A 144,179-nucleotide genomic window follows, 5' to 3' on the forward strand; every position below is an offset into this window, starting at 1 on the left:
AAAGTTACTGGGAAACACCTAAGGGAATGGGTAAGCTTTCCTGTGGGAATTGGACACTCGAGGCTTCTGTACTGGCAGGTTTTGGAAAGATCCAACAGTAAAATTGGCGTTAGTTTTGACAAGCTTTATGTTAAAATCCCATATGATTCTTTGGAACATTTATCCTCCTTCTGCTAGCAGACAGATTACTAAATAGTGGCATAAAATAAGATTAAAGGTTTAATAATAGAGTCTTGTATGGAATTCTAAGTTTTGCTTAGGCAAAACTTTCTGTAGAAGCTTTCACTGATTTATTTTTAAGGTTGGAAAGACCATAATGACACGTTAACCATACCAACTGCATATAATGTAAGCTGCAGAAGTTCACACTGTGAATCTCATACTTTATCTGTATAAATTATTTGGTTCCACATCCGACCTTCCAGTTATTCTGTAGAGTAAATAGGTTTGTAATGACTTTTGGACTCTGGCTAAATGCTCTTATATAAAAGCTCTCTATCTTGGCTCCAGATCAGTTTCTAGATCCTATTAAGACTTTATAGTTCAACATAATAGACATTAGCATAAGGCAGCACTTACGATAGCTGAATTCCTATTCATAGAATGGAATCATAGAACCATAGAGTGGCTTGGGTTGGAAGGGACCACAAAGATCATCCAGTTCCAATCTCCGTGACATAGGCAGGGATGAATACAGTACTATCACAACATACAACTTCCATTTATTTGCCTTCACTTGCTTTAAAAATGTATGACTGTTAAGGATAGGCGTTATCCCCACAAGTCATTGAGGTACTGCTGAATTTCTTATAGGTGCTTAGAACTCCAGGTGATGGTAGTTCCATGTGAAATGGCCAGATACCGTCAATGGTTATGTTTCACTCTAATAAGAGTAATAAAGTCAGTAGAGTTGTAAAGCTAACAGAATTAAGGAATATTACAAGCCTGTGGGGACAGCTGAGGGTCACATAGCTAATGCTGGAAATAAACACACAGTTCTATTTTTGTGAGCAGGAATGTCAGTCTTATCAGAGTAATCTTGCCATAAAACACTTAAATTAAAACAAACACAAAAGAAAAGAAACCAGAACCTCAGAACAAAACAAACTACCCTCAGCTGCTTTCATAGGTATGCACTACTGGAACATGTTTATAAATGGGTTTCATGACAAATGTTCTCAATTTTTCTGATCTTTCCCTGATATTTTTGGACACATCTTACATTATAAATGCTGAAAAACAACAGTTTTTTGTCCTAATAGAGCTGATTAAATCATTTTTTTCCCTTCCTTTCTTTGGGTTGGTCAGAAAAAATTAGACTGTCTCCTTAAGATGTGGGTGTGATGTCCCATTTAGCCTTGTTGGGGAAGGGAGCATTAACGGGCAGATGCATGTTTTGCATACTCTTAACAAGAAGAGCTAGAACACTATTGTTGGGCTCATTGGGGCAAAACAATTCAAGAAAAATGTTATACAGCTTCATTGTTTTTAGTTACTTTTAAGAGGAACTTATATGAGGAACTTTCTAAAAGTTAGTGAACCTTGCAGTATAGTGGGGTTGGCCATGTCTATGGGAATAAAGGCACTACACCTGCACAGAGCTGTGGTGAAGGTCCACAGCAATGCTGTCCTTGTGAATGTAAGGACCTCCCTTCAGCACCACAAAAGCTTATGTAGCCAGGCAAGCACTGACAGAAACTCACAGAGGAATTTACTTTCCTAACCGCTAACAATGGTATCATCCAGAGTGGTGTGGTCAACAGGTCCAGGTGGAGATCAGTGACAAGTGGTGTCCCTCAGGGGTGGGTACTGGGAGCAGTACTGTTTAGTATCCTTACTAATGACATGGACAGTGGGATTGAGTGCACCCTCTGCAAGTCTGTGGATGACACCAAGCTGTGTGCTGCAGTTGGCACGACAGAAGGTAGGGATGCCATCCAGAAGATGATCGGGGGCTGGAGCACTTCTCCTATGAAGACAGGCTGAAGGAGCTGGGGTTGTTCAGCCTGGAGAAGATAAGGCTCTGGGAGACCTTACAGCGGCCTGCCAGTACCTAAATGGGGGCCTACAGGGAAGCTGGGGAGGGATGCTGTGTCAGGGATTGTGATGACAGGACAAGGGGTAGTGGCTTTCAACTAAAAGAGGGGAGATTTAGGTTAGATAGAAGGAGGAAATTCTTCACTCAGAGGGTGGTGAGGCCCTGGCACAGGCTGCCCAGAGAAGCTGTGGCTGCCCCATCCCTGGAGGTGTTGAAGGCCAGGCTGGATGGGGCTTTGGGCAGCCTGGTCTGGTGGGAGGTGTCCGTGCCCATGGCAGGGGGTTGGAACTGGGTGATCTTTAAGGTCCCTTCCAACCCAAACCACTCCATGCTTCTATGACTCTAAAGCGTTCAGAATTGGGGGGGTCAGTCAGCTTTACATCTTCCCTATGGTGAGAGGTTTGGGTTTTTTGTTTGCATGTTTTTGTTTGCTTTGTCTTTAATGCCCATGTCCCATAACAACCTAATGAAGGTCTCTTCTTTTCCACGTGTTCTGTTTCCTAAAAGGCATTGCTCAGCTGTCAGACCCTTCAGTTCAAACTCTTGAACATGCTGCAAGAAGTGGGAAATGCCCACACCAGCCCCAGCTCTGCCTCCCCTTGCGAACAGGGCTGGCCACACGGAGACCACTTTGAGGGGACCGCAGGGCAGAGCAAAGGGGATGTCCCAGCTGACAGCTCCTTCCCCAGCCCCACGGGTGGCTTGTGCGCGCCAAACCCTCCTCAGCCACCTCCGGGGCCCCTCTCCCAGCGGCGGCGTCCCCTCAGCGGAGCCCTGAGGCGGCGCGGGGCTGAGGCGCCTCCGAGGCTTCCCCGCCACAGCCTCCCTCCCCCGGGGCTGCCTCTGCCGGGCCGCGGGGCCGCCAGGGGGAGCCGGAGGGCGGCTCGCTGCCCGCCGGCCGCGGCGGCGGAGGTGGAGGTGGCGGTGGGGGTGAGCGGGGCCGAGCCTCCCTCGCCGGCCCCCCGCGGCACCGCGCAGCTGCGCTGGGCTGCGGGGCGCTGCGGCCGGGCTGGCTCAGCGGGGCGAGGATGCTGCGCCGCCGGCAGCCGCCGTGCCCGCTGCCCTTCGCCTTCCTCCTCCTCCTCCTCCTCCTCCTCGTGCTGTCAGCGCCGGCGGTGGCTTTCAACCTGGACGAGGAGAAGCTGACGGTGTACAGCGGGCCCCCCGGCAGCTACTTCGGCTACGCGGTGGATTTCTACATCCCCGAGCCCGGCAGGTGAGTGCGGGGGCTGGCGGCGGGGAGCTCCCCCCCTTGCCTGCCCCGCTGACCGGGCGGCGTGCTGCTCCGCAGGGTCGGCGTGCTGGTGGGAGCCCCCAAGGCCAACACGTCGCAGCCGGACATCGTGCAGGGAGGAGCGGTGTACCACTGCGCCTGGCCCGCCGCGGGCTGCCACCAGATCCCCTTCGACAACACCAGTAAGTGCCGCGGGTCCCCCCCCCTCCGCCTCCTCCCCGCGCTCCTCCCGGGAGCTGCGGGGCAAGGTGCGCCCGCCCTTGGGAACACCTCGTTTGGGCTGAGTGCCCCCGAGCCCTGCCCCACACGCTTCTCCCACTCCTGGAAGTCGCAGGTGAGGCTGGGTGGTTGTGCTCCATCGCGCTACCTCGCTGGTGTAGCTGCTCACACGGCACCAAACTCCTGCTCCCCTCCCTTCTCCCTCCTCTCAGGGCTGCAGGCTGGCTGCAAACGGATTTAGGCACAGGGGTGGGTAGATCGCATCCACTTCCAAAGTCCCAGGACAGACTTATTTAATTAGGGAGAACGCGCATTTAAGCAGTTCAGGCTGTTTGTGCTTTCTGTTGTCTCTGTATAGGTCTTGAGAACAATTTGAGCCTCGTGTTTCCAGGGACAGGAAGACCGATTGGTTTAAGTCAGGCAAACTTTGACAGTTTAGCCATTAAACAAAAGTTACGGTTCTTTCGGTTATATTCTTAGCTTTTATGGCGTACTTAAATACAAACACAATACACTTCACTCTTGTGCTAGGAGCACAAATTAACTTAGTAGAGCTTATTTCGTTGTAGCAAGTAAGGGCAGTTCTCCCCCCTGCCCAGCGCCAGCCACCCTCCCACTATGACTGTGTAAGTGTTTAAGCCTCTTCCATTCAGGACTGCCATCGTCCTAGGAACAGCCTAGGAGCTCCTGCCCCGGGAGCCTGCAAAGCAGCACTGTATGTATCTGTGGCTCCTTGGGCATGTGAAATGATGTAGAGCATGTAGTTATATATAAATGGGAATGTATGGGCATAGTACGCATACAATATTTTTATTGTCATGTGTCTTCGTGAGCTAGTGCACTAATAAACCTAGTTGAGCAAATATTCTTCTATTTCTATCTTACAGTTAGATAAATTCATGTACCAGAAGTAGAATATGTTATCTACACAAATTACTTTTAGTTTTGAAGAGAAAACTTTCAGACCAAATGAAAATTCTTTTGCATTTGAAAGGGGCGTTTTGAAAAATGAATGAAAACCTAGTGATGAAATCTAGAATGGCATCTGGCTTTCCTGTGGGAAACTTCGGAAAAGTTGACTACAGAGGCTTAGGACAACTCCATATGCTGTAGGCACAGATTTCCATTTGTGGGTGCTGTGTTTTGAGGGAAGGCACAACCACAGGCTGTTGAGTAAGTACATCAAAAAGGCTTTGGACTGTGCCACATGACTGTCCAGAGAGGACAGAGAGTGTGGCATCTCCAAAGTGTTGTTCTTTCAGTCTGAGGCATTTTGTATCCTCTGGATAGACACTTAATTTGCAGAAATTGAAGTTAAGCAAGAAGCAGTGTCTGCAGTACAGACGTGTTTGGAAGTGTTATCGCTGGCTGTCCAATTCAAGTACCAAGGGCAGTTCAGGTGTCATTTCACACAATTTGGTGCTGGCCAGCTGCCCTCATGGACGAGGACCCCAGGAAGGTTTGCATAGCTTGTACCAATGCCCATTCTTCACTGCCAGCAATATAAAGGCTATCTCTAATATGCCTTAGATAATTCATTTTACTGAAGAAGAGATGTGTATTTCATGTCAGTTTTGTCTCTCCAAAATACTTCACTTACTGGAGCAATGTTTCCATCTTTTCCACATTTCCCCCAGAGCAGTCCACGTGAACTCTATCCTAGATGATGCTATTTTAAATAGCCTGTTACATACAGTTCCTGTCGAAGCCTTTGACCACTGTATGCCAAGTGGAAGTTAACTGGTTCTTTTTTAATATTCGGGGTATTTTCAGATTATGACTCTTCCTTGGACTGGCACCTTGTACTCACTATGCATTCTCCCTGCAGCATCGCTGAGAATGGCCATTACTCCCATTTTCTATTTAAATATCCATTTTTGTATCCATTCTGAGAAACAGAAAAAAGTGAGTCTAGGTTGTCAAATATCATTCAGGAAGTTGGTGACGGTTCTGCAAAATGACTCTGGATTTTTTTGTCTTCTGCCAGTACCTTAACCAGAAAATTATCATTTCTTCCAAAGTAGAAACTCCCAGGAACTGTCAGAAGACTGGGAATACAGCTCTAAGAGCTCTAAATTTAAATTATTAAAAAACAAAAACAAGCAAACAAACAAACAAACAAAAAAAAACCTGCTCAATCAGTAAGAGTATTTTTAAATTAACATCAGAAGCTAAAAGTGAGGGTAACTAGAAAGAAAAGAAGAGAATGATGTAACAGTTAAAAGGCAGTGTGACCCAACAAATAGATAAAGAATTTATTAAATCAGTGTTGTTCAGCCCGAAGGGTTCAATGGAGAACTTCTAAAAAGTTTGTTAAAGAAAAGCAGATTGATAAATACTACAGCCCACGTTAGAGACATGAAATCTCTGCAGGTCACAGAAACTGTGGCATTTCTACTATAACCAAAAAATTCAAGACATCAACAAGTTCAAGTGGTTGGTTGAAAAACACTGACTTCAACTGCACATGAGCATGAAGGCTTTTGATATGTCTTCCATTTCTGAGGGCTGGGTACACACAAGAAGTTCAGGTATGTTGTGTTCAATGCAAGTTATGCTCTCCCGTTGAGGGAACACACTGTGCACTTGGATGTTATTTGGACTTTTACTGCCAATAATAGCCACCGTAGTTCAGAAACAGAGAAGGTTCACTGTGTGAATTAGGACAATTTTACCAAAAAAAGCACAGTAGTGTTTTTGATTCCATCAAGACTGGAATTATCTCACAAGCAGGGTGTCTCTGCTGCCCCGTGCAGGTGCTGTAGTGGGCAGTCATTGCAAATCATCCTGTAACATCGTAGTGCCTCAGTTTTGCTGGTGGAAATAAGTCTGTAAGTGGGTACCTAGTTGGTGAGACTTGTGTAATTGTACAGGTTGTTGTTCTGTTTCCAAAAAGAAAACAGACCTAATTTTAAGGTTTCCTTCATTTGCAAATGCTTTGATGTTGTTTGTCTTAATGCGATCAATATCTCGTTCCTACTAAATGAAAAAAAATTATGTCATTGAGTAGTTTTCTGTGGTGACTTCTGTCAAGATTCTGGACATTTTCTAATATCATGATGTTACAGGTGTGGGGTTGCTTTGTACTAATTTATAGTTTCCCTTTATTTCACTGATTCCAAGACAGTGTTCCAGGATAGACACCATAGTGAAAAGCTTATCCTTGGTTAGGTTAATATTAGGATGGAAAGTGCTGAGATAGGATAACTTTGGTCCTGTATAGACTGTTTCATTGATGATTTTTTTTTTTTTCCCTCTGTGAACATTACCTTCCTATTTTAAAAACAACTAAAGGTTTAGTTTAAAGAAAGCTGTTCTGTATCCTCCATGCCATAGAGTCCTGAAGGGAGAATGGAGATGTGAAGCCTAGCTGGACCTGCCACCCTGACACTGGTGTAAGACAACTGCAGGTGTTGCACAGAGGACCAGAGATACGACACTGCAAGGGTGGCACTGGCAAAGTGCAGCTCACCTCCCCTCCACCACACTAGAACTAAACTCTGTCCTTTGTCTCCTGTAAGCTTTAAATTATAGAAGACAAATCCCTGTGGCTTCTGAAGTTCTCTTGCTCCTTTTTGTTTTTCCTCAGGAACTAAGACTGCATGAGGAAATAGACATTGTGTTGATTACTAAGGTATACCTAAGGGGAACATACAATATTTGGTCAATTCCCTGTGAAAGATATGCAAACACTTTTAACAATGTGTCATTACTTCTGAGTGCCATGTCTTGGCTGTCAAACACAAACTAGGTTCCTTACTACTAGCGTTGATACTCAAGGCTGCTCCTGAACTCTCTATGGCTCAGCCTGTAGTTAGGATGCACAGGCTGGTCCGAGTCCTATGTGCTGCTGCTGAACTTGTGTTAATGTGGAAGTGTGTGTGGGCTAAGCTGCTCTGATGAGAAGATGGCTTACTTAGAGTTAGCAGAGGTGTAGGAGTATCTGGAGCTCATTCCTGCAAGTCATGGAAGAGAAGCTGTGGATGCCCCATCCCTGGAGGTGTTCAAGGCCAGGCTGGATGGGGCTTTGGGCAACCTGGTCTGGTGGGAGGTGTCCCTGCCCATGGCAGGGGGTTGGGACTGGATGGTCTTTAAGGTCCCTTCCAACCCAACCCATTCTGTGATGCCACCTCACTGACATTGTTCTACTGAGAGTTCTCCCAGATTGTCACTGATCTCTCAGGTCACCCGTCTTTGTTCCAGAGCAGTCAACCCAGACGTTTCCAATGCACTGAGGTTACTTACCTGCAGACTTAGGTGTATAATTAGTCCTCCCGATGAAATAAATCATTCCTGACAGGGAACAGAGGAGGGACAGAGGATGACATTTTGACATACGTTGGGAATTGAGTCCGCCCATCCATATGTAAGTCACGTAACAGGACATCCCCATATGGGTGGACCAGTGATATGGCCTGCAGCCAGGAAGGGGATTTAGCAGTAACTCTCCGTGTTTCCTGCTGTTGATGCAGTGCTGACTCTGCAGTCCCTTGTTTGCAGTTCTTCAAAGCTCCCTAAATCTAGGTACTGGAGCCAAGCCTGAGAGGAAGCTGAAAGCACTGTCCTTCAGAGCACAACTGGTGCTTTAAGCGCCCTTGTTGCAGCAGGGAAGTGAGATAAAGTATAATGGAAGGGCTTTTAGTATCCCCTTACTCCAGGAGATACGGACTGAAGGACAGAGACTCTTCTCCCTTGTTTTCTTGCTCTGCAAGGCTGTCCTATTGCATTGCACTGTCAGGATGTGATACTCTTTGAAATGTAACAGGAGAACAGGGGAACAAGCGTTGGCATTATCTTAGAGAGATGTGATCTGAATTTCCTCTTTCCTACACAAAGCCAACTTCTTTTCAGTTTCTCCATTATGGAATGAGGTTTACAGTGAGTTTTTCTGCTTTAGCACGGAGGTAAAATTACCAAGTCCTTGCGTTCAAACTGGATGCTCTTCCTTTCGGCTGCCAGAAGAGGTAGCAGGAGAGCAATGTGAAGAAATCTTTCTCCCCTCTTTATTAACTGGGGAACTTCTGAAGCTCTCAAGGCATCTTGCAGCCAGAACCAAACTTAAATGCTCCCTGAAGTACACTGTTGTGTTTGAGATCTGTTAATAAGCTAATACTTCATATTTCAGAAACTCATTATAATAGTTATTTTTAATTGTAGCGCTAAACAAGCTGTAACAAGTTCTGATACTAATTAATGTTAAATTAGCTCTGAAGGGCAGAATTTTAGATACTTGCCCTAGGTTTTCAGGACTCACTGGAGTTGCCTTTGCTATCAGTCCACTTCACCAGTTTTAGTAAAAATGGGTTATGTTTTTTAAACTAGCTGGAGAGAATTTGAATGGGCTCTGAAGAGGAACAGGTGAGGGGGAATGTAGGTCAGACCTGGCCAAGCATGGAGTTGATAAAAAACATGAGCTAATTTGGCCGGCAGTTGAGCTGATTGTAACAGAACCCAGGTATGCTGTATAAGGAAAGGATGTATTGTGGGACTCGAGAGATTCAGTTACATGAAAAAATCATTAGCTGCAAAGATGCTGAGATTCTGGGGAAAACTTAGAATCTTGTTATAAAGCAGAATTTGCATCTCAAGAGAAAATGCCGAGGGAGAACTTTGTTGTACTTTGAAATGCTGACACATTTCAGTCACTGTGCCAGTAAGACCTTATCTGGAGCCTTATGGTTCACTTGTGGCACTCTGATTTATAATAGATCCTTGTGGGTTTCTTTTATAAATCTCAGCATTATCTAAAGAAGGGAAAAAAATATCCTTAGCTGTGTTAGTTCAAGCCCTGAGGTCTTAATTTGTTTTTGATCAGATAGTACTTAGGCAAAAAATCCTGTTGGGTTCGATGATTCCTTTTTTTTTTTCTTAATTCATGGAATTTAAGTCCAAATAAAGCTCTCTAGATATGATCTATTAAATTAAAATAACTCATATGAATAGAATCTAAGGCACAATAAAATAAAAAACAACATAGAAATTAAATAGATGTTTGTAGAGTCAGATAAATATAAAAATAGAGGCAACTCTTCTCATCATGCATGGATTTTGCATGTCCTTACTGTCTCAAATACTGTGGAGTCTTTTTTCTACAGCATTAATGTTGAAGGCAACTGCTTGGCTTGGTTCCCTGAATCATCATTAGCCTTGCATTTGTGTTCTGACTCTCTGCTGAAGACCTAGTATCAGTGGCCCTGTGGAAGGTATTGGCTTACCTTCGGTTAGTGATGGGTGGTATCATTTGAATCTTTTATGGTGGGGATACCAATAAACATCACTCCGCCATGGTGGTAAGGCTGACAAGACCACCTCTTACCTAATTTCCAGAGTATGGGACCAGTACAGACCCTTCACTCTCTCTCTTACCTCCTGTAAGCCATGACCTTACCAGTGCAGCAGGGCTGAGCTCAAAGTTAAAGCAGTTTGCTTGGAGCTTTGCACCTGTAGCCAAGTTTTGAATCTACCCAAGGGTGGAGATGTCACAGCCTCTCTGGAGAAACTGTTGCAATACCTAATCACTCTCACTGTGAAGGGTATTTTATTTATATTTAATCAGAAGTTCCCTTGCTGCAACAAATGTCTGTTGCCTCTTTTCCTTTTGCAGTGTACCTCAGGTGGGAGTTTGGCTCTCCCTTCTCTCTACCTATTGAGCACTGGCTGAAGTGCAAACAGATCATAGAGATCCTCCTTTGCTTTCTCTTCTTGCAACTGCAAGACTTGTACTAGTGTTTCAAAACTGTACTGTAGCATTCTAGGTGTTGCCCCATGTGAGGGGGATATACACTTTTCTTGACCTATAAATATTTATATAAATATAAATGTTTGGTTTGTTTATATATTTGTATCCACATTATAGAAATATGCATAGGTTGAGATGATTATTCAGCTCTACTCCGTGTATATATAATTAGATATGAATATACATATATAATAACTATATTAAATTAATATTTTCTCTATACATTTGTTGATACATATGGATATGCATAAATACATACATATATCAAAACAGGTATTGAAAAGGGATTTGCCATCCTGGATGTAGTCTGAATAGGCACAGATTAGTGGGCATAGTGTAACTGAGCCTGCTACAGGTGCCTGATGAACGGCCGTGTATGTTTATCCATTACAGCACATACAGACAAATGCACACACAGAGCCAGTGAAGACAGTACGTTACAAAGTTCCTGGTAAGTGAGAACTGACCAGAAAGAGTTGTAGGTACATAATATAGCTGGATTTGCTGCTTTGATTAGAAGTGTTGTTTTCCTACATTAGTGTGTTTAAAATATTTTTGCTTTTATTCGAGTATTTTCAAATTCTAGTAGATAATATTTTACTTCTCGTTTTCAAGAACTGAATGAGCCACTATCAGTATCTGCAAGTATTTTTATGCTGTTCCTAATTAACAACAAAAAAATAAATATGTATAAGGGTGATGTTTGATTCATGCCTGTTGAAGAGTTTATAATGTACTCATTCAGTGCCTGAGAGGAGACCAAGCTCTGTAGTGCCAAATTTAGTTTAATATGTGCAAATGATGGGTTGGCATTTACACTTTTTCCAGGTTCAGGCTTTAATTTCCTAAAAAGAAATCTCTGTGCTGTTGTTCTTTTGCAATGCTGTTGCGTTTTCCTGCCTGGACTCATTTTTTTCTACTTGTCCAGGTGATTTCAGGAGCCTCTTTCCCTTTAGTAGCCCCTTGGTAGCTCAGGTCTATAGCAGTGGCTGAAGGAACACGGATCTTGAGAAGCATTTTTCACCATCTCCAGCACTGCTTCTGAAGCTGGCTTGTGGGGTAGTACCAATGCACAGGAGTTTGGGCTCCTGCAGCAGAAATGGAGATGATCTGGGGCTGCTAACATGCACCTATATTTAGATACAGACATCTCTGCCCTTTGCATGCTCTCGCTTGTCTGGGCCCTAGCCTGCGATACAGTCCCAGCCAGTACAATTACGAGTGACTCCAGGGCTGAGGTTCAAGCCAAATTTGCGAGTGATCCAGACTGTTGACCATCTGGAAGAGCTCCTGGGCTGGCCCTGAAGCAATCCAGCCGGGACTGAGGCGCTTGCCGGGCCTCTCAGCGGGCAGGCCCAGGCGTTGTGTGCCCGGCCCAGCTGCTGCCTTCCAGCCTTGCTCTCCTCACGCCAGCGTCACGTATCGTGATACAAGATAGCCTGGACTCCTTCCTAAAAGGGGCCAGGCATGTTCCTCCAGAAGAGAAGATGACATTTATATGCAACCTGAATTCGAGCCAAGTTTTTGCTGCTCACAGAAGTGTAGCTCAGCCTGAGGGCAAAGCAGATGAGACGTAGCCTGTGGGCCTCAGATCCACATAAATAACATGAGATATTTTGCTGTCTTATTAAGGGTGTTGTCAGGATACAGACATCCTTTGAAACACTTAGCACAGTTTTGAGGGATTTACCAAAGACAGAAATAACTTCATTGTTTTTTGAGAACCGGAGTGGGATTTATCTGACTAAACAAGTAGCTTTTATGTTAGCCTAGTCTAAGCTGGTCCTTCTTGGCTGTATATAGTCAATTTAAAAAAATTTAAAAAAAGGTACTTTTAGGCCATTGTTCTTCTGACCTTCTCAGGTACTTGCTTCAGGATAAGAACTGTGCAGTAGGTCATGCCCTCCGTTGTAAGTGGCTGACTAGCTCTGGAGGGGGCATTTACAGGATCTTCGTTTGGAGCCTTGCTGTCTAATTGAGTGCAGTCAGTGCACGGTAATGACGGTCCATATGTATTCACACAAGTTAATTGTGTTTATAGCTTCATTTTGATGAAGTTACAGGGGAAGCAGTTGCTGTTTTACAGCAATCTGAAATACTGGCTGGTTGTTACATACTGAAGGCTAAACTGTATTGCAAAGCACAACTTCAGAAAGTTGGCAGATTATGACAGCTCCAGCAAGGGTCCTGAATAAACATGATTTGAGAATTTCTGTCAAAAAACACTTAGCCATGGAAAAATAAAAAACTATTTACTAATTTGTGTGTGTGTGATGTTTTACTAATTAATTTATAATGAAAATCCCATGCCACATGATAAGGATTCATACTACACCATATGCCACTAAGGGGGACTACAGTTCTTGCAGATACTGCTAAATTCAGCTATGGTTTTCATAAATCCTGCAAACAGTTGTCCTAGTTTTAAAACCTAACATCATCTCAAATTTTAGTATACTTTGCCAGTAGACAAGTGAGCTGTTTCAATTAAAAATGTAAGCTCTTTTTAAGTTAGAAAACTGGTTGGGAGCTTCCTCAGAGCCAGGTTAGCATTGTCTTCTGTAAGCCAACCATGGTGGATTTTCAAGTTTCAAAAGCTTTGTTTCTATCGAGACCTCATCTGTGGACATTGATCATCTTCAGATCTGCTGAAGCATTAAAATAAATAAATAAGTTAAATAAAGGTTTCTTTACGTTTTAAATGCTCTGTCTTCACTGGAAAAATAATCAAAAGTGGTGTTGCCAACAAGTAGGTAGAAGCTGGCAGCGCCTATAATGCAGTGTCAAAGTCGCTGTCTCCCACACTCTTGAAGTTTATGCCTAATTTAAATAAATGTATTTAAAAGTGAAAGTTTCTAGAATTTTAAATTATTATTTCCAAATCTTAAGATCTTAATATTCCCAAAATTTATCACTCTCCTATGAGTGCTGTGAGCATAGATTTCTGTATTAGCTTCAGCAGAGCACAACAACGAATACTTGTCTGAGGGAAACTTTCTCAGAGACTTTTCAAACTTTCACAGGTTTGTTCTTTTTCAACTTTCTTCTATCCTTATTAGAAAAATACAAAGGTAGGGTCCCCTTTTTCTCCATATTTCAAGCATTTGTCTTTCTGTTTGTATCTGTAACATTTATGAGGTTACCACAGGCTGAGGCAATTGGTAATCCAACATCGTAGAAAAGGATTCAGATATCTCCTCTATGGCTATTGGGGAAATCCCGGGAAGCACTGGCTTTTTACAGGTGACAATTATACCAGCTGTGTTTTTCCTCAGTTTTTAAAAAAATGTATATAAGTACATACTGTATAATACAAAATTCCTTTTTTTTTTTTTTCTTTTTTTTTTTTTTTCCCTACATTCCCAGGTAGACAGTATAAGTTTTTATTTTCACTTAGAGTGAATAAAAAGAATTGATTCTCGTGCAATCCCTCTTGATAGGAACCAGAAACAAGCATAAGGGAATGCAGATACAAGGGGAAAGGAGTAATGCCCTGCTTATGTATAAATTGAGAAGTTCATTAGGAGTGACTGGTAAGGGAAGAGCATAGCTCACGAACATATGGGAAATCAGTTTACTTCAGAGAACTAAGGGTGAAAGGAAGGGATGTCTGTTTTTTATTAAAACCTGAAATGCATTATAATTGGCCTGAGTCTTTGCCCAGATGGCTTTTCTTATGCTGACATCTGCAACAGTGTATATAAAGCAACATTAAGAAGCTGTCTCTTGTGACAATGTGTACACATGTAATTCTGTTAAAAACGAAGTCCTTTGCTATCAGTAGTGCTGGGCTCTGAATATTCATGCTGAGAAATTTCACATTTGACAAAAACTATAGAACATGGTCTTTTTTATTTTTTTTTCCCAGTATGGAAGGTTTCTGCCACTTATGAGAAACGTTTTTTAGGGATTTTTGCTTATTTTTGTAGATTCCTATTTGTTCATCATAAACACCAGGTCAAGTGTTTGGATTTTTGTCTGTTTGTTTGTTTTTGTGTGTGTGTGTATAACACAGAGTTTCATCTTCCTTTTTTTTCTTTTTTTTTTCCTGAAATTTAAGTGTAATTATTTTGAATTCTCAACTGATAGGATGATGACAGTGGATATGATGTAATTAATATATCCATTGGTATGTTTACTTGTATCTGTAATTCACTGGGTAATACTTTTTTAAAATAAGCTGTCAACAATCTTCTTCTTTTTTTTGTCAGACAACAGGAAAATTAAGGTCAATGGCACCAGGGAACCAATTGAGTTTAAGACAAATCAGTGGTTTGGGGCAACAGTCAAAGCTCATAAAGAAAAAGTTGTGGTAAGTCTTACGCACTTGGTACTAATTTGGAGATAATGTTTATCTTTTCTCAAATGTGTATCTTTAATAGCTGTCTGTGTATAGATCGCATAAGCAAGTCTGTGATTACTCATAGAGTTTAAAACAGATGATGTATATAGCTTGTAAAAAATCAGTCTGTAGAATCAGGTTGAACTCATCACTTGAAGATGATCCTGCTGCCAGGTCAAAATAGTGGAATGCCATATTGGTTATGGAAGCAAAAGATTAATTTTTTAAAACAAATAATAGACTTTTTTTTTGTGAGATAGTAACTGTAATAGCTGTATGCTTAAAATATTTTGTATTATGAAGGTTTATGAGGGATGTTAAATGTAGAATGTAATTGAAGCCAAGAATCTGTGCTGAAGATCAAGTAATAAGAGGAAGCACTGACTTACTTTGTCACATTTACATTGTTTCAAACACCTATGTCACAGGGTAGACCAGCTGCAAAAAAGTCTCAATAAAAAAGCTCCAAGTCATGACTGCTGTTAAAGTGTTCCAGTTTTGCTGAGAATTTCCTCTGTATTGGTTGAGGACCAATGGTCCTCATGGTACAAGTAGTATTATCGTTTAGTGTTGCTTACATGCAGACACTTTATAATTTATGCACTTTAGTTTGCATTGGAAACACTACTGAAACAATTTTGATATGAATAAATAGTTTGTTGATACCTGATTATTTTTACAATTACAAAGCAATAACTTGTATCCTGGTATTTATTTCTTTTTTATTCAATTGTTACTTAAGAAATAGTCATAAGGGAAGCATCAAAAGGAAGTGCTTTCACTTAAATTGCATGCCTTGTTGTTAACCTAGAGAAGGATTTTGACACAGAACAGGTAATGAATAAAACATCACCTTACTGTTAGAGAGTTAGCATATACTGTGTCAGTGTTATCACAGCTCTCAAATTTCATATTCATTGCCTTCATGTACCACTCTTTTGTACGTGCATTTTCTATTTCAATGTTAATTACACAAAGAAAGTACTTGTCACTTTTCTGAATTGTAAATGTAAAAATCCTAAAAGTAGCTGAAGACTTTTCTGTTTGTTTACTCTACTAAAAATAGTTCACAAACTGCAATAGAATACTCCTTTATCACCACTTGCTGAATCTTAATCAAACAAACTGAAAACATCATCACAGAGTGATGTGTGGTGTCTGTACTAACCAAACGTTGCTTTCCTTCTTATAAATTTCCTCAGGCTTTCTGAAACACAGAAATGGTCAACACTTTTCAGGCAAAAACTTGGTCAGCAAAGCTATAAAATTTTCTTTTTTAAGGTTTGTAGACTGGAAGGAAAGAAAAGGGAAATGTCATCAAACTGTCAGAAATTTTTTTTTAACTACAAATCCAATTATAAACTGCATGAGGTCAACATTTATGATTATGTATAATTCTTGTTTCAATCCACTTTGCTCAATGCTTTAGAACATACCTCAATTCACCCTCATAGGGCATGTATTCCTCATTGCTGCAGTCTGGTTCTGCTCTCTGATATATCTCAGTCTGCAAGGTCTTCTAGGCAGGGGCGTGTGTTAGGGTCCCTGGTCCTAAACTGGTGTTCCAGGAGCTCTGACTTTACTGGTAAGCCCTGAATAACACAGGGGCTTGTCCAGCTGGACCTGATTGCAGAACTAAGGCCAATACAGTAATGTGAATAACAACGCCTTGCCAGAGGGAGACATGTTTCTGATTGCAAAAGTGAATCAAGGCAGGATGCAGATGGAGGATTTGGTTGTATCTTACAGCGGAAAGATTGTAAGGAGAAGGTGGCATCTCTGCCCCACCACCCCCATCAAATGAAAAGTTTTAGGGCACAGGAGACCCTGAAGAGCGACTTGCATACCTGACAGCTTATCTTTTTGGTTTTATAATTATTTATTATAAAAAAGATTCTCTCTGCCTACACAACTTAAAAATGTTTTATCCTTAGACTTTCATTTTTGTAACATCTCTACCAGAACACAGAAGATGGAATACCAGTCTACTAGCCAAAAGTTATTCAACAAAAAAAATTGTTAATTGAGGGTCTGTCAAATGCATTATAACTGTCTTGCCTCTCTAAAGGTTTGGACCAGGGGTTCATAAGACAGCAGACAATCTGATGGCTGTGATAGGCAGTGTGGCAGAACACCCTGACAAATCTTCCATCAGGAGAGGAAAATCATATCAGTTCTGCTGCAGTGGCCATTATCTTAAGATGTATCAGGACAGAAGCAGGGATGTCCTCAGCCTAATACACGTAATGTGCAGCTTAAACTACGGGATTGAGTCCTGTGCAGTGAGCAGTAATAGAGCAAGCATATTACTTGTGAAGCAGGCTTAGGGGTTATGTGTAACATACGCTTTAATGAGAGTTGTTGTCCCTGTCAGATTTCATCTGCTACATTCTAGATGAGACTTTTTTTCAGGTTATAATTTCATTATAAGAAGCAGTGGTTCTGCATTTCATTCTATCAATATATTGTGATCATTGCTATATGAATGATACAATACCAGAAAGGATCCTTGTAAACTGTTTATGAAAAACTACATTTGTCAGGTACAGGAGTTTATGAAAGGTATGTGTGACGTAGTTTCTGTTTTGATAGGCTTGTGCTCCCTTATATCACTGGAGGACACTTAAAGATAGCCCTGAGAAGGACCCAGTTGGCACCTGCTATGTAGCAATTCAGAACTTCAGTGCCTATGCTGAATATTCACCCTGTCGCAACAGTAAGTATTAATAGAAACTAATTTGTTTTGGAGGAATTAATGTTGCTCTCAATGTTTTCATCCTTTCAGTTTTTGCACAATCACGGTTGAATGAAAATTACTGTATGTTGTTATCACGCTGGATGAGGGTTTAAAGAAAAAATCAACATAGAATTGTATGCCTGCAATTGGATGCTTAATTGTATAATTAAAAGAGAAGAAATTAAGTAAATTAAGCTCATGCAGTTACAGTGATGTGATATAATTGGTTCAGTTGAAATGGCTTTAAAATGTAACAAACAGATCTAGATAAGAACCAGACAGCATTTTAAACCAATTACTCATGTTCATGCTGAGTATAAATCGCTCATCCCAGGATCACCATCAGAAGACCAGACCCCACACAGAAACACACAAGCCTGTATCACCATTCGTGCCAACATCACCCACGCTGACTCACTTAGGAAGGACTTCCAACATGGAAGAAAGCCACGCGCATTAGCACTGCTGTTCCTCACTCTGCTGTTCTGATGATGTGTGCCTTCACTCCACTGTGGTAGCAATCTCTGGACCTTCTTGGGGAATAGGAAAAAGCCATGCATGTGTATTTAGAACCAATCTCAGTTACCCAGAAGTCTGCAGAAAATGCCACACATCAGATTAAAAAAGATGTTCATCCTGCTCAGCATCCTATGTCTATGTTTATGTAATGATTGCTAATACTCTCATTACCTCAATGCTCCAAATTATTAAAATCAATATGAGGTATCTAGTGACTTTACTGAGCTTTGGACTGGGAAACTGCACAATGCAGTTTCTGCACTCACAGATCAGAGAATTATTCATTCAATTACTTTCCTAAAAGTAATGTCTGTACGATAGCAAATATGATAGGTTTGCCTATCCCTTCCTTTGGAAACTCCCAAAGCAGAATTATGATGTTGTTCAATTTAGTAAGGTGGTTTGCTCTTTCAGGTTGTGTGTGCCAGCCAATGCAAGAGAAGTCTGCACATAACCCCTTATCACAACACCCATTGAACAGATAACCTGCTATTGCAGCCAGCATTCTTGCCATGTGCACGTGGGCTAATTTTGAATCACACCTTCTGACTGTTCCTGTTCTGGGGATTGTGCTCCTACCATCAAGTTTCTTATGGATCATTTTGCCAAGAAAGTACCAGGCTTTTTACAGGAAAAGTAGACACACACTTTACATAATTAAAAGGTCATTTTCCTGTGATGATCTACAGTCAGCATTATATCATGTAGCTGGATTTTCCTGACATCTGACAGATGCTTGATAATACAGCCCAGCAATGCTTTCCACAGTCTACCAGAAAATCTGTACGCATAAAGTAGCAGATAAAGCGCTAAACTGAGTTGTGCTACCAAGTGTTTCTTCATTGACTAATCCTTATCCCTGGGTGGACAGATATGGAAAGAAGCTGAATTTGTAAAAGAAACGGTGCCCACAAGATCTGCTTCATGTAATTTTGATGTCTTACTGGGGTTTTGCCAAAAGCTGATGCCATTTCAAGAGAGAATTGAAGTAGTCAATGCTGTTTCCTGATCCTACAGACTTCCAGCATGCCAGTGCTCATAGGGAAGCCCTAAAATGCATGCCAGCACACTTTGTACAGTTATGTAAGAATTTGGAGACTAGAAATAAAAATGAACAGAAACAGGGAGGATGTTTTTGCGTGTACAGATGTGCATCCTAAATTATATTTCACAAGTCCCAATTGAACAAATGTGTGTCAATTAAAGGGGTGACCCTTGTGAAGAACAAGTGCCCCTTTCCCATGCTGTAGTGCTGACAATCAGGATGCTGTTTGAACATTGACCCATGCTGACTCATCGACTCTGTCAGCATTTCTGGAGAATGCCTTAATAAACACTTAATTCTGTGTTTATGGCAGAGCAGGCTATGGTGGCCATTCTAGGATTCCTTGTTGTGTTGTTTATTTTTGTATCTGCAGACAAATTCAAGCTGAATACTTGGTAGTTGTAACAAGGATCCTTCCTTGGCATGAGAGGATGAGGACCCTAGTAACTGGTGCTATTTTCCAAACCCTTCATGAGGGGGCTGCATGTTCATTGTCCTGTAGAAGGCCTTGATTTGCTCTGCCTTAAAACAAACAAACAAACAAACAACAACAACAAAAACAACACCTTCTTTACATATAATTTGATAATTTTGCATTTACAGCCTTACAGCTCCAGGGGGTGTGTACACTGTCTTCTACATGCACTATGAAATCAATAAAATGCTTCTTCTTTCATAATTGCAGGCAATGCAGATCCTGAAGGACAAGGCTTTTGTCAAGCAGGTTTCAGCTTAGATTTTTACAAGGTGAGATTATGCTTCTGAAATACTTTGACCAAATATATTTCTAATATAAACCCCATGTGCACGTGCTGTCACAGTGATCAAGAGTTTATGCCCATGCTACTGCATATGGAAGGTTTTGCCAAGTTCTTTCCTCCTTTGCAAGCTTTAAACTTTCTGGTTTCATTAATAGAAGAAATATCACTATCAGTACCTGTTCATCTTTTAGCAGTACTCCAATTTATCTCTCCTTGATCTATCTTAACAGATAATTAAGCAAAAATTTGTATGTGCTTCTCTCTCAGTGTTCCACATTCACATTGCTTTCTGGAGACCTGACTTTCAGGAAATAATGGGCAGGCACCAGCTGTCTTTTAGAAGTCAAAATAGATTTTGTATAAGGATGCTTTTGGAGCCAGACCAATGACTGAGACTGTTCTCCTGTGGAGGTGATAGAGGAAACACTGAAGGGAAATAGCTAGTTGTTCTTACATGCCAAGAGAGTCAGTAAAAATACTGTGGGCCAAAGAATATATTTTGCAGCTATTGTTACTATCTTTGCCAGTATTACAGCACTAGGAGCCCACACGTCTTTCACATCACTGGAATTGTTTTCAGTGTTGTGTAGCAACAATTGTTATTCACACTATTAATAGGCAAGTAGTAAAGACTTCATTGTAGAATATACACAGCTGTATTTCTCTGTAAAACATTACCGTTGCTTCATTGAATGTGAAGGACCTCTTTTATGCTGACTTCATTTTCTTACAAAGAACCAGCAATTTTTAGAATGCTGTTAGTACTGAAAAATAAAATTGTCTTTCATTCAAATAAAGATGCATAGGATGGTCTTAACTTTATTTATCCATAGATTTTCCTGAAAATCCATGTGCCTACATCCTTTCCTTGGACAGGACTGTTCTCCCTTATCATTGTTCTGATATTCTTTTGGTCATTAAAATTGTTTTTTTCCCATGCATGCTTCATTTTGTTGTGTTCTTTTGTTGTGTAATTTTATTCAATTCTGCTTTTTGTAGAATGGAGACCTGATAGTAGGCGGGCCTGGTAGTTTTTATTGGCAAGGTATGTTCATCTGGCTGGTTGACTTGATCTAAGAAGTGAAGCATAAAGTATTGTGGAAAACATTCTAGATTTCCAGTGTTTTCTCAGTTTAAGGTAACCAGTCTCTGGTCTATTTTCAACAAGTATAAACAACAGAGGAATTGTTTAGAAGCCACTGAGCATAAAAACAAGTCAAGAGAAAATTCAGACTGTAGGTTCTACAGAAAGAGAGACAAAGAGAAATAACTATTTTTATCTTGGCAGTTTAGCAGATTTGTTATTTAATAAGCTGTTTTCCTAAAAATACTTACATTCGTTAAGTAGCTAATATTTGTACAGTAAATGTAATATTTTCAAAATTTTGTCACTATTTGTTTCTGAACACCACTTTTTATTGCTATCTGCACGTATTTTCAGGATATATGTGGCATCACTGCAGTTTCTCAGATGTAGTTTCTCATGTAGATGAAATCTGAAGTAGTTTTGGTAAAGGAGAAAAAGGGTATTTTTGCTTTAACTGTTTTTGATGTCGTGATGTAGCTGATTCCTAGACTCTGCCTACCAACTTGCCTCTTGTCAGCCTCATTGATGTGTGTTTGATGTGTGTTTTTTCATAGCCATTAAAAAAGGAAGATCTGATTGATTATGATGGTAGGGGATGCATTGAATTTTCCATTAAGAAATTACTTCCATTTGTCTATTAAATTTAAACTCTACAGCTGCAAAAGGTAGCTGTTCTGAAGAGGCTGAGCCTGAAAATGTTTGATTTTAGTTTGATTCAGCTCTGTGAAATGTATCTGGAGTTGGTTTTTGTGATTGTTCAATGCAGAATCAATGCCTTGATGTATTTATTTACATGGACTTGTGAGACTTTCAGGGTAATGATGAAGAAAGATTGAGAGAAGATGCCTAATCTTTGCATTTGTGCTATATTATCCCTTGAAGCTCTGTTTTTATGTTCTGCTAGCTCTGTTTTGCGGCTGTCCTTTGTGTCCCTTTCATTTATGAAGCTGTTTGAATTCAGGTCAGGTAATCACTGCAAGCATTGCGGATATCATTGCAAATTATTCCTTCAAAGATATTCTGAGGAAACTAGCACGAGAGAAGCAGACAGGAGTGGCACCACCCACGTATGATGACAATTACATGGGTAAGCTAAGCTCTTTTTCAGTTAGCAATATGTCCTAAAAGCAAGGGGCTTATATAAATGAGAAAACAAGCCCTAAATTACTAATGTCCCAATTGTGAGATGATTCAAACACATTATGCCTTAAGCAGAACAACAGATCAGTAGTTTGCTTGTGACTTCAATGGAATGAAGAACATTCTTCAAGTTATGCGCAACAACAGGTTTTGAAAGTTGAGATCTTAAATGTCTGATTAGGATTCTTATTATTTGATCTTAAAAAAATAACCACAAATACCAACTTTTCCTATTTATATTTTCTTTCACTCCAAGATAATGGTTTGAGTTTAAAGTAATTAAAGACTATTTCAGTTTTTGATAGATAAATAAAATTCAGTTCTGCAGTACTTTCATGCAGTACTACATAAACACCCAATTTATTCTCACTGCAATTGCTTACTTGAATTGTGTCTTTTAAATAATATAACACTGTTTGCATATATTATGTAATAAAAAAGGCTCTTTGTATCTTTCATTTTCACTAAGAATTTGCATGATATTCACACATCTGTGCATGCAAGACAGTTTTTGCTTCACACGATTATAGAAAAAATGGAGTGGAATTAGAAGGCAAAAATACAACCTTTCATCTCTGCCCATAGATTTGAAATTGCAGTCACTGATACAATCCTGAAGTCTTTACTTTGTCAGCATCAATTATCTCATTGGTTTACAAAAGCCTCAGGAGGTATTCAACTGCATCTTTGGAAATCTTGGAAATCTATCTTCCATATAGAACTAAACCAGGATTCTCACACAATGCAGGACCGTTATGAAGACCAAAATTTTGTCAATAGCTGTTAGGGCAAACTACTGTACTACCTCCTGTTTTTTTTCAGAGAAAGTATTAAGTATTAATGCTTTGGCAGTTCATCTGGGGAGAGGAAGGCTAGATCTATTATTCTTTGAGATCTACAGTTAATTAAGTCATAATAATGTGATAATTTTCCCTTTTTTCCCCACACAGTTCTAGAATACTAATTTTAGAAAATTTATATTCTGATGATCAGATGAGCTGACAAACCTGATTGTCCTTTCACATTTTTTGAAAGAAATGGTTTAACTTTTTTTTTTTTTTCTTGTGATTTATTTTTAAACAGGATACTCAGTGGCTGCTGGGGAATTTACTGGAGATTCTGAACAAGGTAAGAAGCCATTTACTTGAATGGAAACCACATGGCTGTGCACCTATTAAATTCCTCTGTTTGGATCTGTACACAGGTCCACTTTTTATGCATCTGAAACACTGGTGAAACTTAAGCTATCCGTGCCCAATATTCTTAGAGGCAAATATTTCCTTAGAAGGTGTAGCATGCCAGAGCAGAATTTAAGTGACCTAAACGTCTGAATCTGCTATGGTGGTATCCTCCTGCTTGTGTGTCTGTTCTGCAGAGCTGTGACATCACAGGTGGAGCCAGCTAAGCTCACTGAATTTAGCCAATTTGGTGATGTAATGAGTGGAACCAACTGTGCAATCCTCTACAGTTCTGTGGCCTGTACTTAAGTTACTCAGCAGCATAGAGGCTGCTGGAGCTCAGCACCTGGCTGGAGAGATGCAACCTAGTTTGGCAATGTCTGTGTGTTGAAACATACATGTACATACAGTTAGCTGTGATCCCTGGTGTTTCGTACCTTAGGAGCTATATATCTTGTTTAAGGCTGACAGTCAGAAAGTATTATATAAACAGCAGATTTCTTGGGAGTATGAATAGCTCCATGGTCCAGACTCACAAGTCAATAGATACCCAGTACATTTCTACAAATGAAGCCAGCTCCCCAGAACTGCTGCTTAATCCCTGTAAAGTTTAGAATTTCCTGTCCTGAGCCACTCTGGAGTCAAGAAGAAAAAGAAAAAAAAATTAAAAAAGACACAATTTTGAGTGCAATGCTAAAAAAATAAAATAAGGAAAAAAAATAAAAAAAGATATGCTTATATGCTTCTGACAGTGGAAGACTGCAGCCACTATATGATTGGCACAAAGAATTGCATCGTTGGCTGACCTCACAGTCCTTCATTACTATTTTCATCTCCTCTTGACCAGACACATTCAACCAAAGGGAAGTATATAAACCCAAAGCAGAATAGGTGAATGCTAGGTCAGTCAAGGAAGATGTCTGAGGCGCTCTGGTGTTTGAAGCTCCTTCTGCTGTCTTCTGCTCTGGGTATTGTAATGAGGGAAGGTTTAGACAGTATGACTGCTGGCTGTGGCTTTGCTCTTTTCTTTGTCTTTTTTTCCCCCACTAGTTGTTTAAGATTTGGCCTCTGAGTGGAATCATGTACTAGAGAGCAGCTAGGTCCAGTGTTTCATGTTCTAGTTCAATTAATTCCCTCAATACGACTCACAAAAACTTGCTTGTAATGCTTTTAGATAGCTAGCGTGTGCACAACTTGTCAAACACTTTCATGGCATCAAGCCAAACAACAGATGGGAGGGAATGTTGTGCAGCCAGAAAGAAAAGGGGAATTTGTAATGACAATCATGTTTAGCTTCTGTATGATAGTGTGTGTTGCCACAGCTAATTCTTGTTTGATCAATCCACAGCTGTCAGGTAAGAAGCTGAATCGGAGTAAGAGCTTTATTGGACTGTTCCATGCTAAGTAGGTGGAAAGAGACTTCTGGCTAGGTGTGGAGTGTATTCAACACTTCAGATGTAGTATTTCAAGCAACTAGATGCACTGGATGAATGTTAAAATCTTATGAATGAATGCCTTGAAGTGATTTGCAGGTGTTTCTGATACAGATAAAAAACCAAAATCCTAAAGTTATAATGTATCAAGGAAGATTTAAGTGGCATGGGATGCATGTTGCATGAACTGCTCAGATAGCATAGCCAGTTCATTGCCAATTGTTTATCTTTCAGAGTTGGTTGCTGGAGTCCCAAGAGGAGCACAGAACTTTGGCTATGTACGTACTGGACTCACGTTTTATCCTTTATATAGTGAGAATGACATTTATAGTGAGAATGCCATTAGACCATTTGGAAGGTTAAAGGCTATATTATATTTTCAGTCTCTTTGAGCCTAAACTTTCTAATCAAATAAAACTGCCACTGGCTTTTACACTCAGGCTTACCTAATTGAGATGAAATGCTTACTGGCATCGGCTTTGAATATTAAGCTCTTACTCCATTCTGAAGTCTGTTTTCAACAGCCAGTTACCAGCATGCTTTGAGTACGAGTAGTATCCCAGTACCCACAGGTATCAGACCCTGGCCTAAGTTTACCCATCGGCTGGGGTATTTCATGTGCAACTTTCTGTCCACAGTAGAGAGAAGTCCACGTTCTGATTATTCATACACGGTGTTTGTTTTCAGTGTTCTTTTTAAGTACATAGACTGACTACCAAATGAAAGGAGGTACAGTACAGTTAGAAACTGAGAGAAGGGTGATGTGTGAATACACAGCTTTTCTATCTTAGGAAGAAAAAAAAACAAGTTTCAGGTGTTTCTGATTGGGAAACAGAAAGATCCCAGCCACAGACACATTATCTAGCTTTGTGGACCCCAAATTCCTTGTGTCTCTGGAACTTATTGATACCATTTTTCAGACGAAAGGTGTGTATTTATGTATGTATATGTATATAAATGTAAATGTATGTTTATATGTATCATATATATTATATGTTTATTATATATATTTATATATATATACACATATGTATATATATTTTTTTTTAATTTCTGTTTTCGTGCCTAATAATGTAGCTGCTGATTATCTGATGTGCTGTGATTTGCAGCTGTTCACATTGTCTGGTAAGGAAGGAAACAATTTTTTCCCCAGTTTCTTCATGGGGGAGTTGAACTCATAAAATTGTAGTGATTTATCCAAGATAACACAGGAAAACTGTGGTGCAACAGAAAAGAATTGATGTGTTTTCTTGACCACATTGGACCGTCCTTCTGCATTTCACGTTGGTTTGCAGTGGTGCTATGCTGTATCATCTTTGTCTGTGCTTGAAACTTTCCATATCTTTCTGTTATCAGGTCTCAATCATTAATTCTTCTGACTTGACCTTCATTCAGAACTTCACTGGTGAACAGGTAATGTCAAGCAACTATGTGATGAAGTATTATATATCAAGAGGATATAATTTCATCAATATAGTTTCAAAAATACATAAAATGTTTACCTCTTAGAACTAATAACCATAGAAACAAAGAGGTTTATCAGTAAAAACTTCTTAAAAATTGTTATGATATGAAAGCCTATCTGTTGTTTTTTATTTCCAGATGGCGTCTTATTTTGGGTACACTGTTGCAGTATCTGATGTTAACAATGATGGGTAGGTTACCAAATATATTCAGCTCCACTGAACATCCATAGAAGCAATGCCTGATATTTATTAATAACCACAGTTTTTCAGGTGCTTCATGCCTCAAAATGCTTCTTTTGGCTTCTCTGCTTTTCTGATTGTTCACTTAGGTTTTTTTTTTATGCAATTACAGTGGCATAAATATTTTCAGGCCTAGTTTAAGTTTATCTTCCTGAATATTTATTCAAAGCAGCATGGCAGAGTGTCTAAAGTCTTAGGAAACAAATCCAAGTAGAGGTAGAGTGAATAAAACTGCAAACTGTTGTTGGGGAGAGAGATGCAAGCCAAAAGTTCATTCTTCCATTCTTAGAAGCAGGTAAGTAGACCATTCAGAGCTTCACTTCTCAGTTTTAAGAGCTTTTCAGTATCATTGGTTCCTCTTTGCAGTGCCTGCTGGCTGGTCGTCCATTTTCATCATCTAGAGGTCCAAAAAGTGTCTATGATCCACAGTTGTTATGACAGCCATTGTGCTTGCCTGAGGGAGAATGCTGCTTAACTGCCAGGGTTATGCTTAATGACACTGGCCCCATTCAACAACACTTGCTGACTTTGATCTTACGTAAAATCCGATTAAATGCTTTAGAAAATCAGGACTTTAGTAAGCGATACTAGTAAGATACTAGCTTTTTAGAAAGGAGTTAAGGATTAGTGAGGCTCAGAACCTTGTAAGCCTGCATGAAGGTGAGCTAGGATTATATTCAGAGCTTTTCATACTCTTTCCTATTGCAACTTGTCTCAGCTTTGTCTATGCTTTGTTCTTGTCATTATTTCTTATTAGGGACATAAACATAGTGCATTAAATACTTTCGCTGGGCTAAATCATTACTTCCCATCAGGGACTAGTGAACCCTTAAAGTTAGGGATATAAGAAATGAGAAAAGGAACAAGGTGATCAAATGTTATTGTAGTTCCAAAACTAAAATGGGGTGGAAAAAGGCTTCAGCAGTTCCTGTCATATCTTTATACTAGTCAAGTTGCTCCAAGGCTCTGAGGTCAGATTTTGTCATCATACTTGAACTTTCTAAAACTATTTTTTCTGATACACTGAGTCAGGATTAGTTTAGTGTTACTGCAAGGCGTTACTAACATGAAAGGATGGAGAAATATTGATCTTAGTTACAAAAGGCACTCATTAGACTTTCAGGGAACTTATTAGTTAACTTCTCATTGAACCAAACTATTTCGTAGACAGGTTATTTCCTGTGAATCACAGGGTTACTTGGCAGGTCTCATATTTTCTGTGTACCTCTAAGACCACAGTTTATGTCAATAATATAATCAAAATGCTGTTGAGGCCTGTGTGGTCTTCCAGTCTATATCTTAAAAGAAATCTAATGACTTTCTCTGAGATCCAAACATCCCACAGAAAACAAAACACAAAAAGCTCTACATGATAAACATGTCTGATTATATATAGTCCATCATTGCTGGTTTGCACATATAGTCAATGGAAATATTTATCTGAAAGGAAAAGTAAAACTGGAGGGAAAGAAATAAAAGCAAAAGGGAAATGTCCACTTCAAATTCACATTTTTTTTCAGCTAAAGACAAAGGAGGTAGTGATGACCTTACCAGTAGCAGAAACCTGATTAAGTCATATAATGAAAATATTAATAAATATGATGAATTGCTCCAATAAGGCTGAAGATGTGGCTCTAAGGCTTATCCTAGGAAAATATTTCTGTAGGCAGAACAGGGAAATTGAAGGTATTATTTCAACTACCCTTTTGTTGCCCACTGCTAGTAATCAGAAATCTTCAGTGAAACTTAACAAATCAAGCTGTGCCATCAACTTACAGGCTGAATTCCTAGTGAAGAGAAAAAGAGAGAGCACTCAATATAGAGTAAAACAATTTAATAAAAATTGTGGAATAAATTGTTTACTGGTCTTTTATGGAGCCTCTATCAAAGCTTCCCACAGTTATACTTTGACCTCTTGACACTTCCCATACTCCTGTTTTTTATTACAGGGCAGCATACAAAGCAACCTCATCCAGTCTCAGCAGGTGGTCAGTTTATGCTTTTAGGGAAGCAATATTGGCTAGTAATGTTTCTGTGCTGGAACAAACATAAATACACTGATTCCTGTTAACTGCACCATCATAGGCAGTGACAAAATAAATCTAATGGTGCAGTTCAAAATACTGCACACTGAACTGCCCTTTTTGATTTAATATTGCTGTTAAGGGACATTTGCTTTGCTTTTGTTGCTTTTTAAAAGACAGGACGTCACCCTGAATTTGGCTCACAACTCCACTTCTGTAAATATAAACTCCTATAGCTAAAAGCCAATTGAAATTTCCTCCTTCACCACTAAAAATAAATAATTCCAATCACATGGTGCTTGCAACCAAACAAGTGACTCATCTAGAGTGCTTGATGTCTAAATACTTACATTTAGAAACTGTAAAAGGTCCTAAACAACTGACTGTAAAGCATGGTGAGCAATGATTGCTTTCTTATTACCCACTTGGTGAGACACTGGGAATAAGAGAATGAGGCTAACAGAGAACAAGGTAGCTGAAGAATCCTCTCTGTCTATTGTATGTTGCTATGACAGTGGGGGTTAAAAAAAAATAAAAAAAATCCTTCTTATAGAGGACTTGCTGAAGCAGCTTATCTTGACCTGAGCTTGGGCACTAAGAAAGAAGAGGGAACAGCAAGAGGGTGAGGGCTGGAAGGTTGGTATGGGTGGGACATGCCAGACCTGGAGGGAAGGCCAACTCAGTGCTCTGGGAGCTCCAGGTAGCTCTGCTACCCATAACAAATCTAGAGGTAGGTCAGTCTAATTTAGATGAGTGCCTTCCTCCCACCTTTCCCTCTTAGCCATCTTAGCTGCTGAGTTTTGGTCCTGCTCACTGGACTATTCATGCATTTTATATGATCATTGTCGTTTCTTTTAACAAAGTGGAAATTTTCCTAGAAAAATAACCCAGGACTTTCATCTGAGATGTAATAATCCCTCCATAACAGACTCTAGCTCCTGTCTGCTTTCCATCTTACCTGGTGACTCTTGTATTCTGCATTGGGCTTCTGCTTAGGGAATTTTTGGCCATGGTGGACAATGGATAGTCTGCCTCTCTCTCCATTTTAGGCACATTGAATATTATTCAACTTCTGTATGGCCCCCAGTTTCAAAGGTATCTAGGTATCTACTTATTTTACATTGATGTACTGGGAGCTTACTGGCTCTGAATCTTTTGCTTCCCTACCACTTCTAAAATATCTTCCCATAGCCTTACAATCTCTCATTTATAAAATTTTAATTGGAGCCAAGCTCATCTTTTGCCTCATGCTTTACACAGCACATAACACCATGGGGTCACATTATCAGTGTGAACATGTGGACTGCGATGTAGTAAAATTACAGATGATAATGCTACCATGCAATGCTTTTAGTACATGGCGTACATAAAATAACTTATGAAAAAAGAACATTAATGATCTGTTTCTGTTGTTGCTGTTGTTTCATGACAACAGCTTCAGCTGACGTTCTGTCCAAGCCACTAACACCTTCCATTAGCAGAGAACTTTTGATGTTTAGTGTGGAAGGAAAACCCCACCTTTGCTGTGAAGTCAGCTTCTGCTTCCTTCCTTTTGTAGTTATCCATGCAACGGAGTAATATCTGACATATAAAAAAGAACTGTACAGAAGTGACCTAACACTTTGAATTACAGTTTCCTTTGTGGAAACATCTATAAAACTTAATAGAAAAATAACATTTTGAGTAAGTGCTTTGTCACAATTTACAGAATGTGTAACTTCTACCATGTGATTAGAAGGCATTCAAATGAGATATTCTCTATTAAATTCTGTGGTACACATCCTAGAACAATAGTGTATATCCATGGTAGAGTAGCAGCTAAGCTACTCCTAGGACATGCGTCTGTGGTTTTGTTGTTGTTTTCTATCAGGATTAGGAAAAACACTGTAGTGCATTTTTCCTAATTGGTTTGCTAATGAATAAAGCCTCTGTGAAAACATCACTATTCAGAATATGGTGAAGTGAGCATATAAAGTTTTCTGTGATTTTTACAAAGTTGGAACAAAGTTTCATGTTAAAGATAGAGAATATGTTTTCTAAATTTAAAATGCTAGGATTAAGTAGTAGTAGACCTTTGCAATAACAGAATTCCTTAATATGGATGACCAGTGCCACTGAATATAATGGGAATTTTTCTGTTAGTTTACAGGGGTTTGAACAACCTTCAGAAATTTATCTGGTACCATTGTTTCATATTTCAAAATGATCTATTATGAACATTTCCTCTTGTTACATGTCTATCAATCTTGCTTGATTTTATTATTTTCTGTCCAGTAAAGCATCTTTTTTTTTCTTGCCAAATAAATGTTGATAAGATGCAACATATCTTTTGATTAGTCTGTCATCTTTTACTGATCCTTCTTGGACTAGCAAAACATAGAGATTAACTTTTCCCTTTAAGCTTCATATTACTATGACTTTTTGATATCTTTTCTCTTTAATACTTAATACACCAAAATAACAGCAAATAACATAAGCACTGCAGCTACTCTAATATTCAACAGAAGATTCTGTTTTCAGAAATGAAACTTTGGCTTTTTCTCCCAGCTTACATTTGAATTAGTGATGAGGAATTCTCTATGGTTTGATGTTCTGCCTGTGTTTCATGTGTATTACTTCAAAAATATCCTGGCAAGTGGCAATTTTTGGTCTGTTGTTCACTTACTGATGTGTAGCGTTAAAAAAAATCTACAGTTGATACAAAACTTTGTCTTTCACTAGCGCCATTAGCAGGATAGATCTACTGAATTTGTTCTGCTAACACAGATTACCTCTGAGTTAAATTCCGGACTTCTGTATCATAAACTGCAAAGTATAGCATTTCAGTGTCTATCGTGGGCATGAATTGAAGTACAATAATTTCTATTTAAATCTTAGCAGAAAGTTTTTTGCTGTGAGGTTGATTGAACACTGGAGCAGGTTGCCCAGAGACGTTATGGAGTCTCCATCCTTGGAGATATTAAAAACTGGAGTGGGTACAGCCCTGGGTAGGCTTCTCCAGTTGACCATGCTTTTACCAAGTGGTTGCTTTAGAACTCCAGAAATGCCTCCCTGCCTCTTTTAGTTTGCTTCGTGTTAAACAAATGCATGAACTTTGTTGGTTTCCTCAGTCTCTCAGTGACACTGATTTTTGTTTGACTTTTCCAGTTTAGATGATATCTTAGTTGGGGCCCCTCTCTTTATGGAACGAGAATTTGAGAGCAAGCCTAAAGAAGTTGGGCAAGTTTATCTGTACCTGCAAGAAAGTGCTTTCCTCTTCCAAGACGCGCAAATTCTGACCAGCACGGAAGTGTTTGGTAGATTTGGCAGTGCAATCACACACCTTGGAGATCTCAATCAGGATGGATATAATGGTAATTTTTATATAATGTGGTAACATATATATGTGTGTGTATAAAATGGATATTAAAAATGGCTAAGCAGTGAAGATGAAGTGTCTGTGCAGTGCCTGAAAAAGGCGTTTTACCATGTAATTGCTTTTGAAAGTCGTGAGGATTTACACTAACCCTAATGAAACTGGTACTGAGGGCCAAACCATAAAAAGCTTACTTTTAGGACAGTCTTATTCAATACAGTGCTATTTTTTACCAAATGCTAACATGTTCATTTGAATCAAAATATTATCTGTTGTTTTATAAATATAATTAGATTTAAATACTTAGTTAAGATGTTGAATTTGTTTAAAAGCAGCGTTCTCTTTCTCTCTTCAAATGCTTGGATAAATCGAATAAGGCTTAGTAACTGGAGCAGGAGTATCTTGCCCACAATGAAGGAAGAGGACAAATACAGGCATACTGTTTTGGAATCAGGCTTCCACCGATATTTAGGCACAGAAAGAAACAGTTTCATGGTGGGATCTTTTCCAGATACCACTAGCACAAAAATAAATAGCAAAACATTCACCAAGTAAACCGAGAGCCAGAGTTCTGGAAAACAGTCCAAGTAAACTAATTTGCTTAATTGTATGAGATAGCTTGGATGCTTTGAGCACCTAGAGTTAGGCTCCTACTCACGGTCAGTAACATTCTCATCTTACCTACATGCATTTTCTTACGTCCTGTTTCCAGATGCTAAGGACCTACAAGGAGACATCTCTGCATCTAAAGCCCCAAGGGGTTTTTACAGGTGGAGTTATTTTGAACAGTAGCCTTAAAGATACTTCGGCCAGTAAACTAAAAACAAAGGACTTAGCTCCTCCTTTTGCACAGTGCTCTAACCACTAGACTGTAGGGCTGTGTGGCAAATGTGTGTCTCCTGTGCAAGGGATAAGTCATCTCTGGATACATAGGATTTTACTGGGGTTCAGGGTGCAGAAAACTCCAATCCCATCTTGCAGAAGTCAATGGGCTGTGGTTGGTGAGAATACCCTCATTGGGTTTTCTGGGAATCCCATTTCCCTGGAAGACCCAGCTGGGCTGAACCCCATGGTGAAGACTTTCTCTTTCCTACCTGTGAGCAGTAGCAGATGCCTTCAGCTTCTCCAGGCAGGGAAGGTTGGTCTCCATGGCATTCTGGTAGGGAAGATGTATTCCTGCTTGTATTTCTTGCTGTATAAAGAATGCTAAGAAGGATCTAGAGCTGAGGTATTCTGCTTCATAATTGAAGACATGAGTCACAGAGCTTTGTTGCCCTCCTCCCTTCAGAGGGAAGGTAGGAATTCCAGGTGCAAAAGTCAAGTTTAATAAAGGAGTCTAGTGTCAGCTCCTTGATGAGATCCTAAAAATTAGAGCTGTAGATAGTGTTTCCTGTTGTCTAGCTCAGCTAGTTCAGCTGCTGAATCTCAGTCTTTGAGTCTTTGACTCTCTCCACTTCTATCATGATTCTCTCCACTTCCTATGTGTTAGAATTGTGAAGAGCTTTGTGAGTTCCACTTCTTGGATATGACACCTCATTTTTTAAGTATTGCAGTGCTCAGTTGCATAATACACAAGGCCTCCTATTTCCTCCTCCTCCATTTCTCAATAACATGTTGGCTTGGTATAGATAAAACCTTACATTTCATTGTTCTCTTTTGCATACTAACACACCGGATGTTTGAGAGAGGTGGGGTTTTTCCCTGTGTTGAACATTTTATCAGGAATAATAAAATTATTTTTCTATAACAGCTATTCCTTATTAACTAGGTGATAGAAGAAATCAGGGAAAAATTTTATCTGACTAAATAAAATGAAGTGGATTCAGGCATTCATTATGTCTCAATTTATTAAAGCTTATTAAATGTCCTGGAAATGCAGTAGAGGAATACAGTGTGGATTGGCAATTTAGTACAATGTTATAACACTCTCACAGGATGAGTTTGTAAGCTTTTGTCATAAAAGTTTGATACATAAGACATCATGAACATTCTTGAATATTTGTCCTGAAATTAGAATTCACAGAGAAGTACAGAATGCCATAGTTTTTGCATGTACATGGCAGAAACCTTTTATGTCTGTTTTCCTGCGGGGACTTAATTCTTGCTTTATGTTAACTGTGCCTATTCTTTTTATTCTTTTACTGTGCTGCAGACATTGCTATTGGTGCACCATTTGCAGGTGAAGACCGAAGAGGGAAAGTGTTCATTTACAATGGATACAGTAATGGGTTAAATACTAACCCTTCCCAGGTTCTCAATGGAGCCTGGGCCTCACAGTCCATGCCTTCGGGATTTGGCTTCACTCTGAGAGGAGACTCGGATGTAGACAAGAATGATTACCCAGGTAAGATTTTTCCATTAGAAAGGGAATTTCATACTTCCATCCCCTGGAAAATGCATCATGCCTAAACTGCTCCTTTTGGAAGGCAGAGGTCAAATTAACGAATAGACATATTTTTGGATAGTTCTAGCTTGCTTTCCTGAGAGTTAAAATCAGACAAAACAAATACTCCCTTTCCTGTCAAAAGACATGATCAGAAAGTCAAGAAAGGGCTTAAACAGTTACATTAACATAAAACATGTGAAGTTTACAATACAAGCTTAACCCTTTCCCCTCACTGAGTGCTCTCAGCTTATTGAACTTGTAAGGTTTCCTTCATTCTGGCATTCTTTCTTAATTAAAAACATGTTGTGTTGTAGAAAGAGATTGACTTGGTAGTGTTGCTAAGTTGTTTTTTGCTGTCCAAAGAGATGATGGGCTGTATTTGGGTTCTTAACAGCTTTGTTCTCATTACAAAAAACAGAGAATGCAAAGACATTGCTTAAAGACAGATATTTAATTTGGGCCTTTCCATGTTTTTTTTTTTGTTGTTGTTGTTTTCATTCTGCTGTGTCAACTTTTCCTTGATTCTTTCTTATTAGTTTACCTGATGTGCATTTGTCAAGTTGGTAACATCAGTTGAGTTTTGCTGGGGAGGAGGTGTTTGGTTTTTAAAAGAGGAATGTTCCTAGCATCCAAGTAGTCTGAATGTTGAAGATATTTTACATGTGTTTGTGTTTACTCTCTCTCTTCTGAAAACAAATCTGTTTTGTTTCTTTTCATTAGAATTCAGAAGCTTAGCAATAGCGTGCAATAAAACATCATATTTTTTATTGTGAAAGGTTCATCCACAGTAGGATGCTAAGTCTTTGTTTTCTAACTCACTGTGAAATCTCTCTTGTTAGCCTGGGTTGTTTCAGGCTAACGTTCTTAAAAGTTGTGTTCTTTAGAAAGGGAAAATTTTGATTTTCAAAGGGGCAAAAGTGTGATCTCTTTCGATTTTGTGATGGATTGTAAAAACCTTAGAAGAGTTTTGCTTTTGTTTTTCTCAGATGAGGAAGAAGGTTTCTGGAAAGGGGTGTTTATGATAGAAATTACAGTCTTACCCAACAGAAAAGCTGACTGCAGAGTAATAAAATGAGGCTATCACTTTAAGTGAGAGAAACTTTAACATTTAAGAGAAAGGACTTTAAACAGCGTTCTGACTTTTTGTTTGCATATTGTCTGTGATGCTATTAATAGTTTTTCATTGTCCATGACTAATGAGGTTGCTTTGGACAAGGGAGGTCTTTATTAAAGTTCCAGCATTTAAACATTTTCTAAAGCACACACAAGGCCCCCCAGCAAAACCAAAGAAAACAGGATATTGCATTCCTTACATTTCTAAGATTGGAAAGATAGAGGGAAAGGAAAGATTCTTTCAGATCTTCTTTGAGTCACATTGGGAAGCAAGAAGAGTAGAAGTCTACCTACTGTATAAACCACTTTTTGTGGAGCATCTTTTAAGCTAATTAATGAAAAGTTTGGATGATGGGACTCGATCTTTCTAAATGTGCACCGAGGAGGTTCTGTAGTCAGTTCACTTGTGAGATTTACTGGATTTATCCTGCCTGTCATTGTTGGCTCTGCTATACATCCTACTTGAAGAATTTCCCATTGTGATATCAGCATACCATGAGTTAGATGGTTTGGTTTTGTTACATGAATTATTTATTTTAGAAATAGAACACAAACCTACATTTATCATAATTAGCTTTTTCCTACATCCCTCGTTGAGTGTCTGGATGAGCAGTCCTGAGCACTGGTGAGAATCTGTCAGAAAATGACACAAGCAAAAAAAAAAAACACACCTTACTATTAGCTGACCACCTCTTCCTTAAGTCATACACTTGAAGCACCAAAACAGAGCTGTAAAAATAGCACAACCATGGCACGGTATTAGCACAAGAATAGAATACCTTCCTGTGGGTAAAAGAAAGAAAGGAAATAATATGGGGAAATGCAAGTCCAGGACAAACACACTAGGCAATGAAACAAGTAACCCTTCTTGTGTCAAAAAGCTTTTCTTTTCTACCTTCTGACGGAAATCCTGAAGGGCTGCCCTTGAATGAAGAGGAAAGAAGGGACAGAACTTTGAAAGAATATGAAGGAAGTTTTATTTTAGATGTCAACTGAGGGGCAGGGCATTTGCTGACTTTAGAAGGACTTGCAATTCAGTGCTTCCCAAACTATGGGTCATACTTGTGATTCAAAGAGGGTTGTATAAAATTAGGAAAGGATCTCAACATTTTTTTACTGACTATATTGTAAACTCAACCATTTTACAGAAAGAAAAGGTTAATAAAATCAGGTTATATTGACTCATCATTCTCAGAAGTTCAGTTCCCTGGAGATGTCTGGCTGAAGGTATAAACACATATTGCCACAGTCTAAGGTGAGAGTCTCCCAGCAATTATCTCTTCTATGGTCAAAGAGTGGTGTGAAGACAAATAAACTCAAAAAAGGATCATGCTTTCAAGAAGTTCAAAGCTTCAGACACTAGTTTGTGAGGGCTCCTTTAATTTAAGTGGTGCTGGTACAATTTTCTTGAGCCCTTGTGCCTAACTTTGTTCATGATGCAGGCATATCCCTGGCTAGGAAATGAGAGGCATTTCATTTTTCATGCACTGTGTAGCATTTTCAGAGCTTTTAGAGTTTCAGTGCTTTGTTAAATCAGACGACAGATTAATGTTCTTGGAGCAGCACAGTGGATTCACAGACTTGGAGGCCAGAAGAGACCACTTGCCTGTATGGCTTCCTCTCACAGATCACTGAGCTTCATCCTGGACTCTCCCATGAGCCAGCACACTTAAAGACTCAGTTACAAGTTGGGGAATACAGTTTCTGAAAAGTGAGGATGAATCACAGTCTGTTTTTTCTCCTATATTTTAGTAATTTTTTAGTAGGGTCAGCGTACAGACAGGGCTGCTTTTCCTTCTCATTAACGGTCCTCTCAGTGTAATGACCATCTGTCTTCAGCTGCCCTGGCATAGATATTAGTGCTGTAAAAGTAACAGACCTCTTCTCTGAGCATTGTGAAAATACAGGGATTTTTTTAACCTTTCAACAGGGAAGATTTAGTTTTTGTTATTAAGCACAACCCTAGGTTTACATCTCCACAGACTTCCAGAGCAGGACTTCTGTAAATCATGTCAGGTTCACAGACGCTGCAGATTTTGTGTGCCCAGAACTACTCCTTTATCTACATAGCTGGGGTGATAATACGCTAGCCTCTACTTTGCAGGCCCAAAAGCAGTGGGAAACTTTCAGCCCTGGGAAGCACCAGGGGTAAAACCCTGTGCTGCTGACAGGTGTGTCTCTCGAAGGACATGCAGCTGCCCCCTCTGCTCCTTTCTTTGTGGTCATATGAGAGTTAGGCAAACTTTATAGTTTAATACAGTCTAAATTTGACCAAACGTTATAGTCAGAAAGGCTATAAGGAAGCAGTAACAGGAAGGTAAATCAAGCATGTCAGTCAGATATGTCAGTCAGAAGAAAAAACAGAAGAACGTGCTGTACTTCCAGATGAAGAGGCCGGAATGTAAATTCAAGAGGTAGATTTTTGGTTGAAGATCACAGAATCATAGAATCCTTTAGGTTGGAAAAGACCTTCAGGATCATCAAGTCCAAATGTCACCTGACCTACCAAGTCCCATCACTAAACCATGCAACATCCGCACATCCCGTAAATATTTCCAGGGATGAGCACTCCACCACTTCCTTGGTCATAATGTTCCGATGGGATAGCCATGGCATTCTCTGTAGCAGCACCTCTTCAAGGTTTACCCAGGATCTTTTGCAGTCCCTGCCTCAGCACACCTTTCCTGACTGCCTATGCCTATGCCTATCTGAACAGTCTAATGGTAACTTTCAACACAGTTACCACTCCCTTCCCAGCTAAATCTGGAGCGTTTAGGGCCCCTTTGCTCTATCCTGAGCTTTATTTGTGTCACAAGGCCTGGAGCAAGGATTGAGGTCTCAGCTTAGGTTTGCATTTTGAATTGTAGCTTATTTTATGTATTATTTTATCTATCTTTTCTAATTGCATAGTTAGAAAATGCAACTAGTTAGGAAAAATAAACTCATTTCTTTTTGCTTCTGGGAATCAGTTCAAAGCTGTTCCCAACTGAGTGCTTAAAGTCTGTGATTATCTAGGTGATGGTGCTGCACTTCCAGCTGGTTCATCTATCTGTGCAGGGCTCACGCATTTGGAGGCTGTGAGGTTTCCACCCTCACATTTGAGCATATGCTCAGTCACTTGATGGCTGATTATAGCTGAGCAAATAGTTTATAATGAGAAACTTGCTCAACTCATTAAGCTTGCTTTCTTCTTGTGGCATATCCTCCGGCAGACTGTGGTTTGTTCAAATGTTTTTGTGAGCCAGGATTGTTTAACCAGTTTCTTTTAACGGTGTGGGTGGATTCTGAGCAGTGCTCTGGATGAATTCGCTATTCAAAGGCTGTTGATAGTTAATTAGTTAATTGCTCAAATACATTATGCAATATGGTTTCTGTTCCCTGCCTGCTTTGACACTTGTGTAGGTCTTCCCTATTAACTTAGAGATTCCCCTGGAATAAGTGTCACTGAAACTTGATGGTGATCAAGGTATCACAGTTTTAAACAAACCCAGTTCTGTTGGCCTGTTCTTTTTGTTATTCTTTTTAGTCAAGCCTTTTTCTGCCAGGGAAATGGATAAAGGCATCTTCAGGCCTCATTATTTTGGGCTCAGTTATTATCTTAAGAGTACACATATTTATATTTAATAATTCAATTAAATAATATAATACAAACAATTTACTCTAGAAACATTTTAAGAAAGAAACAAGTGTCATAATCAGACAAAATTTCCTAAGAACTTCAGCAATTCAGTGTAATCATATTAAAATAGGAGTATTTAGCAGCTCCATCTGCTAAGTACGTTAACTCAAACAGTGGGAAGAAAACACTCAAGTTTCTTTCTGAGAAGCAAGGGTTCTTCAGTGCTCATAAGTTTTTGAGAACAATAGGCAGCATGCCAACGATATCACAGAGTCATAATCTAGTGATGATTAAATTATGAAATTGGTCCAGGAGATTTGTGGAAGACAAACAAGTTTAATCAATGAAAAGTTGCATCTGCTCTGGTAAGAAAAGAGTGCTGAGCGTGGGAGCCAGAACAAGGGCGTGGGTTCTGCCAGCAAATGCAGAAGAGCTGGTGTTTCTACCAGCTAAATTTGTCTACACATGAATAATCAATCAAAAATATAGTGACAAGCCAAGAATCTTCTGAAAATATGTTAATTTTACGATTAACAATTGCACAAATGATCTATTTAATTTATAGACGTGCTTTTCTAAAATTCTTTGAGTTATTTAATGAAATTAACAATATTTTCCCCAACAGAGTATAAGAATAAAGCAGTTAATAACAGGAAGTAGGGATTGACTGAAGTGACAGGACATGACCTGCCTCCTTTTGAATTTGTTTGTAGTATAATGGAATGAATAATAACACTGCACTATGAAAGGGTCTCATTCAGACAAAACTGGAGCATTGAATTAGCCTTAGGTGTTATTCTTAACAGATCTGCTTCCAGAATGGTTTAAAAACATGAGGATCGAGACAGTCGAGAATGGTACAAGAAAGTGATTCTGATTTGGGTGGTGGTTGAGTGTCATATTCAGCTAAAATTCTTGAGTAAGGTTGGCTGAATTGGATAAATCCTGTGTCCTTCATTATGGTCAAGCCTTTAGTAATGGCCATTTAAAGGGAATGTTATTCTGGCCCTTTCTTACTGTTTAGTGATCTCTGAAATCCTAGAAAGCAGAAATAGAAATCTGATGGTGGGGAAATAAAAAAGAAGAAAGGCTCACACAAAAAAAAATTAACAGGGTTTTCAGTTATGCAGTTTCCTCACTCTCTTTTGTGAAATTTCCATTAGCACCTACACTGATAGGATTCTTAATTGTTTTCCAGTTACTATTTCTACTATGCAATTAAACTGACAGACTACACAATATGCTGTTTAAAGCTGCCAGCAGAACATACTGAGCCCATAAAGCAAACACTTTCATGCCTGTATCCTGATAGAGTTGTGGCGGGGCAGTGACTCATCTGTCTGTCGTTTTCATTTCTGTGTTTCTGGCAAATGAAGTGTGTGCCAATGGTGCAGTTCTTCGCTGGCTGCTGTTCTTGGCCCCCATCTCCCCATGAAGATGACATTCCGTGCCTTGGCCACATCTCTTGGGACTGCTGGACAGACTCCAAACGAAGGGTGGAGTGCTGAGCATGCCACACGTTCCTCCCCCGCTTAAGGCTCCCTGGGGCTGCATCTCTCATAAGGGATGGAGATGTCCTTTAAAAATATCAGGGGATCAAAGAATTTGCTCAAGTTAATAAATGAGTTGTTGAGACTGGAAGTAGAACTCTACTTCCTTCAGTTAGTTGAAGGTTCATTCAGCATCGTGGCTGGGTTCTGCCCTTTAGCACAGCCTTTAAGGTCTGGCATGGCCACGTGGAAGGTACAGGTAAAGAGATAAGCTTACAAAACCCATCGAGCATTTTGGTTATGAGCCCTACAGCTCATTCATGCCACAGCAGCAATGAGGCAGAAGCACACCAGCCCTTCCTTCAGCTCTGCTTCTCTGAAGGAGGAACAGATGGTAAAAGATCTTCTCATTGAGTTGGCATAGACAAAGTCGTCATTTACCTGAATCTAGAAGGATTCTCATCCTCCTGAAAACATGAAATAGAGAAGGAGTGAAGGCCATTTTGTGTCAGATACCTCTCTCTCTTTCTTTCGCTATTTATAAATGTTTTATTCGGACCTTAAAAAAAAACTACTCAGAAATGCAAAGGTGCAGTCAGAAGTTTTCATATGCTTTCCTTCAGGCTCTGCTTGGAAGGGTTACACTTCACTATGCTGTTGCTTTTTTTTCTGTGTAATTCCAAATTCTTCGTTAAACCCTTGTTTTCTAATTAGTGGACTTTATATCAGTGACATTGCATGTGTAGCATTAACAAGAAATGAATAAAAACAACTTCTCTCTATTTTTAGGAGCGGAAACTTGCCAAGCTGCAGATAATTTAGACATGCTTTTCTTTCATAGAAATGTTTAATAACTTTTCTTCTTCAAAACGCACAACAAATTCAAAACTTCTGCATATAAGTGATCTGATTTGATGTGTATTCAAATCTCTTGGATTTGTATCAGTGTCAAAAATGGTTTGTTTTGTTTTGTGTTTTTTTTCCATTGAGAAGTATAAGAGTTGACCCCAGAAAGCAATGAAAGAAAGAATAAAGCTACATGCTCTTTAAGAGAACAAGTAAAAGCAAAGCCTAACTCTAATGGATCTTCCACTAAATCCTCTTTAATATATAATGACTTGCTCCTTATGTTAGCTCACAGATGTCACTCCTGGACATAAGTATATTTTATTCTTTGCATATTTATTCTGAAGTCCACTTTTCCTTCTTAGTAGTTTCATGCTGTTGTGGTTTAACCCAGTGGGCAGCTGAGCTGCTTATTGCCCCCGCAGCTGGATGCGTGGGGAAGAGAACTGGAAGGGCAAAAGTTAGAAAACTCATGGGTTGAGATAAAGACAGTTTAATAAGAATGGAAAAAAAAAAAAATTGCACACCCAGCAAGTGATGTATAACACAGTTTCTCACCACCAGCCGATCGATGCCCAGCCAGTCCCCAAGCAGCTCCCCTAGCCAACTCCTCCCAGTTTTATGTTGAACATAACATCTTATGGTACGAGATATCACTTTGTTACATTTGGATCAACTATCCTGGCTCTGTGCCCTCTTTGTGCACCCCCAGCCTTCTTGCTGGCAGGGCAGCACAAGAAGCAGAGGAGTCCTTGACTTAGTATAAGCACTGCTCTGCAACAACTAAAACATCGGTGTGTTATCACGTCTATTTTCATTACAAATCATACAGTTAAAAAACAAACAAACAAACAAAACATAACATATGTACAAGCTACTATGAAGAAAATTAATCATATCTCAAGCAAACCAGCACACACTCATTCAGACTCTTTAGCTGAAGAATAATTATGGCCAAGAGTATAAAATAAAGGACATGTCAGGGAAAAAGTACGTTCTTGCAAATGAGAACAGGATGAGCATAGTCTCAGCTGTCCTAAGCATTTGTTCAAGTGGAGCTTTTATGATGGTGCCATTATTGAATGTCCTCATCTTTCTTGCTGTGTCTCCAAGCCTGGCTGAGGTTGCAATGCAGAAAGACTGCTCAGTCTTTTGGTGACTGGGGACTGTCATTGTTGCTCTAAAACCATTAGCTTCTGTTTTCAAATAAGCTGGGTTCTGTCCCAGAGAAACCAGGATTTAACTAGTAAGCAGCTGTGCAAAATTTTCGTCAATGTCAAAGTGGGGATGCTGAGGTAGTGGGGACACAAGTTCATACAGCTGTAGATACTGAAATTAAGATTTCACTCAGACTGCGGAGGGTAAGTATCTCTCACAGACTCATTCTTTCTAACTTCAGGTTCAAACAGGCTACGGGTTATTAAACTTGAACTCAAGTTGTGTGTTCAAGCTTTACCTTGTGTCTGTGAAGGATTGGAGTGCTTTATTTTTTAATGAAAAATCAGATTATGAAGTCATCGCAATTCTAGAATACAGATAAGTCATAGATACCTGCTAGTTTTGTCAGTGCCATAGCACAGCCCTGTAATGAAACCTTTTGACTTATCTAGTCTGGTATGAAACAGTACATATCCTAGGTTAAGTCAGTTGCAGAATTCATAAAGAGAATCCAGCTGGGAACAACAGTTTTAATGTAAAGTCCTTCCTTCTTGTCTCACTTTCTGTTCATAACACAATGTTGTTTTTTTGGAAAAAAAAAAAAAAATCTTTTTGGGTTACTGTGCATACTGTAGCTGTTACAGAAAGTTCTGCTGCTTGTGTTGTGGAGCCTTTATGATGATAGGTATGTCTCAATCAGTTGTTCATTTAAGAGGAAAATATCTTTAGGTCTTGGGAGTGTGAGCAAGCTCTCTAGAAAAGCTGCTAATGAAAAGGACTCATAAATATCCAAAAAAGGAGACAGAAGCAACACTTATTTTCTGCTATTTAAAGTATTTCTGACTCTGAAGCATGTTTCTGTAAGGCCAATGGAAGCAGAAAAATGTAAATGTTATGCAAAAAGTAGATCAGACCCATAAACTGTCCATGCCCTCTCTGATGAGGATGTTAATCAGTGGAATCTATTGTAGGACAGGCTGTTGCCCATGTGGAGTGCTTGTTTAAACTTGTTAAATCCTGACCATCTGAAGGGCAGACAGCACTGGAAAACACGCTGCCAGACCGGCCCAAACCCACCAAGCTAATTAGCACCAGAGCTGTGTCATTGCGTTATGCTCCGTGACTTCAGTGCCTCTAAGCACACCCACGCTCAAACGATGGAAACAGCAAGAAAGGGTTTGTTTGTCGACCCTGTATACTGGTTTCATGAACTCAGATCAGCTCAGAGTGCCAGGCTGTGCCCGGCCTACCGAATGGCACGTTTGTAAATCAAACCATAGGATAGCAGCAGTAGAGTGAAAGAGGTACCCAGCTGGGCATTGCATTAGGGCGTATGAAAACAAGACAAAGCTCTTTCCCATTCTTGATCTGTGCTCCAGCGAGAGGCAGCAGGAAAGCTGAGCCTTTGTTCCCTGCTGCTTGGCCCCAGCTTTTCTCCAACAAGAACTGGAGATCTACGTGATCTTTCCAGCAAGCCAGTCGGGATCTTTCCAGAGAGCACTGTGTGGGGACTCCAGGTAAAAGGAGGAAATATTTGGGCCTGTAGGATTCCAACCCAGGCCTGGTAACAAAGATGTGCCCAAGGCCCAGTGAAATGCTAGCACTGTTGACCCTATTTGTTCCAAATCGTGACTTGTGATGGCTTTCAACTGATAACTATTACAGGCCTTTACACACCCTATATGATGCTGAAAACATTAGTAACTATGAAATTAGCCATTCTCCAACCTATGCCTTGTTTTCATGGTCACAGAGATGTAATTTCCTAAATTAATGAACAAATGACTTAAAGCACAAAAAAGGATTGGAAGGAATGTCAGGAAAGAACACGGTAAACTTTCAATGTGAACTGCATGGGAGTGACCAAAAAGTTGGTTTTTATCTCTATGTGTAATGGGCAATTAGTGGTTTGGGATAAAACTGAGAACAGCCCTGAGGACAAGGACGTGGGGGGTGTTGGTGGATGAGAAACTCAACATGCGCTGGCAACATGGGCTTGCAGCCCAGAAAGCCAACCCCGGGCAACGTGGGCAGCAGGGCAAGGGAGGGGATTCTGCCCCTCTTGTGAGACCCAACCTGGAGTGCTTCTCTCAGCTCTAGGGCCCACAGCACGAGGAGGACATGGACCTGTTAGAACAAGTCCAGAGGGGGGCCATGAAGACAATCAAAGGTCTGGAGCACCTCTCCTATGAAGACAGGCTGAGGGAGTTGGGGTTGTTCAGCCTGGAGAAGAGAAGGCTCCAGGGAGACCTTATAGCGGCCTGCCAGTACCTAAAGGGGGCCTACAGGAAAGCTGGGGAGGGACTCTTTGTCAGGAGGTGTAGGGATAGGACAAGGGTAATGGTTTTAAATTAAAAGAGGAGAGATTTAGATTACATATTGGGAAGAAGTTCTTTACTCAGTGGGTGGTAAGGCACAGGCTGCCCAGAGAAGCTGTGGATGCCCCATCCCTGGAGGTGCTCAAGGCCAGGCTGGATGGGGCTTTGGGCAGCCTGGTCTGGTGGGAGGTGTCCCTGCCAATGGCACGGGGCTGGAACTGGGTGATCTTTAATGTCCCTTTCAACCCAAACCATTCTGTGGTTCTGTGATTCTATGAAAATGCATGGAAGTTGAAGGCATTCTTCTTACTCTTTAATACAAACTGCAGAGAAGCAAAATTGTACCATGCCTGACCCCGTGTTAAACAGATTCACACTGACTGGATACAGACAAGATATTTATGAGCCAGTCTTGTCCAGTCTTAAATGTTTTCTTTAAGATAGTAGTGTTGAAAAAATTGCTAAGAAAGTGGGAATTTCCACATTTGTTTCATGTTACTGCATTCTGTATATTAGTAATCTTATTTAGTATGAATAAGGCTTCTATATAGTTCTTCTGAAGCTGTTTTCTTTCTCCAGATTTAATTGTGGGTGCATTTGGAGCTGGAAAAGCAGTTGTTTACAGGTACGTGATAAATACAATGGATTTTTAATTTTACAGCTTCAGTGGGAGATCTGTGAATAAACAAATATCACATTTCTTTGTTTCCCTGGTGCAACGTGTAAAAGATGCTGATTACAGATGATAAATGAAACATTGTGTGAGCAACAAATGTTTTACAAATTTCTTTTTTCTCATGCTCAAAACTTCCAATTTTTCATGAAAATTTCCATGGTTAGTCTTAGTTCAAGAAACTCTTTCTGGAATGCTTGACTCCTCAGTTAATTTTAAATTAGATAAGAAGAGAAAATGGTGTCTTTCCTACCTTTAAAGCAACTTCACACAAAATTCTGTAGAGTCAAAAAGCTCATCCTACAGCTCATCAGAGAGAAATTTATGAAGCACAACACTGAAAATTCATTTATTTCTTGGAGGAATGGTACTAGTAAGAAATTCATTATTCAAATGACTCTTGACTCTTTGGAGGTCATGCACATTAAGACAATCTATTTATTAGAAATAAAGACTGCTGCTTTTAGCTTCAGTTTAGATAAAATGTATGAGATCTCACTTTGCAAATCTCCAGAGTTGTTGCTGACTACTGTTTTTTGCTAAATGCACTTTTTGATTAGAAGTATAAATTACAACTACCAAACGCATAAATGACTATCTGCTGCAGCCCTATTAATGCTGATGTGCAGACAGTTCTTTGCATTTAAATATTCACCATCCGTTACTGCAACGATGTAGTCATATTTCCTGATTCCTCTCTGTCTTCTTGTTGTCTGTATTCGGAACAGTACCTGTCTGAGAGAAGGCATGTTCTGTTTCCTGGATGAATATTTGTCAAAGCATAAGAATTCTGTAAAACAGGAGCATTAGCTCATTTTTGGTAACACTATTAAGCACAGTGAGAAGACCTGGTTTTCCTGCTGCCCTATTTTAGAGTCATGCAAATATTTTGCAATGCATCACTTTGCAGTGGCATTAAATGACTGCACAGGATGTGAAACATTGGAGAATGAGATCCACTGTGTACTTTAGATAGCAATAAAAAATGTGTTCTATTTCATTTAGGAAGGTGAATAGCAAGCAAGAATCCCTCAATCTTTCTGTTTCCTGTCCAGAGTGTATCAAATACCAAACTTGTCATGCTGGAGAAAGTTTTATTAGCTGAACTTTGCTACAAAAAAAAAGGTTTTCCCTGTTGCACAGAAATGAAGGAAGTAACTATTTTTTGAGTGTCTTGCTGAAACAATACAGAAAAGTGATCATAAAAGCTCAACTGTGGGTTAAAATATGAGGAAAGTAACTGTAGTAAGCTATTTTTGGCAGAATTACCTAAGTTAAAACAGTATTATCTAATTATATAAGTAAAACAGATTCATTGTCTTAACAGAATTTTGTTTTCTCTTTTAAACTGCTCTCAATTACAGATTAGCTCATTACTTACTAGCAGATTGCTTTTCAGAGGGATGTTTCCCATCACCACAACCATGTATTCACATGCTCAGCAGAATTTTCTGTGATGATTATTCTCATTTTCCAAAGTCAATTGTCTCAAGACATGATGTCAGACTGAGTTTACTTTATTGTTGGTTTAAGATAATTCTAGATCAACTTCTATTTTAACTAAATTATGTTCATTTTTTGAAGAACCTTAAACAGTGATAGCAAGCCTGAATATATCACTGTTCATGAAGAAACACAAATCTGACAGTTTATAAAATAACAGCCAAGGGACTTCTGTAATTTCCAAAAGGCAGGCTCTGTCCCTTTATGAAAACATCACAGTGTGATGAAATGTGTCTGATGTGCGTGAATCCCAGGACAGACCTATTGTTAAGTGTAGCATACTGTTTCAGCGATGCTGTGTGCTGTTAACCTGTGTTTTTTTTGTGAAGAACTTTCGAAATGTCATAGCAGAAGGTATCATAGTTTCTGATCCCCAAAAATATCAAGGGTCTTTTGGGTAGGAGCAGCATTTTAAAAGTATTTTCTACCAAGTAACCCTACATTTCAAACTTCTTTGTGTCTATCTCAGTTGTTTTCTCTGGTGTAAGTTAGGTACTAATGTGCTGTATGTAGTGAATGTTATTTCTGTCACTTAGAGCCAGACCTGTTGTGACCGTGAGTGCTCTGCTTATTCTGAACCCTATGATTGTGAATCCAGACAATAAGACTTGTCAGCTCCCTGGCTCTCAGCTTTTGGTAGCCTGGTAAGTTCATGATTAGACAAAAAACATCTTCAGCATCCTCTTCTTTCTCAAATAACCTCCCACTCCTAGCTTTTCTTGCCGCTTTTTGTTGAATGTACAGGTATTCAAATATGCTATAAGCTCAACAACAACAAAAATTATATAGAACAGAGTTCTTTTTGACACCTTCCAATACTTCACAGATTCTCTAAATGAAGTAGCTAAAAGTTCAGTGGTGTGATATCCTCCTTCATGGGAAGATGTTCAGTGTCTTACAGGATCAAGCTGCAAAATCACATTCAGTGTCTGAATGAGTGAAACGTGCAACAGCCAAGATTGACAAAGCATTCACCTGACAAAACACACATCTTTGCTGAGAAAATATCACAGTGAAAGTGATGCAAAGAGCTGGTAGTCCCACCAATTTCTGCAACAGAAAGAGAGATCTTAGTCCTTTGTGGAAGAGAGAAGGTGTCCTGCTCACTACGCTGAGAGCAGTTCATGGGATGTTGTTTCTGGCTGTCTTTGGTCAGAGGAAAGATATTTTTAGTGCATCAGGCAGGACAATGTTGGATAGAGCCTTAAAAGAGAAACCCTCTGCCATAGTAGCATTTAACTTTGAAAAGAAAAAGTACACTCAGAACCTTGAAGCAAATTGAAACAATTCAGGATCAGTTACAAATATAAATGTCGTAGGACAGTTGGAGGCTATCTAGTACTATTAACACCACATGCAGGTGCATTTACAGTACTATAAGAAAGTCACTTAGAAAAGACCCCAAATAACAGCTGATAAAACAGGCTATTAGAAATACATTAGATGCTTTTTAGAAGTTGAAATCATAACAAATGAGGAAACTAAAAACAAAACAGAGCATAAACACTTGCAAGTTGAATATAAAATTCCAGTAAGTCTTGCCAGAGAGACTGTACGGAACAGATTTCTAAAATATAAAAACTAGCTGTAGCATTTTAACTAAACACATTAGGGGCACAAAGCCTGCAGAACATGGGATGTATGAAAAGAATATCAAGGGGTAAAGGAGAAAGACAAGGTGACTGCACTAATTTTTCACCACTTTTAAACTAGAAGTGGTCAGAGGGAGTCCCCACACTGGAGACATTCTTTATGGGAAATGAGTTCTAAAAATAGTCACAAACATAATAGTTAGCAGAGGAGGTTTTACATCAAATTGATAAATATGAAAAATAAAAAATAATCATGACCAGAAACAGTTTACTTAAGAGACGTACAGGAACTCAACTCTGACACCATTAAACCACTAAATATATGGGCTGTAAATGCAGTGGGTGCAATTTGTGACTCAGAAGTGCTACATCTACTGATTGTCAAAATCTGGGACAGGGTTTTCAAGAGATTTTCACTTTTACTCTATTCTTTTACTCTATACGGAACTGCTTATATTTATCATTATGTTCCTCATTTCTACATTGTGTGTAGTAAAATCACCCACCTACAGAGGAAGGTAGAATGCACTCGGTAGAACTGTGTGGTCCCAGAACTTTAAAACGTTTAGTCCTTTCTGGAGTAGGTTCCAGATAAAGATCCATCTTTATATTTTGATTCAAGCAAATTTTGTTTAATAGTCAATGCAATAAAAAAATTACAATATCAACATTGGGCTGTAGCATATTCATTGTTCCATGTGCATTTGATTTTTTTTCCCCAAAACTTCAGTTTTTAAGACTTCTAAAGAATCCTTTGGATAAGTTTTATACTGGAAAAAAATACCAATATTATAGCATTTACTGACAGTTTACTGGAAGAAAAAAAAAGATACAATTTGTTGTTTTTTTTTTCACAACATGAGTGAATAAAAACATCTCTGCTAAAAATGTATTCCTGCTGCAAGGTACTGTTCAAAAAGGGCTTGTGTAACATGAAGTTTTTTCATTACTTTTTACTTCTGTATTACAAAAAGCCAGAAGATGTTTGGTTCATATCTACGAGACTTTTATTATGAGCATAATTTAATTTCTGTCCGCTTTATTCTAAAATATTCTTCCCTGAAGATTTAGTTTGTATTATGAACTGACTGAAGACCAGCTGCTATTTTCCATGCTGTAATTTTTCTCCTTAGTTGATATAAGCTTGTATTGTACATATGAAAATAATTAGTAGGGAAACTCCAACAGGCAAGGAATTCTTTAGTCCCTTGGGATAGATTTCTGTATCTCTTAGCCAGCTGTGCTGCTAGTATAAAATGTCTACTGACTGACATTGCAAAATTAGAGTGAAAGAAAACCTACTACCAGAACAGTTTCAGGAAGTGTAAAGTATGAATAACGTAGATTATTGTACACTTTCTAGTATTAGGAAAATATTATTTTTGCCATAATATAATTTGGAAGACTGAAGTGCAGAGGAAGCATGCATAAAAAGTTATTTTTATACACAATCTTAAGAGAATTGTCCTGAACTTCTAGAAACATATATAATTATTTCTCTGCTATGTTTAAAACATGGCTATTTCTGAGTTACCAAAACTAACAAATTTGGAACAAATTCTGCAACTTTGAATGTAAACAGACTTTTTTAAAAAAAAAAGTTTGAAAGATAGAGGTAGCAATTCCTTCTTCCGTTGACTTCATTGGAACCTGGATGTGATCAGTGCCCCACAGTCAGGGACTGAAGGGCCTCATTACTTTGCGCAGATGAAGGTCTATACCATCAAAACTTTGAGTGCCTTTCTGCTAAGGCATTATCCATCTTCCTCTCTGTGTGCAGTTCTGTATTCTGAAAAAATAGCCAACAATGGCAAGTAATTTCTGGTAGGATCTGATAATTTCAAGTTTATCACTTCCTGAAGTACGCTTCCTATTTTTTTCACCCTGTAGCATAGCCAGATTAAATTCAGTTATTTCTGGTAAAAATAGCAGCCCCAAAAAACATTTTTGGGCAGAAATCATCTTCTTTGTTTTTCTAATATTATTTTCACTTCTCAAGATACTATCCCTATCTATGCCACGTGTTGTTTTGAATGAAGAGAAATACTTTTAAGCTTTTTCTAATACCACTAAAAATGTTTCTGTCTAACTGAAGAACATAAAATTAGTTCAAACAAACTGCTTTGTTGGTCCAAGATTACCAGGGAAAGCTGGTGTGTTCAGTTTTAATGCTTTCCCTGTATTTCATAGCCACAACTGAATACTACTCAAACCATGAGCTGATAGTGATGGCAGACACTGTTGAATAAATGCAGTGCAGAGATCTCCTACAGAGAGATAAGACTGACAGCACAGAAAAGATCATATGCTTAAGGATGATGGGCCATTTCCCAGTCATTTCTTACCTGCTGAAGTTTCCTTCCTTTTATTGTTAATTGTCTTGTTTGCTTTATGGCTCCTGCAAGCTCAGAAGATCAATTATTATGTTTCTTCATGTGCCAAGGAGTCAGATCTTAAATCTCAAAAATATTTTAGACTCCTGGCCTCTTCTGTGGTCTACCTTCTCCTCCGTTTTCATTTTCTCACAGCTAAACATCCTGCAAAATCTCAACGGCAACTTCTTGTCAAAGTGATGAGGATATCTCTCTTTAGAACTGTTTCTGAACTGAATATCCTCGAAATCAGAAATGGGTGATGGAATTCTGCTAAACCCACAGTCTTGCCAGTCAGATGGGCAGAGCCAAGAGACTGATAAATTCCAAAAGTTTGATTTTTTTGCACTCTTCTTGACATGCTGTGCCTGGAAAGGAAGGATTAAATCTTGGCTCTTACCATATTACTTCAGAACATGACTTGGGTTATCAAATGTGTATTACGAATTATTGCATTCATTAAAATAAATTAAATATATGTTATAGTTGTGCTATTTAACAATCAATTCATTTCTGATTACAATCCATTTCAAGCTGGATTTTTAACTCAACTATTTTTTAAACAGGATAGTGCAAAAATTATTTGAGATTTCAGGAAGTGAGATCACCAAGTTCAACACACAGTGGCAGCTTGTGAGTTTACATTTGAGGAAATGCTCTCCTATGCTATGACATGTCAGACTAGTTTGTGAAGCCTGATGTCTAAACCGCATTTATGCAATTACACATGCTTTTCTCTTTCATGTTGTTTGTTCTTGCCCTTGTGTGTCAGCAAATGATCGGTTCTTCATCTGTTAACTCATAATTCTAAAGAAGCAGGAATGTGACTGAATTTGCAATATCTGCATGGAACGTGAATCGACACTCCTAATGTCATTTGAAGGCTGTGGTTAAGCATAGCTTAATGGCATAAGGCAATTTTTTTGGCCAAGAGGAAAATATTTAATAAGGTCATGAAAGTTATATGAATACCATATGTGGCACAGTTTCATTATGTTTGTCAGCGAAAGCAAACATTCAATTAGAATATGATTGCAGGTTATTTTAAAGATTGTGTTGCTGGTTTTTAATCCACTGCATGGAGAATAAGAGCAATGACTAATTCAAAAATATTTCTATTTAACCCAAGGTATTACTGTAAAATATGCTGGTTTCACATCTTCCAATGATGACTTACTACCCATGTTCAGCTGATACAAAGCAAAATATTTTCTGAACCCATTAAAGTATTCCATGAAAATGACTGTTAACCAGAGACACTTTGTATTGAATTGCACATCTTGAAATCATGGAAGTCTTTCTTTCTTCAGCATGATAAAGCAGAAAGGACTTCTGCAGGCAGCCTCATACAATGGTGGCTTGCTGAAGCTCAGTATTAGGAACCCAACTTTGCCAGTAGTATTAAAGGGTGATCTCTATAGGCTTTCTCCAGAATTAGTGGGAAAAGTTCTCTACATCTTTCCAGGGAAGATATTCTGAGGATACCCTGTCTTCTTTGAGTATTGGTGGAGCCTGGGAGACTTGCTGACTTAGGGGATATGTTGGGTGCCTAAACACAGATTCAATGAACATCATTTAAGAAAAAGAAACAAGAACATGGGTATGATTTGGGATTTACTATTCCCCAGGTCAGCTCTCTTTCTGCTAATAATTACTTCTTCTTTTTATACATAGTTTTACAGTAAGAGTCTGCGCAGCATTTGAAGGTCAAAGTATTTCAGATGCGATAGGTAAGAAATGTTTTATATTCCTGTAATTTAGTCTGTCCCACTTAAATTCAGATTTTTTTTTTTCTTATGCTTTGAAAGATAATAGGACTACAATGTTCCTAAGGTATGAAAATGCAGTTAAAGTGGTACTTATATAAACACAAAGCTTGTCCTATTCACTTGAAGGATTTTTTATTAATTTTTAGCCATTTTACAAACAAAAATAAGATTGTACCCAGCTGGAGAATGTTCTGTTTTGAAAAACAAATAAACAAGAAAACAAAAATAAAAAACAGATTTCCCGTGTAGTACACATATGATCTGTAAATGAACTTGCAAAGCTTGACTGAAGTTACATGTAGGACATACTTTGCATCAAAAACTAGTATGCTCCTAAACGGACAGATACCTTGGGCATGGATTAGTTTTACTTGGAAGACTTTGCTGGTTATTTGTTATGTTAATGCTAGTTATTAACTATAATATTTAATGAATTGTTTGCTATTTTTTCTTTCCATGTTAAGTAAATAAATACTCAATTTACTTATATTCTTTAGTGCTGAAAGGTGAATTGCAGTTAGATTCATTGAAACAGAAAGGAGCTGTTAAAAGGACTCTCTTCTTTGACTACCATCAGTCACATCATTACTTCTCCATTGTGATAGAAAGACAGAAACAGCTCCGTTGCCAGGACTTTCTTGTTTATCTCAGAGTAAGTTTAAAATATTTTGGACTGTCACCATAATTTGAGTAGTATCAGGAATTTTAAAAGATGAATAAAAAGGGGGAGCCCTTTGGAAAAGCAAGAACATTTTCCAGTGTTCTTAGATCCCAGAATTACGGAAATGAGAGATAAGAAAGGTCTGGTCTGAGTGTCCAGACCATTCTTCTACCTCAGCAAGAATTCCCATGTAAATCTTTGTCTCATTTTTTGTCAATGAAAATATAAAAGAAAGACTTCCTTTGAAGAAGAGTGTACGGTTCTTCTGTGTACAAATATGTTCATTTCATGCTCTTCTGGAAATTCTGATTAAACACTGCATCTCCTTATACAAAAGTGCAACATTGTTTGCTCTTATAGTATTTGCAGTACAATAATCAACTGAACTTGTTAAATGTCATTTCAACTCAGTTCCAACAAATATGTTAAAGGCGTGTCGCCAACAACATTGGCCTAAATTAATATATTATTTAGAATATTTTTAAAATCTTTTAAAATATTTTTTGAAAAATTAAAACAGTGGCACTTAAGTTATGAAGGAGCAAAGGTCGTTGGTTACTCACTTGCAGCTGGAATTACCTCCTGCCATTAAAGCAGATTTCAAGGCTGGTCCTAGAAATGTAGTGGGAGATGAAATGGGGGAATCTCAAGAAATATGTAAGACAGCATCGAAACAAGGAGTTGGTGGAGTTTTACCATCACTAGTCCATATATGTCATTGGTTATGGAACAAACCAACAATGTTACCTCCACAAATCCACGCATGCACTCCCTCCATTCCAAACAGAAGATGGGCAGCAGCTGATAGCATTTGGTTTTGCATGTCTCTTTTAAACAGCTTCTTTTAAGCTGATGCTTTGAAAAAATTCTGAGTCTACTCAGTTCAGCCAGCTTCTTCCAGATGTGGGGCTGTGGAGGCAATGTGTTCTGGGCATTCCAGTTCCATGTGAGTCATTTTGCTTTCATAATGATGTTACAAATAGGCAGATTTTGGCCAGCACCTGTCAAAGAACCAACTCTTTACCTTCAATAAGACTAATTCTGAATCTGTTGCAATACCCTACTCATCTGAAGGAATTACTTTAAACTCTTGTTTTTTATTATATGACTGTCTCTCACAGGATGAAACAGAATTTAGAGATAAATTGTCTCCCATCAATATAAACTTGAATTATAGCTTGGATGAATCCCATTTTGAAGACGGCTTGACTGTGAAGCCAATACTGAATTATTACCAGAAAAGCTCAGTAACAGAACAGGTATGAATTTTGCATGCAGCATCTTCTGTATATAAACTCAAAAACGTTTAGGAGTATAATGTGTGTCATTTTTCTTTAAACAGAGTATCAGGCCCAGAAATTGCACAACGAGGGTTTAATTAGTTCAAAATGTATATTGAAGATAAATATAGAACCAGGGAATCCTTTAAAGCATTTCCAAAATTTTGTTGTGTTCATAGTTTTGATTGCATTTTATGATATGTAAGCCAAGTTACTGTGGGAAAGGGCCTGAAAGATGTTATTATTCTGGTAAGGACATAGTTTACAATCTAAATAGTCTCCAACAGTACTCAAGTGGAAAGGAACTTGTAGAAAGGAGATAAATTCAGAAGGGCAGTGATAGTGACACTTAAGACATTTAAATTTGGGATATTTAATGAAGTGATTTGGACTTTCAAGCATATACTAACTGTATTATATATACCTATTTTGTGACTACACAGGCTTACATTCTGGTAGACTGTGGGGAGGACAACTTGTGCATTCCTGACTTGCAGCTTTCTGCTATGCCGTAAGTAAAATAAAAAAACTAATGCTGTATATAACAAAACCCAGACAATTCTAACTGCTTTAGCAAAATGAAGCACAGTTCTGTTGTTTGCTACTTATTCTTACCTGATTTCCAGATTTTTCATCTAGAAAACCAAGAAGTGGAGAAATATACACTTATAAAGTATGTATTTGTCAGACATGTTCATGGTGTTTAAATGTTATCATTGAAAATACAGTTTACAAGTGTTAGGAGCAGTACTAGTTCTCTGAATGCCAAGAGATAACACCAATTGTTGTTCAATGTTGTCCTGTTACCTGTCTCTGTGCCATCAAAATCAGTAGATATCTGTGAAAGGAAAGGGCACAGTGCTATTGCAGTTCTCAGGAGAGCTTCTGTCTGTTCCCTGTACAACAGGCATGAACGGATAACTGAAATCCCACCAATTCTGTTCCCTCCAGAGAGAAGTGCTAATGGGTCTCTGGTGGCAAGTACTTTCCTCCAGTAGATACTTGTCTCTAGGTAGAAAGTAGTCAGGCTCTGAAATTTTATGCAACTGACTTTCAGGTTCTCTGGTAGTCTACTCTGATCATCCATAGTATGTGTTTTCCTTTGAACTGTCTCCTTCCCAGGTGCTTGCATACTTTACCATGGGATTATTTTTTATGAAAAACTTTTACTCTGTATTCACAGAATATTTTTCCAGAGCAGATGCTATGAGAGCAAATTGGCCTTCTGCTTTAATCATATGTAAATCATACTTGTGGATGTTTTAATTCCTGACAAGTTGTATGTTCTATATAGAGATAAAGATCCGCTAATAATTGGAGAAGAAAACTGTGTAATGCTCATAATAAATCCAAGGAATGATGGAGAAGGAGCCTATGAAGCTGAGCTACATATAAAGATTCCACCTGAAGCAGATTACACTGGTGTTGAACGCAACAACAAGGTAAATGAAAATCAAAATGTTAGTGATAATCATAGAATCATTAAAGTTGGTAAGGACCTCCAAGATCATCTGGTCCAGCCATCCCCCTACCACCACTATCACTCACTAGACCACGTCCCTAAGCACCAGGTACAACCTCTCCTTAAACACCTCCAGAGACAGTGACACCACCACCTCCCAGAGCAACCCATTTCAATGCTTCACTACTCTTTCTCCTACATTTCCAACCTAAACCTCCCCTGGCACACCTTGAGGCCATTTTCTCTAGTCCTATCACTAGTTACCTGTGAGAAGAGGCCGACCCCTAGCTCCCCACACCTTCCTTTCAGGTAGTTGCAGAAAGCAATGAGGTCTTGCCTGAGTCTCCTCTACTAAACAACCCCAGCTCCCTCAGTGGCTCCTTGTGAGACTTTTGTTCCAGGCCCTTCACCACCTTCGTAGCCCTTCTCTGGACACATTCTGGGGCCTCAATGTCCTTCTTATAGTGAGGGGCCCAAAGCTTAACACAGCATTTGAGGTGCTGCCTTACCAGAGCTGAATACAGGGGGACGATCACGTCCCTGCTCCTGCTGGCTGTACTATTCCTGGTACAAGCCAGGATGTTGTTGGCCTTCTTGGCCACCTGGGCACACTGCTGGCTCATGTCCAGGCGAGCATCAACCAGCACACCCCAGATCCTTTTCCTCTGCACAGCTTTCCAGCCACTCTCCCCCAGGCCAGTAGCACTGCATACGGTTGTTGTGGCCAAAGTGCAGTACCTGGCACTGAGCCATGTTGAACCTCATCCCCTTGGCCTCTGCCCATCAACCCTGTCCAGGTCCCTCTGCAGGGCCTTCGTACCCTCCAGCAGATGGACACTTCCTCCCAGCTTGGTGTCATCTGCAAACTTAACTGAGGGTACACCCAATTCCCTCGTCCAAATCATTGATAAAGATATTGAAGAGGATGGGTCCCAACATCAACGGAACACCACTGGTGAGCAGTTGCCAGCTGGATTTCACTCTATTCAACACCACTCTGGGTCCAGCCATCCAGCCAGTTTTTAACCCAGCAAAGCGTGTACCTGTCCAAGCCATGGGCTGCCAACTTCTCCGGGAGAATACTGTGGGAGACTGACTGAGCCTGATCCTCTGGGTTGTCCCACATTTGCTGTGTGATTTCATTCAAGATGACTGGTTCTATAAAAGAGCTGCTGGCAGCAGTGGGATTCAAACCCACACCCCCGAAGAGACTGGAGCCTTAATCCAGCGCCTTAGACCGCTCGGCCACACTACCGGCCTGATCCTGGCTCTGTCCTCCTTGCACCCTCCCTTGAGGTACTTAGGACATGTCCAGTTAACCTACACAGGCAGTGCCAGCTGAACTCAGCAAGTGGACAGCTGCCTCCTAGGAGAGGAAATTCCATCAACTCTCAGCTATCTTTGTGCTCACGGTCCAGGCTGAAGATCAGCCATGTCACATGCAGATGGGAAAGGCAGGTCCATCCTGTTCAGAGCCAGCTCAGGTCCAGTTCCTCGTCATTAACTTAGATATAGTGCCACACAAATACTGTCATGTTTCTTCTAGTGCAAGAGCTATTTACGTAGTTCAGAGATTTCGAACCAGTCAACCCTAACAGTACCAGAATCACCTGAATGCTTCCAACCCCGGATCCCACGGTGTTACCACATCTCAGTCAGGGTCAATAAGCCCTTCTGAACCCCAGACACCTGGACACTTCTGGCTCATGCTTTCAGCGCAGCAGTGTTTTACTATCATTAAGAGTATTCCAGTCTCTGATATGCTGAATAATTGAACATTAACTGCAGTATAAACTTGACAAAGTTGACCTCCTTTCTATTCAATTAATTTATCTTACAGATAGGCCAAAAAAACAGTTATAATATGAAATGTGGCAATGTTCACAAAAGGGCTGACTCATGTCCCGCTGAGCTGTACTGAACACACAGTGTTTCCTTTTGGGATCTGTTTGTTTTTTAAGAGCACAGACGAAACACTATCCTGCAAACAAGCAGAGTGTTCTTGTATTCTCTGTTGGACAGCAAGTCTGAATCACCTCATCTGCGCATAAATCTCCCAGGCTGTTGCAACATGAACTTTCTTTTTTTCTGTCAGTGCCTGGAATGTGCAGCAGGGCCTCAAGGGTAAGAGTGGGAGAAAGCAAGTTAATTTCCTTTCTGAAGGCAAATGTTTTTAAGGAAGTTGAAAGTAACTTACAAAGTATTTCCTTACTCTCCTTCTGTCAGTGCCTTTATTATTGGGCTTTTAACCCACTTGGAAAAAAATGACAAGAATTAATGATGTCACTGAAGGTGGTAATATGGAAATTCTCTGAAACCTCACTTCTCAAAAGCATATATTTGTGCACAAATAAGTAAAGACATCAGCCTCTTGCTGTCATCTGCATTTCCTTTACTCTCTTTGTATACTCCCTTTTCTCATACTGTGGTCTACAAGGCATAAAGAAAACTTAAGTTCTCTTTAACATGTACACCTGGTTGTCTTTTTCCTTGCTGCTCTTTGGGAATCTTTGTCTGTTCTTCTGGCCATTACCAAGGATGTCAGGGGAGTCACTTACTCCAAGGCCCACACATATTAGCCCACACATATCTATCACTCGGACTGGACAGAAATCATTCAGGGCTTTTCATTATGTTAGGAAAACTTGAATTTTGTAGTGCCAGAAGGGTAGCCTCAGGGGGGAAAGAAAGGGAAAAAGAGCTGGGAGAGTCTGGTGTTTTTCAAGAATGAGGATAAGCTAGAAATGGGTTAGCAAAAGATACTACTTTTCTTTTTTTTTAAACCTAGGAAACATAGAAAAGCTTTTCATATTCTTCAGTTCTTGTGGAAGGTAATATACAATTTTGACAAGTCAAATTCTGAATCCTCCCAGATTTATGGAAGAATTGCCTTCATTTTCCCCACATTTAGTTAGTTCACTAGAGCACGGAATTTATTTCTTACTCTCTTTTTATACTTACTCTATCAAAAAAGATGTCATTACATTCTTTCTGAGAAGTATCAGAACATTAATCTTACTGCCTACATCGTTGTTAACATCTTGCCTTCTACACTGCAGATACAGCTTACACAAAGATTACAAATGTACTGAAAGTTTGTTCTTTCTACTGATTTTAAACCGTAAAAGTATATTTTTGAAAAGAATGGTCTTTGTGATGTTATGGTTCATTTAACTGAAATATTCATTTCTAAATCTTTATGTGGGAGAGAAATTGATATTGTAATTTTCTTTAAAAAGACAAAGCTAAAATTTGCTGCCATTTTTACTGGTGGAGGTTGGTTCTTGTACGTATTCATAGAATCATAGAAACATTTACGTTGGAGAAGACTTCTAAGATCATCTGGTGTAACCTTTAAATTAGCACTGCCAAGTCCACCATTAAAACATGTCACTGTACTGACAAGCTACTTAAAACTGCTGTGGACATGACAAAAAAGAAAATACAGTCTTCTTAATTTAAAAAAGTAAATTTACAATGAAAATATATCACTCATTTTAAGAACTCAGACATTATTTTATATTCTTCTTATTCAACATTCTTGTTTAATTTATCCCAGATAAATGTATAGATTAAGTAGGATCACCACTTGAAACAAGAATTAGCAGGCAATTTCATTTTCCCCAGAGTGATCAGAACCCTGGGTATCAGAGGCCCATCTGTTTCAAGGAAACATTGAAAAAATGTTTCACATTGAAAAAATTGAAAAAATCATTGTTACAATGATTTTTATGGGTCATAGTACAAATGACAGTATATTAGAAAGGGACTCATTTAATGCAACCTATGGGGTTTTAAAATCTATGGCAGTATGAACCACTTGACAAGAGCTCAGAAACACTTATCACACTGGTATGCGGGAAACACGGGGGTAAATGGAAGGAAGTTCTCTTGGTCTGTAGGTACTTTGAGGCATAGACTGTAGATGAAAATTAACATTTTGTTGTGAGGTGTAAGTGGAGTTGGGATTTCATTTCTTATTTTCATTTTTGTGCAGCAGTCTGCCAATGCGGGATTTTTGAATGCTCCTGAAACGCAGATAATTGAATACAGTGATTTTGGCAGACAGGTGGACTTGTGGTAGAGGCAGTTGCAGTCATGCTCTTAAAGCTCTGCATTCAAGGATTTCGTTCAATGTATATGTTCACAGTTGCCTGTGTAGTTGTTTTTCTCCATACTGCAGACTTCATTGTATTAAGGCAGAGATGATAGACATCTCAGAAGCAGCAAAACAGGTAGGCTGAGGGGCAAACAAATGAAATGTAATGAGCCAAAGAAACCACTTGATAAGTTTCTGATGGAACTGAAAAATCTTTAGAATCAAATCATTCTATTAGGCTGCCAGCATTTTGAATTAACGATACTTTTACAGGATGCTAGACTACTTTATTATGGGGCTACTCTGGATTTAGTCTATCTAATAGACAAATTTATCCCTTAATTGCTTCCATTAAACCTGATTTTTTTTGGAAATAATTTCTTGGGTTATTCTGTATTATCTGAATTACACTGTGAGTGTGTTAAATACTTTCAGTTAAATAATTTAACTGAAGTATTAAATAATTTCAGTTGAATACATAACTGAAAATTCCTGCACCTATTACCTCTTCTCTTCAGCTCAATGCAATGCAGTGTTTGGCATTCCTCATTTGTCATTAGCTTGTCATCTCCAGCCTGATTCTGTAGCATACTGAACCTAAACTGGGCAACTGGATCAGAAGAATAACTCTTTGCAGAGATGTACATGAACACATGCAAATGAAGAGTCAAGTTAATGTGTTTGATCTTAAAGTCTGAGGTCAAGGATATGATTTTGAAGTTTCTTTGATTCTTGCACGTACCGATACTTCCTTCAGTCAAAAAACTGGTTAATGAAACAATGACTTATAATGAAATGAAGTGCGTTATTCATTAGTTGTATTGTGGGAACACTTAAAAGCTCCAGATACCAGGTAAATGAGAAAATTACCACAGCTTTACAAGTTACTGGAAACCTTTTGGCTTGTAATAACTGTCCATATGCAGTAGGTGTGGAATTACTGGAATTAGCTGCAATGAAAAAAGTATAACCACATTATATTACCTCACATTTCCATGGCCAGCAGTAGAGCCAGAGGCAGTATATACTTGCTGTATGGTAAGTTCTTACACTACAATAGCATGATTGTGTACTTGAACCCCAAGCCATTGCCTGAGTACTGTACACTAATCCTTTGCCCAGCAAAAGAGTTTCACACACAACTCTATCCTGCCTTAGTAGTGATGGGTGGAGCCCAAATTATCATGGAATAATTAGTAGAAGTAAATCAAGCAAATACAAAGCCCTATTAGGTATTTGTTCCACACCAAAAACATTATGTATTTTGGCATGACTGTCTCTGTGCAGGCTGGGAACTGTGGGGCTGTTGTGGATCACAACCAGTTTTACTTTTCAATGGATAAATCCAGAGCTTTTAGCCCCAAGCCTTTCTGAACTATAGCATAATACATGAATAGGAAAAAGATATGCAACCTTCTTTTCTTACCTGAAAATTCATATTATAAGAGTAAATAGAAGGTGGCTGGCTAGATGAGGCATAAATTGGGCCTTTTGAGGACAAACGCTGGTTCTCATACATCAGTTAGATGAGAAGCTAGATTCTGGCACCTGGTACCTAATCCATCCATTTCTACTCAGAAGATAAGGATGAAAGGTGTTGATCAAGAAAAGAGAGGAGGTGTTTTAATCCACAGTCTGTAGTGCTTAACAGTTCTGGCATCAATTTGTAATTCATTGCTAAGACCACCAGAAAGCTTCAAGTTTGTAGGCTGCCTGGATGACTTAGAGCATCCAGTCATTTCCTAGTTAAAATGCACCCTGGGAGCACATGTGTTAATTGTTGGGATTTTGCTTCTGCTCAAGATTGCCAAAAAGACCATGTGTTGCTATAAAAACATAAATTGCTACCAGTGGCAGGTAGTAGGGTTTTGTGGCAAAACCTTCCAGCTGGCTGAGTTACGTATGAGATAATGGTACTGACAATATTGGGTATATAAGTTTCTTTGCTCTTGCTTGCTTCCTGCCTGGTTTTAATTTGAGGTGTATTGAACTACCTCAAAAAGGTGATCAGTGGAAAAACAAAGGCAATTAATCTCGATCCTGAAGAAATTATATCACAGCTCCCTGTCACATCTTTATGCCCACAAATGAGCTTTTGTGATTCTGGTCATATAAGTTCAGTTCCATTAACCGTTTTTGGCATGAAAGCATCACCTTCAAATTGCAGAAAACCTACTTGCAAAACTTTTCTATTTGCTTAGCTTTCAAGGGACAAAAAGTGTGTGATAAGGGATGAAGTATCCTGTCCTGGTGTTTAATACGGTATTAATAAAGAAACTGCAAGGTATGAAATGTAGAGGAATATCTATGTTCAAACATTTAGACCTGAATTTCAAAAAAATAAAAAATAAAAATGAAGAACAAAACCATATACCCACAAATCAAGCTAAAATGAAGAGTTTTACAAACAAGTTTGGTTTCAGCTGTGTTAACATTCTTGCTTCTCCCAGGTGTTGCAGCCCACCTCTAATTGAGCAGCTGGGAAGAATGTAAAAATCCTCTGCTCCCTGCTGTAGAGAGGCTTGGGATGGCGAATAGCTCAGTGGACACACTGTGTAAAAAACTTTCTTTCCTCCTCACAAACCATAAAAGTGTCAACATGAATGAGGTGCATACTGAGGGCATGCTTCACATGGGCTACATTTAGGACATGCCCTATCATTTCTTTCAGTCTCAGGAAGTGATAAGATCAACATGTCCACACTGGCTTTTGCAGATTAGGAGTGAATTGGTAGCCAGTGGTCTGGAGATTTCCCAGGTCTTTTTATATAAAGAGCATGACCTTGCATGTATTGGTTAATCTGTGAGAATCACAAATGAGAGGAAAGGTAGTGGGAGAGCCTTATGGCAACAGCTCTAGCTGCATTCTGCTTTTACAAAGCTAGTTTACTTCTGCACATAATAGTGACTATTTTCTCCAATACGCCAGAGAGGTAAACAGAAAAAAAAAAAAATGTTGCTTTGTCCTACTCTATATCTCCTATCTTCTGCTGTCCTATGGTTGTTCCTCCTTCTGCACAGTCTGTTTTCTATACAGGTGAAACTACTAGCAATAAAGATTATAAAGGGTTGAAAGAACAAAGAAGAAACACGTTTTACATTAAGAAATTTAGAGGGAAATTATTTAAGTAGAAATCCATCTTCTTTGTTGCTAAATTGTAAATTACAACTAATGTAGTTACAGAAATAACAACGTGAAGTTGTAACAACATAAACCATAGCTTGGAAAATAAAATTCTAGGCTTGGTCCATTTGTGGCCAATGCCATAAATTCATTCCAGAGACTTCTAGTGACAGATAATAAAAATATTGCAATTAGTGTGAAACCTGTTTCTTTCACCCCTTTTACCTTTTTATGCGTGTTTTCTCTGTTGAGTCATTATGGCCATAAGGATGATTTACAACAGCAAAGCAGTATGTTAAAACTGGAGCTAGAGTGATTGCATCGTGGCCCTTCAGGTATTAGGAAGCGTCCCTGTTTGTTTTTCCCTGGCATCAGTTTTCACCCATTGTCTGACAATAACCAATTAAATGTTTTCCTAGTGCACTGAGCAGGTGTCCAAAATCAAAAGAAATGTCACGATCAAAAAGGCGTCGCTTTCCCGACTGGATACGTTTCACTATGATCTCTGACCTCCATATTGATGTCCTTTTGTTACAGGCCCTGCGTGTATTGAGCTGTGATTACAAGATGGAAAATGAAACTAGAATGGTGGTTTGTGATCTTGGGAACCCCATGGTGGCTGGCGCAAACGTAAGGGAACACCAGATGCATTTACTGATTTTTATCTAATTGAATTTTAAAGAGGAGCTAATGGAAAACTATTCAATTAGCAGAATGTGTCCAAATAAGCAGCACCTAAACCAAATTATTTACTCGGACAGGAAAATGTTGGTGCAATAAGAGACAGTACTGTGCTTCTGAAAAACTAACGATCTGTTGTTCTAAAAAATTGATGATATTAGATAACACGTTTTATTTCACATACTCTAAAGAAAGTTAGTGTCCCTCAGTTTAAGTCCCAGAAGTTGCACTAGTATGATGAGAAGAGAATCCCAATCCATAATGTGTAATGTTTATTTCTGCCTTAGTATTCGTTCTATTTAAGATGTGTGTAGTAAATAACAGATTCTTTATTCTGAGTCTAATCTTGAGTGTATGAGCATTCTCTTATCAGTTTATGTCATGACTTATATCCATGAAAATGATGTTGGAGTAAAGTTTTCCTTCACGTTATGAATGTCATTTGGATTGAACGTATTTGGAGACAAAAAAAGAGCTACCAATTATCATCACTTGTTCCTATGTCCTGACAAACAGTTCAGGGCAGCCCCAGAAGTGTTGAACCTAGGAATGTTCTGCCATGGATGTCCCTGCAGAGGAATTCTAGCACTGCTCATGGTATAATCCTATGGGTGTTTAACCCAAACTTTTTCAAGATCCTTCAAATGGTTTTGAAATAGTTCCTGACTCAGCCTTGATAAAAGAACCAAATGGATCACATGATAGAAGATTTGGACTCCAATAAGCTTGTTTGGATATGTTAGGTTGGCTTCAGATCAGTCATAGAGCTTTTGAAGGCAAGTGTGAGACCAGGTGTCTCGCACAGTCATGATTACCAGCAGTCCCAGGCAGACTCCTTAGGATTACAAGGAGCTAGAAACCACAGAGAAACGAACTCCAGATGGTGGACCCACTGGGAGCAGGAATGTGCTTGGTGAGGGTTCTGCTCTGTAAAACTGATGCAAATTAGAAGTCTGAAGAGGGGAACTTTAAAAGTATTTTCTGGGAAAGGCATTGCACTAGGAACGCTGACTGCATAGATAGTTGAGTCAGTGAATATAGAAAACAGGGCTAAAAGGTTTTGCATTTTTTATTTCATTCTATTAAATGAAACTCCTAAAAAATAAGAGTAATTGAAAAAAATACTGAGGAATGGAGTTTTCCTAACATGATGATGGGAGGCACTGATGGACCAAAGCCCTAGAAAAATCCAAACTCAAGGCAGATAACATCGCTTACCAGAAAACCAGCAAATTTATCTACTGATTTGTTTCTTACTTAGTCCTATGGCAGAAGCACATTATCAAGATAGACAAAAGTGGACAAGAATCTTGTGGATGATTGTGCGGGTAAGCATGGGTTTTGAAGAGGAAAGGGAGACAAGAAGCACTACCATTTTATATCAATCTAGGAGCAAGTCTGTGTTGCTTTGCATTTTGTCTTAAGTATAAGCAATGGAAAGGTCTGAATGTGGAGATATTAAACTACAGCCCCTCTACTCTCCCCTGTGAATCCAAAGCGCTGTTTCCACATCATCCTTGAGCCAAACTACTGGCAGTCTGAAGACTTCAGGAATGTTATTTGGTGGCCACTGAAGCAGTGCTACTCTCACCTGTCTCCTCATGGATTCTGTCAGCACAGCTAATCCTGTTTTGCTTCAGAGTCAGCACTTGGGCTGCTGTAAATGCATTGTTACCAAATATTCCTAAGCAAAATACTTCATAAAGAGAGACTTGGAAGTAGCAGAATAAAACAGCAGGGTTCATAACATGTTTAAGAATATTATGTTTTGAAACAAAAAGAATCTCACACTTGAAAATTAAGGCATACAAAGATAAAGCATCACAAAGCCAGATGGCAAAAGTGTTGGATTATAGTTAGCGAAAGCTTAAAGCCTAGCTGTATCTTTGAAACCAGCTCTCCTGGAAGCTTAGTAAAGGTGAAAGCACTTGAGCTTTTTCAGTCCAAACATATTTATGATGGCAAACGTATTTCCAACAGCGAAATACCAACCCTTTGTACAAATTGCATAAATCATGAGAGGCTTCTCTGATCCATTTCCAGTTTTGCAAAACAATTCTGCTCTGGCAGGAGATCAGTTATTCTCAAAACACGCAGTCAGAAAGGGACTCTGTGGAAGTTGTGAGGGAGTGGGAAGAGAGGGTTAGGTCAAAGTCTAACATTCTTTAAACTCTTAACTATTGAGTCACTGTAATGACTTTTCAGCACCCTGAAACCTGGGGATTCTCCAACACATTAAGATCAACTTTCTGAGGATGAGAATTATGTCAGGATTTTGTGATGTACCCCATGGGATATTACTGCTGTGGGCTGCAGAACACTTTACATTTTCAACATTGTCATCAGAATGACTCTCTCTCTGACTTCTTTAAATTCCATGACCTTAAAATATTTACTGCCCACAGAAAGTCTGTATCCTTTTCAATAGTATCTGCATGGTTAAAAAAAGAAGATAAAAAAAAATGAGAAAGAAAATCCCACAACCATATGGCCCAGAATTCAAACTAGATGTCTGTGATACCATCTCACAGGCAGAGAGGAAAGATGCTCAAAGTACTTAGTTTATGAAATGGATCATACTGACAAGCTTACTAATGCCTCTTCAATGGCTTTAGCAAGTGAAATGTAGATCTTATTAGAAATAGAATAGGTAGAAGAATTTGGAAGGAAATAGAAACGAATGGCAATAAGGCCAGAAGGCTGGGAGGCTTGGACGATCTTGCCTATGTCTTGGTGTGTAGCAAACTAATTCTTCAAGAGCACAGAGGCTTTATCTTTCTTATGCTCTGTAAGACACGTCAAAAAACAGTAGCCATCTATCTCCCAGTGTACTCCTGGGTGCTGCCGAACATAACAAATAAAAGATTATCAGTAGTAGTAGAAATGTCATATATTTCAAAGAAGCATGATGATTCTAACATGGCAAATGATGCACTTCAGATGAAAGTAACTTCACTTGGAACATTTAAATAAACTATTCGGATTAAATGAATCTCTTACTAAAACAAGGAGATCCTGTGACTGCTAGTGTACAAACTAAAGCAAATTCAACTCCTTTGGCCTCTGAATTTTCAGCAAGGGCATGTTAGGATCTTATTAGTAGCTTTGTCAAGGGCTACTTGACATTAACAAAGTCATATTACCACACAGAGGCAACATCTGCAGCTCATTAGACTCATACAGTAGAGGTATGTTTCGGTATTAAATAAGGCATTAAACCTGGGACATCAGGGATATGATGGATCATCAAAACTGCAGTTCATGCCTGCTCTGTTAGATCAGAGGAAAATTATGTCTTTGGTTCATCAAAACTTTTTTTTCTGCTAGAAATGGAAACAAATTTATGTAGACTGATCAGTATGACAAAAGCTGAAATCAGTATCTTATTTATTTATTTATTTTTGTCTCAGAGATTAAAAAGATCATGATATGTTTCTAAAGTTGAATCAATAAGGTTAAAATCATCCCCAGAATGGTAATAAAAATAGTTTGCATCTGTATTCCAAGCCAACTGTTCAGCTTCTGGTTAATTTAATGAGTATTTTCCTTTCATCTTAAAGATTTTACTTCCAAGAAGAGAGATTAGCTCTGATATTAAAATGAAAATAATTCAAATATTTGAATGTGCCATTTTTTCATGGTAACAATATTGCTTCTAGCATAGGACAATTGAAAGAAGTAATTGAAACACGTTAGCTAAGTCTCGCTCTGCAGATGGATTAATATTCAGTGATCCACCACCACAAGTGAGAAAAGAGGGAAAATTGAGTGAGGACTTATAACAAAATAATGCTTGGAAAAAAGAGATTTCTTAAACATATGAAATGACACCCACAGAAGAAAATCCTTCCTTGTCAGTGATACTGAATCCGTGTCCCAGACAGAAAACTACGTTGTTGTGTTGTGTTCTGTTGCTGGCAATGCTGCCCCAAGTATGCCAAGGAAAGCATACTGAAGAGACAAGTCTTTATTTTTCTCCACATGGAGAATATGGTTATATGTAACAATCCTTTTTAAAAAGGAAAGCGTGTATGCAAGTTATCTGGCAGGAAATGTTACTATCAGACAGTGCAGGAGGTGAGAAGGAGGGGAGTAGTGGTACTTATATGCAGAGTATACAGGCTGTATGCTTTGCTGTCAGCCTCAATGCAAAATTCAGATTTCAGAAATTGCCAGATTAAAAACATATGCAGTTGAAATGAGGCAATTAAAAGGATTAATTTAAACATTGCGGGACGATTTTATTAATTTAATGTGGAGGACAGATGGCATCTCCCCCTCCTCCCTAGCCACTTGCATAACCAGTGATGTAACTAAGTCCAGCAAGAGGGTTACAGAGACCCCACCATATGCTGTTGTATATCCCTTCTTTAACTACCCTTCCAATTCCATTCTGTCTTCTGAATGAGCTTGTTCGGCTTTATTCCATTACTGTTTCAAAAAGCAAATGGAAATTAGTAACCTGTTCTTTTGTTTCTTTTCCAGTTCTCTACAGGCATCCGCTTTTCTGTTCAGCATTTTGAAAATTCAGATTTCAGCATCAATTTTGAGCTGCAAATAAAAAGGTTAGATATTTTACCAAGAGCACGGTTATTTAAATTCTGAATTCCTGTCAATATCTGGAGTTTAAGAAGTTTAGCTCTTCAACTTCAGTAGTTATTTCTCCTTTGGTAGCTTTCTTCAGGAGGATTTGTAGAGCTGGGGCCATGTTAGCTTTTAACTATATCAGTCTTAGAGTTATTCTAAGGTTTTTATTTTGTTAAAATACAGGTTAACTAATTTTGGTTAGTGTTCCAAGGTTCTTCCATAGATTTCCCAAATTTGCACGTGGTTCTCCACTTCGGGATTAATGAACGGTGATCATTTTCCAACAAAGTTCTGTATTTTAAAGTATAAAATGCTCTTGAAACATAAAAGATATGCCACTCCTTTACAGCAATATAGAAAATAGGTGAGCAGTTAAAATATGATCAAGTTTTCCTTTTTTTTTTTAAGACATGAACTTAAAAATATTTTCAGTTGTTTTATATCTGTATTTTTAGACTTACTCTTGATTTTTTTTACTGAAATAACCAGATAATTGTTCTTTAATATATATGAAAATGTTTTTTGAAAGTCAAAATGCTTCATATTTTATAGAAGATGTAGTTACAGTTACTGTCATAAAGAGAGGAAGCTGTTTCAGTTTTATTCAGGTGAATCTGTATTTATTTTTTTAAGTTCCTCATTTGTGGGGATGAAATATTACTTCTAGAGAATCTTCTGTTTTATGCTGAGCAATGCACAGGGACAGAAAAGCACAGGACAGGCTGGGTTAGAATAACAGCAAGCACAAACTTGGGAATTTTTCAGTAGGTGGCTGAGCTTCTGCTACGTCTGTCCTCATCAAATGCATGCTGGAGTTCCTGATGGGGCCCTCCCTGCCCCACACACACAGACTTAATTGCTAATGTCTGGCCTTTAATGAGGGCCTTGATCACGCTCACTATGGTAAATAACTGCAACATTTAAAATGTTTAAGTCATGCTTCCAGAATGTAACCCTGGAAGGAAAGGACATGCAGAAACCTGGGAAAGGCACAGCAACAGAAGGCTGCAGAAGCCAAAGGGCTGGGAGGGTGGCTGACAAGCTGGAGGCATGGGGACCTCCAGAGAGAGAGAAAATATGTAACTTCTAGCTTGTAGGTCCCCTGCTCACACCACTGTTCACCATCAGGGCATTAATGCAAGTAACACAGTTGTATATATGAAATACTTATCAAAGGCTCTCATCGTTACCCTTTTTATGCTGTGAAACCAGGGAGGCTTGGAGCTTGGTGGGTTGCTAGATCTTTCCAGCTAGAAAGAGCTGAGGGCAGGTCAATTCGGTAGAAAAAGTGATAAGGTAGAAGTCAGAACTTCAAGAGGCAGCAGCACCTCATAATTCCTCCATATCTACTGACTGAAACGTAAGGGGAAGAAGTCTGTTGGACTACCAGGAAGGCAGGACAGTTTCCACAAGTTGGTGTCAAAATGCTGAACAGCACCCAGCTACTTAAATAAATACATAAAAGTTAAGCTTCTTGCATAAGGAAGGTATCCTATAGTTAACACACTCCTCTACATTGCTTCCCAAGCAGCAATACCATTCATGTATTTCTTTGTCCTTAGTGAAGAGGTAAAACAAATTAAAAAAAAAAAAAAAAAAAAAAAAAAAAAAAAAAAGGAAACAGAAAATTTTAACTCAGAAAAAGAGAAAAAGGAAGTGACCTAAAGTGGAAAGAAAGGGAGGCAGAGAACATGTCTGAATCTGTGTCCTTATCCGAGTTATTCTTAAACACACCTTTAATTTGCTCCAAAACATCAAGTGGAAAATAATTTTTTTGGCTTGCAAGACTGAACTTCATCACTTATAAGAAATAGGCAAGAGGCTGAGTAGGGTTTTGAAATCTGATTCGTTTTCTGGTGTGGATTTTGCTAGGCATTATGTACCCCTAAGCAATGGAGATGTCCTGGCACTTTTTTTAAAACTATTGTTACCTACAAAATAGCATAACGCACAAACAGGATTTAAATGCCAAATATATGTGATCAAACTCTGTATTGTAACTCCATGGAAATTAGAACTGTAAGAAGAGGGAGAACAACTGATACTAACAAATTAATTGTATAGTCATTTTTTACTTAAAAGCAAATTTTAAATGCTGACTGCAGCTCAGAACAATGGCTATGGAGGATTACTTCAAAAGTTCACATGATGTTTGAGGGGAATCTGCATTAGTTTACAAACAAATTAGAGCTGCTCCTAATTTTAGCAATCTGTAACCAGAAAGCCTGGATCAAAGCACTATTGGCCTTTACTCCTCAGGAGTCAGTCACTGGGAATTCTGGCCTCCTCTGAATGTTTCCATTTGACTGATGCTACCCAGATGTGATAACAGTAAACTGTGACAGCAATAGACACTTAGACTCCATGAAGTAAGGAAGTGCTTCCATGCTTGCTTGAGTAAAACCTCCTAACTTAGTGTCATTAATCCCATAATTAAATATACTCTAAATCTCTAAATATTTCTTTTACTGTCTTCATGAATTTAAACCTGGAAACTGTTCTTTATGTGAATGGACTACAGTCACATGAATGGCCACTTGAAGTGAGAGAAACTACTTTTGCTACTAAGAATTTCCAATAGGATAAGAAAAGGAGTGAGAGCACACTTTAAATGTAGAGATGTGTCTTCAATGCTAAGTGGGATTAAGAGTGTAAACACTCTCTGGATAGAAGAGGGGAGAGAATAAGAAATGGAAAGAAAGCATTTATTTAGTTAGTTATCTATTTATATGTTTTTGCTTTAAAGATTGTCATGCAGAAGTCACAAGTTTGGAGAACTGGAAAGGCAGATTTTATTGTAACAAAGCCTATCTTGTTCATTAACATTGCCTTCCTTCACTACGTGAATCAACCTCATATTCTATTAAGATATCCCTATCCATACAGATAGCCAAGTTGAACAAGGAAATTTAAATTATATTCTGAGCCAAATAAATCTGTATCACCGTATCCACCCATATCCGCAGGATCCTTTAAAGGAAGTTTGAGTTGATTATACTATAAAACATGTGATGAGCTCAGACTTAAATACAAATCTCCTACAAGACTGAAGAGTGGCAATAACAAAACCCACATTGTCATATGTCCAACAGCACCACTTCCCAGCTGGAGACTTGTGGGTGTTCAGTGCTGTATCTATAACAGTCTAGAGTTCAGCTTTTTTTTTAAAAAAACAAAACAAAACAAAACAACAAAAAAAACCTTTTTTAACCTTTGTACCAATCTTAAATCTTTTCCAGTTCTAATAAGATCAATCCAACCAGCAATTTAGTTAACCTCCATATCAACATCAGTGCTGTGGCTCAAGTACAGGTCAGAGGGTAAGTATTCCACTATTTCAATTCAGAAGGGTAACTGTTTTTGTATTGAATCTTTCTACATATAATAATTCTGTCTAGTGGAATCTTTCAACATTTTATAATCCCAAGGGCCTTAACCCAACAGGAACACCTGAGAATTCCCAGGGAGTATCAGCCATGCAAGCCTGATCAGCTAAAGATGTAACAGGCTGTGTAGGGCATTATTGCCCATGTAGATTTCTTTAAACTTACCATGTTGGTGCAAATGCAGCACACTGTAGAATTCCACACTGTAGTAACAGCAGTTGGACCCAACCTTTTATTTGGGTATTCAAATCGTGTCCATGGACATTACTAATACAGAATGTCTCTTTATGTGCGTGGGTCTGCTTGTGCAACCACCTAGGCACTTAATTCTCAATACCAAAGCAGAATCTGCTGTTTTTATCATTAGAATGATGAAACAAATTAAGGCATATGCTAATAGAGAGCAGAGTGAGACCCTTGGAGAAAGGATGAATAAGGAGTGAGCTATGACTGTGACAAGAGTGCAGCCAGCTACTACTGTAGTATTCTTACATTTCTATCTGAAGCACGTCTGTCCACTGACACAAGGGATACTGAAACTAAACAAGCACAGGATATGATTGAAGATGATTATTTCTATTGTCTCTCTTTTCACATACAGCTTGGTTTAGGAAAGTAAAAAAATGCAATTAGGGAATCAGAATCTCAGACTGTTCTGTAAGATCTTGGAACTAGACTGCTATCTTGGCATCCTGGAAGAGATCAGCAGGATGTTCTCTTAAAGCAAATGATTGCCAAAATGCTTTTTGTCTGGGAGCTCAGATTTCCTGCATCACCCCTTCTCAAATTATAGCTCTGAACCTTAGCCATTCTCGGCACTGCAGAGGGAGAGCAGGAGGTACCCTGGCTTCACTCCCACAATCAGACCATGAGGTCTGGCTGATATAGGAGGAGTAGATGTCTCTTACATTATCCACCTCAGCAGACTGCCTAAGGTGTAAACAAGTATGCATTTATTTATGCATTTATAGGTTTATAAAAATCAATTTATTGTTACCACTTCTAAGACAATACTTTGACTACTCTGTCCCATAAAAGAAACCAACCATTTTGCAGATCCCAGAGATCATGTTTTCTGTTCTAAGACTCAACATAAGACTATAAGGGAGATTTTTGAAGAATTTTTCAACACAATTTGTGAGTGCTTTCCGGGTTAAGAAGGTTGCAGTTTGGTGGAAGGAAGATGACAGGCACACAAAAGACTATGTGGACATTTGTTAATGTTTATATTTCTGAAAAGGAGCAGCTGTAAGACTATTTAACAAAAACAGAACCTAAGCCATTCTATGATTCTCTTGATTGATTCTGTGATCATATTTTCTGTAGTTAGTAATGATTACAGGGCAATGATCTGGACAAGAGAGGAATGTCACACTAACAAGGTGAAAAACATGAAATCAGGGGCAAGGTAACAGAGAAGTAGAGGCTGAGGTAGGATCAAAGGAGTTAGTTGGTTGGCTGCAGACAGGAGAGAGAATGCTGCTGGGAGAGAGCATCCATGACTGGATGCCCAGGTTAAAAAATGGCTAGAGTTTCAGTGCAGCAAAGAAAAGGCTATGCATGTAGAACATGAGATTTTCCAGTAAGGGTTGCTTTCAAAGCTGCAGATGCTGATTTTTTTTTCAGTGATATTGCTCATCACCTTCATAGAAAAGTCTTGCAGTTTGAATTCTTTGTAAATTTCACCAAACACGACTCAAACAACCTCGGTTGTTAAAAAGAGTTTGCTAACGAGTGGAAAAACGGGCCTGAACTGCTGCCTGCAGTGCTAAGAAACAGGTTGTTAAATAGAGAAATTTATTTAATTGAACGACTTCCAGTTCCTTTCCTCTTAAGTCCTTTGGTTTTCATGTTAACTGTAATATGCGTGTACAAAGGAAAATTCCCAAATGCTTTGTTGACAGATTTTGCTAATTACTCAGAGATGGTGAAACACACAGCTCCATGGGAACTATTTGCTCATTATTTCCTAGATAAAAATAAAAGAGAGTCTATGTCCACATTTGGACTGGAAAATATCTTACACTGATTTCCATACTGCTCTGCAGTAGGGGTGGATGAAGTGGGACTAGAATCATTATATTTTACTGAGAAAACTAAGTGCAGTTACCAGATTGTGCATATGCATACATGCATATAAACTTACACAGTAGATGCATGCAAATACTGCCTCTATGAGAAAGGAAGAAATCTTTCTTCAAAAGAAATTTAAGATAACTGCTTAGATTGTTCATTCAATGAATAGTTGCTCAGATAACTGACATTTAATTATGCTGCTTACCTTTATCTCTATAAAAATTTAAGAGTTTTATAGCTGTAATTATGATTTTCCACTGCTGAAAGAGCATTAGAGCAATGAGGGATTTAGGAAGGAAGCAATTTGGACTGGGAAGACTAGCAGCAGGCATAATTTTTATTAGTATATCCTATATAACCATTCTTTGTAGAACTTCTTTTATCTTGTTTTTTTTCAGTGCTCGTCTTTATCAGATCATTGTCATCTAAAAGTCCAGGAAAAATTCTCACCTAATAAACCATTCAAATGTCAAAATATTCAAAGTTAATAACAAAATAAAATAGTCAAAAGAGAGGATTTCTGTTTTATTTGGCCTGATTTTATTACCTTCATGTCAATAGCAGAAGTGCTTAAAATATCTTTGTAAAATCTATTAAAATAAATGTACACATTCTTACATAATTTATAATCATTTTAACTGCATGTCTATGTTTGCACTTTGCACTTTGTAATTCCATAGATAATAAAAACACTGTGCAGGGAATGTAACAGAAAACACTGACTTTTAAAACCTTGCTTCTTTTTATTGATGTACACCTTGTGTTTTGAAAATTTTTGTGGTAGCTGAAAGGTCTCCATGTCTTGGCTTTTCTGACTACACAGGAAAGGTCCCACTCTCCACAGACAGTTTATAATTAAAGTTCTCATTGGAAGGTTATTTGTGAAACATAATAAGCAAAATGTCATCTGAAATGACATTTTATGAATATGCTTCATTTTCTTTATTATTTGGCTTTGCTTTTCAGTTTGTCTTCTGACATGCTTGTTAGTAGGAACTAGTGGCATTTTGAAGTCTGGGAAGTATTATCTGGGGAAGAGTTAGCAGGATTCTCCAGGATGCCCTACATTTCATGAAGATCTGTACTTTAGCTGGATGGTATTACATTATTCTTTTCCAGGGTCTCACCCTGCTTTGAGAAGCTCTGTTCTGTGCAAAAGTTTGTCAGACATTTCATTCATTGTATATGGCATAAGAGCTGGAAGCAGGAACATTTCTTCTTCCTAAAATATTTTGAAATTGTCAGGATTTGTAACAAAATCTTCTGGTTTTCTGTTCTCCTTCTTCAAGGGGAAAACTGTGTCTGCAGTGATGCTTCCTCTGTTTACACTCAAGTGAAAGGGAATTGACATCAGTGAATGAAGTCCATCATTTCACTCAAATTTTATATTCTGCGCCAAAAAAAAAAAAAAAAAAAATCAGCAGCAATTTTAATTTTTTGTTTTAACAGCTTTCTATCAGCAAACTCTCAGCTTTAGTAGAGTAAGCAATGAAATTCAATGCCTTTCCTCTTAGCTAAAGAATCTGGGAAGCAGCAAAAGTGAGTGAGAGCTGACCCTTGTAAAGGAAGGGTAATGCTTACTGTTTTAGCACCAAGAACTACTTCCAATACAAGCAGATGACAGATATCTGGGCCAGGACTCACCTACCACGATGGAAGAAATTATTGGAATCTGATTTCCCAAGATCTCAACAACTGAACAAGGTTAAAGTTGGCATCTGAATGAAGTACCTCCAGGCAACTTTCAGTTTTCGTAGGAAATAATGCTTGTGATTCAAGTGGAAATGTTAACAGAAGACTGCTTGTTCCCTTCTTAAGAGCAGACCCAGAAGGAAAGGAAAAACAAAATAGCAGACCTAAAGAAAGATGTCAAAGTCACTGTTTTTTTAAATTTATTTTTGATTTTCATTGTTGACATTGCAACAGTGTTTTGGGCAATGCCCTAGCTACCACTTTGTCTGCAAAGCAAATGGGAAAGCCTGGAGCACTTTTTCATGCTCTGCCTATGAATTCAGTTTCTTGATACACCAGTTTGCTTTGTGGCTTTATGGAAGTCATTTGCCCTACCTGTACCTCAGCTTTCCACCTGTAAAATGAGGTAAATGACTACTTTATCGTTCCTTTTTTAAAAGGGATAATAGCAAAGGTCATGAGGAATTTACAGTCAAAGAAATTAAATATTTAAAAAATATTTGCAGGAAAGTTATATGGATGGCATGAGGCATCTACGGGCTTAAATGGAAAATGCATTATTTACATATCATTACTCTACTTTTGTGGATAATGTGTTCAGATAACTCATCTGTGAGAATGATGTAAATGCCAGGCAGACTGCATTCCTCTTCGCCAACAGAGAAGGAGCTACTCCCTTGCTTGAAAAGAATTGCCCTTCAGAGGAAGTCTGAAACTAAATGCTCACCCTTGGAAGCCTGTAAGGAGTCAGCAGCACTTTATGGAGGCATCACATTGTTAGCCTCACCTAACTGTAATGAATGTGCCTAAATAAAGTGCCCTTAAGGTTTCAGGTCACTATCGGGGTCTTAATTTTCTTAATTTTTCTTAATTTCTCTAAAAGTACTGCAGCTGATCACTGGCAATGAATACTGTTTTAACTCATCTTATATATTACAGAGTGTCTCACCCCCCACAAATTGTTTTGCCGCTTCACAACTGGGAACCCAAAGATGAACCTACAAAAGAAGAAGAACTTGGTCCTTTAGTTGAACACATCTATGAGGTAAAACTAATTCTCATCAGTTAGATACCATCTGATCTTACCAGCCAGATACTATCACATCCTGATTCCATAGGATGTGACGCTGCTTCCAATGAAATCCTGATGAATTTGGATTATCGTCTTTATTGGCAAGTAGATGAAGTCATGTTTGTAAATATTCGAACTTTAAGACCTAACCCGAATTTAATCCAGAAATTCACAACCCTTTTCATGTTAATGGAGGAGCCACAAGTTTATGCTAGAAATCTGCCTTTGACATTTAATAGATTTATAAACACTTGGAGTGTTTGGCAAGAATTAAAAACAGTGCATACAGCTCATTACAGCCGATGTCAAATATTTTTAGTGACTTGACTGTTTCTTCTTTAAAAGCTGTGAGGAGAAGAGTTCAGGTTAGAAACAAGTGCATTGAGTGAACTACACAGAATACAGACCATCTTTGGAATCTGATGGATAACTTTTATTCTAGGCATAAAACAGTGTGCTTCTCATGTGGTTACAATTCACAAACCAGCAGTCAAGAAAATAAAAGCAATTGAGCTTAATTAACAGTGTAAGATAAAAATTTGCATAACATACTAAACTGTAGTGAATCAGGCTATGAAATACAAAATATTATTTGTGAATTCCTCATATTAACACATTTCTCTAAACTGAAAAGTCTCTAACAAATTTTCCTGTCTCAGCCATTTGACCTGTTTATGGAACAATATATGTGACCTCACACATATTTAAATAGTTACAGTGATTCAATAGTTACAGTGATTAAAGCCTTTTTCATGGTTTACTGATATCAGCAAAGCATAAAAAACCCAAACAGCAACATAAAAGCCCTTTACTGAAGAAGATGTAAGACTGAAAGTAGGTTTTATTTGGTTCCAATTTTTTTTTTTTTAAGTTATTTCACATCTCCAGAAACTTTGAGCAAAGTTCCATGGCATTCTGCTTGTGTACCTCTCATATACAGTGCTAGCACATACCCAAACTTTATGTGGTCATCAGATATTTTCAAATTGCAAACTAGTTCAACAGCACACAAGTTTTAATTTCTATTATTTCTATCTTTATTTATTTTCCCAGAAAAGAATGATGTCATGTAATGTTACTTTAGGAAAGCTAATTCCTTTTTTTTTTCTTCTTGGGAAATATGAACCGAGAAGTGCTGGAAATAGAGTTCTTAACCACAAAAACTAGTTTATGTTTTGCTACACCTTCTATTCCTGCAGCCTGAGATGTGATTCTTTTGCGTCATGAAGTTTCACCTTTTATTTTCCAGTATTTTCTGTTATGGTTTGTTGTTTATATTTGTGTAGTGTATTTTGCTAAGGTGTTTTGGTTTGGGTCTTGATTGGTGGTTTGTTTTTTTGTTTGTAAGATAATTTGGCAACTTCAGGTCTTTCATATGTACGAAAAAATGGGAAAGGTGGGAAAGTCTGTCTTGAATACAGACTCGGACAAAAAAGCTTGTTCTCCCAGATTTGCCATTGGCTTTTTGAACTAATATGTCAAGGTCCTTTTTCATTCCCTAACACAGATTTTCCATCAATAAAATTATTATAATAATCTATACAACTTTCCTGAAGTACTTCAGGGCTGCGAACATTAGGAATTTGGAAATGGCTAAGTAGCGATTGCTGTGTCTTTAGCTATTATTCACTGCCTTTGAAAGCACTGATAATACTTGTTTCTCAGCTTCACAATATAGGACCCAGTGCCATCAACAACACAGTTCTCCATGTGGGTTGGCCTGTGTCCAGTCGTGAAGAATTTCTTCTTTACATTCTCCATATCCAGACACACGGACCACTGCACTGTCAGACAAGCTCTCCTATTAATACAATGCAAATAAAGGTAAGTCACTCACTGTTATTTCCATCCCTGTCTATATTTGCTTGCATTTTCTGCCTAATTCTTCACAATAGGATGGAGCTTTTTGTATTTTTTTTTTCAGAATGGCCCTGATGCCATTTTCGTGGGTAAAAAGCAAGAGATAGTCCATTATGAGTCCAATGTGACAGCTGTGCTTTGTGATATGTTTGGTTTCTAAACTCTTCTTATCAGCAGAAATTTATATGCGTTGATTCAGTGTTACAGCATTAGATACAAGATAATTTTAAAATAGAAGTTTTTAATATTTTTATGGAGAGCCTTTTCTAACATGCCTTTGAATAGATGACAGAAAATTCTACTGTTTTCATAGGACCTAGAAAATTCTTGTTAATTTACGTTAATTTAGAAAGTCAGCTGTACAGCAGAGCTTAACAGATGAGTTCCCAAAGGTGACAGAAATCTTCAGTTGAGCACAGCACGGCATAACACATAGTACAGCATAGCATGGGTTTGTTTTTCACAAGGTCTTAGATCTGAACCTGTTAGCAGTGTGGAACATGCTTTATAGCACAATACTGCAATATTATCAGAATGAAAGGCATTAAATTCTTACAGCTGTTTAATAGACAGCAGGCAGCCACCAACTATTGTGCCATAAAGTATTTTTTTAGAGTATTTTGAGTTACAACCCAATTTTAGTTAGTTTGTTGTTTGTTTGTTTGTTTTTTCCTTCAATGATATAATTTACAGCTAACTTGTGTTGGCTGTTAAATTTGTTTTACAGGATTACAGTCTAATTACAGCTTAAAGCCTCCCTAGGAAAATTTTGCTGCTGCTTGATTGTGCTTATGGGGAAAGGGTTTTTTTCAGACATGCAGCCTGAACCTCGCAACATACTCTCATTGTCTCTCATACTCCCATCATGAGCCTCTGTGAAGAGCCTGGCCCCGTTTTTGTGATAACTTCCTTGTAGGTCGTAGGGTGCTTTTTTCCCCCCTAGAGCCGTCTCACCTCTGAGCTGAACAAGCACTGGTCCCTCAACCTGCCCCTGCTCCTGTTCACACAGTGCTTGCTGCTGCCAGGGCATGCTGCTGGCTCCTCCACAGCTTAACCCACGTCCTTTTCTGCAGAGTTGCTGCATAACCACTCAGCCTCTCAGCCTATATTGCTGCTGTATTCCTTGCACCAAGTATATGATACATATGTTTAATATCACATACTATATTTTGTAATATGGTCAAGTTCAACATAGTTTGAGACAGTATACTCTGTAAAATTAGAGGCACTTCGGAAGCCTATACAGTTTTTACCTGTATTAAAATGTTCATGATTTTAAATTTTCAAAGAACATGCTTTGAATATCCTATGAAGTAAACTACCAATTGGATTCTGCACTGAGTATACTCCAGAAATGAAAATTTTCCTTTATTGCCAAGGACTTAGTCTAAAATTATTTTTATGCCTTAATCAATATTAACTCATTAAAAGTTATATCCATGTCAGCTGTGACAGGCATTTTTTGGTTTTGTTTGGTTTTGTTTCTTTTTTTTTTTTTGTTATCCACTTGGAAATGGTTCTGTAGTTATTTTAATCATACCAACAGAAAGGAAAAAAAAAGAAATCCCCAACCATTTTCTTCAGGTTACTCCTAGGTATTGTTTTCTGTTTAAATTGTTTCTCCTTTCATGGATGTGGTTCCTCTGTTACAGCAGAGCTGTAGATCTCAGAATTTGGAGGAGGTGGGACCAAGGGGAAGCCTAGTAGCAGCCTCCTCAGCACACTGTTGATAGGCCAGTGTCTAAAAGCCTGTTTTAAGATCTGTGTTTGTGATGGCAGATCCCGCAAGAAGAATTGGGTTTGGCTCAAAGTCAGAAGATTTAGCAAAACACAGCTCTACATATTATCCCATCAAAAACAAGGTATCCAGTTTATTAAGCATAACTGCTTCCAGACACTTCTGGAGTAAACAACACTTCTCGAGTTTAACCAGTAGTCTGTTAAACATCTTGTGGGGTGAGCTGCTTTCCAAATGCTAAAGCTGCTATACGTCGTCTGCATACCAGGAGGGGCTGAGCTCAGTACAGTGGATGAAAGTGGAGACATCTTTCTGCTGAAGAGGATTGCTCCCCACCACAGGAGCTATGTGACAAGTCTTTAGCTTACAGAGACGGAAATGCAGAAAATACTTACAAGCATATAGAAAAACTGATGTATAACAAAAGCATTATTTCTAAATTTTTGCATTTTCCCCAAGGAAGCCAGAGAAGGGTTAGGGTTACACCCTGTCATTTAGTTTCACTAGGGGATGAAAAATGAAATGAGTGATAGGGAAGTGAGGATGGAAAATGTTTCCATTTTGTGTCCGAAACAAAACAGGTTTGGAAATAGGTATTTTCTGCACCTATTTTTTAAAAGTGGTAAGGAACAAGAAGTGAGCTGCCAAATTTGTATTCGCAAGCCTAGCATCTCAAAGTCACTGCTCGGATCAGGTTGCAAATACATGAAATACATTCTGCATTCTGCTTTAAGTTGCAGTGGTTCAATTAAAAAGCTGGGATGGGAACATCACTGTCAGGAGGACAGAGCTTCTGGGTGGAATAGTGCCACAGCTCTTAATGACATTTTCAGGCAATGTACTTTTGGCAACTTTTTAATATTTTGAGTTTGGTTTTCATGTCCTATTTGATAAGGATTACATCTGTTACATAAAGAAGACTAAATCTTCGTGAGGCTTGTGCGAACCCATCTTGTACTAATGAAATACCGGTCCATCTGTCTCAGCAGAAGACAGCCTCAGATGCTCAGTCATTACTGCAAGAATTAAACATCCTTTCATTGTTTTAGCTTCTCGAAGCACTGCACAGCATGGATACACAAATCAGGTTTCAAATACTTAAGGCTTGTGTTATGCTTCAGATGGGAAGAGGATGCAGGGGGTTGTGTAAACACGGGATATCTGGCTCAGATTTCCAAATAAGGCTGAGGACACCGCATGTCTGGCTGCTCTTGGGTTTCAGAACCTAGCTCTCCTAGGGTGCTGGAGTGTTTCCCCTTTAAAATTATTTGGATTGTTCAGTTTCAGCTAAAGCAGTTTATTCCTCCCCATTGTTGAATTTATTGTCTTGTAGAAAGCTTTCCTTTATGCTCCATTGTTTCATTCACGAAGACACGTTTTGCCTGTAAACCTGGGCACGCATTGGAAGACTCCTAGGTAGGGGCTTTTCCTGTTCTGTAGCTTATCTTACTCTGGGGGTGGTGGTAGTAAAACAATGAATCTTCCAAATGGCATACAGAGGAGCAAAAGGAATGATCAAAGACACGAAACAGACCCCCTGCACAGAAGAAGTCGGTACCCTAGATGCTTCAATCTAAAGAGGAGGTGACTGTATCCAGCTAGGATCTGCAAGGCCAGAAGTGTCAGACCCGTGGGTGGGGACTGACTGCTCTGTGCCTGCTCCTGCCCAGGAATGCGTGCAGAGTGTTCACTGCACAGGAACTGCAGGATCAAGTGAAGCTCGCAGAGTCGGATTCAAAGCAAGCAAAGGGAAGCGGTGCTTTGTGCAACAGGTATTGGATGTCTGGAGCTTGTTGCCAGAGGAAGTAGTGGGGGTTAAAAGTTTACATGGTTTTAGGAGGAAACTGGACAAATCTGCAGAAGTCCAGTGAAGATTAATAAATGAACAGAAACTTCATCCACATCAGGAAGTCCCTGAGCTGAAAACATGTGGAAGCTGCAGTTTTAGGAGAGTATCATGTATGCATGCCCTGTTCTTACTCTTCCTTCCACATCTGTTTAAAGGCAGGGTTGATGGGAAGAAGGCTCAGCCAGTAAGCCTTTGGCCTGATCCAGTACTTCTGAGATTACTTTTTTTCCAGGCTAATAGCAAAAAGTAATTCTATGCAGCCTGTACCTATAAATACCAGAGGGATAGGCTGTGGCTTCCAACTATGACAGACTGTTCAGGGTGACCAAAATCCACCCCAGGGGTAAGGTACATCCACTGAAGTGGCTGGCAGGTGCTAACCTCTGCCAGAGGTGGTGTCTCCTCACACTGTGGAGCTGTTATCAGTGCATGTAAGTTCTGGTCCGGAGACACACACACAAAATATCCTCTTCAGAGCATTTCTGGTGCAGTTGCACATTGCAGCAGAGGCCAGAAAAGGAGGAAAAATAAACTGGCTTTTTGCATGAGAAGTGAAGAACTGGAGATATCTGGAAATCTGCTCAAGATGACAAGGCTGAGGATAGGAAAGAGCAGTATAGTTTTTCCTGGTGGGGAAACCAAGAAAATCCATTGTAGTTAAAGAAAAGGAGCAAGAATCCATTTTGAGTAAGGTTTAATGTGCAAAATATATGGTATATAGAATGGCTACGGAGACAGTTGTCCAGTTCTGTACTGTTGGCTCAAGACAGATGAAACAATAACTTTAATGTAGTATCTTTAACACGAATATTTAAGGCACTGGAGAAATTCTACTTTTGAACTGTTGCATGAGATGTATGCTTTTTCTTAATTGCCGAGGGCTGTTTTCTAGCCCTAGCTGTAATAATTCAGTACTGAAGATGCTGACACTAGGATCTATGAAAAAAATAAGTGAATGGAAAGATCATCTACTATTCAAATGGGTCTACATATGTCTTCATATTGTCTTCGTATATTGAGGGCTTCTTCAAAGGCGTGTCATTATATTGTGGTTCTTTTCATTTGTCATCATTAAAGAATCTCATATATCCTGGTGAAAGAATCCTGGAAAGAGAATTCCCACATGTTATCACATGGAGATGGAGAGATTTACTAGCTATTTAACTGTTCCCTTATTGCAAAAGACAATGTTAACCTAATTCAGGAAAAAAAAATCATTTTTGTTTAAGTGTTTTTCATTAGTTAAGTAATTATAGCATCTTCCACTTTGCAGGATGCTTTTGACTGAAGATCTCAGACAATGTCAAAACTCTTTTTTGCGTCATAATTTTAATCATTTGAATGGTACAGATTTTCCAAATCAAGAACAACACAGTATTAGTTCATGGAGGGTTTTCTGTGGTTATGCCTGTTCTCATCCCCTCAGTGCTACAATATTTTTTATAATTACTCACATTTTCTTTAGTGATTTAAATATTTAGTGCTCGGAGGTTAAAGAAACTGGTAGGATGGATCTGACATAGCTGTTTCTAATCTGAGGCCCATAATGAATAGCGGTGTCTGTGTTTAGGTGAGTTCCTTTGAGATCTTTTTACAGGCTTCCAAGTACATTTTATTTAATTCGACATAACAGGATTGTCATAAATTAGTATTTATCTTTCTCTCTGTAGAAATTTGAGTTCCTGAGCATTCTCTGAAGATTCTTGAAAGAAGCTACAAATGCTTCGTATATAAATTAAAGACAAAATGGAAACAGTAAAACTAGGTTTTATTCAGAGATTGAAAATCCATGAAGATAAAGCTGAAGAGGATGCATTTTAATATGAGTTTAAGAATGAACAAACAGTTGCATTATACAAAGTCAAGTTGTTACCCCCCACAAAAAAAAAAAATAATCTTCAACAAACAATGGTTAAAAGCTGTGTTGCTAGAATTCAGATTTCCTTTTTTTCTTCTACTTTCTAATGCTGGTAAAATCATTATATTCCAGTAGGCAGCTTCTGATCTGAGCTATTGACCAGATTTCAGTGCAGCAACTTCTAATTTATCCTGTTACAGAGATCAGAATCCAGTCCCAAGCATCTAAGGAAAATAAGTATAGCAATGACTCCAGTAAAAATAGAGTGGGAAAAAATATTATCTACTGTAATTCCTGTAACGAGGCAATATCTTGCAGTGCTATTACTAATCATACTCCTAGTTGAAGACATTATACTCTCATGGCTGAGTTGTTAAACTGAAAAAAAAAAAAAAAGAAAGAAAAAAACCCACAATGTTAATCCAAAATTCAAGACCTCTGAGAAGGGAACAGATGATCTGTTAGATTCATTGTGTGGATATATCATTACCATTTGCTTTTTTGTTTCTCATTGCAGTTTGCTATTCCACAAGACACTCCTGAACTTGCTGCTTTTTTGTATAATTCCACAATTTCTCATTATATCAGGAGAAGGGAGGTCACAGTTGCAGAACCTTACAGGAGAAACTCTGCAAAAATACTGGTGAGTTAAATAGAATCTATAAACTGGGACTATGTATGCAGTATAATCAAAGTGGCTATCAGTGTGACTGCAATTTATTTACAGGTTTGTAAATACTAAGTAATTTTTATCCTCTCATTGTTAAGATATTGTTTACTACATATCATGGTGCCACAGGCTGCAGATTTTGTTTGGCAGTTTTTTTACATTTAAAGATCATGCATACCAAATTTCTAACTGTGCTACTTCTGGCTGCATGCACACAGGTGGACCTTTGTGGTCATACAACGACACACTTATCACAGGGAGGTTCAGTGCAAAGTTAGAGAATAGGTCCCTGTTCCAGGAATGAAATTTCAGATTCTGATTTCTGAAATGTAAGTCTTTCGTTGTTAACTTGGCTCCTGGTGTTCTGGCTCTTTCATAAACAATAGCTAATGCTTAAAATTAACATTTTCATGGAAAGTAACAGCTCTGACATAGTTTGGAGTATATTTGGTCCTGTCAATAAGTATATATATACATGGAGAGGTAGGACTTCCCAGTACCACAAGCAAGGCAGATAGGACAGGTCAACACATTTTTAACATTCCAACCAATGCTCCAAAGCAGCTGAGGTGCTTAAAATTATGAGCAAGAGCAAAGATCTCTCTCCTAGCTAGTCCAGGAAAAGAGTTCTGATTAGTTGGTCTGGTACCTGAGTATTTGTACTTGGCTGTATTTTTCAGAAGGGTTTTCTTTTTTTCCATTCCTGAATTCCATGTTCAGTCTCAAGAATTACAGGCATCAGCTCACCGTGCCCAGAGGCTGTGTTCAAAGTTGATGACCTTGAGGTCGTTCATGGGATTCATGTGGTCAGCCCTTGCCATTTATTTTTATGAACCTCAGGCAGTTTCTTTCATGCAGTCCATTCTCTTATTAAGCTGTTTGCTGCAGGCTCATGTTTGAATTCCTTGACATCACCAGACCTTGGGAGGAAGAGAAGCACCTCACTGACCTAACTATTCTGGAGTAATAGAATAATAATGCTGCTTCCGAAAGTTAATTTGGCAATTTTTATAACAGGAAAAAGACAGAATCTGAAAGTAATGAATACCATAATGTTATTAAGTACAAAATCACAGATGAACCCATTTGAAACAATAATCACTGCTGATGCCTATATAATTCTTACATTAACCTAATAGCCTGGGAAGAATCTGATTCCACTGGGGCTGAAGGAAAAATGCCTAGGCTTTCAAAGACATACCAGTCAATACCACAGAACACTTAATCCATTCTTCAGTAATACCTTAATTGTCAGTTGTCTTTCTCAGTGATTAGGCTTGTATGCTGCCAGCACAGAAATCACTGCAGCAACTGTGAATGGTTAACCAAGATCATAAGTATGTACTGTGTCTACACCTTATTACTCATTTTTAAATACGAGGCAGAGATTTTTCAGCTGCTTGATGTGGACAGAGACTGTTTAGCTGAATACATAGAATATGAAATTGGCACATGTGATGATCAGTTTTACAGTACAATATGCTTTAGATAAGCATAAATTTAGATAGGATTGGGTACAGTGCCTACCAATGGAAATATAGCAGTTTTTGTTCAGGATGGGCATAGAAAAGTAACCAAATAAGTATGTTCAGTTAGCAACTGGTCCCAATGCCACATCTTCATTGCATACTAGGGGTCCAAAATATATTTTTTTCTTAATTTTGAGTCATTGAGAGATTATGGAAAGCAAATGTTGCTGCTGAAAATGCCTAACTGGCTAAAGGTAATTTTTGATCAAAATTTTATATTCTTTCATCAGAATTTTTTTTTTATTATTTTCATCGAAACATTTTCACAGAAAGGAAAGATGTTCTGAGAACCTCTTACTCTATTTATACTGTTTATTAAGCATTTGCTTTCTCTTCCTTTAGTTCTAATGCTATAGTGTTCTGAAAAGCACTATGGGCTAAATGCATTACTTAGAAAAAATAGAAATCTGTGTTCAGGTCCTAAAATGTCAGCCAAAAGTAGGCTTTTTGCATACTAATGATTTATTTTGTTAATATGTGGTTTTGGCCACTATGATTAATGAATACAGCTCTCCTCCTTCCTGCAAGATAAATAAATCTGGATGGAGGATGTTTAAATATGAAAAGCCAAATAAACAGATACTCTGAAATCCTCATTAAAAAAAAAAAAAATCAGAGTTTGGAAGTTACAGTTTCATTTTCAGGCAAATTTAGACAAGGGTGCTTAAGCACGCAGCTTCTATTTAACTTGTAATAAGGTAGAAATCTGTGCGGAAAGCTGTCCATAAAGATAAAGGATTCCATAAGGGTGTTTTCACATCTATTACATCCATCATCATCTCAGTTTCTGAAGTATGGGCTTTGCAGTACAGCCATTCTTACTCCCCTGAGGGAATGTACATGTGGGAACTCAGCTTTGCTATCAAGGTCACAAGATCTTCTGGCATAAGTGTTAGTGAAGTATCTGTAAGAGGGGTAATGTATGCTTTGTTAAAAAAATATGAATTAATTAAAACCCTAGCCTTCCTCTTGATTTAAACCAAACTTTGGGGGTAAACACCATTTGTATATATACAGCTATACTTTTCTTTTTTCTTTTTTTTTCAAATCCCGACACACTTTTAATCATTTTTTTTTTCTATGAGATCTGCCTTCCTTTCTATACCCCAAACAACCCCATCATTTCTGTGGTTTCCCCATGAGACTCTGCTCATTCCCTCCAGTGGCTTCTAGTCAGTTTTTAATAATTTTTGTGACGTTCTTCTGGCAGACTTTAACAGAGCATATAGTTTTGAGTTGCATTACTTGGCTTTTGCCTTCCGTCCTGTGTATAAGCCAGAATCTCATCAGGAATGTTTCATGGACCACAAGTTTCAAGTAGATCAACTAATGAATCTCAGCAAACGTTCTGGCTGCTATAATGTAAATACCAGTAAGAAAACTGGGAGAGTTGGAAGAGGGGAAAGATTTAAGAACATAAATATAGGCTTCGGCCATAGAGAACAGAAAAAAATATGTGTTGAAATGACAAAATGACTGACAGATAGAGACAAAGCATATGCTTCATGCTTGAGAAGTACCTGGCCATTTTAAGAGTTCTTCAAACTAAATTAGTGAAAGTTGTTACTTTCATTTTCAGTACTACAGTGGCTGGTTGTATTCACTGGTGGTGCAAAAAGAATCTCCGTCTTGGTTTATATTCTCACAGTCACTCATGAGGTACCTCATACATATTATATAAAATTATTGGTTTTGTAACCCTTAAAGGGAATGTTGATTGGGTTTGGTAATTTTGAGTATTTGAAAGTGATTTCATACATTTTTAAAGTATATGTATAACTTCCCTTTATTTTGTACGCAGAACTGTACAAATGTGAAGTGTATCTTAATTTCCTGCTATGTGGGACAACTGGAAAGAGGGAAGAGCGCAGCGCTAAAAATCAGGTCCCGGCTATGGGCCCAAACTTTCCTGCAGGTAATGCAAACAAAATTTTTTCTATACACGTGGATCCCTGCATCTTTGCTTGACCGGATATTTAAGAATACCAATGATGAAATTAAATGGGGCAAATGCAAACCCTTCTTTCTTATCACTTTCTTTGAAGGTAGCATCTCACTAGTTCATATCATATACATGCTGCTTTTCCTTCTCTCACTGTCAGTCCCTCTCAAACTCATGTCCTGAATCTTTCCCTGAAAATTCTAAAATGATTTTTAAACACCTTTTCTGTTTTTTTTTTTTTTTTGTTGTTGTTGTTTTGTTTTGGTTTTGTTTTGTTTGTTTGTTTGTTTCTGCTTTCTGCTTTGCTCATATCTTTCCTGGTGAAAGATCTGTCTTGGAACCAAACAGTAGATGGTGTACACTGTATCCAGCTTACAAGTTGTTATTGTCTGTTAATCTAGGGTAGTACGTACCAAGCTCGTATGACGTTCAACACTCAAGTAGAGATGATTTATGATTTACCACTAAAAAGAAGGGCAGTGCATGGAAGGAATGAACAACTTGCAAATTCTTGCATTTCCAACTTCAGTTGCTCAGAATTGTGTTTAGGGTGTATAGGACAGTGGGATTGCACTGTGAGATGGTATCTTGTAGCTGGCCAGGTGTCTTTAGTACTATATGGTTGTTATGGACTTGCCTCTTTTTACAGCAGTGTTTTCCAAAAGGTCATTTTGAGGGAATCTTCTCTATGAATTACATGTACATTACTGAAAATATGAAGATACTACATCTTGTCTTTGGATATCAGAAAGTCACACAGTATATATTGAGATCCAAAATGTAAAATTTTCCAGACGTATGTTGCTGTGGTGCTCCTCTGAAGGATCTGTTTTTCTTAGAGATAACTTTTTAAAGCACTCTGCAGGAGAGATTGATAAAACTATCGGCACTCTGGATGAGTATCTTTAACACCGGGCAGTACACCGAGAAATTTCAATTCAGTTCACTGTTAACTAGGAAATAATTGCAGATCCTATCTTGATCACACTGGTCAATTATTGCCTTCCTTCTTCAAGGACTTTCAAATCTCCCTGTCTTTCTACTTGGAACCAACCTTCCTGTGTTCCCCATAGCTGTGGGAGAAGCTGTGGTTTATCCCCATAGTGCCTCTTACCCTAGCAAAAGTAGAATGGAGAATGCTCAGTTTACAACGGGAGTTTTAAATTGAGCTATTCTTACCTTTTAAGTTAATTTCTCCTTTTCCTCAAATGTGAAGGTAGATAAAAGAAATTCTTCCTCGTTCAACTTGCTTTGCTGGAGAAACAAGAGAGCAGGTGGGATCTTTGCAGATTGGCTAGTCTCTGTTAAATTCAGTTAAGAGCTTAGCTCAGCTACTTCACTGTCCCTAATACAAAGAGACAGAGAGACAGACAGAGAGGCAAAAAAATTATTCATGGCTACAGCTATTCATGATAATTTTGACCACTGTTGTGTCCAAGCAATGTCAACAGTGAACCATCCCCATCTTCCTCACCAAACAAAAGATAGAGAGCTTAGCTCCCTTAGCTACAGTACTGGGAAAAAGTTAAGTCACATTTGGGATTCCATCAAGTCTTTCTCTTCATCATTCTGCTGGTGAAATCTAATTAACCATGCAAAGACCAAAGCCTTGTCTTGTTAAAAATAAATAAATAAATAAATAAAAAATAAATGAACCCTATTGCACAGATCCTAAACACCAGTTTTCTAGGGTATTTACAGCTCTTTCAGTGGGAGTTAGTCTCATAAATGTTTTTCTGAGTCCAGTTTAGTATGTAGCAAAAAATAACTATAAGAGTTTAAAGCTAAACAAATTTAATGAGAAACAGAAAGTGGTTCTCTGAGTTTTTGTTTGTGACCAAGGATCTGTAACAGTTGGAAGAAACTAGCTACAAAAGACATTAATCTTCTTTTCTCTGGGTCTCCTAAGCAAGACAGAATCTTTTCCTACAGTATAAGCTACAGAGCTTATATTTTAAAAGCTAAAATATAAGCTTTTTCAAGATTATAAACCTAACTTAGGCTCAGAAGAAGGATAACTGCATGAAATTTAGTAGCATGATTAATACAGGAGCAGGAGGACTCATCGTACCCAATTTTAGTCATCTGAAAGTTACATGCCAAAGGTGGTTTTCTAACTCCAGTCCATGGCCAGACAGAGATGTCTTCAAAGGATGTGTTGTCCAGCTGATTTGAAACATCCTCCTCTGCCCTCCTGATCTGGATGGTGGAGAAGGGCCACAGCTCTGCTTTGGGACACAGGTGTGTGCAAACACACAGGCAGTGCCAGTGAGGGTGCTGTGGTCCCTTTAGCTCTTCCTTCTCCCCTAATAAATCCTTCTTGCTATGACTGTATCCCCCTCCACTTACTGAGCTTGAGGCAGGGGCTGGAAGGAGCCATCCTGTAGGCTTCCTGGGTGCTGAGACCCCATGACAAACATGCCTGCAAGTATATCTGTATATCTTTCAGTATTGCTCTGTCCTTATGTACCTTTGCTATCAAACATTTTTTTATGGACTTTGAGGATTTTACCTTTTCTCTGTATCCTTCAGAAGCATTTCTGTTTCCTTCAGATAGTAGCTTTCAAGCTTTGCAAAAGAAAGACTCACAGAAAACTCCACTTAAAGCAGCAGGATTTTTTTCCCCACATAAAAAACAGTAGTCACCAGAGAACTGTTGCATCTTCCCATATATGTCTAAAAAGCTGCCAGAATAACATGACCCCTGCTTCACATGCAAACATATATTGAGAAGAGAGAGAGAGCAAGTAGCCTGATGGGATCTGATTGCCTTCCTCCCACTCACCTCCAAACAGTTTCCTTTCTCAAAGCCCCTTTTAAAATGAACAGTTATACAGCCATCACCATAAAAGATGATAGAGCGTAATTGGTTGCCTAAAAAGGGCACCTTTTGCTTTTAGTAAGCCTGTAAACTCAGAGTTCCTAAGGTCATCCCAGAAGTAAAGTAAGGTACACCTAAAAAAAATGACTGCTGTTCACACGGCTGAAATCTGCAGATTCAAAGTGAGGATTAAAATGCAGTCAAAATAATGAGGATGTGGTGGTTCTGAACCAGGACACAGTGTTCAAGGGACAGGCTGAACCCCACACTAATGCTTTTGTACAGAAACTTAGAGGAAAAGTTGCTCTCTCTGTGGCAACATCACAAACTCTTTGGCACATGCACTTAACGTGCAGAATTTTCATATGCCAAAGAAAGCAGGATGATGGTGGCACGCAACATTCCTCAACTGTGTTATAATCTGAATGAAGACATGATGATCTGCAGAAGAAACTCTTTGTGCTCGTTGCAGTTCAGCACAAGCTGTCAGTCTGCATTTTCTCCTCATAGATATGCCAATGTCTCCTTATAGATACTCTAATGCAAACCTGATAAAAATTCAATGTGATTGGTTACAGCTAGGATGAAGTAATTCATGTTTCTCATCAGGGGTCTATGGATGAGCCTGTGCATTTTGTTGCCACAACAGACCAGCCCTGCACTGAGTGACTGCTTCCTTTTCCACTTAGTTTAACTGTCAACAGCTGACCCCCTTTGCCTCTTGACAGTTGCAATCTGTCACCTTAAAACCCAAACTCCCATAACAAATAACAGTTAAATGACGTGCAGTGATTAGACGTGTTTAAGTAAACAAAAGGAGCCCAAATTTCTCAACCAGCCAACAAAGATAGAGACAGACGTTGTGCAAAAGCCAAGAAGAATCACAGACTTACAGACTTTTTTTGGATTAACTTCAAAGCCTGGCTGTAAATGTGAACCCTCTCCTAATGCTGACTTTGGGATTCAGACTTGCTGAGCTAGCAAATAGTAGCCTGATTCATGCAAAAGAGAAACAACCTTACATGGCCACGTTACGTTGTGTGCTGCTAGGGCTCTGTTATGTCTCCATTTGCCTAATCGTGCCTAATTTCTGAGTCGTCAGAGGGAGAACCAAGGGGTCTTGCCCCGTGTTCTTTGAACTCTGATGGGTACTTCTAAATATAATACTGAGGAGCTGGGTAGTAAAACATCAGTTCTGAAAATACATTTCTAAATGATGAGTCTATACCATCTGTCTGATGTGTGACTTCCTTCCAGTCTCCAAGCTCGTCGGACACTTACAGCCCTGTGGGAAGTAGGACTCAGCTCATTCTTGACTGTTTTTTCAGCCTGTATTGATAGTTCCTCACAATGATGAAAATCTCCTTCTGGGGTGCCTGAGGAGACAGTAACATTAAAAAAAAAACAACAAACACAGAAGGTGTGCAAGGTTCCCAAGAGGTTTCAATCAATCATTTGATTTTCTTTCTGCAATTGAATGTAATCATGTTTTTGTCTCTCTTGGCTTTTACACAGACCCAGATAGTTGAATATGGCACCCCTGTCTATGTGAGCTTTAATAGCTAGAAGGGAGAAAGATTTAGTTTTAATCTGAGAAAGTTCAAAAGCAACAGAAACATGGCAGCCAGTCTGTAAGCAGGTGCTCCCTTAAAATGCAAAGCCGTGTTTTGGCTTCTCTGCAAAATACTCATCTTTTCAGTGTTTCTGAACTTGCACTGCTCCTATTTCTTAGACTCTTAGATGCCTAAATATGGAAATAATAAAGACAATCACTGCCATGACACCCGCATCCTAACTGCCTGGCCCCAGACTGGGATCCAAAACCTGAAGCTTTTTAGTACATAGGGTCCCCATACAGCATACAGAGGCAATCCAGTACCTCGGAAAAACAAACAGACCTGCATTAACCATCAGGGTGGTGCTCTCCGTCATCAGGAGGGCAGGCAGGAACATCAGGATTAGGCAGGAGTATGCCCACCCTTTCAGAATGCAAATCCACAAATCGCTCACAAGGGGAAATACCTACAGCATTAGTTGAAAGACTTAAGAGTTTGTTTATTCAAAATTCGGTCATAAGATTTAGAGCTGGCAGTCTAATGGTCAGAGGTTGGAAGATGTGAATTCAGTTTCCTCCTTAGGTTGAGAAACCTCACATCTCTGCTTTTATAGGATGATGGTGTTCCCTGTTGCTCAGGAAGCACATTTACAAAGACACAGAAAGAAACCCATTGATCTGGAAGGGTACAGGACAGGAAAAAGAGCTTGATGGAGTACCTTGGCATTTGGGGCCATCAGCTAGAAGTCCTTCCAGTACTCTCACCTCCCTTTACCTTCATTGCCTGCACCTGCAGCTGTCATCACTGTTAGAGTGTTTGCCCTAGTTGTACTTCCTTAATGAGAAGATTTGTTGAGAATCTCCATATTTTGCTACTGGTGAACTCATAAACTCTTCTTAGGGTGGCAGAAGGTAAGCCAGTTAGTGGTTTGGGGACAAGAAGTCAATTTAACTGCACAAAGACCACTGGAGGCAGAATGCAGATAACCAGTGCAGTGGAGCCACGCAGACTGCGTGGCACATGTGGTGTTGACAGAGGCTTGGAAATCAGAGCAGAGGTGAGGGGGTGGAGGTGGCCCAAGATAGGAGTGAGATCTACCTCTTATATAGGCTTCTTTATTGAATCACCCAAGGAACGGTAATTTCTGAGCTCAGCATCCCCCAGTGTAGAACCTCTACCTGTGCCCAGTGGAACACGTCTCAGTCAAGGGAAGCTTACAGAAGTGTTTTCTGAAGTATAACTGCAGCCAGCCTAAATTTCCTGTCAGTGGATAGAAGCAATGCACCAGGCTACACAGAAAGTTTGCCTACAGGGAGGCAACAGACAAATTAGTGAGAAAGATCATGGTCTCTTGATAATTTCCATGGAAGTTTAAATAGATTATTTTAATTCAGACTGAGGACTGAAAGCCATAAATTTGATGCACTGCCCTTCAAGCCACATATAAAAACAAAAGGGGGAAGTTGTCAGAGAAATTTGCCTTTACGTCAAACAAGTGTTGTTATTTGAAAAAATAAAATAAGTAAAAAGCAAAACTGTGTGTGGCCAAAAATGCCCTATTATGCTGGATATGATTGTTTATGTGGAATGAAGGCTAGAAAGAAAGAGCCTTTGGCACTGGGCTGGGCCAGCTGGAAGTTCTTTTGGGTGTAGGCTAGTTTTGTTTTCATTCATTGTTACTTAAAATAATGTCACATTATTAACAAAGCAGAACATGAGGATCTTGATAGATGTGCTGAAGTGTGCATAAAGTTAGGTGAATGGAAAAGCTTAAGCTGATAACCATTAAAATCTATGTCAAAGCAATCTGAAATCACATGAAGTATCTATCAGTTAATTTTAAATAGTCCATTTCAGTGAATGTAGAAGATACGGTATGTCAAGTGTAAGAGATTAAAGGTAGAGATGAGGATGTGTTGATTTTCAGAGGAGCTGTATTTTCTCTGTTCAAAAGAGATATTTGCGTGAACATACTGTTGTAGTACAAACAGCACAAGGACTTTTTGACTTTTTGAATCATAGACATGCTTTATAATGAATTAACAGAAGAACAAATAGTTGCATGACCTCTACTCTCAGCATTTATGTAAGCTACTCTTTACTGGCTGTTGTTCAGGTTTTTGGAGGTGTGGGTCAAAGAACGCAAGTTAACGAATTCCCAAAGCATATATTTTAAAGGAAACACAATATTGCTTACTGTCTCCTCTCTAAAATGTGCCAGACTCCAGTGGACACAAAGGGAAACAGGTTTTAATCAGCAGAGCCAATGCTGTAACCACAGCACTGAGCTCTGTATGCAGGAGATAACAGTTTCTGGGGGAGAATTCCACCACAGCTTGTTGTAGAGAAAGTACGTGCCCTTCACCTAGAGTGACTTCACTAGACTAGATCTAACCAGAAGGAAAGTGTTTTGGGTAAGTTGAACAATGCCAGTGTTCAACTAGAGCCAGTGGAACAAAGTCATTCTGGGGAGTCTCTCTACTAGTAAACTCTCCAAACCTGCAGGAAAACAAGGACCTGTCAGACACCTTTAAGCTGCTAGAAGTGTTAGTTCTCCTACCTTCAGTCTAGACCAGATTTACCCTCTGCATTTTAGTCTGTCCTCTAAGATGCCTCTGTGTGCTTTAAAGATGCTTTTTGGAGACTCTGGGTCTTTGCCTGAGCTCCCTGCAGGAATTGCCAGCATTCAGCTGGAGCTTGGAGAACTCTCCTTTAAATTGTCCAAGAGTTTCCAGCACTCCCCACATTATTTCTGTTTCTCTCGATAGCACTTAGGCAAAGAGCTGTCTCAGTGATGCGCACGAGAGTGTCAGAGGAGCCTTCAGAAGGCCCAGGTAGCCAGGGCTGGCACCCACTGTTGGCCATTAGGCGCCAACGTTCAGAGACTAAATTCCTTCTTCCCTTTCCTCTGAACTGTAATGAAGCCCTCAGCTGAATTGCAAACCACAGGTCCTGCTGCTTCCAGTAAACACTGAATATTTAAATATACACTGTTTAAAAAATGATATGTTAAAGAAATGCAGTTTCTCACAAATGACTTGAGAATTATAAACAGAGACAGCTGCCTGTATCTCCAAGGTGTTGGAACAAGTAAAATCCTGTTTCCAATTGATGCTGACCACAGTCATTGTTATAATGCCCTTTGCCACAAACACACATTTCTGTGAACAGAGGAAAAGGCTCTCTAGCCTTTTATATTGCTTTACAGCAATGGAGATGTGCAGCACTTCCAAGGGCCTAATGATGGGTTGAGAACATTTAATAGCTGTGGGCACAACCCAAGGTTATTAACCCCAGTGAAGCATTAATCCACAGGAAATATTCTCCTCTGTTGTTCTTATTGCTGATATAAGCTGAAAATTAAATAAGCCATGTATAGTAGGTGAAAGGATTTGTTTTTCTATGGGCACTGCATTTCTTTGTAGGATATTTCAAGGAAGTTAATGACTTCACTGTACCTTTGTCAATCAGGTTGTGTGTCTAATACCTACTTCTTTAATAATGTAACATAGCCTACCCTCTCCATTACAATTACTCTTATAAATCATATAAATCATAGCCAGAATCCTGCTTAATATGAATGCTTACAATTGAAAGCATGACTTTTTTTTTCAGGCAGAGAGTTCTGAAATTATGAATGCAAATTATTGCACAATTACAGAAACACTCCGGGGCTGCATGTGAGAAGTCCAATGCTTGGACTCTCACAGAAAAAATGAATCATAGTGAAAATCTGGTGAGAAGAATGGCTTGAGTCCGAAAATGGAAAATAATTAATGTGGTAAAGAAAAAATATTTTTCTGAAGACCATCTCATAGGTGTTAAGCACCTTGAAAGAGTATAAAAATTATTTATTTGATAAGTCTAATATTAAGTCAATTGTGGGTTTTTTTTAGTCTTATTTTAAACACTGTTGATAGAAAATGTAGTTTCTTCCATTAGATGTCATCTGTATTATGGAGCTGATTTGACTATCCCTATGTAAGTCACTTAAGGCAATTTTCTTTGTATTGCTCATTCCTAATACAAGCCCAAAGGAGAGGTTAAATGTTCTGATAATAAACATTCAGCTGCTCTTGGTATTTTAAAAGAACAAAATTATGGCATAGCCAAATTAATTCCAGAAGGCAATAAATATGCTGGCTTCATGTCTCCAGTAAGCACTCATATACTTGAAGAGAAAGTTCATTGTTTAAACAGAAAACAGAAGGGACAAGGAAAATATCTGAACTACAGCCCTGGACCTCAGGAGAGCAGACTTCAGCCTTTTCAGGGATCTGTGTGGAAGAACTCCATGGGAGATGGTACTGGAGAAAAGAGCAGTCCCGGAGAGCCAGTTGATTCTCTAGGATCACCTCCTCCAAGTTCAAGACCAGTCCATCCTGACATGTGGAAAGTCAAGCAAAGGTGGCAGGAGGTTTGCGTGGATGAACAAGGAGTTCCTGGTAAAACTCAAACGTAAAAAAGAAACATGCAAGAGGTGGAACCAGGGTCAGTTGACATGGAGTAGGTGTTGGCTGGGGAATATAGAGATGCTCTCTGAGCAGTTAGGAAAGCAAAAGCCCACCAGGAGCTGAGCCTAGCAAGGTACTTATAGGGCAACGAGGCAGCTTCTGTAAGTACATCAGAAGAAAAGGAAGGCTGGGGAAAATATGGACCTTCTGCTGAATGGGGTGTGCAGAAGGCCAAGTTATTTGATGCCTCCTTACTAGTAAAATCTTCATACAGTAACCCAAGGCCTCTACAATGGGAGAGAAAACCTGCAGCAATGAACATTAACCCTCAGTGGAGGTGTATCTGGTTAGGGATCATTTAAAAAAATTGGACATACAAAAGCCCAAGGGATCTGGTGGGATGCACCCACAAGTGCAAAGGGCCAGTTATGGGTGGAAGTAAAGAAGACAAAGCCAGGCTCAGTGATATTCAGTGACAGAACAAGTCAAATATGGGAAATGCCATTTAAACCTAAGAAAAAAAACCTTTTTACTATGAAAACACTGGTCAAAATTGTCACAGGGTCTCTTTTACCTCAGTCTTTATTCCATAAAACAGCTGAAAAGGTGTCTTAGACTGATAAGGTTTATACCTTTGATAAAATTGGAAATTCCAGAGGAAAACAACACTTAGCAGGGAGGAAAAGATTTTGGATAATCGCATAGGAACTAAGTCTTGTCAGTGGAACAGAATTCCGAAATGTGCCGTAAGTAGAAGGAATGAGAAAGTCTTGCAGAAGGGGATTTAGGAAATGACAGGGTCATTCCAAATGCACTGGATATGATTACAGTCAATAAAATAAACTGTTATGACTGGTAGAATAATTTTAATGATTAATAAAGCACTATATAATGCAACATACAGAAGAATTTCATATGAATTATTATAGAAATGGGAAATACTGTGGGTTTCTTTAGGTACTAAATACAAATATGACTTCAGAAGATGACAAATGGCTTTCAGTACTTCCACATTAGTCAACCTGGAAGTTGGGAGAAATTTCATAAATGCTTGGAGATTATGGGGGGGCCAGGGAGGCAACTGAGCTTTGCAAAATGGATAAGGTAGAATTTACATTTGGCTCGGGTTACTGGGATAGTTTAAAATTCATCCCAGTTCGTCTGTTATTCAATGTAATCTGTGAGCAGCTGGTGCCAAAACAGAGGAGTGCTTCACTTCCAAGGCCCTACCTTTCCATAAATCAGCAGTGGAATATTGTGTTGAATTCTGATATTTCAAAAAGGATCAAGACAGGTAGCAAAAATGATAAAGTGCTTCAAAAATATTCTTATATAAAAGACTAAAGTTGTTTACCTCAAGGAGTCTAATGCAAAGGGATATAATGTTAGTCATAACCACTGGGCCTTATTTCATTCTCTTCAGGGCTTATCAAAGCACTTTTAAAGGAGATCCATATCATTACCCTGACTTGACATGGGATATGCAAGATAAATCACATGTAATGTTACCCAGAAAAATCAGTTGCAGAGATGGAATGAGAAAGAAGGTTTCTTGACTTCCAGAAGAGCATGGTAGCCAGTTAGGCATCTTTCCTTGGGATAAAAACAAGAAAACAGGTAGTTAGCATGCAGGATCTTCTCTCTGTGACAACATTACATTCAGTGAAATGGAAAGACCTCAAACTCAAAGTATACTGAAAAATTCACTTGATTCCTGGTGTACCTAACCTTCAAAGCTAGTTCCAGTTAGATGGATGATGTCAGGATCTCAACAGGATTCAAAATAAGTGTGTGGAAATATTGGTATCCATTGTAGTAAATGTTGCAGCCATTAAGATCCTTCTAAAGGGCATGCACATTCAAATGTCAGATTTTACACCAATTCAGTACAGATTTAGGTGGCTGTTTTCCAAAGGACATGTTCACACTCGACTACCATTTCAAGGCAGTTTGTGCAGGATGGAGGCTGCTGTTGAGGCCAGAACAGCACGAGACAGACAGTCAGATGTAGTGTGTCAGTGTCTGTATGGCTTCCTAATGAGGTGACAGCACTAACTGAAGCTCTCAGCATGAGCTGTATGATATAACAGTTTTGAGTCATTCTAAACCAGGAAAAATACTGCCTAATCAAATCTAATCTAGTTGAATCTCTAATAAATACAAGCAAGTTTAAATGAAAGACAGAGGACAGACAGAGCTACATTTGTTTATTCTGTACATCTCTGGATATGCTGAAGTGCTTAATGAGAGCTATGTAAATATTTTATTAGCACCCTGTTAAGCAGTGGCTATGATACATTCCTATTGCAGTTGCACTGTGCAGTAAAAAATCAAGGTGAGTTGTTGTGTTTTTTATGAACTCTACTGCAGCGGGAAGCCAATCACACCCTAAGTAAAGTGCAAAGATACTTGTCCCTATAGTTCTTTGATGGGAATTCACAGCCATTCCTCTGATGCCATCATACAACTGTACCAGCCTGGTCTCAGCATGGGCCTGGAAATCTCAAGATAGCTCTGGCTCTTGTTGTGCTTTGTGAGCAGAGGCAAGGTTTTAAAACATAGACACCCCATAAACCTCCTCCTCCTTCAAACTCACCAGTCTCCTATTGCAGTGAGAAATATGAGAAACAACTGCATGTGCCCTTCTACATATGTGCCCTTCTTCCATGCTTTGAACATGCAATCTTTGTATTTCAAATTTATGCTCTATTATTTGTGGATGCATACAGGTCCCAGGACTGCTGTACCCTTTACTGAAAGAAACCATCTTTGCCTTAGGAAATGAGTTCTCTCTATTTTTTCTCTGCTTATTTCTCATTATGCTTTTAAGTAGAAACATGGTTTTTAATAATTTCTTCTTTTCATATAATTTCAGAGAAAAAACGATCCCTATACTCTTTCTTCCAACGTGTCCTTCGAAGTTAAGAACATGCCCTATAAAGTGCAGCCAGCAAAGCTCCCCCGGGGAAGCATAGCAGTAAGTAACTGAAAATTGTATCTTTGTGTGAAGCACATGTATTTGGTCATTCTGATCATGGCTGTGAGAGTTTTTATAGGTGAAAATATTGAGATCAGTCTTTCCTGTGTTTCTAGTGTAAATTCCTGAGGTAATGCCTAAAGGAAATACATTTATTGCATTCTGTGGAAGTTGCTGGTATATAATACTAATTCCATTTTAAATAACTGTGTGTTGCATTAATGTGCAGACCGTTTTATTGCAAACTGGATGGATTTTTCACCCAGAAGAAAACAACAAAATCATGAAAGCAAGTATCTAATTACCTCATCTGGAGTTTAAAAAAAAAAAAAAAAAAAAAAAAGGAATTTTCTCATGTAAAATCCAGAATCTTGTTTCTGTCAGGTTTAGAGATCTCATCTTTCAGTTTTCTTACACAAGTTTATGGATTATCTATGGCAACCTCTCTCTTATCTATATTAAACTTTCTTCTTTACCCTAATTTTCAAAAGGGTCTGCATGCCTCCCTAGGTTTTGCCATCTCATCAGGTAGGAGATATAAAATTGTCTGGCAATCCCTATAGATGTGTTAGTTGAATACTAAAGTACTTGCCTTATTTCAGAGTGAGATTAGTATGGCTCTGGGTTCTTATATGAAAAATGAATCTTGGAAACATAAATTTGATTTGTTTGCTGTTGCCAAAGCATTGAGTTTGGGGAGCAACTTAAAAGGAATTTACTTCTTTTGGTGTCTGATATCATGGTTAAAATTCACTCTTATTTTGTCATTACTGCTGCAAGTGAAAAAAATATGAGTGCAAAATTTGATTTTAGTATGACTCATCTGAAATTTGAAGGCTTATTGTTCTCATCTTTCTAAAGATTTATCATTCACAGCTCTTTTTAAAGGTAAGATCAATCCAAATTTCTTCAAGTTAAATCCTGATGCAAATATATCATATTGGTCTGTTGGGACATAGTAGTAGGGAACAGATTTTCTTATCTTTAAAAGCAGCATAATACACTTTACAGTTTACACTGAATGTATGTTAGAGGATACAAGCTATAAAGTTTTGTTTTGAACAAGCAGAGGTTGAATGGCTGGTTGCTATTTGCACTGGGAAGACACAAGGTAAAATCCTGGTTCTGTAGGCTCAGTGACAGATCTTCAGCCTCTAATACCAGGAGGGCCATGATTTCACCGGAGAGATTTGATACTTAATGCAGTGTTCACCCAAGAAGGTTCAAAGGCTCCAAGCTGACAGATATATTCAGGCTCTTTTTATTTTCTTGCAGCATGTGTTCCATACCAGAAACACATGTTGTGCAGAGCTCTATCGATAGTGGTGCCTTCATCTGGGCTGAAGTGCTTTACACAGGTGATAGCCTGCTGTTCTCAACGAGTGTCAGATGATCTACCAAGTGATCAGATAAGCATTTTATTCTCTTACTCCAGCCAGTATAATGCTTGTTATTTGGTGCAGATGATTTACAGCAAAATGCCTGTAATGGCAACTGTAAAACGTTGAAAAATGATAGCGCTTTTATGTTGTTTCATATCTGGACATGGCAGTGGATGTTTGCCAGCTCTATAGCTTGATGTGTTATATGCACAAGTTCTTTTGATGTTCCAGTCTCAAGAAGAAAATATTTGCTTGAAGTTGGGCAATGCTTAATATTTTTGCTTCTTCTGAAAAAGATCAGCGGTTGCGTTTTAAAAGTTTCCAAAGATTTATTTGGAAGTTTACAGTTTTCTTTCAGACAGTGCAAGGGGGAAAGTGGAATAAAGATTTTAATATTTTAAAATCAATTGTCGACAGTGTGTACTTAATTATCAGCTAGCACCTTACATTTTTTGCAGTTAGGATAATATATTCAAAAAGAACGGAGCACATGTCCTTCGTTTAACTCATACAGCACTGGGTTCCCATTATGCAGGCTGATACAGATATTTAACTTTACTGGTATAAGTAATCCCACAGACATCAGTTACATACAGAGTCATGTATGTGCTTACATATTTGCAGCACTGAGGTCTTTATTTTCATCACCATGGAATAAAGGTCTGTATCTTGAACAGAGGTAGATGATACATAGATGTGTGAAAGGTTATGATAAGCATTATGATAAATGCTGAATCTTTTATAGTAAAATGTATTTCTATTGTTTTTGATAGGCTTGGAATTACAACTATTGTACAACTGGTTGGATTTCAAGAGAAAATATATTTTTTTCTTAGAGAGTATTATGGTAAATAATAATGCAGCACTTGATGAATTTCATGTGGAAGGTGAAATTACACTTTTTATTATGCAAAGTCTAGAGTAACAATAAACAGTTTGTTGTTTTTTTTTTTCCATTTTAATTTCTGGTTCTTGAGCCCGTTTGGAGTTTAACAAGATACAAATTCTTTTCTTAATTGTTTGATAGGGTCTTCAGAGGCCATACCTTTAGTATAAAGTTTTTGACCAGTGTCCCACAGTTCACAAAATTGTTTTCAGACTCAGGCTTATAACTCATTTTTAGCTATTACATGGTGATGAGTACTTTTATTTTAAATGTGCTTATATTCCATATGAAATGTGTTTGCACAAACATTTGTAAAGTGTAAAAATAAATGTCAATATTAATTATGACTCCAAGCTCAAGGAAGCTTTTACATTCTATTTTCAGCTTTTTTGCAGAGCATGCAAGAACATCATTCTGCAGAGGTTAGATGGGAACATACAGTACTAAAGAGTTACTGTTTCACGGTCACTGTAATAAAATGAATAAGATTAGAAGAAAGCCATCATAAGCAATAAAAGTAATAGCATTAGAATAATTAATTTAGCTACTGTTTCTTAAAGTAGCAGATAAAACTATTGAGAAATTATTTTTAAGAGTGTCTTTTAAAGGACAAAAGGAAAAAATGCTTCATGAGATGCTTGTTATCAGGTACTGTGTTCTGAAAGAGGAAAAAAAATTAAAAAGATAAATTAAAAAGAAATAAAAGCTCCCCTACAGAAATACTTTCATGGAATCACAGTAGTGATTCTGAAGTTAAGACTATCAGACAACATCTGTTCTAAGGCCAGCTTGGATTTTATTTCCAATAGCAAGCAAAGCACTGTCTGTAACTCTGGTTGGCTTCACCTTCACCTCCATGCCTGAGCCAGACGGCATTCCTTGTCACCCCATTGCACACCCAAAAGGCCAGAAGTCAGATGGATCCTGTCTTATGTCTGCAAGGTGTGCTTTTCACCAGTCTGACAGAGAAGCAATCACTGTTTTCAGCGTTCAGTATAAGAAAGTCTTCAAGCTCTGAAGAGAGAAAAGCCAAAATGCATCTAAAGGACAGTGCCAACATGCAACACGTAAAAATTCCACTTCTTCATATTGGCCACCTTAGATGAAAACAGATAAATCTCCCCCAAAACGTTCCCTGGCTCTGATCCTGCAGCACTAAACCTACCACATGAAGAACAGAAATCCAAGCTGAATAATGTAGACTTGTCTTAAATCAAAATCATATGTAAAAGTGTTGTGGACAGCATGGGGTCGAGGAGGGACAGTCTTCTGTGGAAACGGTGAAATGAGGCAGGCAGAACTGAAGGGATGCTTTGTTTCTTTCTTCCCCTCCAGCTCCTGCCTCAGCTCTGTGGGTGTTCAGGACTTTGCGGTGCCAAGCTGTTCACCAGGAATTGTGTTAGCAGCCCCACCAGGCTCTGTATGAAAGGAGGCAGCCCTGGGGCACTAGTTCTGTTGTCAGTGCACACAGGCAGGAGTGGGACTGCGTGTAATCTTCTGCTCATTCATAGAGCTGCTCCATGTATCTTAAGCACTTAGCACAACCATTCGCTAGTTTTCAGGAACCTGAGACAGCAAAGGGGGAAAAGCTGGGTGAGACAAGATAGTTTGCAAGATTTTATATAGGTCCATTAGCTGTTGGTCTTGCTTCTGCTTCAGGAGAGCAGAGATGTGGCAGCTTTGCAGCAACGTTCTGCTTGATACAGGATGGAGCCCATTTCTACTGTTACATTCATTGCTGATAATCTCAGGATTATATACACAATGCCCTGCACTTCTGTAAGATTAAGGTTTCTTGTTTATATTTCAACATTTGTCAGACTCCAGCTGAGCTACTGAGCTACAGGAAATTACACTGAATTACACTGTAAAGGCGGAACAATAGGAGAAAGTTAGGGATGAGGATTATGAACCCACGCAGTACAAGCAAGGCTGAGCACTGCTGCAACATTGCTTACAGTGTGGCCTCAAAAAAACCCAGATGTTCCTAACTGGATCCGTGCTGACAGATTCTCTAATAGGTATCACAAGAAGAGTTAGATTGTCTTCTTCACAGCCTAAGAGGAAAGAAAACAGAGCAGGCAACTGCAGCACACACCTATGAAGCAGTGCATCAAAGTAGACATAGAATGGCTACCTACCTGTAGATCCATACATACCTGTCAGCTTTACTCAACGCTAGTGAAATCCCCAGCCCCTAATGAGATCCTCTGTTTCCACTGATTTCAGCAGGGTCTCAAACACGTTTTGAGGTCTGGACTGACCCCATCTAATTTTGAACAGTGACCCAAATGCAGCACGTTAGTTAGAGTCTAATTGCTGTGCTCCTGTGCAGTCAGTAGGCAGCCTTGTGAGCAATCCAGATCTTAGATAACACCAGGAGCAGCTTAGCTCACCTTTCCCTAAAAGTACCTCCTTGCCGAAGGAGTTGCCTTAGCGTGGATGAAGGAGGCAGCTGTGGATCAGTCAAATACTATCTCAAATCTGTAAACAAAAATATTTTGTACAAAAGTAGGATAATCTCTGTATTCAGAATGTGTGATTTCGTTAGACAACCTCTCTACCAATCCATTCATAGCTGGCTGACAGCTTGCTGGAGTCCTTTTGTCCTGGTTTGCTGATGTTGCACAGCCTGGCCCAGGGCAGCGATGCTGACTCTGTTTCCTGCTGTATTAACCTCAGTCACGTTATGCCACTTGGGAATTTGGCTCAGACTACCCATACCAGAAACGACTACATCCAACTTTTGCAAGCAAATGGGTCTTCCCTGGGGTTTGATCTTACTGTAAAATGGAGTCAATTGTTTCATGAAACTTTACAGCATAGAAAGCTCTGCTTGCAGTTGCTTTCCGCTGTTGCTTGCAAGTGGTGCAGTAACTGGGGTATCGCATCACTGCTCCACCTCCACAGCAAAATGCTTGGATACGCGGTAGTGTTAGCACAGAAGGGAAGCCCAAACCTTGCTTAAGTGAGGTATGTTCATAGCTTCAGATCCTTCTCAAATAATACATATATTTTTTAAGGTAATTTCTTGCTTGTGGTACTACAGACTTTGCCAGCAGAGGAAGCACGCAGTGCACATGAATTGTGGTGGTTTTTTGTGTGTTTTTTTTTTTCAATCAATCTCAGTTATGTCTGTCATGGTGCTCTTTGAATTTCTATCAGCACTTTGCAGCCCTTTCCTCAGTGTTCATGAGGAGTTTTGAGCAGTAGAAGGGAGACACTTTCTTCGTTGGGCAGCTGAGCTCATTGCTTGCTGCAGGCTTCATGCAGCCCATCGTGTCCGCATCCCTTCTGATTGCCAGATGAGCCTTTTGCTTTAATTCATCTTTTTCCTTAACTGGCCTTTCTCTGGGAGGAATCTCTGCAGACAGTTCAGATGACCTTTTCCTCATTTTCTCTGCCCTTGCATTTTAATGCCAGATACAGTGCCACTCTGAGACACAAGGAAAGCCATTCAATAACACTTATTAAATAAGCACTGCTATTGCTGAATCCAGTGATACAGAGCCTACAAAGTTCTGCCATGCTTCAGAAACCTCCCAGAGATGGGAGTGGTATCCTTGCAGTTACTCAAGCAACACACTGTTGGGACCCAGGCATGGGTTTTCATGGTTTTTAACTAACTTTGTTTGCCTTGAAATAAATTTCTCTTGCTCTAATTGGCTAACTAATATTTATTCTTTGCATATGCTGTACTTTTGTCTTGCATTACATTAAGTCTTATAGGGTAATAACTGTTTACATTTTTTATTACCATTTTTGCAAGTGCTGTGTCAGAGTGGAGACAGTTGGCTACACAGATGATGTACATGGAGAAGACGATCACAAAGTGTCTTCCAGTTAAGCATGGATGAAAGATCTGCTGGCGCTTACAGCATGAGAAGTCTGGGAAAGATCAAGAGGAAGAGTAAAAGAGGAAAGGGCTAGAAGTTGCGGAAAGGCTGAAATTTGCCATCTTCAGGGAGAAAAGTGACAGAGACGCAGAACTGAATTAATTGGGAACTGGACTACAAAGTCAAGTCCAGTCTTCAATCTTAGCACGCTGTCTCATGAATTAGCAAATTAGACTCATGCTAAATCGCAGGTGTATCAGCCACTGAGCTAATAGGGAAAAAAAAAAAAAGAAAGAATTTGCAGTGAGTGCAGATCAGGGGCTGGGCAATAGCCAGGAAATTTATTAAGAAGAGCAGATTTCCTACCTGTACCTCAAGCCTCAAGCACTAAAGAGAAAGATAATTTGAGAGTTTGTGTAATCAGATTGCAAAGCAAACTTGTCACCTTGTCATGAAGAATAAAATAACTTCCATCTGCCACATACTTATCCTGTTAAAGAGAGACTAGGAGTAAATGAGAGAGGTCCAACAGAAAGCCCCAAAGAAATTTAACTTCCCAGCCTAAAAATTAAGACAAAAAGAAGACAAAAGTTTGACCAAAAAAAAAAAAGAAAAAATAAAGAAGAAAAAAAAAGGGACATAACTATGTCTGAAGAGATAAGAAAAGCTCAAACTCACTCCTTCTCACTGGGGAATGGCAGGGAGAGAGCAAATATTAAATGAGATTGATGAGGAGTCTTCCAAGCAGAGTCTGACAGCATAGGATAAATTTGTCTACAAGGTACAAAGGGGGAGAGTAAGGAGGAGGTTGCTTGTATGGATGACCCCAGAAGGAGAAATAAAGAAGGGTTATTATTACTCTTTGACAACATGAAGGTCTAAAGAGAGAAGTTTGCTGATTCAACTAAAACCTTCCATAAATTGTTAGACACACCTGCTGCTTTCTAGAGCCTCAGACAAGGACAGACAGTGGGTTATGCTTACCTCCCATGCACGTAACAGGAGGTACGCTCGCCTCCTTTCAAGGAGCATAGGGGACATGAGGCTGTATCACAAGGACAATGCATTCTGCTTGAGTCTCATTTTTGGACTGCTTAGCTGAAACACAAGTCCTAGAAAAAATGTATACAGACTTGTCAGCAGAAATTAGAATAATACTAATGTAGCTGGTATCTACTGTGGTTTGAATTAAGAGTTTGGGCTGAAGTCAACCATTGTTTCAGAATATTTCTATATAAGTAAGTTACGCTGGTCCAGGCTGTACCAGTATACATGCAAGGAGATTTTTTCTTCTTGAAACTTCTTGAATTATCTGTACAGAAGGTTTTTTTGTTTTTTTGTCTTTGCTGTGTTGTGTTAAGGGGAAATGTTTCTTACGTCTGAGATGGCAAGTGCTTTTGTAGATGTGCAAATCCCATTTCTAGAAACTATCATGAACAAGAGAAAAGCAACTTGCAGTAAATGAAGCCAACATGGGAAAATTCCAAGCAACGTGTGTTTCTAATCTGCAAAATGCTATTGAAGTGAATGCTTATAACCTGTGTATTCTACTGTCAGATTTGCTTTACTTATTTTTTGTTCATTTAACGTATTCTCTTCATTTCAGATCAGAACATCTGTCATTTGGTCCACTCCAAATGTCTCCTTTGTAATCCCTTTATGGGTTATAATACTAGCGATTCTTCTTGGACTACTGGTACTAGCTATGCTGACCCTAGCTTTATGGAAGGTATGTTTGTGTTAATACTATTTCTGTTGTCTTAAGGAAAAAAAAAAAAATCTGAAAAGTACTGGAAGATGCTCACAGATAAGGAAAATAAGAGGTTGTGATCTTTAATGGTTTGGAGGAAAAGCAACAATACACATGTGTCTTCTTTGTTTTGGCATTTCTGACATGCTAGTGTCACTGACCTTTATGTAGGGAGCATGTTTTCAAAGTCCTCCCTTATTATTACAGTGTGGTTATAAATGGGCATACAGAGTTTGGCTGTTTTCCCAAGACCTATGATCCTCTTTTTCAGGATGTTTAGGTTCATAAAGAAGTGACTCTAACTTTGTTTTCTCTGAATACTTAAGGAATTTCCAGTTTTTGTTAGCATATAACAACACTCCCAGCTTTGACAATAAATTTTTAGATTTCCTTTTATATTAGCGTGCTATATCTTCAGTTTTCTAAGGTTTTTAGGTCTGTGTTGGTTTTACACTCCCTTCACAGGTTTTAAGACAAGTTACTGGAAACTGCTACGTTACGGGGAACCAATGTAGCTTTTTGCCATCCTTTCAGTTACCAATCAAAGAAAAAACTCTTTGTCTCTTTGAAAATTTAATAAATTAGGATATAGCTCATCTGTTTTGAGCTGCCTAAAGGTGGTAGATCAGGTGTGCAGCCTATTCTAGCTGTCCATATTCCCTTCGTAGTCTGTTAACTACAAGAGCAACAAAGTATCTCTAGAACAGGTGAGGATGATAGGAGTCGCCTTTTGGTAGTAGTCTGCTTTGACCTCTCGTGAAGCCTATGTAACTAATTTCAAACAGAAGGCTAACTTTAAGGCAGTTACAGTTTGGTGACAGTAAACTCATCTTTAGTGATATTTAGTCTTGGTTACAACAATGTTCTGTGCACATTTCTGAACACATTTTCTATGATTATTGTTATTATTATTATGTAAATATACTCTGGGCTGCATCAGAAGCAGCATGGCCAGCAGGGCAAGGGAGGGGATTCTGCCCCTCTGCTCTGCTCTTCTGATACCCCACCTGGAGCCCTGCGTTCAGCTCTGGGGCCCCAGCACAAGGACATGGACCTTTAGAGTGAGTCCAGAGGAGGGCCACGAGGATGATCGGGGGGCTGGAGCACCTCTCCTATGAAGACAGGCTGAGGGAGCTGGGGTTGTTCAGCCTGTAGAAGAGAAGGCTCTGGGGAGACCTTACAGCGGCCTGCCAGTACCTAAATGGGGGCCTACAGGAAAGCTGGGGAGGGACTTTTTGTCAGGAGGTGTAGGGATAGGACAAGGAATAATGGCTTTAAACTAAAACAGGGTAGATTTAGATTCAATATTAGGAGGAAATTTACTCAGAGAGTAGTGAGGCCCTGGCACAGGCTGCCAAGAGAAGCTGTGGATGCCTCATCCCTGGAGGTGTTCAAGGCCAGGCTGGATGGGGCTTTGGGCAACCTCGTCTGGTGAGAGGTGTCCCTGCCCATGGCAGGGGGATGAAATTAGATGATCTTTACGGTCCCTTCCAACCCAACCCATTCTATGGTTCTATAATGATTCTATAATTATTTTGTCTATTCTGATATGTATTCTGAGTTAGTGTCTTGCTGCACTGAAATTGACAGTTTCCTCATTAGTGTCAGTCAGCACTGGCATTCAAACAAGTCTCTACATTGCCTGCAAAGACAGCTTTCATACAATTTGAATTTTTAAAGCTATACTTTGGAACTCAACATCTTGCACCTAAAACTTTCATTTTTTATATGGAATGATTTGAACAGGAACAAAAACAGTTCACAGTCTATCAGGTTGCCATAGACTGTACCCTACCTTTCAGCTTGAGCAAGCAAAGTATGAAACAGCAGCTGAGACTCCCTGTGGTTTTCTTATCGTGACGCCTTTGTTTCTGTTGATTGTTTTCTGCAGTGTGGCTTCTTTGACAGAGCTAGACCCCCTCAAGATGACATGGCTGACAGGGAACAACTGACAAATAACAAGACTACTGATGCATAGAGGAAGAGAGTGACAGATCAAGTCAGAATCCTGCCTGCGACTAGAAACCATGAGGAGTAAATGAAGGTTTCCTTCCACCAGTCTTCTTTTGTACCTGCGAGTGACATGGTGTCATAGCCTGATCTATGCAACGTTCTGAGAACATGCCACATGATGGCCATCCTTGCCAAAGAAAGCAACTTTATCACTGCCTTAAGAACATACTCACCACTGAACAGAATGTTTGTTCCATATTTCAGTCAGTCTGCATTTTACCAGATGCTTTTGAACACGTGTGGTATACTGAGGCACTTCCAGAACAAGCCCAAATCTCCCAAGGAGAAAACGCCCGCATTGCTGTATTGTCTAGAAGATGGACCAAGACAGAGCTTCTGAACACTACTGTATCACGCAGAATACCTTTGACACCTCCCTAAGAATAAGAACTTTTATGAAATTATGGCTCAGGGAGACAAGCAATATATCAGTACTGTGAAAGTACTTCTGAAACACAAAGGTAGTCTATAAAGAACTGTATAGATAGGGCACAGTTATTTATTTTCCACCTTTTCAGGATAAGTATCTGATATAATCATCAGCTTAGATTTTGAGAGAAAAAAAAAAAAGCCAAAATATAGAAATCATGTACTTACCTTGCATGTAAATAGAAAAGTAAACCTATCGTACACACAGAGCACATCTTTCTTGGTTACAAGGTGTTTTGCAGAACAGAGGATTTATGCAGCTTTTTACAAGATAAGACATAGGATAAGCAAGTATGTATTGTATCTCTTTCAACCCACAGCTGGCAGCATCACACGCAGATAACAAAATCCATGTGCAGCATAATACAGTGGATGAGTTACCTGCTCATCCCATTGCTGATGGCTGCCACCTGACACAGGATGCAGTCCTTTGTGAAACACTGTCTTAAATTGTCACAGGCATGCATCTGTGGTCTTATGGAGAGGATTTGGGGTATTTTGGGGCTAGGAAGAATTTTCTTTGCCATTGCCCTGTCATTTGGTTGAAATACCCTCTTAAGTGGCTACTGCTGGTGTATCTTCTGTTGAATTTGTGTCACAGACCCTAACATTTTGCTCATCTAAAGAAATTGTTGTTTTCATTTTATGGACTACAAGCTAGCAGCATATTTAAAGAGTTGAAGAGATTTCACTGAAGTTTGTAGTAGAAAATTATTTCTTAAGCAAAGTCTTGTAGGGAAGGTGAGCAAGGATTGTATTTATGCAGAAGATAGGATGCCAGCCAGCTAAGTGTGAACAAAAGGGAGAAAAAAAAAAAAAAAAAAAAAAAAAAGGAAGATATTTTGAGGTAAAGAATAACAATATACACAATTGTTTGTTTGCTTGTTTGTTTTTCTGACTCGAGGATTCTGAAGAAGAGAGGCTTCGTTCTTTCTCTCCAGTGAGCAAAAATAGCTTGGTCGTTATCTCAGCTGGGGCTCTAAGCTCTGGATCTATGCAAATTTGTGCCTGAAAGCTCAAGTCTTCCAGTTCTGGCTGAGTGTGAAATTTGCTGTCTTGTGTAAACGTCAGGAGCAATTGTTCATTTTCTGAAACATCTATCACATTGTCCATCTCCTGAGCTCTTTTTCTCTCCCATCCATCTCAGCTTCTCAAACGGTCAAATGGCTGTATCCCTTCAGCCTCTGCTTGTCTCCTTTTAGATACCTGCCCTCCTGCTCCCTGCAACTTTAGGACAGGAGTAGCCATGAGACATGGCTGCTTCTGTCAGTCCCACAGGACATTTTACAGTCTTACCACTTCTGGCACACAGGCTGACCTGTGAAATCTAAGCAAGAGCTAGGAAACCTAGGCAGGTGAGTTCCGTCCTCATGTCTAAGGCAAGAAGTCCTTCATGGAGTCTTTAGGTTATCATTTTCATGCCCTTGAGACTTACTGAGAGGAGGAGACACAAGCAGCAGACAGTGGCACCTCTGCTTCTTGAGACCTGTCCACCAAAGGGTTTTAGAAATCTGCTGATAAATGTCACCACACAGCAAGCCCCTTCCACCTCTGCGCACCTCTGTGTCCTGCACATTCCAGGTGAGATCAACCTCCCGTGAAAATGACAGTGAGCTTCTCGCTTTTGTAAATATTGAGTTGTTGTGTGTAGCAGATTCTGACCTACGGTCGGCTAGCTCATTAAATTCACGACGTTGGCACAACTCTGATGAAACAGCACCATAAGGAGCTACCAAACATAGGACTTTTGTACGTGCAATACTTTATATTACTTATATACCTGAAGCATGTTTACACTGGCATTTGTGGTTGTTTTTTGAACGTCTGGATATACTGATTAATGACTACAATAAAGAAAAAATAATAGGAAAAAAAAGAACAAACTCAGCTCTGTTCAGTGTTTGTTCCAATGTGTTTTCAATCCTGCATTGCCCTGAGGATGGGACTAGGTGACCTAATGCGTTCCTTGCAGTTGTAACATCTATGGTTCACTTTTGAGCAATTACTCTCCATTTTAATGATGGGCAAAACATGTTCAGATACTAAATTTAAACCAAAAAGAACCTCGGTGACTGCTGGGCCTGGCTGGAGTCCATTGGCTGCAGCTGTATAATGTCACTGGAAACCAAATTAGAGGCACATGATCTGACAAACAGTTACTTTGAGCAAAACTTTGTTTTAGATTTCTACATCCTTGTAGATTAAACTTCCCCCATGGAAATGTCTGGAGCCGCGTGCTGTCAAGGACTGCAGTCCTGGGTCCCAGCGTTTGTGGACAGTTTTGGCTGCAAATTGCAAACAGCTTTGCAAAGGAGATTTCTGGGTTTCAGTGCTTGCCAAGAGTGTTTATCCCCTGGGGAGATTGCATCCTGGATGTGGACACTAGCAGGCAGTTAACATAATCTTTCCCCCCAGTATATTAGCAATGTGCTACATGATAACCTCTGCCACAGCCCTGCAGGAGTGAACTTTTGTTTCAGTGATGTCAGCTTTGCAACGAGCTCCTAAATGCAGCTTTCTGTGCAAGTAATGCAGCCTTACACCTCCAAGTGTATGTGGTGCGCTGCTAATGGCTGAGAGCACAGCAATAGTCAGGAGAGGGAAAAAAAAAAAAAAAAAAAAAAAACAACAAACAAACAGGAGGCTGCTTTAAAACCTTTTAAAATTGTTTACTGCTGTGGCCAACACAGTGGTCTAATAAACAGAGAGACATCCATCCATTTCATTTCATGTGCTTATTGCAGATTTTGCCATGCAGCAAACTTCTGAAGAGCGTTGACTTTTTAAAACTGTCAGGTGACATTTTCTGTTTTATGAAAATTTCAGAATTTACATAATCGGGACTGGTACAACTGAATAACTCATCACTTACAGATTTAATCTTTGAAGGTATGTAGCAAATACAATTTTCTTCTAGCCACCAGGTCGTTAACAAAAATTTTCTCTTTTTACCATTCTGCAACTCATTTACATTTTTTCTGCCTTTTCCAAGTTTTTTTTTTTTGCACTCAGAGCCACTACAGGTTTCCCATATTAAGTATCCTTTGAAAATGGCACTGATTTTCTGTACCTTTTAGCTGTGATTTTTTCATTCATTTGCAAGAAGAATCTCCTAGTAGTCACAGCACACATTAGCTAAAAAGCCTTTGGGGAGCCAGCATAACATGTAGCGATACGCAGTGGAGAGAAAGCCCCAGCTGCTCATGAACTAAGGTATTCCACTACTTTGTAGCAAACTTTTTTTTTTTTTTTTTTTAATGAAATACCATCTGACAAACTGCCTTTAGGAATTGTTTATGAGTGAGTGTTTTATTTATGATTGTTGGCGAAGATCCATATTAAAATGTAGTGTAATGGTAGTGCCTCTTGACAATAAAGAGTCTTGAATTCAGCTTAGGCAGGCGCCATGATGAGACACAGCAGGAATGCTTTTAATATCGAAGGGCTGTTCTTGTTTTGACTTTATGCTGCATTTGAGGGGCACTTAACTGTTCAAGATGCTACCCTACTGTACACAGTGATTTTTGGACGAGAATGGAAGTAATTGTTCAGCTCGCTTTTCAGATGGTTTCATTTGTTTTCGTCATGCTGCATCTACTTAACCGATGCACTGCATTTCATTTGGTTGGGTATTGTTCCTTTGTTTCAGAAATGGTTGGTGAAGCCTGCCTCGGCAAGGCTTTCCAAAGCCGGGTTGTGTCGGGCAGCATTGCTCTTCCAGCAGCAAGCTCGGGATAACGGCAGCCGAGCAGAATTCAGGATGCTGTGTGAACTGCCCAGTGCATCACAGGGGATAACTCATTTTCCAACAGTTTTGTACAAATTCAGCCCGAGTCATACTAACAGAGCATCAACCTCAGATTCCCCATTTCTCCTGAAAGTCAGGGCCAGGCTGTGCCCTCTATTATTGCTGTAAGCAATCCTCATGACTAGGCTGGGGATGGAAGGGCAGGCACATCTTAGGCTTGTGTAGGAGAAATAAAAGGCAATCAAATCAAGCAAATAGCAAAAGTACAAACAGTGTCTGTCTTCTGATGCACTCTCCTGGTCATGAAGGTTTATATTGAATTTTTCCCAGCAAAAGCAATCTGCCCATCATCGGTCAGCAAGAGCAGAAAATAATCTCTGAAGTTGCAAAAAGTTTCCATGAATCTTGTAGAGTTTTTACATTTTTACAAGCATGTATGTGATAGCTCTTGGCTCTTTAGATAATTTATAATTCTGGTGGTGGTGTCGGCTTTTAAAATTTTAATAGCATTTAGGAAAAGTTAGGTCAGCATCATAAAAGCTAAAAGAGAAAACATACTTAAACTGACAGTGAAGTCTCAGAAGAGACCCAGGCTTAGATCTGGACCTGACTTTTCCGTTTTTAGGCACAAAAGGGACATCAGGAGATATCTCAGGTGCCCGCTGAGACTTTCACAGGTGTTATGGTTTTGTCATAGCAAACACTCTGATGCCAACTCGTGTGCAAACAGAAGGTTTTATTTTTAAAGATCCAGCAGTGTATTATGCCCTACTGCATGCCCTGGTAAATCAGAAAAGGCAGAGCATGGGCAACTGGAACCATCAAAGCAGGCAGAGGGATGAGAAATGCTTGATGTACACCAGAAAGAATTTTTCCTGTGGAGAAGGACAAAGAGTAAATTTTCTCAGAGCCTAAAAGAAGGAGAGATTTGGTTTTCTAAAGGAGAACACAGAACCATTGCAGCACTGTCCTCCAAGCATAACTGGTACGAGTATAAATGCAGGTCGGCTGGGCACAAAGGGCTTTAAGCAGTTAAGGAGGCTGCAGGCAATTATGTTAACTATAAATAACTTTGATAGAGAAATAGAAGGTAGGGGTAGGAGGCTCTAGAGAAGAAAGCAAACCTTCAAACACGTAGGTGTTACCACAGGAACAAGACAAAGGTTGACTAGTAAGATGGATGGATTGGAAACAAGGCTCAGCTACAGCAGATGAGGAGTTGTGACCCCAGCAGATAACATGAGAAATGATCTACTGCAGTGATTATTTTTTCCACAATGACCAATTGATTCATTGCTCGTACAAAGTTTGAGGAAGAGCATGTTCCTAGTAATTAAATAACGAAAGGAAAAAATATCCCTGCAGCTGTGACAGGATTATTGGGTTATCTGTGAATCCCTCTTTTTCTTAGAAGAAGGGCAGTATTCACTGCGTTGGCTTTGAGAGAAGGAAGGAGGTGGCAGAAACATAAGACTTGAATTTGTTCCAACGTCTGCTAAAAGCTTCTGGTCCGACTGCAGTTTCAGAGTGACTGCTGTAGTATTCATTAAGGCTGTACAACATCTTTCACTGGCGTGGTACAGCCTGTGCTGTCCAAAGGTAATAGAAAGACAACTTTTTCAAATGAGAAAAAAATTAATTCTTTCATGGAAACCTTCTGTCTGTGCCTAGCTAACCCAAGAGACCTGAGGAGTAAAGTGATTTTTAAGTGTTTTATTTTTTTTTAAATCTTCATTTTGTATTTATGAAGTGTGGTTACATACATTGGAAAGCTTTTCTGTGTATGTCGATAGCTTTGGTTTTAAGATTCCCCACATAGAGTTTCCAGTGTTTGAACTGCAGTAATTCTTGCTAATGAGGGAGGCACAACTAAATCACCAGTGGAATTGAAAAGTTAATTGATGCAATGAAAAATACACTGATCGCATTTCCCTTCCAGTTTTGGTTTCAATGGCTGTTTTGCTTGACATTTTTTAAAGTTAACTATTTCTTTAATTCTACATTTAATATATTTTGATACCAATGAAGCACTTTGACACTAGTAACAGTGATATTGTTTGTTTCTGAGTCTCAGTCTAAGAATTTTCATGGGGAAAGAAATCTTGATGTCTGTTTTCCTGAAAGAAAAGAGAAAGAGAAAACAACCAGGAGGGGAAATCCTGCCACCGTAACAGGTCATCGTCCTTCAGATGTATCCCCTTGTCTTGAAGCATCTCATAGGCTTTAACCTCTGCATGGCTTTGCTCTGTTGGGTGCTGCTTGTTCAATGTTACAGCTCCGCTGTCTCCTCCACACTCTCCATCTCCTTTCAATCTGCTTCTTGTTTAAAAAGCTGAGGGTAGCTCCTGTCTCGTGAACGTGTCTGCAACTTTCTGGTAATTCCCATAGGAGTGAAGAGAATACACTCTGCTTGATCTGGGGGGGAAGGGTTGTTTAGTCTCTGCCCCCACTCTTCTGTTGCCCACACATACACAAGGAGGCAGGGAGTCCTGTGGTATCTATTGCACATTGTTTCACTGAGCACCCAGCCAAGCCTTAGCTCCGTAATTTGGTAGAACAAAGCAAGACCACGAACTTGACCCTCCGGCCATTTCAAGCTAACAACAGCTGTGTGTAGCCATTAGGTTTCCAATACTTCCACTCACTGCAATGTCTTTTAAAGCAAACCTTCTCGCAAAACATGTTGTGGACTCCTCAACATCTCCACTCTTCCTCCAGCTTGCTCCTCTGCCCTTGTTCCTTCCTGCAGCCTTACAGCTCCTCCTGGTGTCTCCACACACAGCAGCTCCTCCGCCCTCCCCTGCTCCACCTTCACCAGCTGTTGCCCAGCACCACACTGTGATGAGGCCCCAGACGGGCATCTCGTGGCTCCCGGGTGTGAGTGTGCCTTCTCATCAATAGCAACACCCCTCTGGTCTTCTCTTTTTGCTCGGTGTAACCTCTCTTGCCCCGTTTTTCTCTCTGGGTTCACCGCTCATGTCTCAGGACAACGTGCTGGTCTGCTCCTTGCAGATTGCCCTCACAGTAAACTCTCACAGTCCCCTTTTGTAGCTGAGCTCTGTTCCCTTCAGCTGCTAACACAGGCCTGGTCTCTGGAGCTGCCTGCATAAAACTTAACGCCGGAGCTTTACAGCTTCCTCACCACCACTCCAGGCCCTACAGCCTCCTCTGGGATGGCCACTTGCTGCTGGTGTAAACTGAGAGCAAGAGAGGGAAGGGATGGCTTTGTGCTCAGATTTTGGGCTGAACTTGGGCAAACATGTTTCATTCATCGGCTTGGCCACCACAAAATTCACATAACATTGGGCAAAGCACTTCAGTCCTCACGTCCCCATCTGGAGGGGGACAGCACCAGGACACATCTCACAGATCTCATGGGCTGTCACAGACTTACAGCTCTGTATCGATACTGAACAGCGTCGGTCCCTGGGGGCAGTTGCCACAAGCCCAAGTGCCCATATTGGAGAGGACTCCAACCCCTCCCTTTCTTTCCCCACAGACCACAAAACCACGCATTTTTAGCCGCTTATTCCTGTTTTATTAAGGGCACCGGTTCTAACTGGTGAAATAAAGTAAAACCAAACTAATTAAGAAAGTAGTTACGGGTACTGTGATTTAAGCTATTTATTCATCTCAGGCCAACTAAGAAGTCTGCTGGTTCCATTACCATCAATCCAGTCACATACAAAGCTACTGAAATGTCAGACAAATAATAGTTTTCCAAGCTGTTGTGTAGAGCAGTTCAGGAGGGAAGAAATATTAATATGAAATACTGTTCAACTTTGGACCGTGGACACCCAGAGGATAAGGCTTGCTTTTCTTTTGAAAATAGAATTATCTAGGAGCTATATGTGATTTCTAGAACTTCTTAACAAACTAGTCTGCAGCTTTTCAGCAGCAAGTCAGAAATGTACAGCTTTACCTTGCCTTTGCTCTACCGTGCACCAGACTATTGCCTTTGTCTCTAAGTGAAGGGATGCAGACTGGGGGTACAGATACACAAACAACCACAGAAGTCTTTCAGGAAGGAACACAAGAGACCCTGAGCATCATCTGGACTGCTGTGTTGACTCAAATAACTGGTGGCTGACGGTAAAGTGATCAGGGCTTGGAATCCTTGGGTGCCCTCTGAAAAAAACAGAACCGCTTTAAGCTGAGCAGCCAGAAACATTATAACACTTGGAAATCTTGGCTCAGGCATGGTCTTTTGTTAAAGCTAGCAGGAATTCTTCATATTAGCATCCAAAGCCTCTGTGAAACCACCATGAGTAGAAGGGGGTGGCAGTGGAGCCTGTGTTACCATTGTATTCCCTTGTTTAAACTGTCTTGCGTCACAGAGGCAATGATGACCTACAGAGTTTCTGTCAAAACTGTCTTTTCTTCTCAGTATATTGGCAGTGATGTTTACAGCCTAAAAAGGCAGATATGAAAATTGATCCCTTAGCTTGCCCTCCGAGTCCTGAATTTTTGCGCCCATAGATAGCAGGCATCAGCAGGCAAACAACTCAAATGTTGGTGCTCAGAGTAGAAATTAAGCATTTTACTGAACTATCCACTGTCCAGACTGTTTCATTTAGTTTAGTGCTTCTAGCAGGGGTTGTGGGGGAAAGGCAGAATTTGGGTGTTGGCACGCCTCTACTATGTGCTAAGCACTGAGCAAAGGCATGGCACAGAAAGCCTGCACTTCAAATGTAAAATATGGAGCAGCAGATGGATGCAATAAAGCGGGAAGCATACGGAAACAATGACACGATTATGAACAGCATAATACGCAATGGCCATAGCACACCAGGGCCCTAAGCAAACTTCTTATTATGAATGCCTAAATTGGGCATCTTAATACCTAAATAGCAGTCATTTGGCCCAGCAAGGCAATCCAGAGCATCTCTCCCAGTTACTCCAACGCCTTACACAGCCAGTGGCAGTGACAGCCGTGGGACAGCAATTCCCTTGTGCCCCGAGAAATAAATGGTTATTCAGATCTTGGCTGGTTGAATAGAGCCAAGTATCCACTTTCTCTGCTCTGTCCCTGAGTGCTGCAGCCAAGAAGCTGTTACACAGTGTCCCTGTCTCCTTTGGTCCTTTCTTCAGCCACACCAGTTGCAAAAACTCTGGCAAGGAAGTGCTCAGGCTGCTACACCTCCGAGTGTAAAGCAAGAGCATCCAGAGAGAGCTGCAGCACAAAAAGCACCGCTAAGGCTGGGCTTCTTCAGGCTGGCAGCACCAGCTAATACATGATACCAATTGCTCTGTTGAACTAAGGCTCCCAAGTTTCTCCTAAAACAACGACAGATTTGCTAACAGTCAGTCTAAACGTGGTCTCTCACTAATAACAACAACAACAACAACAACAACAAAACACTAAAGGAGCTCCAAATTTCAACTATTTAATTTGAGATTGCTTGTGGAAGTCCTTGGAAGTTTAGAGCCTTGCCATGTTCTGCTAATCATTTAGGAGTTTAAACTGTCAGATGCTCTGAAGTTCACCAGTTTGATGTTTCTTGCCCAAATATAGTGGCCAAAATATTTCCAATTTGGTTGTTCAAAATGAACACCTGAAGTTGTATGTAGGCACGTAAATCAATAGCTTGCTCTGTCACAATTTGAGCCCTGCATCTCCGAGAATCAAATACTTTGGATACCTGCATATGGTTTTAAGGAGGTAACTTTTGGCAGCCAAATTCATGTATTAATGTTTGTGATAGTTTCACATGTTTCTAATAAGGATCTAAGCATAAACAAGACCAAAGAAGAGAAAAGCAATACTCTGTAGGATCTCTATGTATTGACATAAAACTTGGAGCAATACCAGGACTACCGCATCTGTATATGCAGTTGTTTTTGTTGTTGTTTGTTGGTGGGTTTTTTTTTGTTTGTTTGTTTGTTTTTCAAATGTGAATTATCAAATCGGTAGTTCAGAGTGTCCTTGGAAGAGAACTACTGTACTTCGCACTTACCAAGTCATCAGGCTCCAAGCTGAGATGTTTTATGGAGATGACTGAGGTGTCCATCGTGCCTCAGTAGATGGCCTTCACTCCCTCCATCCCACATCCCTACTTCTACCCCTGGACCTTCTCAGAAATGAAGTTTGGTGTCACTGATGAGTGAAGGCTTTCACGTTTTCTGTTCTTATGCTCTTGTCTTAGTAGTAACTATTCCTGGACAAGAGGGTTAAATTTAGTGTGTCCACATCTTTTAAGCTTACTTTTGGGGTCTGTCTTACCAGACAGGTGAAGGAGCAGCAAAACGAGGGCAGAGGAGAGCTCTGGGCATCAGGCCCACACTGCAAACTGAGAGCCCCAGGAGGACTCACAGATGAAGGAAGAGTCAACAGGATGATGCCATGTCTGGTTACATGTAGATGATATCCAATGCTGATGGTGGCAGAAATGACTTGGTTCAGTGATTTCATTTCAAAGGGGCTCATTTTTAATTTTACAAATACGATATGTTCCTTGACATACTTGCAACCTCAGGAAAAAAATAGATTTCTTCCTGAATCTCCCTTGAGAAGCTGTGCTTTACTCCTGTGTTCGGAGGAAAAAAACTCACGGTTTTTCTTTCATTAATGGAATAAACAGCATAATAGTACATCAGCAGGGTCCTACAGTGGAGTAATAAAACACCATTTGTGTATATTGAGATCATTTTTTTGGTTTCTCCATCTGATAGACTAAAGAATCACCAGAGAGGTCTTGTGGGGACTACAGCCCCTTCCTGGGGACTTGCCACCACTGCTGTTGGTTCTCCAGGCAATGGCACAGCTGAGTGCTTGGGCAGGTCTGTCCCCAGCTCCTCCAGGCAGAGGGCAGAGGCTGGTGATTTTGGTTAACAGAGAGCATACCTCAGCACTTCGCCTTTCTCTGCCATGCTGCTGCTCACCACAAGGCTGAAATAACACACTGTGGTCCCCTCATCACTACCCGTAGCCACAGTGTCTCCAGGCTCGGAAGATAAAGGCTTTTGCTGTTACATTGGGCCCAGGTGAAGGTTTAGCTGCAGTCACCCTCCAGCCACAGAAAGTGGGAAGCATTGCTGTCCTCTACTCAGAGATGGTAAGAGCATGTGTTGGAACTAGCACATCTAGGCCCAAAACTCAGATTGAAATCCAACACGATCGCCACACTCCCCTCAGGAGAACATCGAAGTGTGAAAATGGAGGGCTTTCCTTCTCTGGAGAGCATCTGTAGAGAAGCATGAGAGCTGTGGAGCTGCCACAGGCTTGCATATACATGTTTGCTGTGATCAAAGCCCCCCAGGGAGGATGTCTGCGGCACCTTCAGGCTTTGATCAGCCTCAGAGTTTGCAGCAGGAGCTCCAGTGAGTCACAAAGTTCCTTGCTCAGGCCATAAATTGAGGCACAGATTTCTTTCTCTCTGTGTGCACGAACACACATATATTCCTCTCCCATGTACTGTTAGGCAAGAAGATGAATTTCACCTAGACAGAGGCATCTGAAAGGGTTTAGCACTTCCACAGCTTTGTGTGTGAATCAGCTCACTGGCTGTAGTCGGATGTTGTATAAAGCCTTCTTCATTCTTTACATTCAGTACTTCTCAGTTCAGCCTACACCCACCAAAAATCTTTTCCATGTTTTTCTTCCTTACAAGGAAAATAAACTTGTAAAGAGGGAGAAGTGAAGGGTTACATCTGGAGGGAGTTATGGCTGCGGCTCAAAGGAACAACTGGAATGTGGGCAATGCGGAAGTTTCTCCACACAGCCATTTTGCTCCTCTTCTGGGGAAGCACGGGGCACACGCTGCTTCTGCTCACAGAACACGGCCCCGGTGTAAATTCCAGGGGGGAGACTGCAGCAGCAGCCCCACAGAGAGCACGGGTGGTGATTTATGTCGGTGCTACCCGTCTGGCCTCATGTCAGGAGCATTTCAGCAAGAGGAACTTTACCTGGCTGCAAGCTAATTATAGGAAGCCGCAGCCATAACAGTAGCAGCAAATTTCATACTTGTCTAGTTTTGATATTTTGTGGGGTGTTTGCAGAGCCCTCTGAACTCAGCTGGCATCAGGAGTGTTTGGCAGAGACATAAACCCTTTATGTAGACAGAGACATGGAAATCAGCAGCACTGCAGCTGCTACAGCCACACAGCTTCATTCACCTGTCATAGATATGTTGGAGGGTGACATCTTCCATCTTCATGCTCAACTCTGAATTTTGAATGCCATATGGGATGAAGAGGCAGAAAAAGCAAAACACTTTTCTTTGGTGTAAATTAATGATGTGCAGATTGGGGAAATCTAGGTGCAAAGGGTACCAGTCTCCGGTATGTCTAGTATACCTGTCCAGCCTCACTTTCCAAGGGTTGGGTTTTTTTGAGTTTCATGAACGTGAACGATACACAATTCAAAACTACTCTCTGACATCTTCTCAAGTTGATATAGTTTGTCATTAAACAATTTTTAAACAAAAGCTTGATTTCGGATCCTGAGACTCAAGTGTTTATCTGCATCTGTTTTTATTTTTAAATCCCTCTTGAAAAAGAAGAAACTTGCCCAAATACTTAACTATGTAAAAACAATCCAGTTTCTGAAAAGAAGGGTCAATGTTTGAAGTTTTTAATATTTATCTAAGCAGAAGTCACGAAGTTATTTTAAGTTGATATGGTATCTGTAAAAGCATTATCTTTAAGCTCTGAAATTTTTACACACAGCCTTATAATTTTGAAATGTTTATAGACAAACTAATTTGGGAATAATGAAAGCCAGAGAAGAGAAAAAATAATTTATGAGGCAATAACATTGTCAGTGATAGGTATTTTTTTTCCATTCATAATGCCTGGAGTATTTGTAATATACAATATACTGCATACTGTTCTTGTTTTGGTTTTCCCACATGCATGCCAGACTCAGGACAAAGTTTTCTGAAGAAATATTGTATTTTATTTGTTTTTAAAATGGCATTTAATGTAGAATGGAAACTATCCTTCTCCATCATTGATCTTCTTTTTTGTCAGAAGTATTCTAGCATTCTATTTTTATTTCACATTTTTTCTTTCCTTTCTAAATTTTCTAACATAGAACAAAACTATTTTGAAGTGAAAGTATTGATTAAAAAAAATGTTATTCTCTTCAGTGTTTAGTGTATTTTTGGAAATAATTTTGAGCAGAACCGCTACCAATATTCAAAACGAACAACATCTGCAGCTCATCTAGCAAGTCCATCAAGGATGAAAATAAAGACTGTACTGCACCTCCTCAGCTCTGGCTGTTCTTCATCCTTGAGTGCTTACCTGCATCTTCTGAGCACCCAGTTGTGTAGGAATTAGTTACACACTATGTTAAATCCACCATTTAGCTGTCTTCACTCTTGACAATCCATGTCTCATTTGCTGTCCAAATTTCTTTAACTTCAGCACATGATTACTACATCTTGTCACACCTCTCCTTTAAATAAGGGAGTGTGCTATCAATATGTTCTATCAGTATAAATATTTTATATTTTTATGTAAATATTTAAATATTAGAGTAATATTTATATTTCCTATCAGATTATTGATAAAAACATTAAATAACATAGGAGCAAAGCTGGAGTCCTCATTGAAACATGGGAGCTTAGTGTTGATATTCCATTGCCAATTTTTTCCTTCTTCCAAATTATATTTTGACACGTCTCTGTAGATGGTAATCCACTAAGCCCACACTAAATCCAGCTGGCAATCGGTCACATGTTCCCCAGGGGTCAGTGTTGGAGCTCATCCTCTTTCATATCTTTACTGATGATTTGGATGAGGGAATTGAGAGCACCCTCACTAAGTTTGCAGATGACACCAGGTTGTGGGGAAGTGTCGATCTGCTGGAGGGTACGAAGGCCCTGCAGAGGGACCTGGACAGGGTTGATGGGCAGAGGCCAAGGGGATGAGGTTCAACATGGCTCAGTGCCGGGTCCTGCACTTTGGCCGCAACAACCGTATGCAGCGCTACAGGCCTGGGGGAGAATGGCTGGAAAGCTGTGTGGAGGAAAAGGATCTGGGGGGTGCTGGTTGATGCTCGACTGGACATGAGCCAGCAGTGTGCCCAGGTGGCCAAGAAGGCCAACAACATCCTGGCTTGTACCAGGAATAGTGCAGTCAGCAGGACCAGGGACGTGATCGTCCCTCTGTACTCTGCTCTGATGAGGCCGCACCTTGAGTACTGTATGCACCTTTGGGGCCCTCACTACAAGAAGGACATCGAGGCCCTGGAATGTGTCCAGAGAAGGGCTACAAAGCTGGTGAAGGACCTGGAGCACAAGGCCTGTGAGGAGCAGCTGAGGGAGCTGGGGTTGTTTAGTCTGGGGAAGAGGTGGCTCAGGGGAGACCTCATTGCTCTCTACAACTGCCTGAAAGAAAGGCGTGGGGAGCTGGGGGTTGGCATCTTCTCACAGATAACTAGTGATAGGACTAGGGGGAATGGCCTCAAGTTGTGCCAGGGGAGGTTTGGGTTGGAAATGAGGAGACATCTTCTCAGAAACTGTGGTTAAGTATAGGAACAAGTTGCCCAGGAATGTGGTGGAGTCCCTGGGGGTGTCTAAGGAGAGTTAAATATAGTACATGTACTTAGGGACATGGTTTGTTGGGTAATATTGCTGGTAGGGGGATGGTTGGACCAGATGATCTTGGAGGTCTTTTCCAACCTTAATGATTCTAAGATTCTACGAAATCCATTAGTGTGGACCGTATTGATTCTAAATGAAGCCACTTTGCAGTCAAAGTATCCTACCACAGCAAATGTTGTAAAGAAGTCTGCATTCTATCAGTGCTGCAGGTTTTATTGCTTAAGATATGGATAGACAAAACCAGTTTTCCCATCTATGTATGCTGAGTGGCAAAAATATCTCTTACTTGCATTGTTGAAAGGGCTAGTGGCTTCTAGCAGCAGGCTCAGCAGCCAGAGCCTCAAGCTCTGCAGAGTTACAGGCCTGCTTGGGAAACTGCAGGACCTGCTCCAGATGGAAGTGTTTCACGACAACCCTTCTTTGAGGGACTAATTTAACCCTAGCAGTTAAGGCAGGATCTATTCTTGCCCTACTAAGCAGCCATCCAGCAAGGAAGGGACAAATCAATAAGGTTTTACACAGAGTAAGAAAATGCATAACCACTGCCAGTGATGGTCTTAGTCAGTCCCAATGACAAAGTCCTCTTTCCTTCTCTAGTACAGGATAGGTTTCTGTACCCAAGTCAGTTGTCTCCACTGTCTCCACCACAGCCATAAGCTCTGCAGCTCTTCTCAAGGTCAGAAATGCACAAAATATAGCAGGAGATATGATGTCTCCGCGACGTTTCTGTTGTGAATGTGTTAACAGTTATGTGTGCAGACACTGAAACATAAAATGGGTGCAATTGTACATAAACAGTTTGGTCTTTACTCCTAAAATGGAAAGCAGCCATAGAATGATTTGCCATGACAAGAATGAAATAAATCTTGCATGCAGCATAGGCTGGAGGGGGAAAAGAGAAGGATTTTTTATATAACCATGCATTCGTATTGAATCCTGATTTGGCAGGGCTTCCATTGTTTTTCCTTTGAGAAATATTTCTTATCAAAATGGCTATCTGTGATCCTTCTCTTTTGTTTCTTTTGTTTCTCATTTGTTGTTGTTGCTTTTTTTTTTTTTTCTTTTTTTTTTTCTTAAAGGAAACATTTAAAAATACAAACACCATTTTTACTCTTTACATTTTCAGACCCTGAGCGCCTGTGTCTTCTGCTCTCCCCAATGCTGAGGGCCAGGCAGCTGGAAGAAAACCATCTCCTTTATAAATTGAAGCACTTGCTTCATCCCTTTTTTACCCCCTTGTCCAGTCATCCAGATTAATTCTAGGTCAAGGACATAATTTTGAGCATTATTGCTCTTCCTCAGGCCGGAGGACATTTATTTTTAAAGAAAAATCCTCATAAATAATACTTTGGCTTTGCTGAAGTAAATGTGCAGCAGAAGCTGAATTGTCGTAAGCTTTTTTTCACCCAGATGGCCTGTAATTTACCAGCATCATGGGAAGGGCATGAAGCCAGGGCAGCAGGTGAGAGGTTGGTGGAATATTTTTCTCGGGTGTGACACACAAACACGGCAGGTGGGCTGCCCGTGAATCCCGGGCAGTCCTGCCAATCCCTACTGCCTTCATCCAGCCGTGGCTGTGCACAGCAGAGCACCCCTCGCAGTGAATGAGCAGGCACACAGGGGTGCATGGGGCCTCAGAGCCCAGCCACCAGCAGCACCGCTCCTCTCGCTTGGCTCCCACTACCAAACATCACACCGAGAGCAATGACAAATGTGTTGAGGGGAACGAGATTAGATAACAGTAAGGAAGAGGGAGGAGGCAAAAGAGAAATGCACTCCTTCTGCTGACATGTCATCACTGGAACATCTGCGTTATGTCTGGGCGTGCTAATGATCCCTTCTTTGAAACCCCACTGCGAGACAATTAGGGCTGATAAATCATAAGGGTTTTTTGGTTATAAGGTCCCAGATGCTATGGGGGAAGAAGAGGAAAAAAATAAAAGAGTAGACACTTTATCTCACCTTAAATCTGCTGAGTGCTGACACAAAAACATAACTTTAAAAAGATAGTGAGTGCCATAAAACACAAAAGGGGCATTTTTTTTCCCCAGTTTTGCCTGGATTCACCAACTCATGCTCAAGACATTCTTCATGCCTCTTTCCTTTTTACTGTGAAAAAAAATATAATAAAATGAATGGAGTCTAGTCTTTAGGAGTTGTGTATATATGTTCGTGAGTGATGAACTCTTTTATACTGACATGATCCAATAAAAAGTCATTTTAAAAAATCAAACCATACATTATAGGATGATTTCATAGCAAAGGTTAGGGGAAAGCCAGAAATGTTTGCTAATGTTTATTCTTTCCCTCTGTAGGATGTACTCAGTTAAAAGGCAGTATGTACGGGGGGCTTTTCCCGTTGTGTTTGTACACAGCCTCCCACACCCTAACACAGAAGTAGAAAGCACAGCACATATTGTTTATAAACCCAAAGCTGGCCAAACTATCTGCATTTGGGTCTGATTAGTGTGAGCCTCCACCCACAAATTTCAGAGAATTTCACCAGTTCTCTGGTAGTTGATCCTGGCATTTCCAATTAGGCTGCTACTGCGATTTGTCCAAGCAAGGGTCCAACGGGAGGAGCTGGGCATCAACTGCACCACCGCCCTGGGAGACCCCCAGCAGCCCCACAGCTTTCAGAGATGTGGAGTGAACTGACTGAGAAGTTTACAAACACTGAGCTGCAAGTCAACCACAACAGAGCAGCCACTGATATTGATGAAAGCTCTGTTTCCTCAGATCTAATAAGCAATGTCTGGAGGTGGTTGCTACAGAACCTCCCTCTCCAAAGGGTTCAGAAAGAAGAACTTCCAGAACATGATGTGGTGGTGCTCACACAGACCTTATATGATCAAGGCTTGCTGGGAACATACTACAAGAGTGCTGGATTTTCTTTGAGTACTTTATACCTCAGAGAACTTCTCAAATACTTCTTGTGCAGGGTCTGGGGGCTAAGTGTGAGTGTGAGGGCTGCCCAGAAGAGAAAGAAAATAGAGGGTGAAGAGCAGCTCTGGATAACATGCTTTCCAGCAGCTCATTACACCATGGGTAAGTGTCCAGAGACTCTTATATACTCATTCTTTTTCCCCACAGAGCTGGGACATCCAGGACAGCCCCAGTTCATATAGCATGCAATGAAATGTCCCCAGAGAGGCCAAATACAAACTGGATGCACGCCAGCATGTGAACAGGGTGGCTTCTTTGTGAGGTGACTGCATATCAGCACAGCTAAATATCCTGGACAGTCTCAGCAGAGTACAAAGCCATATAGGACGGCAGCTGGAAAAACATCAAAATAATTCACAACAGAGATACCACCACACTTGGACTGTAAAAGGAGAGAAGCTGCACCTCTACTCGTTGCCAACATTTTAAAGATATGGTTTGATGAAACTCAGAGCTGCATTTCCGTAACTTTGTAATTCTAAAATGACAGAGAGGTTGCAGAAAAAGAAGACTCTTTGTAGCTGGACAAAGCTGCTGAGGTTGGCCATTAAAATATCTGCTACTGAGACCCTGCAGTCTTCCTGAAGGGTCAAACAAGCATGAGATAGAGAAGACCTTCGAGGTCATCTAGTCCATCTCCTTGACAGTGTTTGTTATTTTGTTTCTCCCTGGTTTCCCATGTCTTAATTTAAATTTGTTCTTATTTCCTTCCTCCTTATCAACCATATGAATCTCCTTTAAAATAACTACCCTCTTCCTCAGTATCAGATCAGATAACAGAGTACAGATTTCATGCCTTTCTCTTGTAGAACCTGAAATTAATCTGTCTCCATTAAGAGCTCAATTGCAGTTAATCATTGTTGTCCCCATCTCTTCGTTTTTGTTTGTTCTGTGCACTTTGCTTCTTGTCAGCTGTGGCCAGTGGTCCTCCTCTCTCTTGCCCACTCACATGTGAAATTTCTCCTGCATTTAGTCACAGAACATTTCTTACCCCTCTCCTTAATGATTTCTGAGTACTAGGATCTGCATCTAACTTTGATGTTTTGAAAATCAACAGTGATGGACTTCATGAACCAAGATAATATGCCTGTAATCACTTGTTCTTAGTCTGAACCCTACCTTTGCTTCCTTGCAGGTTCATTAGCTTGCTTCCTTTATAATTCACTTGAGGCCAACAATAATGTTTGCTCTTTTCCTGTTCCCACTGGTAAACATTTAATCTATTCGCAATGCTTCCATCTTTCTTTCTTGTAACCAGATGCCTGGGTTGCTTTGTAAGGCTGCCTGACACTTTATAAATGAAGCTGACCTCAGGATAACAATTGCTAGTTACAAGCAAAAACTACCTGTCGCAATTAACTGCCCCGTCACTAACAACTCTTTTCCTTCGCCTTGACTTCATAATTATGCTCACTTAAAATGCTACTGAAGAATATAGCAGTTTTTCAATAGACTCCATGATATTGTGACACGGAGGAAAGAAAATTTTGGGTTGACGTGTGTGGTGCCAAGAATTGGACTTGATGATCCTTATGGGTTCCTTCCAACTCATTCTATGATGCTATGATTCTAATATGAGTAATTTTTGGAACTTTATAAGCTGGCTATTCAAACAGCCGTGTAAAAACATGAATCAGAACTCTCACTGTGCAAAAGTCAAAGAGCCCTCCGTATTTCACTCCATTTTCCCAAGGACACAAGAAAGCTTGAATATATTTATTTAGGCTTGGTCAAAAGGCATTAATATACAGCTGCCTTAAGCCAGTGAACACTGGGCAGGCTGTGCATCGTGACCGACACACGTAAGATGAAGGGGCTGTCCTCTACCTCTGTCACAGAGGTAAGACTATCTTTCTCACCAGACTTTACAGCACCAATGCATTTCTGCATTGTTGCAGATGATTTTCAAACTCCTGCCAGTCTTTATATTGCCCCTTACTAGAACACTTTAGTTGCTTTCAAATGACAATGAAGCTGGACAACGTTGCAGAGTTGGATTCCAACAAACTTCTTTTGCCCCAATCCGTGAGATTTTCAGGGAACACAACATTCTCCAGAGAGCAGGCTTCAGCCATTTACTGTGTCAAAGAGCTTTCAAATCAAAAGTTAAAACAAAGTCCTTTGACTTTATCACGACAAAATGCTGACTTCATTCAAATGAAATGGTCTGATGAGTCCAGTTTGGTATTCTGAGAGTTCAGCTTTGGGAAATATTGAATTTTGACTTTTCATTCCAACCAGAGATGAAAGAAAATTTCACGTCTGCATGTCTACTTCTTTTTCCCCCCCAGAACAGAACTTCAGCATTTCAGCCAGCTCAGAGCAGATTCCCATTTACAGTGCTGATTTCCTGTCTGCTCTACAACCTTCTCTAGGATTTTGAGGCTAAAACTTTCCACTCCTATCTTCAGTAGATCAACTGATTAAAACAGTATCTGATTCTTAGCAACCAAAGGCTATAATTAAAAAAAAAAAATAAAAATGAAAAAATAAATTTCCTCCTGCCCTTTATTTTTGTTTCCTCAAGGGAGTGTAAAAAAAAGCTAATGTTATCTACATACATGTTTCTGTTTTAAGAGGCCACATGCACACAGTTCCCCCCTTCTTGGAGTTGTAACCCCTTCCCCGTAGCTCTCTGTGATATCTCATTTATCCTTCCTCTTGTTATTTGTTGTGCATCTTCCAAAACAAACACAACTGTAGAACCACAGGATAGCTTCAGATTGCAAGGCTTAGAATCAAAAACTGTATTGGCTTTAGGCCGGAGGCACATGGGGATTTGAGTTAAATCTCTTTAAAAAGCTGCTATTTTTTCCATTCCCCTGTAAATATTAGAGCAATGTTCACAACAACGCCTTTATGTTTTTCAAGAGGCAGACACTTGGTTTCATGCTTTGATGAACAGAGAATGTTCCTGCAGTAATTTTTTGTTGGAAAACTTTATTCCATAAATGCACTATGAAAGAATACTCCAGAGGATATGGGATGAAAATTGGTATTGTCAGGAGGGCAAAACTGGGCAAATTCTGTGGAGTTTCATTTGTCTTTCTCAGATGGGAGTGTAGGGAACTGGAATCGTAGCTCACATTGTTTCTGTGTGAATTAATATGTGGTTGTGCATTGCACAAGACAGCATAGCCCATATGCCTCATTGCCCAAGCACCCAGCAGGAAAGAAACAAATGCTGTCATATCGTCATAGCACTGTAGCTCAGTTCCTAAGTAACCTCAAGTAAAGAACAGAAATTGCACGTGAACATTAGCATGTCAGCAGCAAGACAGTTTATTTTAAAAGATTTGCTTTGTCTAGTAAACTCTGAAAAAAAAAAAAAATTGTTTTAAAGATCAATCAGATATACGGGGAAATCAATACCATTTGCACAAAAGTGAACTATGTCACATAGGGAAATGTGTATGTTCTGCGTGATTACATATTTTCCTACCTTCTGGGCACTAGTAGGGACTGAGGGCAGTTATACAGAGGGGTGCAGGCAGACACGTATGTGTTCATTCTGCCTTCTCCCTGAGCTGGCAGGACAGGAGCCAACTCCCATCTGGAAGCCGTACCTTTGCATTAGCATGGCACTGTGCCCAGCCTAACAAACACCGCCTCTCAGCACTTGGTCCTTGTTATAGGCCCAAGTATATGCTGTAATATTCAGCATACTTTTCATTACAGGGCTTCAGGGCTCCAGACAAATGTGGGAAATACAACTTCTTTGAGAGGATATCATAAAAATGAGCATCTCGTACTCAAGGGTTAGCTTTGTGCTTTCTTCACATCCTCTTTTTTACCTCCAGTTGACCTGGAGACTCACCTTGGCTATAAGACCATCACTACATATTGGGAAGCCATGACACACTTCAGTATGACTGCTGACAGCTGTCCTCTCTTTTTCCTTCTTTTGTCTCTTTTTCTTTCTCCTTTCCTGTCCTTCTCCTAAAATCCAGAGAAAACTGACAAAGAATATCAAAATCTCAAATGAAAGTCACACAAGGGGTGCAGGTGGAGAGTTTCAGCGGATACCAATGTACCCATCATAACGGACATATGAAGAAAGGAATAAAAGAAAGCTCAAGCCTTTATATAGAGATGATCTATACCTAAAGAATTGAGTTAGAACAAAGACTGGGTGAGGTGCTGACATGGTTCAGGTGCCCTTTTCAGGCCAAGTAAGGTCCTTGTAAAGCGAACAGAGATGAAGATACCCAGCCTCCGTTGCCACCAAAGTGCACAGTTGGAACTCCTCAGCCACTGGAAAAAAGAGGAGGAGGAAGAAGCAATGGTCCAAATACAGAAGATTGGAAAAACCTCTTTTAGCCTTCTTACATCAACCTTCTCAGAAGTATCAACTTCTGCTTGCTTTTTATAGCGGTCTTCATAGGTAAAGCCTGGGAGCTCTTGCAATGTTCAGCTGCAGAAAGAAGTAGCCTGTCAATAGTATCTCTTAACAAAATATTTTTTACTTTCTTTTGATGTCTCAGGTCATTATTAGGTTAGGAAAATAAAAAGAAAAAATGGTCTTAATATTTTTCAATAAAAAGTTATTTTCTGTGCTATTCTTTTGACTCACCTTCTCTTGATTTCCCTCCCAAGGCCTAGTCCTACTTTTTCTCCAGTCACCTGTACCTATCTTCAGTAAAAAGACAGCAAATATAACTTTGTATTCTGATGAAAAACACAAGTAGAAAAGAAAGCTTTGTGTGGATGTAGGACATTTCAAATTTCTATGAAGCATCAGCACTCAGTATACTCAGTTTTATACCATGACTGCGGTGGAAGAATGAAAAAAATCTTGATATTTTTAAAAGTGTTCTCTGATTTAGCATGTCCTCACTTGACAGTTCAATTCAAGGTGGAGAGATAATATGAACCTATTTAACACACTACTATTCTCAATTACAGGAAGTGTACAGATCTCCCCTTTAGGTGCCATTGACTTCAGCTAAGGTTAGAACAACCTCAGGTGGGATGTGACAGTCAGTGCGTCCTCAGCACAGCTGAAAGTAATGAGCCAGCAGAACTGTCGAAATTAGAAATATCAAACAATATGTAGTCTCATTTCTACCTGCTTATGATATTCCAAGAATATTTCAAGATATTTCAAGTCTCAGGAGAAAAAAATAATGAAAATAATGAAATGTTTATATTATACATATATATATATATTATTTTATGTTTAAAAAAGAAAGCTACACAACATCTCTGTCCAAAGGTCAGGCTGACAGCTGTAGCCAGCTGGCCATGACTGGTTCCACAGCTCACTCTCAGATGGGAGAGTTTCACACTTTCAAGTATATGGTACTGTAATTTATTCATAACCAGAAATACAACAGCAGTTAGGAAATATTGTTTTTTTGTTGTTTTTTTTTTTTTTTAAGTTATTTATGCATGCAGCAGTAGAGAGAGTTGTGAGACACTTTGCAATGGTGCAACTCATACAGAGCTGATCTTCTGCAGAGCTTTTGTGGGATGAAACGATCTCAGATGATCCTCTGCACTATTATAGTACCCATAATGTCAGAATTTCCTAATTCTGGACCAAGAATAGTTTGGCCAGGAATGCAATGTGGTACCACAAGCAGTCCCAACCTGCATTTTACATTGAGGTTGCTTTAATCATCGGTGGAGACTTCGGCTGGAACAGGAACAGCGCCTCAGCTATGTGCTGTAAACAGCACTTCTGAGCCACTTCACTGTCTCAAGGATGTTTTGGGTTGTGCTGTAGAATCACATTCAAGCAGCAGAGTTGAGAAGGGCTGTCATATGGCTCAAGTGCTTGTTTCCACTGTGAACGGGACAGGCATGAGATACGCTGAAGTTAAAGGAAAAAACATGTCTTGAGCAGTATCTTCAGGGTGCTTATCTTACGTATCTATATTTAAAAAACAAAACAGGTTTTTCTGTTTCTGTTGAGAATAAGTTACAAAAAAATGCAAAATGCTTGGAGTAAGACATCAAAACGCAGAGAAACGATTAATGCTGAAATGACTTTTAAAGGGGTTGTGTGAAAGCAATGGATTTGCTCGGGACTCTTTGAACGGAGACATACGACGCATGGCTGCCACCAGGCCCGGAGCTGCCCCTGGCACCCTGTGCACTGCTCTCGCCCACACTTTGCCCTCAGACCCCGGCGGTGCCCACCCGGGGGTGCCCCGGCACAGCAGCCCCGGAGCCGCCGGCCCCTCGGGGCGGGCCGGGCTCGGCCGGGCCCTGCGGCGCCGTAGGCGGTGTCGCAGCGACGCCCCGCGGCCTCGCCCGGTGGCGGTGGCCGGGCCCGGCCCTGAGGCGCTGAGCATGGGAGAGGCCCGAGCTAGAGCTGGAGGCACTTCGCCTCCCCTCCTCTGGTTTAAATTACCACAGTCATTTAAATAATGTAAATAACAGTAATAAAGACACACACAGACACACCCCGAACCCAAAATGCCCCAATGGTGGGCATTTGGTTGGTCCAGAGAAGGGGTGTCAGACATTCTCACTTAGATATTTGCTGTGAAACAGTGTTTGGATCTGTCATAATAAGTATACTGGTTTCTGAGAGGCAGAAAACACGATGTTTTGGGGAGAAATGTCCATCCTGCAGCGGTGTCACTGGTGTGCGTGTCCTGCAAACATGCTCATCGGGTCAGCTGTGCCCACCCCAGTCTTTGTTTTACCACAGACACAGGCATGGCTTATGTCACGGGTATAAAAGGGGGCGAAATGCAGAAAATCAAATAGCAAGAAACTTGGGGGGCAACTTCCTTTGAAATCTACTGTCTTTATTACATTTTAATCTCTTTAAATGAAGTTTCACTTAATCTGCAAAGCAGGCCATTTAGCAGATGGCAGCAGTTCTGCTATTATTACACGTATCCAGCATAAGAGCATCTCTAAGGAGAACCACACAGAAAAGAAAAAAAAATGGTTATATCTCACCCAACACCTACTGAAAATGTAAAGGCTGAATTCTCATGAATGTCGATAGTTTAAGGAGAATACCATTACTGATGTGATTTACTTAGTGTCTGCTGTTTAGCTATGGACTGCATCAATCAGTTCATTTCATAGTGGTGATACTTTACTACTGAACAAAACCATTGCTGAAAGTATAACGATAGATGAATATTTATTGCATTTATTTAATTCAAAGATGCTGTCTTTTGGTACTTATCCCTACCTGAAAATAATGAGTTGTAGTTCTAACAGTGGATTTTGTGTGTGTGTGCTGGTTATCATGAAGATGGATGCCACAGTAAACTGCAATGATCTTGCTGGATGGTCCTAATTTTTAAATTAGTTCCTATAGTGACTACTGTATTTGTGCTTGTGATTGCCGCAGCCCAGGTGCAGGACCGTACACTTGGCCTTGTTGAACCTCATGAGGTTCGCACAGGCCCACCTCTCAGGCCTGCCCAGCTCCCTCTGGATGCCATCCCTTCCCTCCAGCGTGTCGACCACACCACACAGCTTGGTGCCATTGGCAAACGTGCTGAGGGTGCACTTGATCCCACTGTCCACCACACTGACAAGGATGCTGAACAGCGCTGGTCCCAGTCCCAAGCCCTGAGGAACACTGCTTGTTACTGATTTCCACTTGGACACTGTGTGTACATTGCTGGTTATTAAACTTATGAAGAAGGCAAGATGCTGAGAAAATGCAAGAAAAGGTGCTGGTAAATACAAAATACACTATATTTTGTGTAGAAACACAGACTGTAGAATTCCAGAAAGCTGTTGAGGAAAGTAAAATATGTCAGGCCTTTCCAAAAACAAAGAAATAGCCCTATTGCCAAGAACATTGTTGGAGTCATCTAATGAGCAACTGAGGCACTGTTAGCTCATCTAGAGTGCTCCAGAAACTATATGGGGAACCACAATGTGAAGTGACAGAGCAGTCATCAATGGCAGCTCCTCAAACTCACTACCTGTTTCTGTGCATTGTCATCCAAAAACATGTATTAGTTCCTTTGGCTTTTTCTTGAAAGTAGGTGTTTCTGTTTACTTCATTATTTTTGCTCACTTTGTATAATGTTGTTATTGTATTACTTTGGAGCTGAGACTGAAAATGACTGTAACTGTTGGCCAAAATACTGTGCCTGCTGCTGCACTAGGAGGCAGCTCTGAAATCACATCTGCAAGTCGTTCAAGTAAGTGACTTTGATTCCATATTAAAAATCTCCTACAACTGTCCAGTTCTGGAATTTATATGCGGTTAGTGTGATAAATGCTAAGTGATCTTACATATACACACAACAGACAAAGGATAATCATGGGGTCAGTGAAAAATGATAGTGAGGAACAGATATTGAGTGATAGGAAATAGCACTTTTGTTAAACAGCTCATTTGTAGCTGTCTGCAGAAAGGAAAGGGAGGGTGAGAGTCTGCTCACGTGTTAGAGATAACAGCAGTATCATCTGCAAAAACACTAGGTGCACTAAAAGCAGGCCTAAAGTCCAGATAATTTACATCCATAAGTTTGTAGGAGAGATACATCTGCAGTCCTTTCACTGACGTTTTCTAGTTCACAAGGGTCAGGAAGAGATTCCTGAAGATTAAGAATTAGAAGATTTGAATCCCACATTTTAAAGGGGGCAAAGGACACGGAACTATAAACTAGCAAATGGAACATTGTTTGTAGAGAAACCTGGACATTGCTTAAGTGATTCGGCTAAAGAACACCTGGAAATGTTCACTCTGATTAAGGAAAGCTAGAATGGTTTACAATTCATTATATTGCTTGAGGTCTTTAGAGAGATTACTACCTTTGGAGCTCTTTATTGATATGATGACTGCTGTGAATCAGATGCATTAGTTTGTATCATGGTAATGTGAATATGGCTAGCATGAAGCAACAGCACATACTCAGCTTTTCCGTGCTCCAGCTCAACTTTCTGTGGAGGTGCAGGGAAGGTTAAATGCTAGACAGAGACCTCTGTTGTCAGTGGTAAGAAAGAGGCTAAAAAGCAAAGACCATTAGAACACTTTTTTCCTTTGATTTTTTTTTCATTATTTCTCCCTCCCCCCCTTTTTTAAATTATGCTTTCATGAACATTTTGGAATGTTTCATGAAATTATTTCTAAAACAAGTTATCCTTCCCTTGGTATTTTGCAAAGCAACAAAACCAATCCTAGAGTCTTGCAGACAGAGCAAAATTAGTTTCAGTGTTGAAGTCTGCTGGCAAGGCAACACATCCCCTTTCAACTTGAACTGAGAACCTGGGGGAGGAAGGTGAATACGTGGGAGCACACCTATGCTCCATGCAGACTTTCTGTGATGCTAGTTCTGCATTTGCTATTGCAGGTGTTTCTGCAAAGAGAAACAAAGACAGATCTTTAGCCCAGGGCTTCTCCTACTGACCTGGTTGCTGCACAGACAGGACGATGTAGTGCTCGTCTGTTTCATAGTGTCCCACACAAGCTGTGACCCCTGGGCAGCAAGCAGAACAGACTCTTCCCTATTTCAATAAGAATTTGATGAACAGTATGTTACCAGCCCCAAGTTAGAGGTCTGAAGTCAGGGTCTAACGCCAAAGTGAGCCTCTCCAACTTGCATCCTCCTCTCCTTTGCCTTCCCAGGATCCTACAGCACCTACACGCTCTCTGTGGGAGGGATTCAGTGTTTCAGTGGGTTTCTCTTCTTCCAGACTTTTCCCTTCTCTTCTCTCTTGAAAGATGTCCTTTGGTCATATCTCATTCAAGTAATGCTGCATGAAGCCCTTCCACCCTTCTGTCAGGACAACACCAGTTTTGCTTTGCCCGCCAATGCCAGCCCTTTGGAAAAAGTAGAGGGAGAGGCTGGGTGCTGCTAACAAAACAAACCTGCCATGGGGCTGTTCTGGCACATCACAGATATACATACATATTTTCTAGCCCTAAAGGGTGCTGCATTTGAAGAGCAAAGAGCAAGTAGGATTTCTGGACACTTCCCACCTTCTAGCAGCCTAATTAAATGGGGCTGGCTGCCAATAAAGAAGGAAAACAATTTCCTCATTGAAATTTATTACCACTGTGTATTGGAACCTACTGGAAAATTACTTACTGCTCAGCATTGTCATTAACTCAGCAATAGATTTTCATGAGGTTTCTATTTTCATAGGCTGAGGGCCAAATTCATCCCAGATGTAACTTCATTAGTGCCAATACAGCTATGCTGAGAGTAAATTTGTCCCCATGATTTTAGGATCTCTGTGTGTGGGGACTCTTCTGTGCTTGATGTCACTGCATGTCACACCGTGAAAAGGACAATCTCTTGGAGTCACCTAACTATTCGTAAGCAAAGATTTTATTTAAAACGAAACAGCTTGAGTTCAGGCACCTCTCCAGTGACCAGGAGCTCCACAGACAAGAGCACTTGTCCCAGTACAGCATAAGCCAGGACAGATCCACTCAGATTGTGTAACAAATCCACCATTTCTCAGCTTCCTATGTGGTAGCCATAGTAACGTAGAAGGCGTAGAGAGACGTAGGTGTTCCTAAGAGGGGGAGAGGGATTACGATGTAGGAAAGGATTCTGAAATAGAACTATCATGAGGACAGTCAATAAGGAGCACCAAATGTTCCCTGAATTCTCCTTATTGCTATTTTACGGTGTTAGATTTAAATAACCTATGATTCAGGCATTGTATAAATGGAAGAAAACCCAATTTACATTTCCAGACTAGTGAGGCTTTTAAAAAGCACAACAGTGTTTCTATCACTGAACACTACCCTAAGTATCCTCAGGCTACCGAGGTTCCATTCGGGTATTTGCCAGGGAGCAGTGCTGTGAACTTTTATGGAGAGGTGCACTTCTGAGGCCAGCAGCACTGCACGCCCTGCAGGCCTCAGCACACCGAATACCCCACATCGCCCCTAATGAGAGCTCAGAGGGCTTCTATAAAAATATAAAGGATTAGGCTTTTCTGTCCAGAGCTTAGACGTGTCTTTCAACACCCTTTTCTGCTTTTGTATTACCACTGACCAGGACAACTTTATTTAGTCAGTGCTCGCGTTGAGAAGAAAGGGCAGTAAGCACTTGCTCAGTTTCTGTTCTGAGGAAGTTAAATAATCTCCACACGGTCTCCAGTGTTACACTCACACTAATGACATTTATTCACTTCATTAGAGTTTTATGTGGGTATCTGAACACAGAATCAAGCTCAGATTTGGATTTAATTTAATTTCAAAATATTGATCTTTCCTTTCTTTCCATGTAAAAATTTGTTCTTTGGCAGACTTTCTACCAAAATAATACATTGATTTTATCTATTGCACAAAGGGTTGACTTTTTTGCCTGAGTTTAAACACAGAAGTTAAGTGCTTTAATATTTTGTGAGGTGGGGCCCTCAGGCCTCACAGAACTACCAAAGAGACATTCAGGGGTTGCTGTCCTCAGCAGGTCGGTAGGCCACCCTCACCCCAGCAACCAGGAGCTATAGAGACTTCACACAATGGTACTATGATCTGTGGTCACCTGGCCCCAGTCCCTTGTAGTCCTGAATTCATACAGGACATTTTCTGGATCAGACCCTTCCTGTGACCCTTTGCAATTTAAGAATTAAGGCAGGGAGAGGAACAGAGAGCAGGTGGGGCTAAGGGACACAACAGCCCCGCTCAGGCCTCCCACCTTCCTTGACAGAACTCATTCCTTTGGAGGTGGGCCATAGATGAAATCTTTCGCTTTTTTTGCATTTTTTTTTTTTTAATTTTATTTATTTATTTATTTATTTGAATGATAGAGGTGGAACACCCCAAGGCAGTGTTTGTGGTGTTTCTCATGAGTTTTAGTACTGGATGGCATCTGCATTGGCTCCACCTCCTTTCCCCTCCTACACATTGTCATAAGTCAGCATCTTAAAGGACATTTCTGGCTTTCCTCATGTTCTGCTTCAGAGATGTTTTACTTACATCACATTTGGACCATCATTTATGATTTTGAATCTATCCTTTGTCTTCTTCCATTTCTATTTTGTTTTTTAACATTTGTCTCAAATGTCTCTCTTTTTTAAATATTAAGAGGCTATGACTTTTTTTTTTTCCCCTTCTATTGCTGCAGAGCACTCCAAACGACCTGGCAAAAGATGTGGCAGCTTCTATAAATAAAGCCATTACTATAATTATTCCAATTTTTAACTGTCAGTGTATTTCTATGTGACTAGAGAGATGCAAACAGAAAAAAAAGAAAAAAAAAAAAAAGAAAAAGAAAACAAAACAAAACAAAACAAAACAAAACAAAAAAACAGGCCACACTTAATCAAATAGGTATTACCTTGTTTAACTGCATTATCAGCAAGGAAGTCTGGTCTTGGCTCCTTGCAAGCTGACTTTTATATTTAACACCAGAGGCTTTTACAATTTAGCCTGCTTTTTCAGGTAACGACACTCAAGTACCATGGCTATCATTAAGAATGTCATTATTTTTCCCTTTTGAACTTAGGTGGTTTTAATTACCAGAGGCTTTACTGGGATGATGGCTCCTGCATTGTTTGGGTCCGGATAGCTGATCATAACTTCCATGACTTCTATAAAGTATTTCTCTCTCCCTAGATCCTGTATCTGCTGTGTCTCTCGCCTCCCGCCTAAGGCTATGCTGGTGCAGCAAACACTCTGCACTGACATGTTTCAATGCATTTCCCCCCGTCCAAAGCACACTGGATCCAGCCATATTTTTGCAACTGAGTTTGATGAGTGTAGAACTAATTAAGCTTCTAAGTTTATGAGTTTATAATGGTGCAAAATTCCTTTAGGACTCTCGTTCTAGCCTTCTCTAGCTAGTACTGGGAAAATGTGCAGTGATGCAGTGGTGGGCATTATACACATTGCAAATCATTTCAGCAGTACAGCTTCTCAGAGCAGCCACACGCTCTGTTTTAAAGGTGAAACAGAGAGAGAAGCACAGCTAGGAAAAACCATCCAAAAAAATCCAACCAATTCATGTGATGTAGATTTTGTAATGAACATTGTATTTTGTATCCATCATATTTAGATATGAGCTCTTTAGATAAGAGAAACTTTCAGATTTGTCTTACCGTAGAGCACTCACCACTCAAATAGAAAAGTGCTTTCTGTTGATGTTTTGTTCTTACATACTTTGATGGGTTTTGAGTCCTTATGGGATTACAAAGGCTCCTGCAATGATGCTCTCAAAAAAACAGAGAGAAAATTCAGCAAAAGCATTTGATATATATATTTTATTTATTTATTTTTCTGCAATGTGGCTTTGAATTACCAATTGCAATATCAGAGCACTTCTGGTGGTGGCCCAATGTCTACACTCACTCCTTTTACTTGCTGCCTGAGGCTTTCCATTTGGTGTTAGAGCTGCCCTCCAGAAGAAGTTTTTACAACAACAAACCACTGTTGTCTTTGCTTTTTCTGTTCAAGTTTTCTCCTATAGACTTGCCTTTCTTATGGACCTATTATCTGCATTCCTAACACAAAAATTCCCATGCATGGCAGATCCATAAGAATGTTATTAAGCTCTCAAACAACCAGCAAAGCAGTGCCCCCACTGAAAACTGTACCACAGGAGAAAAGATGGACATTACAGAAGTTTCACAAATAGTGTCACAAGATTACCTACAGGTTTTGGGGTAGAAGTGTGTTGTTTCTCATGTTAAATTTTGTGAATAGCCTACTTTTATTTACTTTGTGTTTTTTTGTTCGTTTGTTTTTTTAATATTATTGTTTGTCTAAAAAGATTTGTGTTGCCTAGGCCACTTGCAGTAAGTTGTGTGAAACATTTGAGAAGGGCAAAAATGAGATGGTAGCAGTTACACTTTATCTTTGGAGTTATTCAATAAAAAGCCACAGTGCTTTAAGTGAGCTTAATTATAGCTGTTCTGATACAGCTGAGCAGAGTTTTCCACTCAATGAGGGACAGCTGGCTACATCTGAGACTTTTAAGAGCCAGGCCCGAGTAAAGTTACTTGTTGAACTGGAATGAGAGCTGGGATTGTGCTGCAAACAGCCAAGGAAAGTGGAGGTGCTGGTAAGCCAGTGGGAACATTATCGGGGACGGTATGCCAGCATAGTTCCAACCCCATAAACTATTTTACAGTGGCAGGAGGTCTGTGGGAGTGTTTATGTTTGCTGTCTGATATCCCTCTGTTTCATTTTTATGGGGTGTGATAGATGGTATGTTTTTATTAAGCAGAGAGGTTTTGGGACAGCTCCCCTCTAGATGAGGACTTGGTAAGCCAAGGAGCAGTGGCTGGCCCTTGTGAGCAGCAGCCAGGAGGGCTTGGGGTGAAAGGCTCTTGGCTGTATGGCCAAGGACTGATTGAAGCTTGTTGATTTGGGGGAAAATGAAGAATTTGGAGGAAACAGCAGGGCTCTATAGTCCCTAGACAACGTCTGAGAAATCAGATTTGAAAGAGTTCTTGCATCTAAAATATGCCTGTAATGGTGTGAGCCATGGGTGTGTGTTCTACCAGTCCTTTTTTCCTGCCATATGCCATCATTTTTGCAATAAAATAAAATGAAGCCAATGTTGGAGCACTCCAACAAATTCCTCAGTAAGGAATCAGTATCCCTCCCATATCCATCTCTCCTTATCTAGCCTTGGATCATACAATACCTACCAGCACCAAGCTCTTCTCCTGCCAGCAGGCTTCCTATGTTGAAGAGCCATTCACAGACTGAGCTGTGCCACTGGCTTTGGGCCCAGCTGAGAGCAACATCTATCCACACAGAGCAAAAGGGGTGGCTCAGAAGGGAGGGTCTGATGCCATGGTCCCAGAACATGAACATGGTCATGAGCCCAGCTGGGTCTTCCTGTCCCACAGGGTCCCCAAAGCTGACACGAAGGGCTACCAGTCTTTCTACAGGCCTTTCCAAATCAACTATGGAGCTGTTAGAAAATAAACTTGATGCATTTTTAATAATAAAAAGAATCATGTATTTCTTGAAGAAAAAAAAGAAACAAAATTCTGATAAAACTTATGTCCACTTATATGCCCAGTCTCTGCAGTTGCATAGAATAATATAGCATAGAAAGCTCTGAATTGCTTTGCAAGGGAAATATCTAGTAAAGAATTAAGCTATTGAAACAATGCATTCTTTCTGAAATAATTAGATGGCTGAACTATATTAGAGGAGCAATAAGGTCTCAGGAAAATGTTTAACTACATAGGAAATCACAGTTTCTCTTTTATAGTCACTTTATATGTTGAAGATTCATAGCTTATTCTATAAGACAAGAATCAATAAATGACAGACTTTTTTCTCTTAATGAGTGTGTTGTATTTAAATAGAAAATAATATGAACAATGAATTTTTTAGATTTACAGGAGTGCTGTTAAAACTGGCAGATGTGAAATGTAACAAAGACAAACCACCTTCTGCAAGAATTGTATTTCATTTTATGGCATTCACACGATAGCTTGCAATCCTCAAGTTCTAGGCTGGTGGATTATTTTTTTTATTTTTTTTCCAGCAGTGGTAAAAACCCAGCTCATGACACTGAATGCTCAAAAACCTCACACTTGAAAAATCACACCTATGATCTCTCCAAGCTCTGTAAATCCTTAAGATTTGAAAATGAAACAACTCTTGAGCCATGAAAGTGAGATTCTCTTCACCTGCATGAAATCATGGCAATCAATTTATTTATTTTTTATGGGTGAAGTATGGCGGGGAGGGGGTGAAACAATTTACACTGCAGATGTGTGAGGTTAAGTCAGAAGGTCCTATACAGTCCTTCTCCCTCCCTCTCTTGCAGCTGCTACTTTTTCTGGACTATTGGCAGTATCACGAGCTGCAATCCTTCAGCAGGTGTGGAAAGCCAGGGCTTCTGGAGCTGCAGACAGCCCACAGCTAGGAGCTCTTCCTCTATCCCACTAGGGTCTCCGCTGCAGTCTTAAGTTTTGACTTTGTTTTTCCTGCACAGTATGATCCCCCCAGGATCCTTTTCAGTTAGTCTTACCTTGAGACTTACTTGCTATTAGCCGCCTGATTAATTGAGCCACTTAGGTCCTCATACAGCATTGCTGAAGGTAATAAATCGGCGATGAATTTGTGATTTGAGGTGGTTCCCTTAATTCAAGCAGATTTATATGCAGGAGTGGAAAAATGACAGTAGCTATGGAAAATCTGGGACTGGTTCTTCACAAAATTGTTGGGATTCACCAGCAGGGGTAAGGGTAAACCCAGACTGCCCAATATTGTCTTCAGTGACTATGTTAATACACAATGGTAAGGTAGGAAGTGGACATTGGCATCAAATAACCCAGAGGTGCTATCCGATGTTTAAAAAAGTAGAGGTTGGTCTGTGGGTATAAAAAAAAAAAAAAAATTAATGCCTTTCTGGGAAGGTTTTTTTTTAGCTGAAACTGATTGTTGGTATTGCAAGCACTGTATTTAAAATACAGAGTTTATTTTTATCCATCTACAAATGCAAGGTTTTCAAATGCATTAACTTCTGTACAAATGCTCTGTGCTACTGGACAAAAATTGCATGAAAACCAAGCAATTTTTGTATATATATGTGCATGAATCAGGTTTTGGAACACTGTCTAGATAAGACAGTGTTAGAAAAATTTGCAGAGGCTACAGCTGATGGTGAAACCCCAGAGGAAGCAGTTCTGGCTGTCAGGGTGTTGCAGACTGTACTGGGTCATCAACCTGGTACAGCAGGAGGGTGGCTGCTGAGGTGCTCACAGTGGTGCTGTGAAGAACCTGTGAATATAATCAGGGGATGAAACAGGCTAGGAGAAAGCAGTGATGCTTTATGCTTGCCTCAGTGATATTAGGGAAGCTGTGTTAAATGTATGCCAAAACTCAGGCCAAATTAAGCAGCAGTGTTCATGATGTGGTACGGGAAAACTGGCCCCTGGGAATAAAGTAACTGTAGATTTGTGTATGTTGGCAGGAAAAACAGTCTCTTAAAATTTTCCAAGAGTATTATT

General features: G+C 39.7%; 1 protein-coding gene across 1 annotated transcript; it reads left to right on the forward strand.

Moving 5' to 3' along the window:
- The first annotated feature begins 2,775 nt into the window (after nt 1–2,775).
- Nucleotides 2,776–111,943, forward strand: ITGA8 (integrin subunit alpha 8). Its single transcript, XM_082754700.1, has 30 exons — nt 2,776–3,254; nt 3,330–3,454; nt 14,442–14,542; nt 17,165–17,288; nt 19,559–19,620; nt 20,634–20,679; nt 21,683–21,808; nt 22,945–22,989; nt 24,707–24,750; nt 25,829–25,885; nt 26,075–26,127; nt 31,350–31,555; nt 33,710–33,901; nt 45,067–45,112; nt 47,200–47,307; nt 52,302–52,357; nt 52,894–53,048; nt 54,179–54,316; nt 54,781–54,848; nt 55,632–55,779; nt 63,560–63,652; nt 68,189–68,268; nt 71,530–71,610; nt 76,384–76,489; nt 78,182–78,340; nt 84,339–84,464; nt 87,822–87,935; nt 99,669–99,770; nt 107,481–107,603; nt 109,516–111,943. Exons 1-30 carry the CDS (start codon nt 3,067–3,069, stop codon nt 109,600–109,602), a joined length of 3,159 nt encoding a protein of 1,052 aa, XP_082610826.1. The 5' UTR covers nt 2,776–3,066; the 3' UTR covers nt 109,603–111,943.
- The last annotated feature ends 32,236 nt before the right edge of the window (nt 111,944–144,179 follow it).

The sequence above is a fragment of the Aythya marila genome (genome assembly GCF_965140915.1).
Source record: "Aythya marila genome assembly, chromosome: 2".
Taxonomy (NCBI): Eukaryota; Metazoa; Chordata; class Aves; order Anseriformes; family Anatidae; genus Aythya; species Aythya marila.

Bases quoted from the DNA above. Each gene is read 5' to 3' on its own strand.
- ITGA8 (XM_082754700.1), top strand. From the start codon at position 3,067: ATGCTGCGCCGCCGGCAGCCGCCGTGCCCGCTGCCCTTCGCCTTCCTC. The intron at 26,128-31,349 runs GTAGGTTACCAA...TGACTTTTCCAG, and splicing joins TCTGATGTTAACAATGATGG to TTTAGATGATATCTTAGTTG. The intron at 53,049-54,178 runs GTAAGTTTAAAA...TGTCTCTCACAG, and splicing joins ACTTTCTTGTTTATCTCAGA to GATGAAACAGAATTTAGAGA.